The 144,179-nt window shown below is 40.7% G+C and overlaps 5 protein-coding genes, 2 long non-coding RNA genes and 1 pseudogene across 8 annotated transcripts in view; 1 reads left to right on the top strand and 7 right to left on the bottom strand.

Annotated features, from left to right (window-relative positions):
- Positions 1 to 5,495: 5,495 nt before the first annotated feature.
- On the top strand, positions 5,496 to 41,352 carry gpr153 (G protein-coupled receptor 153). 2 transcript variants are annotated; one of them, XM_008413516.3, is made up of 6 exons: positions 5,496 to 6,111; positions 21,331 to 21,961; positions 30,600 to 31,029; positions 33,634 to 33,823; positions 35,857 to 36,041; positions 37,976 to 41,352. In XM_008413516.3, exons 2-6 carry the CDS (start codon positions 21,588 to 21,590, stop codon positions 38,822 to 38,824), a joined length of 2,028 nt encoding a protein of 675 aa, XP_008411738.1. In that variant the 5' UTR covers positions 5,496 to 6,111; positions 21,331 to 21,587; the 3' UTR covers positions 38,825 to 41,352. The 2 variants fall into 2 exon arrangements, with proteins under 2 accessions (XP_008411738.1, XP_017161370.1); XM_017305881.2 differs by having other exon boundaries at positions 5,496 to 5,902.
- A 3,612-nt stretch (positions 41,353 to 44,964) lies between these two features.
- On the bottom strand, positions 44,965 to 51,902 carry her3 (hairy-related 3). Its single transcript, XM_008413517.3, has 4 exons — positions 46,246 to 51,902; positions 46,070 to 46,165; positions 45,897 to 45,978; positions 44,965 to 45,808 (listed from the first exon to the last, which is right to left on the bottom strand). The coding sequence occupies exons 1-4, from the start codon at positions 46,291 to 46,293 to the stop codon at positions 45,294 to 45,296; spliced, it is 741 nt and encodes a 246-aa protein (XP_008411739.3). The 5' UTR covers positions 46,294 to 51,902; the 3' UTR covers positions 44,965 to 45,293.
- Positions 51,903 to 53,273: 1,371 nt separating this feature from the next.
- On the bottom strand, positions 53,274 to 58,704 carry LOC103467279 (taste receptor type 1 member 1). The gene is made up of 6 exons (XM_008413518.2): positions 57,262 to 58,704; positions 56,715 to 57,012; positions 55,878 to 56,600; positions 55,272 to 55,478; positions 54,749 to 54,869; positions 53,274 to 54,550 (listed from the first exon to the last, which is right to left on the bottom strand). Exons 1-6 carry the CDS (start codon positions 57,570 to 57,572, stop codon positions 53,622 to 53,624), a joined length of 2,589 nt encoding a protein of 862 aa, XP_008411740.2. The 5' UTR covers positions 57,573 to 58,704; the 3' UTR covers positions 53,274 to 53,621.
- Positions 58,705 to 85,217: 26,513 nt separating this feature from the next.
- Positions 85,218 to 87,557, bottom strand: LOC145552211 (uncharacterized). The gene is made up of 2 exons (XR_014088166.1): positions 85,951 to 87,557; positions 85,218 to 85,876 (listed from the first exon to the last, which is right to left on the bottom strand). It is a non-coding gene; the product is annotated as an uncharacterized LOC145552211 (long non-coding RNA).
- A 34,914-nt stretch (positions 87,558 to 122,471) lies between these two features.
- LOC145552361 (uncharacterized) lies at positions 122,472 to 123,674 on the bottom strand. The gene is made up of 2 exons (XR_014088396.1): positions 122,740 to 123,674; positions 122,472 to 122,641 (listed from the first exon to the last, which is right to left on the bottom strand). It is a non-coding gene; the product is annotated as an uncharacterized LOC145552361 (long non-coding RNA).
- A 7,178-nt stretch (positions 123,675 to 130,852) lies between these two features.
- Positions 130,853 to 135,218, bottom strand: tas1r2.2 (taste receptor, type 1, member 2, tandem duplicate 2). The gene is made up of 6 exons (XM_008414736.2): positions 135,037 to 135,218; positions 134,605 to 134,902; positions 133,788 to 134,513; positions 132,876 to 133,082; positions 132,621 to 132,741; positions 130,853 to 131,781 (listed from the first exon to the last, which is right to left on the bottom strand). The coding sequence occupies exons 1-6, from the start codon at positions 135,216 to 135,218 to the stop codon at positions 130,853 to 130,855; spliced, it is 2,463 nt and encodes an 820-aa protein (XP_008412958.1).
- Positions 135,219 to 138,404: 3,186 nt separating this feature from the next.
- Positions 138,405 to 140,635, bottom strand: LOC103468006 (taste receptor type 1 member 2-like; annotated as a pseudogene).
- A 1,551-nt stretch (positions 140,636 to 142,186) lies between these two features.
- Positions 142,187 to 144,179, bottom strand: part of LOC103467977 (taste receptor type 1 member 1-like) — a 4,380-nt gene continuing 2,387 nt past the window's right edge. Inside the window, exons 4-6 of the mRNA XM_008414737.3 lie at positions 144,176 to 144,179; positions 143,789 to 143,909; positions 142,187 to 143,478 (exon numbers count right to left, since the gene is read on the bottom strand). The exon at positions 144,176 to 144,179 is cut by the window's right edge and continues 203 nt beyond it. Coding sequence (XP_008412959.3) covers positions 142,550 to 143,478; positions 143,789 to 143,909; positions 144,176 to 144,179 — 1,054 coding nt within the window. The 3' untranslated portion in view covers positions 142,187 to 142,549. The remainder of the gene's footprint in view (positions 143,479 to 143,788; positions 143,910 to 144,175) is intronic.

Below are 144,179 nucleotides of genomic sequence, written 5' to 3' on the forward strand. Positions count from 1 at the left end.
ATTCAACAACAATGAAGCCAGAATGGAAAAGCTGTTGTGCAAAACTATTTACACCCCAAATTTCAATTGGTTGTAGAACCAGGAAGTCATCTTCTCTTACTTTTTCAGTTTCTGTAAATACTTACAACAATATTTAGCAAAAATTAGATTCTTGCACTGGTTCATTTTCCATAAACTTCAAACTTAAGTGAAGTTAATAACTGAGTGGAAACATTTAACACTGACTAAAACAAAGCACAACCTATTCGCAACCCAGGAAGATTATTTTCTTTTGCATAGTCGTGTAGTTCACGTTAAAGCTATCGCCATCATCTGGTCAGCAAAGATATAAGTCTTTTCAGATTGGACACCCACAAACCACTTATGTTCTTTAAAAAAATAGGAGTTGCAAAGTACCTAGAGTTGCTGAGGCCTTATTTTCTTACACTTTTATAGAGGAGTTTTGATCCACTTTTGTTTCCATCACCCCTCCACCACCATGCTCTGACAGTTGGCATAGACTGTACTTCTCTCAGTAACTTCCAAACAGGCCCTACTTGTTAAGTTTGTTTGTTTTTTTTGCCAAACATTGACTGTAACATTAGACATGCTAACTGAGGCATGTTGAATCTGAGATTAAGTTTTTCAATTTCTCTGAGGTTTGTACTTTGGGATGATGTGCTGGACCTTCAACCCTGGCGAATAATATGTCACTGTGTAATGGTGGACTTCAGATTTTTACAATGCTTTCTAAATCAAAGGTCAGTTGCATCGCTTTAGGTCATTGCTGATGTCTTTCTGTATTGGCATTGTGTTAGCTTACACCTGTATGCACCGGAGCAGCAAATTGACCAAACTTTTGCTTTTATAGAGGTGGTAACATTTCGTGACGTTCAGTTAATCAGGCATAATTAACCAGCAGTACCTACCTGCTGCTTACCTTATTAAGTTGTATAGGATTAGCAACAGAGTACTTAGTTTTTCACACACAGCTTTTACCTTTTGGGTTCATTTTTGTTCAATAATTAATGTGTTGAATCTGTTGAGAGATTTGTACTCCAAAGGTTACCTCTACAAAACAAAACAAAATGTAGAGGCTCAAACAGCACACCATATCATTACTAGCGCATTCAACAGGTAAGGCTATTATTGAAAAGCTTGTTTATTTCAATAACTTAAAAAAAGAAACATATTTAGATTAATTACACATAGGTGGATCTTCTGTTAATGAGGTTCATTTTCCACTTACAGCTAATAAAAAATGATGTAAAATTTAAATATTGCATCAGACCAATAAAACACCTTAAAAAAAAACAAGTACAAATGTAGGCTTAATAAAATGTTTTTTTTTTTAAAGTGTACAGACAAATGAGACTCATTGGGATGCATATTCTAAATGGTTGAATATATAAATATTCTGACGTATAAAACCATAAAATTGAAGGAGGGTATACTGCCTTTTTTTTTTTTTTTTTACCATGGATGTATTTTTTAATTGTCAGCTATAGAAAAACAATTTAAAAAGACACAATTTAAAAATCTTGGATTTTATTCTTCAAAAAGTATAAGCAACATTAGTTTAAATGTGATAAATAGCTTTTTTTTTTATTCAGGCTTCCAAATCCCCTTCTTTGTTTGTGTACAGAAACTGGCTTCTCATTGGCTCTTGAAGGTTATTGTTTTTCCTTCTGTCCCTGCAGCCCGATCAGTATATGTGCTTTTCATTTCCCCTGCGAAAATAAAGTTAGGCCCGAGCTGCACTGGGGGAGGGGTGCGTGTGAGGGGGGCATATCTATTTTTAACTCCAGTGAATCGCAGGCATCTTGTGGGAGAAGAACACAGGGAGGGAGACACAATGTTGAAATGACAGGATGCTTTTCACATGGCAAGACAAGACCTCCACCAAATTTGAGCTGATTGGAAGACATTTGCATTATGCACAACATACTGTGTGCACGGGCATGCATGCCGGAAAACTATTCTAATTTTTTTTTCAATGGCCATTACTGTCTTCAGTCATTTCAGTTGGTGGCAGCTTAGAAACTATACTGTAACCATGGTTACTTAAGTGCAAGATTAGACTTAAAATGGAAGAAATTACCTTATCATAAAGCAATCGCTTCGACTTCCTGTACACGTAGGAGGAAAACTGATATTGGATATTACAAAGTGCGTCCTAACAGAATACCAAAAAAAGAATTTACGTCCATTCACTTGCAATCTTCAATTTGCACTCCTCACTCTAAAGACAGTGACCCCACCAGAGGGTCCATGTTAAACTGCTTTTCCCACAAGAGAATACGAGTAACGAATGAGGACGAAATGCTGATCTCACGTTTCCGCTCATGCCTCTGCATCCAAATCAGGAGATAGCGGCACTCTCGCTGCTGTATCCTGTACCCTGGAGAGACTGTCAAGGCTGCTTTTATAAATGATTCTCCCGCACAGCAAGAAAAACCATTAGGGAACGCAGAGGAAACTATAAATGACCCAGAGAGGTGTTCAGAAACCTTATGCATTTTATGAAGCAATGAAATCCAGGACTTTGCATCTTCGCCCCCATCCCCCCACCTCCCCGGCAGTGCTTGCATTCAGAGATTGCTTTGTCAGTCATTTTCTGGCTGCAGGGACCTCAGCTTTCACACATGTGAGACAAAACACATTGACCTGGGTGTATTGTGTGCTTAAATCTGACTCACACAAATAAGTTTGTCAATATTTTGTGTGAGGGAAAGATTCCCTTGCAGTCGCCGGTCGATGCTGCAGATACTGAAACACAGAAAGCTGCACACCGAAGATAATTTTAGAATAAATAAATGCCTTTTTATGAGAGAATCGTCTTTTATCCATCCTTGCACACCTTCACAGAGCAGAGAAAGTCAGGCACCACGTGTTATCTAGGAGTGGAGCCAGCAGGACTTTCCTTGCAGAAGGGATGACGTACCACTGTAGCTTATTTGGTTTAAATCTTTCTGCTTTGAAGCTACAGCACACTTTACTGGAAGTGCTTCTAAATTTGGTTGCCTTCTCACAAACTCTTTTTCACAGAGCACAAACGTCTCTGAAAGCACAGCCACTGCACCATTGATTAAAGATTTGCTCTAATTATTAGGGGTGCACAAAATATTTAAAAAATATATATTTGGTGTCATTGAATCTTATATTGTAATTGCAAAGGACTATTTAGGCCCCATAACATTATAGGCTATAATAGTTATACAGTGCAGTGAAAAAGTAATTTCCCCTTTAACAATTTCTTGTTTTCCACTTTTTAATCTGTTGAATTAAGATCATGAAGCAATTTGATGTATTTAAAGACAACCAGACCAAACACAACATGACATGTTCAAATTATGATTCTCTTTATTAAGGGTAAAGTCTGTCCATACTAACGTGAACAAGCAATTGCTCTCCAAACATAGCAGCTATGCAACTCGTGGTGGCAACAATTGCTGTGAAACATTTCTCATAACTTACAATGAGCCTTCGCAGCCCTGTGGAGGAATATTGTCATGTTATATCATCTCAAGTGGATTTCAGCCCAGCCTTGACAAGGCCTCTCCAAGGAAGGTTCACCACTGATCTGTGTTTTCTCTGTTTGTGCATGACGGTGCTCACTGTACTTCACTGAAGCCCCAAAGCCTCAGAAAGTGGACATTTCTTGGTTCTACTGGTTGAGTTGTAACCAGGTCTTGGAGTGGTTAGTGAAAGTGAACCAATTATGGAGGGAAAATACCACTCTTACTTTTGTATATTGCCATGTATTTATATATTTTTAGTTTGCATGTTTACTTTGTTTGCTTCTCTCAAGTCATCATTACAGCCATATTCATGTTCCAGGCGTTCCTTATACTGTGCAACGCCACTATATGTGTGTCTAATGGGAGGTCACAGCTGAAAGTGAGAGTGGGGGCAGCCTGGTGCCTGTGGAGCCAGTGGGCGGGAATGCCTTCTGTTACTTTTTACTTCCAGGTCACCTACCATCTTAGAAACTCCAACACTTTTCCCTTTTCAAGTTTAAATAAAGGACATATGTCAGTTTATGGTACATAAACAAAGCCTCTGCCATACTCAACAGTGAATATTAACCTACTCGTAAGCTCTTATCTGGTTACCAGGCTACTATATTTAATTGATACCAGTTGCTCAATTGCAGCTTCATTTTTATTCGAGCAGTACTCGTTTTACGCCGATAACTGAACAATGAACATTTTAAAGGCATAGAGTGTCAGGGAGCATAAGTTATTATGTTAAAATTGATCCCAGTCTTTTTCAGAAAAGAACTTGTGAAGACATGTATTACAGATTTTCACGGTCTCAGCATTTGGCGTCAAAAGACATTTTGCTTATTTTCCTTATCCCCTTCCCTCCCCAAACTCCCATCTTTCAACAGTCAAAGTCAGTTATTTTAGATTATTTACTTGTTTTGAGGTTTCTGTCCTTAAAAACAATTTCCCTTAGGTGTAATTATTTTAAGAAATCACCAGTAGAAATGTGTGTCTAACAACTGTCAACACTTTTTCACCATTAAAAATGATAACAGTATATGTTTTTTGCTGATGCCCAACGAGTGATTAAGAATCATCAGCAAATGCAGTGATTTATATGGTTCTGAATACTTCCAGAAAAAAATAAAACAAGTAACTACAACTTTCAACACCAATACGAAGAGTCACCACACATTTGGAGACACAGTCAAGCCTAAATAATATGTACATGTACTGGTAGGTGAGGAGGAATCTAAAGTGGTAAGGAAAGCATAAACATGAGTTAGCAAAACTTTGAATATAATGTTTTGCATGTTAACAGCCTGTGCCAAAATTGAAAAAAACAAAACTAACAAAAACTTATGAATGTAGTCCTGGATGCCTGGGTGGTACTCTGTGTACAAACTGAATCAGCTGGGTATTTACTAATATTTTTCCAGGAGGCACTTCACAGGAAAGAGTTTGACTGTGTGCAGGATTGGCAGCTCCCAGGTGTAGCTGAGTGTATCATAAACCATCTCTTTAATGAATGGGAAGCAAGAGATTGCGTTCAGCTCATCAGACTGTTCCTGAAACAAATGAAATAATTCTCACAATTGTTGCCAAATTCATGGCACTGGGGACAATTTGAGTTTCTCTATTTATTAAGGAGATTCACTTTTTTTTTTAATTTTTTTTTTTTTTATTGCATGGGTGCAATCTCAGCCCTGCGGGCGGAAAACTGCTCTAACTGAATCATCCAGGGACGGAGACTTATATAACAAGTCCTATAATGTCAATGAAAGGCGCATGTAAAAGAAGCATGAATAACATGGAGAAGGAACATTTTATTAGTTGATAAAGGGTTTCATGCATTAGATCATTTTACAATTACAAAGGCGACCACTAAATCTAAACACTGTAGGCCTATTTAAATCTTTGGTTTTCTCCGAACATGGGAAATTAAGTCCATTCATAATTAGTTCACAACATTTTATGTTCTTGATACTTATTTTTCACGAAAACGTCAAAAAAAAAAAGAAGAAGAAACAAATAGAAGAAAGAAATCAACAGGTCTACTCCGTCTAAATAAGGATCTTGTGGTTTTTTTTTTTATTCTATGAATTATTCCTTTTTGCGGTTCACTCCCACGGCCGCGGCGTGTCTGACTCACGAGCGCGCTTCATCTTCCGGGAGCGCGCATCAGTCATGCCTCATCCATCGCGCGCCTCGCTTGCGTCGGAGGGTAAAAGAAGAATTGTGTCTTTTATTCTTTAATTATCTTACCTGCTCTCACTGTCGCTCCGCTCAGCGCTGTTTCCAAAGAAAATCCGATGTTTGTTCTTCAAACAAACCAAACGGCTCGATATTTTTTTTTTTTTATGCTTTGCCTTCCTGTGAATGAAACAAAAAGACTGGCAAGACGAGGAGTAACTGGCTCCAGCTGCGTTGCTGTGGTGGGTTTCCTTTTTCTTTGTAGGTCATTCCCTTAACTTAATGCTGTCGACACTCCCGTCACTGTATACAGCTTGAGGATTTAAACGCAGGAAAGCCACTTTAATGGACTTGAACTGACGAGACGAGGCGACCGCCTTTCATTCTCGTGGAAAAGAAAAAAAAAAAAGAGCTGCTAGCAGACTGATCATCCTGTGTGTGGGGGGAAAAGGTAAGATAAAACTCTGGAAGCTTATTATGTTAATGCCACACTCGATGGTGATTAGCCCGCTAATTCATAATTGATGTTAAGCAAACATAAATAACGAGGCTCCATCCAAACAGGTGGTGTTCTGAAGCAGAAACAGCTCAGCTGCTGGCGAAGAAAGTGAATATGAATGCAAATGTTTGAATCAAAATGTGGACCTGCGTTGGCCAGACAGGTCTGACCTATATCAAATGGCACCAGAAACAAATTCGGACCGAGAAGTGGCCTGATTAAAAGATGAATGGCATGCAATATATACTGTAGGTTTAGTTATGGGATTTGGCAGCTTAATTAAATGAGGAGCATCAGCTTCAATAAATGTATGTGATGTACTGGTAATTACAGAGAGGACGCTGAGTATTGACAGAACACCCACCAATACAGAGGGGATGTAACCTAGATACACCAGTGTTTCTATTGACTAAACTGACTTTAGGATAAAAAAAAAAAGCCTCCTGAATGTTTTAGAAATCATAAACGTTATTACAGTTATCAATAGGACTTGTAAACTTGATTTTAGAAATGTGCTAATCCTATTTGTTGTCAGCTGTTTTTATATTTTTGTGATTATATCCATTTACAACATTAGACTGCTTAGTACAAAGTACATGGGTTGATTTTTTTTTGCCTTTTAAGGAAGTTTTAACTTGAATTTAGGTGGAGCAGGTACAAAAGTTTCAAGAGTGACATCACGCTTTGCAAGCATGTGGAACAAGCATAGTTACATTGCCTTAGTAAGGAGCACACACAATCTCCAGAGGACCATGGCAAACGATTTCAAAACCTTTTCCCAATATGATGATATCCTACACAATTTTAGCAAAAATTCCCAATTTTTTCCCCAACATGCTTCTTTACATACATTGTATGCTCAATGGAAAACTGGTCAATCACAAGCTAACACATAGCATCATAAGACAGCAACACACAAAATGAAAGGAAGCAAGTTCAATCCCGCCTTGACCTGCCAAAATATTCAACACAATATCCTAGAGTCCAAGTTATAGTTCGAACACAAAACCTCTAATGATTTCTTCCATTGTTGCAGAAAAACATGTGTCCTTCCATCAGTGTATTTCCTAGTTTTTTATATTTTTTAAACAAAGACGTTTAGGATTGTTCATTTGAAGAAAAGAAGGTTCATGTTTGACCCTCTTTATCAAAACAGTCTTCCTTGCCACCATTATAATTTGAACTTGTTGTATCAAAAAGTCAGGAACATTACGAAGCAAGCAGTGGAACTACTGGCATGTCTTTACTTATTATTACTTATTTTACTGATGCCTTTAAGAAAATCTAAATGATTTCCACAGACAATGGAACCTTGCTCCAATTTGGATCTTCCATTTAGGACAATTTGGGGAAATTCTGCTTTTATGCTTACTGTAACTATGTGATGAGACATAATCATTTCAAAAAACTTGAAAACGTTTTTAAAACATTAGGTTAAAAAAGGCAACGTAAGTGTGCAAACATCTAAACCAATACTACGTTAAAGTACACTTAGATTCAATTTCAGTATTTAGTTTTATTTGGTATGCACTGAACATCAATAAAATGAATCTGATTGACCTGAAATAAAGTTTCAGGTCAATCAGACCTGAAACTTGGATCTGTAACAGACCTGAAACAGGTCAATCAACCCTCATAGGGTTGAAATAACCCTCATAGGGTTATTTCAACCCTATGAGGGTTGAAATAACCCTATGAGGGTTATTTCAACCCTCATAGGGTTGAAATAATATTTCCATTCTCCAACTAAATCAATGATTAACATAGCACTTATAAAGGACTAACACCTCCTCCTCATACAAATGTGTCAGTCAGGTGCACAATATAAAAAAAAAAATCTGGAGTTTTCTACCTACCTCATTACTGTCATCACAAGAAAACATATTGATAAAACTGACATTGCGACAGTTGAATCTTAACTGGCCAAAGAGGCTGAAAACAATCCAGAATGTGTTTAATGTGACAATAATATCACATGTTGAAACATTTTATTTCAAGTCAGAATCATATTATTCAAAGTAAAATGTCCAGTCCTATCTAAAAGATTCTAAAAGCTTGTGAGAAATGTGTTATATTCTGATTTAATCCAAGTTGAATTTTGGTTCTTAATTCCAGAGAATAAATTTAAGTCCACAATTATTCGTACCACATGGCAGGTTTAGAGGTAAAACCATTACTCAATCATGACATTTGTTTCTGATTGAAAATGAGATGTGTATCTCTCAAAAATAATAAAACAATGTTAAAGAAGCACAATAAAAGAAAAAACATCAACAAAAAAATCAGTTGAATAAAAAAATCCTTATTGGCATTGCAACAACCAAAAAAATTTTTTATCACTGCTTAGCATTGGTTAGCATGTTTACGCTGGTCTCTTTGATCATCCACCTTGTCTGATAAACTTAAGATGAATGTCTTCCAGTCAGAAAACAAGTTAACATTTTACTTAAAATCTGCAAAGGGTATTAAAAATGTTGGACTCAGCTTACACATGAACCAAAAGTGAACAATACCTGTAGGGGAGCATGGTAGAGGGTTTTATTTTCAGCATTATCGTAAATTCAGTCATAAAGCCAACACAACAAAACAGCTGCTTAATGAAAGGAATGTTAAAATCTTGGGATTATTTTGACAGTCCAGAACTGACTCTGACAAAGCATGTGTTGTGTCACATGAAGTAGATATGGACAAGAGATGTTTCCAAAGTCTGATCAATTTGGTGCAGAAGACAAAAGCTGTCGAGATGTGAATAAACTTGAATGAATAAGAAAACCTGTCAGATTACAACCACAACCCTAAACCCTAGATCGCATTACACTGGTGAAATTCTTAGAAATGATTTATCACCGTACTAATATTTCACAATACAAAAACCTGACAATTAGCTGATGTGTACACTTATGAGAGCCACATAATTTGACTGACCATGAGCAGTCAGTTCATTTTAACATTAGATTTAGCACAGGTCCCACCACAGGAAAAAAGAGAGAGTAGGTGACATGCAGTTTCTGCACAGAAAGCAGCCATGGTACCTAATGATCGCTGTGGGGGGGGAAAAAAGAGCTGCGGCCTGCGCGACAGTTTTTGCTACACCAGATCTCAATGTTTCGCAGGGCAAGTGTGACATTTTGTTTGTCGCACGTTCAGCTCTGTCATTTTGTGACCACGTTAGGCTGCGTTCACACCTTTCCATTCTCCATTTACCAACAACAAATCAACTGTTTTTATCTAAACAGATATATGTTATATTGTAATGGCAGCATTAAAGAGCGGACTGAAATGTTATCTAAGGGTTAGGACGTTTACACCTGTTGGAGAATATTCCATATGCAAACGGTGCTCGGCAAATGCATTCATAAAACTTAAACCTTTTGTCAAGTTTTATCAATTTACAAACTTTAATTTGTTAATTGAAGTTTACAGCAAAGATGTGAAAAATGTACTCTGGATAGATTAGACCTAAACTGAACTTTTTAACCTATGTGGCGGAAAAGCAACACTGGTTATCACCCTGAACAAACCCTTCTCACGATGAATCATGGTGGTGGCAGAATCATGCTGCAGGAATGCAGAAAAAAAAAGCATGAAGAAAAACAAATGGTTAAAAATTTTGCCATGTGTTATTTCCTGTCCTCTTCACATTTTGTTGGTCTGTCTCATTATTCCACATTAAAATACATTTAGGGTTGTGGTTGTAATCTGACAAAATGTAAAAACCTTAAAGGGGAATGGAGCCCTTTACATCCAGGTGCTTTTGAAGGTAACTTTTTGTAAACAGGAAGAGAGCTTCAAGGGTTGCATTTGTAATGGAAAATTCAGCTGCACACTGTGTAACAAGTCGCTCATGTTGTTAAGAGGAGCCCTCATCATGCTTTTTCCATGATCATGAAACCTGATGGATTGTGGCCTTTGATTGTGAAGCATGATTAGCCTGGTACAAATAAAAAAAAAAGAAAAAAAGAAAGAAATATATATACTGCGTGTCATTTTCATAGTGGTAACTTGCTAGGTTTTAAAGATTATACAATGAGATTCTTGGCTCTGAAAGTGGAAGGCTAATGGGAGCTACAATCTCAAAGAGGGTCCGGTGTTTATACAAAGTTCTTTCTAAATCATTGCTCTGGGTCTGTTATGTAACATTTTCTAACAGAAAATGTCCAATGTGGAAGTATTATTTTATTTAACAAAATATCACCAGTCTAAACTGCATACAGCCTCAGACAGACATTTCCACGTGCTCATAATTTAAAATATAATCTGTCTTTCAGAAGCACATCAGGATTATGTCAGTAAGTGAGATAATCTTCCATCTTTCAGATGCTTTAACTCTTCTGTCCTCGCGATATTTATTAGATTCAGCAACTTTTTTTTTTCAGTGCTTGATTTCTAGATAAAAGGCAAAAGTGTGCTGGAAGTTTACAACAGCATTTGATTTATAGGTGCAGACTCTGCTTTGTCTGATAGATAAAACTATTTTAAGAGAGAGGTAATGCAGAATATTAGAATGTTTTAAATACATTTTTATACCCTTTTTTTTTACTGTCTAATCTTTGTGTTTTCCGATGATCGGAGTCGGAAGATGTTTGGAGACTTCAGCTGAGCGGGGCTGACACGGGCTCAAGTCTGGGTAGAGAGCACGCTGCCAACTTATTCTGCCACCCTGCTGTGCATTAGTGAAATGCTGTGATTAAGCGGAAGGGGCATGTGCTCACAACATGTTATTGTTGTTGTTTGAGGCCTTAAGTATGTGCGCTTCCACATTTGCTGTCTGCTTTCATCTGCTGGGAGCGTGCTCTGTTACGAGTTAGCATTTACAGAGAGGAGTTCTCGATAGGAAGATCAAGATAGGAAGATTGTGTATTTTGTGCAAAATACACAATCTTCATTCAAACTAAGAGCATACATTTGTGTGTAAAAGCAATTTATTTCTAGTTTTCCACTCTTGTAGATAGAAAATACAACTAGGCTACTTTTATGATAAAGTACTTCTCTAGTAAAGTTGTGGTTACTTGTACTTCTGGTAAAGTAAAAAATATAGTTACATTAATCTATTTTATTTATGCAGCAACTTTTTTTTTAAAAAAAGACAGTTGCTTCAGTTAAAAGGGAATTATTGCATGGTGATCAGTAAAGGTTTGTAGATCCTGGTTAGAAGTGTTAGGAAGACGAGTGAAATGAAAATTTTCTATGCACACAAAAAAGCAGAAATAACCATCTTCAGCACAGTATTATGCTATATGTACAGTTTAAAAATGTATTTAAACGGAAAACGAGAGACGGAGCAAAACTTATGATGTGTGTTGCAAATAATATAAACCAGAGTTAAAAGTAGGGCTGCGCTTTGGTGAAAAGTTATACAACGATTAATGTCATCAGCATCGGTAAATAAGCGAGTTATTACTGAATCATCTTAAAATATACGTCAAGCAAATAAAGCATAAATAAAATGATTCCTAAAACACAATAATGTTAAACCAATTCAACTATAATACATATGGAAAAACCTGATTTGCTGGTGTTTATGGAGCTGCTAGTCTTACAAGTTTTATGTCCGAATAATTTAAAATTGGCAGAGCAGCACTGGGTGTCAGCTGGGCAGCTTAACCATTAAAAGTCAGATGACACCCAAGAAAAGCTCCCTTACCGTTTAAAACGAATGAACGGCTGAGGTTCTGCTCTTATTTCAGTTTAAGAGTTGTTTAACATTTGGTACAGTTGCTAATCAGCATACACAGTAAAAGGTTCAGTATATTGATGCTGACTATGTGCAGTAATGATTTAGTGTACTAATTGTTGTGTAATTAAGGAAAAAAATGTGAGCTTGTCAGTAACACAATATGATATGATATTTGATTGGACCAGTTGCTTTGCAAATTCCTGTGATTCGTACTTTTAATTAAAACGCTTATTTTTGGCAGATAATGTTTGATGTTTTTCCTCTGCTTCCTGTTCTTTATTTCCTCGGGAGGATGAGTGCACATTTTAACATTCTAGTTTATCTATGGGACACTGAGATGAAGTGGATTGTGCTGGTGATCTTTCTTGGCTCAAAGGAATTTTTCTTGGCCTCATTATAAATAGATAACGAGCGCTCAATGTAAATGAGCAAGATTGATGGTGTGTTAGTCTTTGAGGGTCAGTCCAATCCTTCATGTGGTGAAGAGGAACACTTCAACACTGTGTGAAGGACAGAATGGTAAACAAAAAAAGAAAGAAAAAGGAAAATGCTATTTGAAAGGTTGTTTGTTTTGTTTCAAGGAAATCTTTATTTAAATGAGGCACTGGACTAGGCTACTATGGGTCCTATCATTCTATTCAGAGCAAATTTGTTTATTGATGAATATATTTTTGGCCTTCTGCTCCTTGAGCTTGTTGCGATTTGGAGAAATTAAATAGGACTCTGTCATAGAGCTCTTGTTTTTTTATTTCTATTTCTTATTTTTTACTGATATCTATGACTTAGCCTCTGGCTCAGGGCAGGACTGAGACATAAGCAAACTAAGTTCATGCTTTGGGCTATCAGAGCAGTTATGGACCCCCAGTCATATTGAACATTGAACATTTGCAGTTTCGGTCGTCATGTTCCTGGGTTTTTTTTAGATATGAAAAAGGTTTTTCTGCTACAGGTCAATATTCACTTACCTTGGGGATGTTTGTCAAATTGACAAGGAAGCAAATAGACCCAGAGATGGATTCAGCAGATATTTTTCATCCTTTTGAGCTTTTAACTTTTGCTTGTAATAGGACAGACTAGATTTGGAAATTTCTGTGTTGAGGTAATGGTCCGCGTTACCTAGGGAGCAAACACAGAGCCTGCCATCTACAGTGAGTCATGCTAACTGAGCTTAGTGATGCTAAGCCCAGTTAGCTAGCTGAGTCGTTTCTCACACATGTTGTGTGATCTGTCCCTGATATCAATAATTTATGAATATTCACTACAGGAAGGCTGGAGAAAATATAGTGAATGCTGCTAACTCTAATTTTTAAAGAAAAATTGTTGTAGGATGAAATTAACATCAACCGGTTAAAGACGCACTAGAACTGGAAATCAGAACTGTGCCATAGATCTTTCAGACCTAGATTTTCTCTTCATCTTTTTTCCTTCATAGTTCTTATTCTCTTTAGTTCAGGCGACATAAATGGAAATGGTTAAACTTTGCTGACAAAGGTGTTAAGTTTTAAACATTTTCTTTATACTCTTTCCTGCTTCACTTTCATAATTACAAATGAGATCACCTCATGCTTTTAAAAGGAGGAAATATTAATATGCCAGTGGCAACTTAACAGCTTCAGGATGACTCTAAAAACCAATAGATAATGCCCTGTTGGTTATTTTCAGTTTTCACTTTTACTCTCTGCTCTTTTCCCCTTCTGGAACAAATTTCTGCACACCGAATGACTGTGTTGCTCGTTTGGCCCAACTTGAATATATTGTTAGTCTGTAAATGTCAGCTGTAAACAGAGTCGTTTACTCTAATGCAGCCCCACCTCAGCACAATCCCATTTCCTGTGTTTCACTGTTGGCACTGCGATGTTCTTGGTAAAATCCTTACTAAAAATGTTCCAGCCAGCTGGTTCATTCCATTTGTCCGGTTCTTTATTTTAAACCCCATTGTACTGTATTTATCAGTTTCTTTTCATGGTCATTGGCAAAGGTAGATGTTCTCTAAGAGATAACTTCCTTATTTCTTCATTGTGAATCAATTCTCTACTAGTATATTGATTTTCATCCCTCTGTCTCTGCTGTCAGCAGTCAGGTCTATATGCAACGTTATCCCCCCATCCGTCTAAGAAAGCTTTTAGTAAGTGATTTTCTGGAATAGATATTCCTCTGGGGACTGCCACATGTTCATCTCTTATTCAGTCTATTTTTAAATTAGTAACTGGATGTTTACAGAGAAAAAAATATACATCATGTATTCAGCAAACTTTAGATAGTTTCAAGCTTTTAAATACAGGAGAAGAACCAGGAAGAATGGAGCATTTAACATTGTGCCAGCAGGAAATGACTTTGAAACTATTTATTTTTTGCTGACTGTACTTTCAGAGTTAATCACCTGTCATGTGTAAACATCAAAGATGTATTATCAAATCCCGAGCCTGTGCTCTGGGGAAAGCAGCAGTACTCCTTGGAGCATATTTTATTTTCCTTTCTGACAGCTCTATAGAAGCGTGGCTGGCTGGCCAACAAGGCCCCCATGAATCACGCTAGACACCGGGACATTTATAAATGCTTTACTGTTTAAAGCAGGAAGATGCAAAGATTGCCTCCTGACACACTGACCAAGTCTTAGCTGGCATAGTATAGATATCACCAAGAAAAAAAGGGACAGTTTAATTACCAGTCTGATTTTCTGCAGATACCATTTTATCCTTTATTTTAATAGATAAATCCATCTTCACGCCTGCCAATACTTGGCTGGCCAAGGTTTGATCTCATGCTCTCTTTTTCTAAGATGATTATAGCATGAGGTAAAGAAGCAAAAGAGAAGTGTTTGTTCATGTTATCTCCATCCAAAATATGACTCATGTGTAACGAGATAAGTTTGTGTGCTGAAGAATAAAGACACATTTTCCCCTGTGGCTGTTTTCACAAGGACTCCCCAATGTAAATGGGGCGCGTCTTACAGGCAAAGGCATTATGGTGATAAATGATTTCGTTTGCTCCCAGGAATGAAATAATGTGGTTTGTTTGGTATTTACTGTAAAACACGCAGCCACTACCTGATGTGCACTATAAGGTGCTTTATTAAAGCACAAAATCATTGGCAGGCCGTTAATATGATCTGGTTGGTTATAAAGCCGATTTGAAGACTTTGGGACTCCAGCAAATTGCAGTGAGCTATTACACACAAATGAAGAAAACAGAAAACATTGGTGAGCCTTTCCAAAAGCACTTTAATGACTCATGCTGGAAGACGTTAAAGGACCCACAACAACATCTAATGAACTACAGCCCTAACCTCAGATAAGGTTAGTATTTGTGATGCAGCAACAAGAGAGAGGCTTCACAAAAATTACCTCTGTGGGAGAGTCTGAAGGCCAATACCATTACTGACCAAAAACGACACAAAGGCCTGCCAAAAAACATCTTGACAAAGATTTTTCTGAAAATAATTTTTGCCATAATTACACCAAAGTGGTACATTTTAAGACATGTCAGGTTGCATGTGGTTTAAAACTAATATTTAAACAAAGAAGATGCCGACAGTTAAACACCTGAGTTGGTAGTGCGATGATCTGGGGTCGCTTGATATTTCAGAACCTGGACAACCAGCTGTAAGTAAGTGAAGTTTATTTATTAAGCACTTTTCACAGACACAAAGTCACAAAGTGTTGCACAACAAAAATCAAAGTTAAAGTTGTACAAATAAAAACAAATGCGAGAAGAACAATAAAACATGACCAAAACCTGGGAAAACAAAAGAGTAACTTTTTTCCATCGTTTACAGCAACTGGCTGAATGAGGCTTCATTTTACTGGAAGGTCAAATACTCTGATTGAGAGGTTGTGTTTTTTGTACAGATCTTTATTCAGGTTCAGTATTTCAGGTTCAGAGGAGAAACACGGACATAAATAAAGAGCAAATTGACCAATCTGAATCTGCAAATAACATCTAACTATCTGGGACATTTTTTATTTGTCCTTGAAGGGAAACATCCAAATAGCATAATTATTGATAAAAAAGAACTATTTAGTGACAAACAAGCCAATTTCATAAGGTAGCTATATTAACTTCAGCTTCACTTTCATGCGTTGCTTTTTATGCCGACAGTTCATGTAAGTTAGGTAACGTGTAAAATGAATTACTATTAAAATGCATGACCCATTTCTGTTTTCCAATCTGTGCCTCTCATTTAACATTCAGTGTCTTGGTGTCAGAGAGAGAGTCTCCGTTCTGCGTGTGTGTGTGTGTGTGTGTGCCCGCGTGTGTGTGTGTGTGTGTGTGTGTGTGGGTGTGTGTGTGTGTGTGTGTGTGTGTGTGTGTGTAGCTGTGTGTGTAGCGGTGTGTGTGTGTGTGTGTGTGTGTGAGTGAGTGTGCACATTGAGTTGTCAGTGCTGATTTCCCTTGTGTAAAGGACAGATTTGGCTTGAAGGCCCGTGGGATTGTGGGCAATCGAGCTGTTAGCTTCTGTAGTTAGAAAGACCGTCAGTCAAATGGTTAAATAAAACCTGAGCTACAACTACTACTGCTGCTCCTCCTGTTCTAAACCTGATACTTCTTTGAGAAGCAGGAAAATAATATGTTGATGTTTTTTGGTGGATCTTTAATTTTTTTTATTTGATTAAGCCTCTTTTGATTGAAGGTTTCACAATGTATAAAATTATGCTGGCTGGATTTGCATTTCTTACTGGGTTGTTGGCAAATCAGAATGCGGTCGGTCAATATCCCTACAATTACAAATTTCTAAGGAAGATGGGCTCTTGTGAACTTCTTACATTTAGTTTGAATAGGAAATGTCATCAGTTAATCATGGACTGTATTGTCATCTGCAGCTAATGTGAATTCTCAGCAGAATATGACATCCTGTCAACCTACTGTCTGATTTTTCACCATCTATTTTTAACCAGCAACAAATGTTGTTTAGGTCAAAATAAAATACTGGGCATATGTGTGTGAAAGATGTATTTAAATATGTTAATGACATTGACTCATCTTTAACATTGAGCTTAAGTGTAATAAAGTAATAATAATGGCAGTTCACTGTATCCCTGAAAATTAAAGTACCAATTGTACACATTCAGAGATAAACAAATTGGATTCATCAAATATTTTCTTTCTATTGAATTTAAACCTATTTGTGTACCTCTGAAGCTGGCTGAGTCATCCTGGAGGAAGGGCTTTGAATTTTTTTTCTAATCTCTTCTGCTTTCTAGGAAAGGTATAATCTCTCTTTTATTCGATGTTTAATGTCTGCAGACATTATGCTTTGGTGAAACAGGCTAGCCAGAGCAGAGCTAAGACAAAAGTTGACTTGTGCCATGTCAGAGCAGCTTCAATATGAAAAATGTCTTCAAAAGTGTCCTACTTCATTCAAATCACTCTGAGTACACCATGAAGAGCTTTCAGCATTAATTAGTTGGATGCTTTTAAAAAAAAAATATATATATATATATATGAACCTTTAAACTGCCATTGCTTATTAGAGAATGATTTCCATGGAATAAAATGAAGTTGTTTTAACAGCAGAAACTTTGCTTTTGCCTTTCCTGAATAGCAATTAGATTGAACATGACTTTCTGCTGGTGTTGGTGTCTCTGCTCATTAAGTACTAACCTGTCACGATCTTTCATATGATCCCTATTTGATTATAAAAGTTCTGCTGTGATTAGATTTTAGATAAGTTCACGAACATATGACAGGGATTGTACCTGCAATGTTTGATCTGTAAAACAATTTACTTGAATTAAGTTGCACATTATATGAATGAACAACTGCACTGCGTGTGCCTCAGCCAGTAAATATGTCTGTCTGCAGTCAGTCGGAGGTCTGAGAAACTCAAGACAACTAATAGAAGTGACAATACTTTGACTGTTGTGAAAAGCTGCATCCAGTAAATGTCCCACGTCAGTGAGTAATCACAGACTAAAACAAATCTAGTCATACTTTCCAAAGTGCTTTTGTTCTGCATGTTTTTCCTGCTGGATAGCTCCTGAGCAGCTGTTGCACAGAAAACACGTCAAATAGACGGAGCCAATATGTAATTTAAGTAGAAGATAGAGGAGGAGGGGCAAAACTCACACAGTTTCTCAGTCTGTGTTCAATTCCTGAATATGAAAACTATGGTGATTCTCATTACACACAGATGAAACCGGAAAACACTGAATTAAATGAGTCAGAAGCTTATTTGTCCTCACTGCAAAGTCAAAGCAAACTTTTCCATAGTTCTTATTGAATGTCCATTTCTGACTTTGAGGAAAGTAATTAATCCTAACTGATCTTCAACAAGAACAATTAGTCAGTGTGAAAACAAAGGTCATGTCTGGTCAAAATCCCTTCTTGGTCAGATCTTATTTGAGTAATCAGCTCTCCCTTCATTATGTCCTTTACGCCCCACCTTACTGCTTCGGATTCCTTCTCTTGCTCTGCCTCTGTGTCTTCCAAGCAAAGGAAAACAGATTTATTGTATTTCCCTTATGGGATATGTTGGAGCACGCGGAGTGGGTTGATTTGGGTCATGTTTTGACGCTTGCTTCAGTACTTATTTGATTCAGCGCTCTTCTGTTGCTCAGTCCATCCCAACCACCTGGAGATTCCCAAATCAAAGCCATGAATCATTCTTTTCATATCCCAGACTGTTTTTGAAGGCTGTGGATACAATGTGTGTTACTTCATCCTTCTTTGGGTAAAATGCGCTTCTTGTAAAGGCAGCAAAAAGTGAAAAATACATGAGCAGGGGAATATGGCGAAGCTAAACCTTTGGATTCTTTCAACTTTAGAACTCAAAGACTATATATATATATATATATATATATATATATAAAACGCTGTTTTTAGTTAACAAAATAACGTGAACTTAAATTTTACAGTTTTAGTCTATAAAATTGCTCAAGCAATAGCTCTTACTTTCATGCACATTCATAACAGCACAAAGCACATATATTTCGATGCTTAAATGGATATGATCTTGTAATCTGCTATATCTATCATCCTTTTCCTTTCTGTATGTTTTATTTCTCAGCAAAATAACTGCCACCTGTTTCCTGTGGTTATTCTTTATCCTGGAGAACAACAATAATTGAGACAAAGTCGACGTTCTTGCGTACAGTCCTGCTGTAAAGAGAAGCAGAATTAGATCAGTGGAAATTTGATCAGGGTGCCGGTGACATAGTTGTTGCCATTTTCATCATTCCTTCTCAGGGGTCCTGCCTGCAGCATGTCGGTGTTTAGACAAGCCAAAAGACAGGAAATGGATGTGACAACGGGCTCCAGCTGTGCCAGGCATTTTTCTCGTCACTCTGGGGGAACCAGCGTTTTCCTCTTGTGACGAGTGTCATGAGATGTGTTGTGGTAGGCTGAAAAAAGATCCTCGTACAAATTAGATTTTGTCATGTTCTTCTGGTAAATATCTGCGTTGCTTTCCAACCCCTTTCATGGTGATCGGTAATCATTGAAATTTTATTGACAAAATCTTTGATAATTGGTTATTGTTGTTTCAGTAACCGAACTGAAATCCTAGGGTTTCTACCTCTCTTTGTCCCTCTCCCTTTTGCCTTGATAGTTTATCCAGGCAGTGGTTAAACACTCCTCTGAGAAATGAGATGCAGTGCATAGAATAGAATGATCCTTTATTTGTGGGGAAAATTAAAGTGTCAGCAGCAACATGACAGGCAAGCGGAAGCCCACAGTTACATGTAAAATAATAAAATAACCAATAATATTAATGACAAAGTAGAAACTGTACAATAATCGTACATTAAGTGGCGAGAAAATGCTACAATTATGAATAAAAGTAGTAAATTATTTATTACAAATGTAAATTATTTATAACAAATTATTTGTCCATTAAGATGTTAAAACTGCACATCTGGTATCTAATTAGTTCTTCAGTTTACCAGCTGCTGGGAGAAACGACCTATGATATCTTTTGTTGCACATTATAGATGCAGCATCCTTTCACTGTAGGAGGTTTTCCGTGCCATCATGGTCTTACGTACGGGCTGGAAAACATATTCAAAGTGATGCTATTTAGCCAGAGTTCTCCTGTTTGGGGCCACCTGCACTGGGTTGAGAGGACTTACAAGGTCAGAGGTGGCCTTCCTGGTGTTTCCTCTCAGCTGTTCATAAGTTTTTTCAGGAGAAAAACTCATACAAAAATATACATTTTTATGTGTATACATTTATTTCGATAAAACGCTGCCAATATGCGTTTAACAATAATACTGTATGATGTTTTAAAATGGCTAGCTTACTTTAAATTAATCCTCAAATATGCATAACAGCATTTAATGGTGATTAGTCTGACTGCAAGTACGTCATTTAAGTATGCATGTCGACCTTCATTATGCTTTTTATTTTTCAGCTGGCCATGATTTGATAATTAACATTATTGTCTAAGACGTTAAGTACCTTTAATATTATTCTGTTTTTGTTGAAAACTGCATTTCATTTAAGGTGAATAACAACAGTTATGAGGGATTGCTAGACAATGTTGCAATCCCTCATAATATAAAAATGCCAAATGAAACAGATGCATAGAAAAGCACCAAGCTCAAATCCACCATCACTGTTCGTAGGCACATTGTCACCATGTTTTAATCCTTCCATGATCTTTGGTACCATTATTACCCCCACGACAGACAGATAGATGCTGGATATCTCATCCATTCCTTCAGGTTTACTAACCTGATTTACTACAGGATATTTATATGCAAAAAATAAAAAAACTTGGCTGATTGATTTTTAGTGATATGTTGCAGAGAACTGCAGTTTAAGCCTGTAAAAGGTGCTTCAAGAGTAAGAAGTGTTAGGTGCATGGATAAACTCTTCAGTGACTATTTCTGTTTGCATTCATCACTATTTATAGTCATAGACTGAAACAAAAATATGTTGCCGTTGGTTATACATTTGCTTTTCTGTCTATTGTGGTATGTAGGTTTCATTAAGACTGCAGAAGATTAGGGAAATTATTATTGGTAAACATTGCAATGACATCAGTTGTGAATAAACCTGTTTTCTACTATCACAATGTTCTTATACTGAGCTTTATCTTCTTTTATCTTCTCAGATAAAAGAGAAATCTTTAAAAGACAATATCAGGAAGGCCAATGAAAATCCATCCAACTGGTAAAACATATAGACTCCCTGATTGTGAAGCAAATACACAATCACACTACAGAACGTTGCATCTGAGGTGTATTTTGATATTATAATGATGATTGAGACATACTACATTGTGCAGGACTAGTTTTTCTTGCATGCATAAGTGGTTTCATAAGCCACCAAATGGAAATCTGTTATTCCTTTTATAGGATTTCTGTAGGTTTTATGCTCTTTTTTCAATTCTGCGTCGCCCACTTTAAACAAACAAAGCAGCGCAGGGACAGTTAAAAAGCTGCATTATGGATGTACTGATGATGAGTGTTGCGTATTTGGAGGCAGCGTCATTCAGTTCACAGATGTTGTACCGATATGAATTTGATCGCTGTTCCTTCTTTGTGTCTCTCCAGGTTTATGCATGTAAAAGAACTGGCTCAGCTCTGCCAACCCTCTCGTCTCACATCCCGCTGTGTCGCTCCACAACCACCATATTTGCCTGCTGTCCTCAACCCATGGAGAGTACACGCCCACCCAGATAGGATGCCGGCCTCGTCCGACGCGCTGCGTCCCCTCCTGCCCGTCGCCACCACCTCCTTCTCCTTACGTGTACCTGCTCTTGCCGACGGCTCCTCCCAGCCTTTCAGGCCGCGCCCCGCCCCGCACCAACATGGTGGATGAGATGACCACTATGAAGGATGACGTCATCAATGCCAACACGCTGGCTTGGCTGGTCTGCTCGGGCGTGTCCATCCTGGCCAACACTTGGAGCATTCTTAGCGTCAGTGCTAAGCAGAAGAAGTGGAAACCGCTGGAGTTCCTCATCTGCACCCTGGCAGGGACACACATTCTCAACATGGCCATCCCCATCACCATGTACTGCGTCATAACGCTGCGGCGGCAGCACTCTAACTACGAGTGGAACGAGGGTCTGTGCAAGGTGTTTGTCTCTACCTTTTACACGCTGACACTGGTCACCTGCTTCTCGGTCACCTCGCTCTCCTATCACCGCATGTGGATGGTCCGCTGGCCAGTGAACTACAGGTATGACATTTAATTATGATGAGACTAAAAAGCCCTATGGCTGTTTTAGATTAAACCAATGTCATAACACAAATTAAAAGACCAGCTCCTGTTTTTCATATTATAGATCAAACAACTAGTTGTTGTTCTCTCCTTTTTTTAAATTGCCCTTTATGAAGAGCTCCACTTGTTCCCTCTGGGGACATTTATTATTGGAACTATTCCCCGCAGAAGAAATGGTTGCCATGTAAACTATGTTTATAGTGTCCTCTGACATGATAAGAGTGAGAATACATATGGTGGGTGGGCCGCTATTCAAGGTACATGGTCATGTTTTTTTGCACTAAGATTGGGAGAAACTCTTGCACAGGACTTTCCTCTTCAGTCTTTGGTTTAATTGCATAAATATTGTCAGCATTCTTGTGGCATTAATCTGTCTGGTGCTCTACAATGGTGCCACTGTATCCTCTGGCCACAACCAGCAGGCAAGGTGGGTGTACTGTCTTGATTTAATGACTGAGACCAACAGAGCAGGGATTCAACCAGCAACCTACTGGTTAAATGACCAACTGCTACCACTCCATATATTTGATTTATCAAACAAATTTAACATTTTATGTTTATCAATTGGAGAAATAGTGTGTTAGTGAGAGCCCAAATAGAAGTTACAAATTGTTTCTGCGGCTGATTCTTGTTAGTTTTCTGTAAAGTCACTTCTCTCCTCAGGTTTTCATAAACTATTCAACATGAACTTCCACAATAACCCTAACCCATAACAAACACCTGTCTTTTATTTTCTCCTGTTTTAGGACAAAAATAACTCGGAAGAACGAGCTGCTACACATGCAGCAGACAGCAAATTCAGTCAGAAACAATCAACAGCTGCCACAGACAGGCATGATACCTGTATCAGGGAAATCAGTCAAGTATCTGATCCTGTTAATATCGCTCGAGCACTGATACTGGGCTGGATCAGTCCCATCTCTACGTGTAAGCATTCATACAAAATATCTTCAAACTACAATTATTAAACAAGATGGTTATAAACTTTACAATCTAACCATAGACCCAAAGACGCAAATCTCAGAAGATAAGCTGTCATTCAGGTCAGAAATGTTAGACTTTTGTCGCGTATTTCTAAGACGGGACCCAGACAGACTTGTGCCATCTGCCAGCCTGTGTACAGTTTGTGAGTGGGAAGGATCGCATCAGGTGAAATCTCTTTCCTGCCAGCATGTTAGCTGGTTGCAGTTATTTGAGGTAACACCATGTCAGACTGTCTGAACAGCCAGGATCTGCCAGCTCTAGTTTCCACCTTCACTTGGTTCTCTCACAACATGTGATATTAACAAGAGACGGTGAATAATAATAAAACCGAGGTTCACCACACTTTAACAGCCTTGGCACTATTTTTGTTTCGTTAGACCTCCCGGGACGTCTGCTGTTCACACCGAGTCGCATGCTTTAAACAGGATCGTGTCTTTATTATATCAGCATTGGAGTGCTGCACTAAAATAAGAAGCTGATTTAATAGAACGGCTAGGTTTATTTTTAACAACCTATAGTATTTTGAGTACAGGATGATGAAAAGGTGTGTAGTTTGTAAACTGTACACCTTTGCATCCCAGAGGTCTCATCTTTAGTCTAATCCAGCTTTTACTCAACATTTGCATATCTCAGCCTTATAATATTCTGTCGAAAGATTTTCCAACATAAACATAAGGTAAAGGCTAAATAAAAACAGGTTGTAGCTAAGTGTTATTCTACAGATGCGTAGTGCATGTTGTGTCCTCCTGAAAGCCTAACCATGGTGCATCTGGTAAAGAGCAGCATTATGTTGGCTCCCTTTTCTTCCCTGCTGGAAAACAGAGTGATTGCACTGCCAATGGCATCAACCCTACAGATGCTCGGTCTACGGTCAGCTTGGCAAGTTTTGCACACAAGCAGCTGCTCAAAAAAAGAAATTGCTTGCTTTTGCTCTCTGTTTTACCCATTCTGTTACCACTATTGACTAACGCACACACAGACACAGAGAGACACGTGGTTTTGCACAAAATGCTTTCATTTTTTTTACTTTCTTATCTTTATCTGTCCCCTCTCCAGATTTTCTTTTTGTTTTTTAAGTTAGTTTCAACAATGATGTGGAGGAAGCAAAGTTCCAGACTGGGCTGTGTAATTAGTGTTCATCTTTCTTTTAAATTGCTTCCCATTCACCCCGCTGTACTGCCTTTTCCCTGACATTAACATACACTGAAGCCCTGAATTATGAGTTCCAGCTTTGTATTTAGGGAGGTATTCTCATCACCCTGCGCTCACTATCTCATGTAAGTTATTTTCCTCGCTCACTCTGGTAATAGATTCATGCAGCTTGGTGACGTAACCTCCCCCATGCACCCCGGGCACATTCAGGAAAGGCTAGCATTACTCACTGTGACAACAAGATCTACTTGTTTTTGCAACAAAAAAAAGCCCACAGTGGAAAAATAGAGGCAACTGCTGCCCCTTCTGTGTTATTTATGTTGCCACAGTGCGCATAGACTAAACAGGTTTGAAATATTTTTAAAATCACATTTTAACCTGATAAGAATGAAATGCGTCTTCAGACGTAAAGGCGATGTTTGCTCTTAATTCCTTTGGAGAGGCTGATGTGGCGTTCGGCTGAAAGAGCTTAAAGAGAAAAGAGTTTACTCTAATTAGATATATGAGGCAAAAGAAATACTTTACTTCAGCCAGGCCATTTTTTAAAATCTATCTATAAAGCTAGTGTTTTATGAACTGAAGTGGTAATGTAAATAAATAGATCAAAAGGTTATTTCTAGTGTCTAACTGCAGGGAAGCCTTGGCATCTGTTCCTTATGCAAATTAGTCGATTTTGTACTGTGCTTATTAAACAGTGGACATTATATACAGTTCAGAATAAACAACCTCTAAAAATCTGTAATTTTTAGACTGCTGTACCACTTATTAGCAGCAAAAATAGTACAAGTCACAAGTGGTAAAATTCACTGTCAGAATATTGTGATCTATTCTCAGTTTCCATAAAGCTTTCACCTGCAGTCAACCAACTTTAGCTGATTATATTTTCTCTTTAAGAACTAGTCTATCAATATTTCCAAATTCTACATGTTTCATAACAGAGATTGAAAGTTCAACAGAATAATGTAGAGAATCTTTGCTGTAATTATTTTAGCCTTCCTGTTATCTGCTAAAAGTCTCATTTTCTCTCTCTCCCTCACATCCAGAATGAAATGCATCTTTATTATGTAACTGAAAATTGTTTTCTTTTCATAGCTTCTTACATCCCTGCTGACTTAATTTTTGAATATTCTACTGAAACTGGAAATATCTAAATTTAGGCCTTCTTCACTTTGTAACATCAGTTACCATCTGGAAAAAGATTAAATTTTTAAGATTCGGATGTGTTGGTCAAAGCCAATCAAGCTTCTCCAAATCCCAACTAGTTCCTTGGTTCATGCAATGAAAAGCTCTCATTCGGTTTTTCTACATTCATCTAAATTGCTTAACGGCAAGAATTGTGAAAAATATTTAAATACAACATTTTTGAATGGCTAATATCAGCCGCAACTCACCTAGAAAAATACCTCAACACTTTTCCTGTTTTGTTTCTTAATGACAGATTAATTCTGACTCTGAGCAAAGCAAATGAGCTCCCTGTCTTTTATCTCCTCTCTCCTCTTAAACTCCAAGTCAATCTGCCTTTATGTGAAATGTGAAAGTGGGAATTGAGGAGCTCCTGCTGTTTTAATTTGTTGTTGATAGCAAATTTAAACACGCGGTGTCAGAACGTCATTTAGACTTTCCATGGTTTTACTTTGTAGCTTGTATCTGTTGTCTCAGGGCTCAAGCTAGATGTGAATCTGTCTCATCGATATTGAACAACAACATAGATCATAAATAATTCACAATGGGTGAAATAAGGGAAAATAAAAGTTTGTGTGAGGAAAACTATTTCTATAAGTTTGTCAAGTGTTAGCTGCTGTAAACCAATTAAGGTCCTTTATTAAAAAGAGATTTCTAAACTAAAAGGCTGTTAAAATTTCCAAATCTAGCATTTCACATAAGATAAAGCAGGATAAAATGGAGTAACTTTGCGTTAAAACGTTCAAATTTCCTGCTGTCTGTAGAATTTCTAAATGTTTCATAGACAAAAATCAGCTAATTCCAGTCACCTATTGATTCCTTGTTCCATCTTTATATCTTTTCATACTTTTATGGTGGCACAAAACACCAAAGAGGCCATTTTTCTGCAACTATTCATGTTACAGGAGTTAAGAAAAAGATTATGCTTTAGGATTTTCTGCTAATTTCCTGCCTGGCTCAATGCTGTTGCAAAAAAATATTTGTTTTTAGGAAAATATGTAAAAATACAACACAGGTCAAACCTGACCATAGTTTTAAGATGGATCAATCAATCAATCAATCAAATTTTATTTGTATAGCACATTTCAGCAGCAAGGCATTTCAAAGTGCTTTACATAATTAAAATAAAAACAGAAATAATCAGTGAGAAAGAGAGATTAAAAAAAATAAAAATAAAAAAACAAAAAACATTACATCATTAAAACGTCGAAAAGAAAGAAGAAGAAATTAAAGACATAAAAACATGGAAGACATCAAAACCCGCACTCTAACCCTAATTTAGCCATAAGCAACTCTAAACAGGTGAGTTTTAAGTTGAGATTTAAAAGCACCCAGTGTTTCAGCTGTTTTACAGTTTTCTGGAAGTTTGTTCCAAATCTGTGGTGCATAGAAACTGAATGCTGCTTCTCCTCGTTTGGTTCTGGTTCTGGGGATGCAGAGCAGACCAGAACCAGAAGATCTGAGGGGTCTAGACGGTTGGTACAGCAATAACAGATCTTTAAGGTATTGTGGTGCTAAACCGTTCAGTGATTTATAAACTAACATCAGTATTTTAAAGTCTATTCTCTGAGCTACAGGGAGCCAGTGTAGGGACTTTAAAACTGGTGTTATGTGCTCTATCTTCCTGGTTTTAGTGAGAACCCGAGCAGCAGCATTCTGGATCAGCTGCAGCTGTTTGATTGATTTATTAGTCAGACCTGTGAAGACGCTGTTGCAGTAATCAATGCGGCTAAAGATAAACGCATGGATGAGTTTCTCTAGATCGCGCTGAGACATAAGTCTGACTGTCTTAATGTGGTTCTGAAGGTTCAGGTCAGAGTCCATCACTACTCCCAGGTTTCGGGCCTGATCGCTGGTTTTTAGTTGTAATTGAAGCTGGCAGCAGCAACAGAGGATCTGACAACGGCGTAACTAAACCAATAGTTTAGTTATTGAATGTTTTGCAGGTGAGAACAGATGTGGAATGAAAGGCTTTGGGAGAAAGTACTGATTTAAAAAGGAAACACAAAACTGAACACCACAATAACTAGAAACCTCAAAAGAGTAGAATTAGAAAACTATATTCAAAGTCCACGTTGTTACAAGGAGATTATCACATTTAGAACTAAATAAGTAAGTTCATTATTTCTGCAGCTGTTTCAATGCTGCTGTCTGCCTCTTGGCAGCTTTGTTGACCAGTTTCAATTGGATGGTTTTATTACAACATCTAGTTTTCTCTATTGTCCCTGTTGCCGTACATTTTCTCCATTTATCAGCGACTGTCTTTCTTGTTGAAAGACATAAGTCCTCTAATCCTGGAGATGTTCTTCAGGTGATAGAAGGCCGACTTTGTGACTGTCTTAATGTGGCTCTGAAGGTTCAGGTCAGAGTCCATCACTACTCCCAGGTTTCGGGCCTGATCGCTGGTTTTTAGTTGTAATTGAAGCTGTGCATTGATTCTAGTTCGCTCATCTTTAGGTCCAAAGATAATAACTTCAGTTTTGTTTCTGTTCAGCTGGAGAAAGTTTTGGCACATCCACATATTTCTGTTCTAAGCATCTATTCAGTGATTGGATGGGTTCAGAGTCACCTGGTGACATCGTGATGTAGAGCTGTGTATCATCCGCATAATTGTGGTAGCTAATCCTATGTCCTGTTATAATCTTAGCCAGTGGGAGAATATAAATATTGAAAAGAAGGGGTCCTAGGATTGAACCTTGGGGTACCCCACATGTGACCTTTGACCTCTCTGATGAGAAGTGTCCGATTGAAACAAAGAAATCCCTGTTCTTTATGTAAGATTCAAACCAATTGAGCACTGGACCGGAGAGTCCGACCCAACTCTCCAGTCGATTCAGTAGAATGTCATGGTCAACAGTGTCGAAAGCTGCACTGAGGTCCAACAGAACCAGCACTGTGGTTTTCCCACAGTCTGTATTTATATGGATGTCATTGAACACTTTTACAAGGGCCGTCTCCGTGCTGTGGTGAGCACGAAAACCACACTGGAAGGAGTCAAAGCAGTTTGTTATTGTTAGGAAGTTATTTAATTGTTTAAAAACAGCTTTTTCAATATGTCCTCCTGCTCAGTGCGCCAATATCCACACCACCAGAAGACTAAGACAGAGAAAAATCTTCATGGTAGCAGCGACTTGGAGGTGAAAGGAAATGGAAATTCTCTCATGCTGAAAAAGACCCAGATGACAAATGGACCGAAGGAAACTATCATCAAAAAATCGATTTCCTTCCACTTTCTTCTCTGCCTTGTCCAGGCCATAACTGTTCTTGATGCGGTGCTTTTTTAAACAGATCTTCAGTTTTAGAATCTTAAATGTATATTTTAATAATGAATGTTTCATTTATATTCCTGTCCACCAAAAGCCAACATGAAGAGTTTTTCCCCCTTCCGCGTTTAATATTTTGCACAATTTATTATTCTTTTATTGCCGTCCTGAGATTCCCTGTGTTGAACCTTTTAGAAAAAAACATGTCTACCTATTTTTTTTTTAACACACCTGTTAAAATGTGAGGATTGGTGATTTAGAGAGATCATAATAAATATTTCATTTGGTTCTTGAAACACCTTTTCAATGTCAATATTTAATTTACTTTGGTGGGAAGATATTGTTTTTCCTGACTTAACAATATTTTGACAGTATTCTTCATGGATACATTGTCATAATAAATCAGAATATGAGGACATTTCTTGTCCCCATAATTCATCATATTTAGCTGCCCTCTAAAGGAGAATCAATGGATTTTTAATTGTCAGACTTAGCTGAAATCGGCCACAGCCATTTCACATTTTCTTCTCATTAAGTCGCTCTTTTATCGACTTGGATGTACACCTGCCGTTACAGTGAGGCTGATTTGCAATGTGTCTTGTAGAGAAGAGAACATTTTTGAGTCAATCCTGACTGGTATTAGCTTTACACCCACCTTTTACAAAAAGCTGTTCCATGTAAATAAACCTAACCCAAGATTTGACGTTGCCACCACAATATGCACTATTAATACGATCAACCTTTAAAAACGTTCAGTGTTGTTCTGGTGCAAAACTCACCTTCAGGAATTGTAGCTAAAAGTTCAGGTTTTGTTTTGACAGACTATCATGCATTCTCTCAAAAGGTTCTGGGAAGTTTATTTGGGCCTGGATGTTTACTGTGGAAGAAAATGTTTCTCTTTCAAAACCAGACCTTAGTCCAGAGTATGGAGATACCAGGAGTGTCAGGCTATGATGTCACTGACACAAATACAATCACATGGACAGAGTAAGTTTAATAAATGAAGAAGTTCAATAGCAGAACCTGAAATTCAAGAACAGGCTGGCAGCAGCAACAGAGGATCTGACAACGGCGTAACTAAACCAATAGTTTAGTTATTGAATGTTTTGCAGGTGAGAACAGATGTGGAATGAAAGGCTTTGGGAGAAAGTACTGATTTAAAAAGGAAACACAAAAACTGAACACCACAATAACTAGAAACCTCAAAAGAGTAGAATTAGAAAACTATATTCAAAGTCCAAGTCGTTACAAGGAGATTATCACATTTAGAACTAAATAAGTAAGTTCATTATTTCTGCAGCTGTTTCAATGCTGCTGTCTGCCTCTTGGCAGCTTTGTTGACCAGTTTCAATTGGATGGTTTTATTACAACATCTAGTTTTCTCTATTGTCCCTGTTGCCGTACATTTTCTCCATTTATCAGCGACTGTCTTTCTTGTTGAAAGAAAGTGCTTGCATAATGCTGTGGATTGTTTCTGCACCCTAGATTTAAATTATGTTCACTTTTCAGCAAAATACAGCTTCAGCCAAGAAGGAAAATGAACAGATGTCTGGAACGTCTCACGAGGACAGCTGAACTTTGTTAGTTTACTCAGGTTCACTGTAGTTGACGGCAAGTATGAACTCAAGAAGCCTGAGAGTTGAAACAATCAAAGGTGCTTCATCAAAATGCTGGATTAATGGTGTTCACACTTAAGCAAACAGGTGATTGATCAGTCTTCCCTTTGATTGAGGTTAAATGTGATATTAAATATGAAATAAGTTAGAAATAATGTATCAAAGTCTAACATGTTAGCAGGGTTCTGTACACCTTTGTCAGCTTTCCAGGCATACAGTAACTGTGGTAAAGTTTCAGCAGGAATACCGCTGAGATTTCGCTGAGAAGACGAGGCTCACAAACTTTAAACTAATGAGCTGCAGGACTTATGGAGCAGAACATAAAGCGATGGCCAATTTAAGCTGAAGCCCTGACAGCCTCGCCGAATTGAAACAAAAATTCTTTGCTTGTGCTTCCAGGTTGAGTAACACCAAAAAGCAGGCGGTTCACACAGTGATGGGCATCTGGATGGTGTCCTTCATCCTGTCCACGCTCCCAGCAGTGGGCTGGCACGACACCATCGATCGCTTCTACACCTCCGACTGCAGATTCATTGTGACAGAGATCGGCCTGGGCTTCGGCGTGTGCTTCCTGCTGCTCATCGGCGGCAGCGTGGCCATGGGCGTGATATGCATCGGCATTGCTCTCTTCCAGACCTTCTCCATTCAGGCGGGCCACAACGCCGACAAGAACAAGTTCAACGTCCCGACCATCGTGGTGGAGGATGCTCAGGGGAAGCGCAGGTCATCCATTGACGGATCAGAGCCTCTCAAGACTTCGCTGCAGATCACTTACCTGATCAGTGGCATCGTCTTCATCTACGACTTCCTGACTGGCTTCCCCATACTGGTGAGTTTATTGTAGGCAATGGCTGAAAATGTTAGATGGTCAAATTTGAGCTCTCAATGGAAAATGGAGTCGTGTCAGTCAGGGAGACTAAAAAAAGAGAAAATGTGGCTTTGGAAGCTATTACTTCATGATTTGCAAGAATGGTTTAGATTTATGCAATTCAATAAATATGACATCACACTTGCACGATATCTGAAGTTGTGGATTTCAAGAAGGAGGCAAAACAGCCAGGCATATTTCCTCCCGCATATCCCTTATTTTTATCTGTCAAACCATCTCTTCCAGTTTTGTTTTTTTAAAGCACTTTTATTATATACGAAGAGATTGTGACTCTGCTTATGCAATCTTGGGTAATGTTGAGTTAAAGTATGCCTGAATCATGAGTGAATTAGTTAATAGTCTTTCACATCTTCCCTTTTCTAAATACATTTAAAGTTCTCAAAGTTGGATGTTTTCTTCTTTTTGTCATATATCCACAATGAACCATCTTTGCTAATGAAAGCAATTTAGTTACAAGTTTGGTAAATAAACTTTCCAACAGTAATTAGGTTTTTTTTAACAATAAAAGCTGCAGAAGGCACTTGGATCTGGTCAGTTTATATGCTACCTAGGTTATGTCTGTCTGCTTATGGCATCTGCTGAATACTTTTTATAATCCATAAAGCTTTCTAAAATCACATCATGTCTATCTGAACCAAACCAACTGCAGCATTTCACAAAGAGGACATGAATATTTGTTCCTGTATATTCAGAAGAAATACTGCTGGGATTCCCTTTTTGAAAACTTGCTGATTACCTATTAAGTAAATAAGCATTGAAATGAGTTATCATTGTAATCAGATCTCAGTTTATCTGAAATAACTCATTCTTGAATTATTCTACCTCTGCTTCACATGTACATTTTGTAAAGATTATTTGTATTTTGACAACTTTGGATTTTGGAGATTTTGAATTATTTTCTCTTGCTAAGTTGTAATTTTAACGTAAAACCAAAACAGTTCATTGCTAAATTTTCTGCAATGCATCTCCTGTGGTCCTCTAAGCTGGAGAGGAGAAAAAAAAACTCACTCAGCCAAATCAAGGGCCTCTTATTTTAACAGCTCAACATTATTTTTCTCTGTTTGTATCTTCTCTAGATCTCTTCTTTTTGTTGCAATTGTCATCATGAGAAGAGACTATACTTTTGAGTCTGTGTTGCAATTTTTTGTGCAAGATGAAAAGCGTCCTCAGTCCATAGCAATAATGCAGCATTACGCTGAGATAGTTTATTTCCATGTCGGAGTTAAAAATGCCTTTTTGCTGAATTATCTTGAAGATAATCCACTCCTTTTGTTAAAAAACGAATAATTGCACACTTTACAACAACAACACTGCATTGTATATTGTTTCATAGAGCTGAATTACTGATGAAAGATCATGTTTCTAGTGCAGTGAACGAAACGCCAAGTCTGCTGGTCCTGATCTAATGAGCTATTTAAATGCATGGAAAGCTGTTCACACACAAATATACTGCGTCTTTGTTTTGGAGTGTATGGAGTTACATGGAGTAATCCAGCTTTAGAGAGCCCAGAAACAAAACCACATGGTCGTACAATATCTGCGGGTCTAGGTGGGATTTGTTTTGATGCTAAGATCAATAACTTCAGGGTTGCATGTAATAGTGATTTATGTGTATATATCTGTTTGAAGTTTGGTAAAAGAATCACACACTAAATGATTCTAAACAAATTGACATATGTTTGATGAAAATGAACACATATACTAAGCCTGTTTTGTCTATACTTGCGGCCTATACTTGTCTATACTTGCTGCATCATTTTCTAATTCTGGCAGTACTGAGCACCTGCTAGAAATATTTATTGTAGCTTCCAGAGGGAGCGGCCACTAGTGCAAATTGAACGCTTCGTTAACTACAAACTACAGAGTTTATAGTTGATGCTGTTGTATGAACAAAATGTTTTGCCATCTGTATTTCCTGGCTGTTTGGTGATGGGTTTGGCCAGTGATGCAACACCATGAGCTAGACTGCTGTTGCAGTCTGTGGCCTCTGTTTAATGTTAGTTGACATTTCTCAGTCTGTTGAAACAGGTTTAGTTTTTGTTGTTTTACATGAAAAGAATACTAATAATTGTTATCACCTGCAAGCTGTAATTTCTGTTGGTGTTTTTGAGTGTATGTTTTTTATATTAACGCTGAAATGAGGTGGTATCCCTTTAATGCTGATGTAAAGTGTTTGTGCTCCATTACTTCAATTATACAATCTAGTAAAGTCATTATAAATATCTGGTAAGACTGCACAGTATATCACCAGTATTTCATTGTGCAATAGTCACACCGCAAAGGCCTATTTGGAGTGCTATAATTGTCAGTGATATTGTCATCACAAAATTTACAATTATTGCCACCAGCACAAGACTTTCTAATACCGTGCAGCCTTAACGCCAGACCAGAGTATGAGTACCATATGAGTATTTTTATGCAACTCTCTCAATTTCTCCCCTAAACAGTTTTCTGAATGTTGCTCAAATTGATAGCGTCATACTATTTGTGACACTAGAAGCCTAATTGCAGCCTGTAAAAGACTTTACTTTTCGTTCTGAAAAGGTGGTGAGCTTTGCCAGTCTGAAGTTTGACCGCTCGTATAACTGGATGGTGCTGTGTGTGCTGTGGTGCTCCATCGCTCAGTCCATTTTGCTGCCCATGTTCCTGTGGGCTTGCGACCGTTACCGGGCCGACATCCGCATGGTGTGGGAGAAGTGTGTCGCCATTATGTCCAACGACGAAGTGGATGAGGGTAAGTTATTGTAAGGCGTCTCCCTTCTGCCCCGCCTCCGTTTTTCCCTCATCTGCACCTGCCCAGTTGATGTTGTTTAAAGCCTTTTTTAAATGACAACTTGTTAAATTAATGAAGGAAAGCTCTTTATGGACATGTCTAAACAGCTTTAGTCTAGAATAATCCAAAGAAAATTTATTTCAAATTGCTCATGACTAAAAAGAATGAAAACAGATTATTTGGTGGCAAAAATGTTGGATTATAGAATCTGTTTAGGTGAAATTATTTCTGTTCAGTCAAGAAAGAAAGGGAACATTTCTATTTTTATTAAAATGTCCTGGATTACAAGCTGATGTACGATACAGTTGACAAAATTTAAAATGTTCAGCGCAGTGGCAGTGATTGTTGCTCTATGCTCCATCTCATCAGAAAAACAGAACAGTCACACAGGCACTTTCTCTGCCATCTCTTTGAAAAGACTTTAAACTTCAGCAACTGTTTGATGGAACATTTCTGTGATTTTGAAGCTATTATCTCAAAATCACATATTGTAGTTTTTTTTCTGTGTACTTTTTAAGTTGGAACATTTGCAAATAAGTTTTTTTTTAAGCAGCTTTAATTACTTTTCTTTAATCTGTACATGATCTCAAGTCACAGGTCAAATGTTATCATGTGACCTTTGTTATGAAATAAAAACTGAAAGGACAAGTGTCTGTGTAGCTTTATAAAGTGCTTTTAACTTTATTTTCTATGATGTCTGTATTTATGCTTTAAAACTTCTACAGATATATGAAGCTATATTGCTTAACAAAGCATCTGCTTGTGTTTTTACTGTAAGGGTTTAAAATGGGCTATCCTGCAGAATAAAGGATTCCTCATTCGGTTGACAGCTTTTAGTGGAAGTGAACCAAACGCTGTTGAGATACATATTCATGTCATTTTGATGGTCATATTTCCCTCAAGTCAGGAATAAAACAATTGGGTATTGGTTACAAATCTAAAATACATTGAATTAATGATTTTTTTAATGCTTCTTTTATGTTTTTTTATTTTTTTATTTTCTGTTGCTTTTTCTTTTGTATTTGTGCAATGACAAGTCACCTGCAGACTGAAGTCATTTAAAGGCATACACACACGTTAAACGACACTTGGCTGATATCAGAAAGTCTCATGATACAGACGGTAAATCTTCCTCTTTCGCAACATACTAAACCAGCATTTAGTACTTAGTTCAACTCGATTTAATTCAGTTCAGTTCAAGTTAATTCATTTGAAATTTCCACCAAGAAAACAGACACTTCTGTAACATCTGGTTCTAAAATGAGGTCACATGATAATCATGCAGCAGGTAGAAACATGAACTCTGCTAAAACTTTCTCCCCGTTTTTGTTTAAACTCAACCGCATCCGAACCCCTCCTGCCCCGTTTCTAACCCTCTAGATCTTCTGACCCTTTTTCTCTTTTTGACGCCTTTCCTCAGAGCTGAAAATTGTCCAAAGGGTGCCATTGAAAACACTAGGCAGTTCATATTCTGTGTGATAATTAACACTCCCAGTTCTCTGTTTTGTTTTGTTTTTCTTTTTTTCCAGAGGGCTTGCCATGTATAACTCATCACAGTTGTATGTATAAGAACTGTTTCTTGTTTCCCAAAGCTACTAACTTTGCATGCAAAGCTGCCTGTGCAAATAGCAACTTTCATTCTCCATCCATTTGGCCAACATTTATCCTCAAGATCATTTTATACCCATCTTCAGTTGATTTGTTGTGAACATAAAGACAGTTATTGTGTTAGAATAATAATAATTTTTAAAAAAGATTAAAAAAATTGCAACAATTCTGGTTTTGGTTTTGAATTTCACAAGCAATTCCTTGGCTATCTCTGCTTGGTTCTTTGTTTATAGCTTACGTTCCTGAGAACACACATAGGAGGAGTCAACAAATCAGAGAACGATTGAACTTGTTTCTCCTTTCTATTCGTCTGTCTGTCTGTCTGTCTTGTGTATGGAGTTCGTTGCTCTCTAATCCTGACGCTCGTGCTTTTCTGCACTTTGCAGAAAACAGCCAAGACGGAGGAATTCATGCCGACTTAATATATGACAGACCATATGACTATAGCTCGGCGCCTGAAATCGTGACGATAGACCGTAATGCCAAGTTTGAGTTCTCAACCTTAGAAAGGGGGGTTCTGCAAGGGTATCCATTGAGGGAACAACAGGAAGATAAAATGCAGTATTTGCAGGTATATTTATTGATTTCCTTCATTTCTTTTTTTTTAATCAGTTGAATTACTTTAACTTTATCATTGAATGCATGGTGAAGTGGCCTTGTATGCCTTTGCAGCAGCTTGATTGAAATGGTAATAATTGTGATGCTTTCTCTCTGATTTGCAGCAGGTTTTTTTCTTTGGCCTTGTTTTTGTTTTCCTAGGGTGAATCTAAAATTCTCTCAGACTGACTAATGTTTGGTAAATATGACCATCAGTAGTCCCATCAATACATTAACTGTGCTTCATTTACCAAGTACTATGTCCTAGTCACGAACTTACAAACATTAAGTTATCGTGGAAGAGGGTAAGAATGTAGTAACTGACTTACCTTCTACATTTCAGGATTTTCATCAAGCGATATAAACGTCCTGCAAAAAAAACAAAACAAAAAAAAAACATTGTGTTCATTCAATCCAGCTTCCATCCACAGCTCTTCCAGATGAAGAGCTGTGATGAAAAAGCTCCTTCTCAACCTGCATCTGAAATAAAGCTGGAACTCGCAGTCTTCCAGGGCAGTTAATTAAATTCAGAATGAAACTATGTGCTTTGATTCAGACATTGGCTCCATTTTGAAAATAGCCTTTTGCCCTCTCTGATTCCGTATTACCTCAACGTGGTTTAAAGTAACCATAGTTTGAACTGTCCTAAAAGGCTGTAGTGGGGATATGTAACGTCAAAGTCAACAATTCCCAACCATGCAATATTACCTCTTGCAAAGCATCCGACAGTAGTACTGTGTCATCTTTGTGTTATTCAGTAAAAAAAAGAAAAGAAAAAAAGAGTATCATGATGTCTATTTTATACGTATCCATTCTGCAAATCAATTTCTTTAAATTGGCCCAACACATCAGATGTCCAACATAAAAGATGGACACTTCAAACACAACGTTTAATGTGTTTCTAACTTGACTGTGGTTAAGATGTCATCAAACAGAGATGTATACAGTAGCCATCACTCCATTATACCAACTCGGTGCCCCTGTCCATCATCGTTTGTCCTTTGTTTACATCAATAGGTCTATTTTTGCTGTGTAGTTGTATTAGACTGTGTTGATCTTTGTGTGTGCCTGCAAAAAAAAAAAAAAAAACATAAACCTGTTGTTTCAGTTACAGGATGACTGACTGAACTTTGACTCAATCAACTGTATTACATTGTTTCCGAAGTAGATCAAGTGTGACATGTGTCTGCAAATCCTTCTGATTTCGATTAAATGTTGCCTGAGCTTCACAACTGCAAGGTGTCTGATTAGCAGAATAAAGCCTGTTTGGCTTTATTTGCTCTGTGTCCATGTTTCACTGTCCGTCCTGCATCTTCACTCATTCTAAAGCTTGTGCTGCCCTCTGCTGTCCAGCTCTCTCACCTTTAGAGTTCAATGCTACTGTATCGTCTGCTGTTTAATTCTCTGCATTTACTGAAAGACGCCACAGGGGGGCAGACTGATATCAGTCTTGAGGCTCTTGACGTGATCCTGACAAACCCACTGTCTTTGAATAGTTGTCAGAATACAATGTGAGTATAACAAGTAGGAAACCTTTATAAGATAAGATCATAGAAATAGAATAACTCTATGCTAAAAGTTTCTCTTAAAACGAGGAAATAGAAGCATGTGGGATTTAATTTTGAGTCAGGGCGCTATGTAGAATGTAAGTTGTTTTTGCTTCATTCTTTTCCTCCACTGACCACAGTAAATGGCCTCTAACAATTGAATTAGCACTAATAAAAATCTAGGTTGCACTAAATCTTTACATAAAGCTGATAAATACTACATGCATTAATCTATATTATTGATGAGGAAGATAACGGTACATAGCATGTTTGCCATATTTTTTGTAGCCAGTGTTATATTTTGTGCATTTGAATGTATCAGTCTTTATTATGAAGGGTTTGTTTTGTGTCTTCCCTCCAGGTGCCCCCTACAAGAAGATACTCCCACGACGAAACAGACATGTGGACCAGCGACCAGATCCCCTCATACCTGCACCGATGGGGCTCCACCGAGGACGTGATAGTGGCTGCCCACTACAGCTCCACCTTGCTGCGCCGCGAGAGGCGCAGGAGCAGCCTGGTCTCCTACCACGAGGAGAGCCACTATCATCACCACCCTCACCGCAAGCGGCGGCGATCTGAGGACAGCATGCACTCCCTCAGGCACCTGCCCCGCATCGTGTGCGGCGGGGAGCGCTATGAGGACGAGCTGCGGTGCTTCAGCCGCGACGAGGTGATTAACTTTATAGACGAGACTCCCGTGCCGAGCCCCCGGAGGAGCCCGCGCCGCACGTCCACCATCTCCCTCATCCCCAACGTGTACGAGCAGCACGCCATCATCCTTCCTCACTTCCCACTTACAGACTTTGAGCGGGAGCCCCAGGTGCTCAGGCGGACCTCGGCGCACAAGAGGAGCAGCAGTAGCAGGGGCAACTCGCCAGAGGGCTCCCCCAAACCGGACCGGTCCCCTGGTAAGATGAGCCACGGGGCTTGTGGCTCAGGGAAGGGCTGCACTAAAGGCCAGCGTGATGGGGGACACCAGGACGGAGGGGGCTCACCCCGACGCAGAGAGAGGACTGCAGGGCACTCTGGCAGCAGGCACAGGACAGGTGAAGGTGCCGTGTCCAACGCCGGAGCCGACTGGCTGAAGCAAAAGCACCTCAGCAAGGCTGAGAGTAAAGGCAACACAAACAGTTTCCTAAGCACACCTTCAGCATCGTCCTCGGGATACATTACCTTTCACTCTGATTCTGTTGGCTCCACCACCTGAAGCCAAGCACCCACATTGATATAAATATTAGGACCTAATATCTAATTGAAAACCTCATTGGGTTAAGAGAAGTGACAGGCTGGAACATATCGACCTTTTTACTTGTGCCATTATTCAGTTTTCTTACCTACCAGAGATAAGCGTCTGCTAATCCTAGATGGCCTTAGGAACTTTGGACCTATTTTTTGACTGGGCCTTGATTTCATGTGTGAGCTGGTGACAATATTGATCAATCCAGCTGTTTATCTGTCACAACGCAAAATCTCCAGTGACAAACACTTTTTTGCCAGCACTGACACAAAGGAACTATTTTTAATTGGTGTGATCATTCCTGAATCTTGTTTCTGTCGTTTCACTCTCATAGGAGGATAAAAATATTTTCATGTGCATTGGTAAGGATGTTTTTTTTTATTATGTTTTCGTTTGTCTTCTTTTAAAATCTTGAACTTGAGTTGTGTTTTATTTGGCCTGTAATGTGTTTTTGTTGTGTGATACGAACACAAGCTTTCCTGAACGCAGCACATTTTCCTTCAGCTTTGCTTCAGTGCAGGAGTCATTTCAACTTCTTTCGTTTTTAAATTACCAGTAACCACATAAAACCTTTTTAAAAAACATTTCACACATAAAATGGAAAATGAGTTTTAATCCCACTCCATTATTTGCCTAATTGATGGTTTCTGTGATCTTTTGAAAACGTAAAGACCCATCCTTTATTAAAAGAAAGAAAGAGAGTTATTTTTAAAATAGAATTCAGATGTTATGTAAATATGGAAAAATATTGGATATTTATGTTTTTGGGAATTTCTGTTTATATGAAATATTTCCTCCCAAAGGTTTATCTTACTTGACTTTGGTGATAATGAAGCACAGATGTAGCTCATTACAAAACAAACAGCTTTTAAGACAAATATGCAAGTCGTGTTTTCTACTCCCCCTGCTGATCCTCGATAATCTGACTTCACACTATGCTTTGATTCAGATGCACTGTGCATTTAGTTATTTCATATAAATAAATAAAAAAGATGAAAAGCACAAATTATGAACCATAAATTGGAACTAAAATTCAACTTATAAGTGACCTGGTTCTCCTGGGTGACATGTGAAAATGAATGGGCTTTGGAAGGTTTTGTCAGGCTAATGTTTCTTTTGCTTAATTGACCAGGCTGTGCAAAAATAAAGTGAAGATTAAATCTGAGTAAACCCCTGTGAAACCCCTGTAGTGCCTTGCAGAGGCTATCCCTAGAGATGTCTCACATTTTATCTCATTACAACCACAAACCTCAGTGCATTTTATTATTTTATGAAAGACCAACAGAAAGGTCAAACATGTGAAGATTTTTTTTTCCTGGACTGCCCTGTTTTTAGCACCAGGCGTCTTGAGGTAAAACACTCCCACAGCATAAAGCCGCCACCATAACGTTTCACTGTGAAGATTGTGTGTTCAGCAGAACATGACGTGTTGATCTTCTTCCACAAATGGTGTTTTTCACACAAGTGAAATAAAAAAAGTTAAATATCTAATTAGTTCCCATCTGAACAAGACTTTATTTAGACATTGCTGTTCTTCTCAATCTGCAGTTTTCTTCTGAAGGCAGCTAGTTGCACTGGATTTTACTTACAGGTGTCAGAATATTAAGGGACCTGAAATGCAAGCCAAATTTTTTAGATTATAATTCATGTAACAGAAATTGAAAAAATGTGAGTCAACGTCCATCCATTTAACATTTGCGCACTACTTTGTGTTGATCTGTTGGACAACATTTTTATAAAACTAAGTTTACTGCTGTGGTTGTAATGTGGTAAAGTATCTTTAAAATTTCTACAGGGGTAGGAATACTTTCACAAGTGACTTGAAGATCTACATTTCTTATCTTAAATTCAAATTTTCAGAAAGTTAAATGCACAATAATTTCTAACATAGCAGCACCTTTACTAAATATCAACCATGTGTTTCTGCACGAATTCCAAATGTATCAACAAACTACATTTCATCTCTTCCAGAGTGATAATGTGCTAAAGTAATGCAATGAAGACAGTAAGCAGGAGACCCAGTCGGGAGCTTTGAGTGCTTGTGGATAGTAACTGTGAATGTGAAAGCATTTGCACTAATAAAGTGCAGCTTATTACGTAGGCATGAAGAACTGAAATGATCCCCTTTTGCACCTTTATTTGTCATAAAATTAGTTTTTTGTTTTTCCATCACCGTCAAAATGAATAAAGTAGCACTTATTGAGCATTTATGCTTGGTGTCATCCCTTTTTTTTAACAGCTTATTTTAAATTATTCAAACAACTTTGCTTAAACGTGTTTTCTTTTTGGGAAGCAAATCACCTCGCACAGTCATATTTTGCTGTGGTATAGGTATATATACATTTTTTTCATTTCGTTGTATTTACAATATTAAACATTTTTTGTGACATATTCAAAGGTTTATTACTCAAATACGAATGACGTTAAATGTTTTTTTTTTTGTTGAGTTGATGACTTTAACATGTTATGACTGATTAAATTCACATGAAAACACCTGAGTTTGTGTGTAGAATCGTTCTAGTGTGTGTTCACCGGATTTAGGTAGAAACTGTTGATCTGATTAGTGTCTGCTTTCTAAAACCTGGATAAACATGAAATATTGGAGTGCTTTAAACACTGGGGGGGGGATGAAATAAGGAACGTCTTATTTTTTAGCTGTTTTGGTGAAATATTTGTAATAATTTTATTGTATGGATGAGTTATAAACCCTGTGTCGTCATTGCCCGTCGTCATACGTCAACTGCTAAATCTGCACCTTCAAGGGCATCGTTTATCCGCATCAGGCCACAGAAAGGAGCGTCTGGAGCGCACTTCATCCACGTCTGGCCCGTTAATTCCGCCCGGCTGACCTCAGTCTCATGCTAATAGAGGATTCTCTGCCTCCCTTCAGTTCTCATGTGCGTCCCTATTCTGGTGGAGCAAACTTGGAGAGTGAAACAATGTGTGGAAGAGTTCATAGAAGTCCTTAGAAAAAAGTTGAAGTGCATTCAGTGCGCTCGTCACGTGACGCTCCCTTTTATCTCATTAAACAAACTTTCCTTGTGCCTCTGGCCCCCAGAGGTCTTGTTAGCAGAGCAGCTTTGACTTTGATGATGCGAGCTTTCCAGGCTGAGTTTTTTTTTTTTAGGGGACGAACCAACCAAGCAAAGGGTTAGAACGACGGACATAATACTTGAAATGAGGAACAAGCTTCGTGTGGGAGGCAGATGCGTTATTTCAGTTTGCGCCATTTGAAAGAGCTTGTGGGCGTTTCTGCAATTCTCCTCGCTGTAAGGTGCCATCCTTCCCAGGATAGAGAGACGCTATGTGACAGACAGGTGTTCTGACTATCACTGCTACCCTTAAATCCGTCCTACCTTGTGGTAATGCGCATGCGCACATCGATGCTACATTACTGCTTACTCTGCAGATTTCATTTATATGTGATGGATGAGAGGTGGAGAGGGTTTCAAACTGTTAGATGTTCCCTTGATCTCTGTCTCGTGTGTGTATTATAGTCAGAAGGAGAAAAGGTCAGGTGGGAGGGCCTAGGACTGAACGGAAGGAGACGATAGAGGACGGTGGCGGGTGGGTTGGTGGGGGGGGGGGAGAGAAGACGCTATCACACATATCTGGCAGAACAATACAAAACAATACCTCTGCTTATCTCTAATGGGGCCATGAGAAACATTGTGGAAATTAGGCTTAATGTAGCCTTGAGCCCCTGTAAAGGGTCACTGATCACTCCTCTTCGTCCGCTTTGTCTTTTCAGTTTCATGGTGTTGTCCCAATTTCACCCTCTTCCTTTTTTCATTTTCCTCCCTTGCCTCCAACCCTTCCCCTAAACACGTAATCGTTTAGGCTTTCAGCTGTTACGTCGATCCGCGTTTCCCCATCAAATACGGCTCCCCCGGCTCCTTGCGTCTTCTTGCCACTCCGCACCGCCCAGGCGGCAAAACACGCGCGTGATCGTTAAGAGCACTGAGAAAGCACGCGCTTGTTCAGCGCGCTTATCTGGAGAACTACGGACACCTTGAAAGATCAAACAAACTGTTTCGGCAAAGTTCTCACTTTATTCACGTTTTTGCGTGAAACTAATAATAATAACAACAAATAGATAGATAGATAGATAGATAGATAGATAGATAGATAGATAGATAGATAGATAGATAGATAGATAGATAGATAGATAGATAGATAGATAGATAGATAGATAGATAGATAGATAAAAAAATCAGGGCAATGCATTTTAATCAATATTACCCATCAGATACTGTTCCCCCTATGTTAAAGGGGGGAACGGTATCTGATGAGTGTACACAATTCCCGACAGGAGAGGGTCCTCCTTTTACAGCTCTCGTCAGATGTGATTAAAAAAAATGTAATTCCTGAAGGCATGTTCTGCCTCCCATATGGACCCCTTCTAAGCCTGGACTAGGGACCTGCTGCAACCCCCACCCTGTAGCTCCTTCCCTGAAGTGATGTCACAAATATGTTACAAATGTGGGAGGAACTGTCTGATGTTGATTTCTAAATCAACGCCAGACTGAGTTACTGTTGGTGTTCATTTAGAAATCAACACTGAACAGAGTTGCTTTTATTTAACTCTTTGGAACACCACAAGCCCTTTAGGGAAACTAACACTCATGTTGCTGAATTAGACTAAACAAGTGTTGAATTAACACTGTATTTTAACATATAACACTTACACTGTGAACCTAACACTTTTGAATTAGCTGTGTATCAAACTTTTCCTTACTTGTAAAAGCAACTTATATATAGTCCACACATTACTGACTTGTTCCGCTCTTAGTTTTAAAATGTTGATCTTTCTCAATGTGCAACCTAATCTGTGGGATATATGCGTCATTGTCCCCCTGCAGCCACTGTCTCCAGCTCCTGCGGACTTTGAAGGATCCTGGCGTGTAATTCGCAGCTTATAGCAGAAAATCGCCACGCTGTCCGACAAGCGTCCGATTTCCCCGCTCCTGTTTCGGTACTTAGGCGTGAAAGTGGAGAAGAATGAAGCGGAGCGTCCACGTACAATGCGTTTCATGTCATACTTTTGGGAAGGAAATAAAAGTGAATGTTCGACAAAAACGAGCGAAGGAAAGAAAAAGCTCCAGAAGAGCTGCGAAAGTAAATGAAAACTTTGAAACTGTGAATTTTGATGATGTTTCCCAATATCCTGATTTTAGTGGATTTCTTTCTGTTTTCTATACCTCACACCTCTTCTTAAAATAATATTTATTACATTTTAATTCATTTTGTGGCACATCTGTTTTTTGTATTTTTTATTTAATTGGTCCCGGTCCCGGTTTTGTTCCGGTTTCAGGACTTTTTTCAGTTTGAAATGGCGCCGCACTAGATACTGCTTTCTTTACAAATAAATAAATAATCCTACCAATATTAGTCATATCATGAATGAAAACATCACCTTAGTAAAAGTTAAAAACTTGTCATAAGACTTCAGCGTCAACTAGTTGAATCTTAAGCTTGGATCTAGTTTTGAATGATAGTTAAAGTTTAGATCCACCTTAATGAGTGATAATTATATTAAAGTCAAACTGGCTTGACGCTGAGTGTTGTCATTGTCAGTGAACCAGTGGCGCAACTACACATTATTCAGGTGGATGCAAAAGCATAGATCGGCGCCCCCCCCACCCCCACCCCCCCCACCGAGGGACGGAACGTCAGGGTGAATGAGCGACGCTCACTCAGCATCCCCCCCCCCCCCCCCCTCCCGAGGCGACGATACGTGAAGGGTAAAACTCGCTACATTTACCTCGTTATGTGCGCGAGGTGAAGGAGCGTAAGGCGCGCAGAATTGTAAGGGAAAACATCATCGGCGCGCCGCCCCCTCCAGACGGGGTTTTGGCGCCCCCTCTGGTGCTGCGCCCCTATGCGTTGCATACCCTGCATACCCACTTTTTGCGCCACTGCAGTGAACGACACATTTTAGCTGCGACTCTCAAAATAGGCTCCTGCCAAAAGGTCAAATAGGTGTATTACTATTTCAGAAACTTTTTTTATGTTTTAATCACAAATCAGTTCTCTTTTTTGTTTGTTTCTTTTCGGAGAAGTACAACAAGCAGGAAAGCAAATTTAATGATTATTTTGAATTTAAAGTAATTAGGAATTGGACACAATTTAACTGACTTTAGGTGTCTTTTAGGTGATAAATTACAGTTACATAAAGTTTTTTTTTGTTTTCTCCTTTTTAAGCTTTTTTTTCACGATAAACTAAAAACAGCCTAATCAAAAATAAATAAATAAATAAATTGATGTTTGGTCAAAGTTGCACCATTTTTCTCCCCTTTTATTTCCAAGTTCCATGAACAACTCAGTCAATATTTCGACAGTTTTATTAATAAAATAATACATAAGTGAACTTAATAACACAGTGGTGAAAGTCTACAGTGCAATGATAAACATTCAGTGAGCGAGTTTCCCATCAGCTTCACCAGGGCCGCCACACATGGCGCTCCGCGTTCCCAGCGTCAAGCCGCGGACTGGCGCACTCAGGGTTCCGGTGACGGCTGCTTTGCGTTTCTATGCTTCCCGTGGGAGCTTTCTGCGCAAAAACACGCGTCTGTTTGGCGTCAGATAACTTGTTCGTGTCTTCCATGGCTAAAGTAGAGGCCGTGTGAGCCGTTCGGGGTTTCGGTATTACAGATCTGGTCGGGTTCCTCTCTCCTTCGTGTCCATTTGCGCTCGGCAGCCGAAGCCTCTCCGCCTCCTCCTTCTCCTTCTCCTCCTTCTCCTCCGCCGCCTCAGGTTGGCTCGGGTCGCTGTCCGTGGTGCTGGACGCTTCACTTCTCCGCCAAGAGCGACACAGCTTGTTAGACAGTTGCGACATCATCCAGCGCTCACTCCCGTTCAGGTGATCAGCCAGCAGCAGGTACTGGTTGACGTTTGCCAGGCAGTTCCGGAAGCCCAGCTGGTAATCAGGAAACTCAGAAACACCGGCGGAAACTGCAACAAATTATCGAGGGGGGGAGATAAATAACTTAAAGAAACACGTGTTGCTGCTTTAATGACTCAGGTTAAGTTAGCAACTCACTGCTCTGAATCTTTTGGAGGTTCCTCAGATGTTTCACCGTGAGCTCTAAGATGTCGGCTTTCTCCAGCTTGCGCTTTCGAATCTGAGAAAACAGTTTGATAGAAACCATCACGTTTGGATCACTCGGGTAAAGTTACATGTTTTGAAAGTCCAGACACGTCGTCCGCACTCACACTGCTGCTGTAGTAGCTCTCCAGGAGCGACTTCAGCTCGTCCAGACACTGGTTTATCCGCGCTCTTCGCTTCTTCTCCATGAGAGGTTTTGAAACCTGTAAAAAGGTCAGGCTTAGGTTCATTTCTTTTCTCTCTCCCCTCCTCCCCCCTCAAATGAGTTTCGTTATATCTGTACCTTGCTTCCGGGTTTGCCCTTTTCACCACATTCTGATGTTGCCACCATTCTTTTTGGTTCTTTTTAGTCCAGATTTTGATTTACTCTGCTTGAAGTTAATTTCTGTCCCTCTCCGCTGCCCTGAGCGGAGAACCCGTGGAAGCTTTTTATAGGAGCACCCACTTAACATGTCAATACAAACCATCCCGCCTGTCTCCTGCGCTCAAATGAACATCAATGGCGTCATTCACCAACCACCAACCACCACTGCAGACCAACACAAGAACAACAAGTATTTCAAAAACTGCTTTAATTTAAAGGCATTGTCTATATTTAACTTTATTGTTTTTTTTCCCTCGGTCTGAGTGTGTTTTGTTAGAATTGTATATGATACATAAAAACATACGACAGATAAGCTAAAGAATTAACATTAAAGCCTTTTTAAATTCACAAATGAAGATCTCAAATTGTATTCAGCTTCCCAAAGTCAATAATTTGTGGAACTGCTTTGTGCTGCATTCACAACTATAGGATATTCCAACGCTGAACTTCCAGAAACTGATTTTATTTTGTTTCACGCGCTGAAAAAAAAAAGAAAACCTTATCGCCACAGCATGATGCTGCCACCACCACATTTTATAATGAGGGTGATAGGCCATGTGCAGTTTAGGTTTTCCACCACAAATAGTGCTTTGCAATTTTAACACTTAGGTTCACTGTTAGTATTAGTAAAGCAGAGAGCCTTTACGTCTTTTCAAGCTGCAGGTCATCTTGTGACTTTTTTTCAAACAAGGCATTGGTGCCTTCTGTCTTTAATGTTTTTTTATTTTTATTAATGTTTGTGGAGCACATGACTCTTCGCGTCTTATGCAAGATTCAGTATTTTTGCACATAATTGCGGAGAATTGTATCCAGCAAGTTGTACAAACTAATGGAAAACTAACACAAACATTTACTCACACGAGTAAAGCCCAAGTTTATACAGCAATTTGGGTCTGTCAAACAGATTTGGTAGCAAAAGCGGTCTACAAATCTAGCAGGCAGATTGAAAGTCGGTCTACTGTATGTTTGTCTGCACACGTCCAAAAATCAACGTGTGAGGGCGCGAGAAAAAAGAAGAAAAAAAAACAGAGAAGCGTAAAAATGATTTAAAAAAAAAACCATAACGGGTTGCTCTTGGTGTGCAGAGAGGGAAGTGTTGACTCTTGCATTCAGGCTTTTATGTGTGAGTTTCACGCCACCTGGTTCAAGGCAGCACCGTGATAATTCCCCACCATGTCCACACAAGATTCTGATTTTCTGGTGCGCGCTGATTGTAATAAAAAAAAAAAAAACATTTCTGCATTCGAAGAATGTTGTTATCAGTCAAACTGTTTTGCTTTACACCAAACAGTAGAAACAACAACAAAAAAAGGCAAAAAAAAAAACAAAAAAAAAACAAATACAACACCTGCTTAAGTTGGAAAGTGAAATGTGAACTTTACGGACGTTTTCTGATTTCTTTGGGACTTTTCGGATTCTTTTGGCTTTTGTGCGTCAGCAGTTTTTTGTCTTCGTGGCATGCGGGTTCGGTGAGGCACCGAGGAGAATTGCGGGCCGCCCCCTCGTCCTTAGACTCTCGCCTCCCGATTTGCCACACTGCTCTCTGAAAAGGGTTAACTCTTGGGAAAGCCGTGCCATTTGAAACAATGCGCTGACTTCAGGCTCAAGGAGGCTCAGTGCGCGTCCTGCGTGCGCACACACAAGACGGCATAGAAATACTTAAATGTGTCTTAGATTAGTTTATATATATATATGCCTTCTTATTTGCAGTGCCAAAGTTTAGAGTCGTGCTGCCAGTGTTCTCGTAGGGGCTTAAGGAGCTAACCAAATGAAGTTGCCTTAAGCACATTGTCGAAGAACGTTTTATTTTGATTCGGCTTTAATTTCCGGCTAGACTACACTGTAAAAGTTGCATTTGGATGTATTGAATATCAGTCATTCAGAATCGCGTTCAACAGTAGCTATATTATAATGTCATCATATTTAGATAACAAATCACTGCTAAATGTTTTAAAAGAGGCACAAAGCCACAACCTGCACATCAGCCCTTAATCATAAACCATTTCTTACTTCTTACCCAAGTTAAAGGAGATGGGTTTACGCGGTTTATGGGGTCAAAGACGTTCCTCTCCATGCAGCATGAATAGATTCGTAGGAGTTTCTGTATATTTAAAACCAACAGTTTTCAGGCTAGAACATTTGTATTTACACATGGGACTCGACAGATCGAAGCTTCAATCAAATCATTTAGAAACTTTTAGACTCCAACTGATGCATGGGGTTGTCGGCCTTTTTTTTATTTTTTATTTTTTTAAATAAATACTAATTGAATAAAAACCGAGAAATTGCCTGCCAAGACTGTGACGCTATAACCTTAGTATGAAATCTGTTCTGGATGCTCTGGTCTAAGTAGCCTTTCTGGTGGCTTTTGTCCCGGCGTTGCGGCACATAATCATCGTTTTCACGCCTGTTTTTTCCACGCACAGCACCGTGGAGAGTTGATTTTGACATGCAGTCCTAAAAGCAGTTGTCGCCTCTTTTATTTTTTCCACCTCCTATTTTTTGCACCCTTAATGATAGGCTTCACCTCTGATTACTCGCCTTGATTTAAATTAGTGTTGGGTAACTATTAGTGAACGTTTCTGAAGCGTGCCCTGTGGCAGATGACTGCAGGACGCTGAAAAAAAAAAGAAAAAATTCTTGCAGTTCTTCCACATGGTGTTGCGCCACATCTACAGATAAGAAAAGCGCAGCAAGAAACGTGTGCGTCAAATGGAGACAATAATGCGAGTGTCATTAAATGACACGCTAGGTGTATGTTTATCAAAAGGGATCGGACCTCTTCTCCCACTGTCACTTTTCAGCCGCGGGTCATTCATTAACCCGATCGGACCTTTGTCATGGATTCCCGCCGGAGGAGACGCGACAAAACCGCTGCAATAATTGGACTATTGGGGAACTTGTTAACAACAATTAGTGCGGCAATTATGCAATTACTGCAATAAACTGCTTCCCCCGCTGAAAAGAAATTGACGCATCTGCAAGTCAATGGCTACAGGCTAATGACGGTGCAAAGGTTTTAGCAGAAAGCCAACGTGGCTCTTTACACCAGGGTTTGGCAGGTTTTCCAACCCAAAGGGCAACATTTATCCTTGCTTCCCTCAACACAGAATTTGCATTAAATGTCCTCGACAACGTATTTTACTTTATATATGAAATAAAATATCTGGAAATCGCTTCGGTCGGGCGGATGGATAAACGGATGAAGAAAATGTCAAGTCCAAATATTTTCCCCTATACATCTTACTCTATATTTATTTAAATCTGGAAAATACTTACCTGGCATACAATAAAACATCGGGTTTTATCCAAAGCTATGTCTTTAATAAAAAAGAACAATGGTCATTTTTAAATTCTCGTTTAAACGCGTTGTCCATTTATTGGAAGCCATTTTTAGGCCACATCAATTAGCAGCATTCTATTCTCCAAAAACAAAAACAAAAACAAAACTTAAAAAAATATATTTATTCACCAAGTATTTTATAAAGGTTTTATCTTATTACATGCTTGCAAGACACTGGTAAAATATACTCCAACTTTGGGTCATAATTTGGCTCACGGAGAGCGGAGCAAATCGATGAGCCGCCTTCCATTGAGCTGAACTCGAGGTGTGACCAAACCCTCATTGTGTACACCAGGGCGTCAGTACAAAAAGAGAGAGAGAGAAAAAGAGAGAGAGAGAGAGAGAGAGCAGGTACATAAACAGGTGGACTGGGAGAAAAAAAAACCCTAAAAATATTTGGAGGATTTCAGAAGAAGCCACGCGACGGACGTGTTGGCGAAACTCTGATCAAACATCATATAGAAAAAAAAATAGCGTCATGAATTTCTATAGACTGCTCCCCGGGTTATTTAAAGACTTCTTATTTTGGAGTGGCGACACAAAGGCCGCTGTTCTCCTGTGTGCGCCGGGGTTAGCGCATGAAAGGAGCAGAGGCCGCACATTAACATCGCTTAAGGTTTTTTTCTCAAGGGCCGAAATGAACTGACCAGGAAAGTAACTTTATAACTGCGCTGGAGGATGAAGCCCTTTGTTGGCCTCTGAAATGAAAGACACAAGAGCTTGACTAAAGGAGTTGGCCATTGTTAAAGACTGAAGCACATGGGCATTGATGCGTCTTGAATTGCAAAACATCTGCCATTTACTCTGAGGGAGTAGAGCAGGATTTGAATGAGAATGCCAGAGCAGATTTTGGCGCACTGCGTCCAGTCGCGCGTAAGGCGACAGCCACAAGAGCAACGTTTGATTTTAAGTAACAGCATAATGATGAAATTACTTTATCTTTTAGCTTTACGGCGCGATGTCTTCTGAATTTAGGCTGTAATGATGTATGGCTAAAGAACAGCACTGGTCAAACATTTAACTCTGGGTGTCATAATTACGAAAGTCACGTGTTTTATCTGTTTAGTTTAAATTTGTGGTTCATAGAAATAATTACCAATGATGTTTCTTAGCTGATGATTATAGGAATGTAATGAAGGGACACAATATATCAGTTCTAGAGCACATAATTACATAATTGTTTAGAAATGCATGGCAATATTGGTGTACTTAATGTTTTTCTTTTTAGGTTTTGCTTAAGAAAAGCGGAAAAAACGGAAATATATTTTATACTTCAGCAATCGGTGGAAAATAAAAGCTCAGAGTGCATTGTAACAAAACTGTCCAGTGTCATTTGTTACTGATCCATGTCTGTTGAATTAAAGTAAGACTATTTTATGCCAAAGCTTCGACCAGCAAACGCAAATCGCCGTGTCTTAAAGTGCTTTTTTTTCCTGGTCCTTTCCCAGGGCTTTCCTCTTTATCTGGTCAAAAGTGGAAAACAGAAAGCTACAAGTGAAAAGCCGCGGGGCGTTCCCGCGATTTTCCTCGCTCGATATTTCCTATTAGAAGAAAAATATATACTGCATCAGCAAAAACGGGGGGAAAAAAAGCAAAACAAAATGAAGAACAACATTTATTAAACATATAAATTACCCGTGGCTGCAGCAGTTCTCAAAGCCAACACGTTTATTTTAAATACACTTCAATCTTAGATTAGATACTGGAGGTGATTTTTATATTAAATGCTAGACAATTATAAATATTAGAATCACAGTACAGTAAATAGTTGGATTTTTTTTGTCCAATGTAAGCTGTCAAAATGTTACACAGTGGGGAGACTTTCTAAGATGATAGAAATGAAATAAATATGGTCACCAACTAAACATTTCTCCGCTTGATGTTTAGAAGACTAACATTGCCATGTAGATTGTGTCAATCTAAACTGGTTCTAATCGAGGCACCATCGTGTGTGGCTAAAGTAACTCTGAAATTGGTATGAAATTGTCAATTTGTAGGTGTCAGCGTCCCGCTCTCTAAGAAAAGTGCCATATGCCATGTTAAGTGGCACTTTTTTACCAATTCGTTCCTAGTTTCACGGTCCGTCCTCCCATTTTTCCCCCTTGCCTGGAAGCTGAAAAGCCGCAACAAAATGGCAATTTACCCACCAGGACTGCGCCCCCCATGTGCCCCCTGCGGCAAGCCTCTTCCGTTTCACTTGGAGGGGCAACCCTTCCACCCCCAGTCCAACCGAGCATCCCGGCGTGAAGCTTTCACTTTTTGATAAAGAGCAATAGGTTGCCTCAGCTCAGCACTTTATTTTAAAACCAGTGCTGAGTAAACCCGGGAACAGGAAACACACAGTGTTTATCTTTATACAAATTAAATTAAGAGATTATAAATAAAAAACAGATACATGGACTTAGTTTGAAGGGGCTTATCTCTGACATCCAGCTTCATATTGACTGAAAAGGTGAGGGCCACCAAGCGAAGTTTACGGCTGGTTAGTGCCCCCTGCTGGCCTGACTTCTGTTTGACACGTAAGTCAATTTCTTCAAGGTTAAATAACCTATTGCTAATAATTAGTCATATTCTGAAAATAGTTGATATAAGTTACTGAACAAATGATTATTATCAGTATTGAAATTCTCTAGAACTCATCACACTGGTATTTTCATAAGTTAAAAAGGGGAAATTATAACGTACCCCAGCTGAAAGCCTCATAAAACTTTGGCCAGACTCTGGAAAGGGTGGATGTTGACCTTTGGTAAATAAGTTTCCTCTTAGTGGTTCCCTCTGAGGCATCCTTGTTGGTGTATCACTGTGGCTTTTTCTTCTAATGAAGCATCTCGACCAGCCAGACTGCACAACTCAAATCAATATTTCCTGTGATCGAGGCAACAAATGCCTCCAGATGACATTTGATGTGAATTGACAGCAAATTGAATTGATTTGCATTGAACCAAATTAGAATATTTACCTGCACTGAATTACTTTAATTAGATTTTAATTACATTTATGCAACTTTCATTCAAATGGAAACAGTTTCCCGTTTTAGAAATATAATGAAAAAAAAAAGCAATGCAAGAGAGGAAAAATAATGAATGTCAGCAAATATACAATAATGTTGGCTTTGGCTGCTGTACTGGCTCTGCAAAATATTTGTGCTATCTAGAAGCAAAATATTGGTTTCCATAGTCACCTCATAATTTCTCAGGATGAAATATTTAAAGGTTTTATAAGATTGAATGGGCTTCCTCAGACATAACTTTTCAGCACTGAACATTATATCATCCATCTTTGATTGTTCTCTGCTATAATCAAGGTAAAATTGTGCATAAGTGAACCACATGACTGAATTGTAAAGAAATGGACTGGAATCAACAAAAAAATATTGATTTGGACTCTAAAGATGAATTTGACCAGTTCGTCTTGTAAAGTGCCCTGAGGTGGAATTTGTTGTAATCTGGCTCCAAATAAATAACTACAAATGTAAAAAAATAATGTACTTATTATTGAACTTTATTTTCGTAAACAAAACAAGAAAATCAACTCTCTCTCCCTCCCTCTCTCTCTCACACACACACACACGTACACCCCCCCCACCCCCACACACACACACACACACACACACGGAAGGATGGTTGTTTAGCCTGCTGCATTAAAGTGGCGCCCTCATGTGGTTAGAATAGAAGTCAGTCTCAAATAGAAAATATTATCCAACTCGTTCTGGTATTAAGGAATATAAATTTTTCTAAATAATGCCATTTTATAGCACAATAGAGTAACTATGTCACCTTCAGTTGTTGTAAAAAATACTGTATATATCAAACATACATTTAAAGAAAGCTGACTTTGCAATTTGATATGTTGAAATTGATCAGATTCCAGAATTTCTCAAACATACCTGCAGGGTTGCGTTGACTCATTCATGCACAGATGCAATTGGCACTGTAATGCTTAATCAGAGCGTCTACTTGCTGATTGTTTTGGTGTAGTTCTGTATGAGACATTGAAAGTATTGCGGTGTGTTTTTGTGGGACTGAAAAATAATGATGTAACATTTTGGCAGAAAATAAAACAGCAAGAACGAGTAGAGGCTGCAGAGCACTGCGAGAGCATTCAGAGACTGGATGAACTTTCCGTGGTAGAGCATATAAATGGTAACAAACAAGATCCAGGTGAGGATCAGCAGCAGCAGGCAGAAGGTTATGGCTTTGGCTTCGTTGTAATTCTTTGGAAGGTCTTTTCCCATGTAGGAGAAAATGAAGCAGAGGCAGCTCAATAGGCAGAGTACAACAAGAGAAAAGGAGGTTGCTTCTAGATTCACAGAACAGAAGAGCACAATTTGGTCGTGGTGCCAGGATGTTTCGTTGTAAGGTCTGGGAGAATCGTGGGCAAAGCTAACAATGAGTAGCAGGGCCTGAGCTGTGAATGCTCCAGTGACGAGCAGCCATTGGCCGTGATATTTAGTCCACCATCTTTGGAGTTTGGGGAACTTGGCAGCTATTTTGAAAATGCAAACAATCTGAAAAGAGCGCACAACAAAACATGCCAGACAAACTGTGAAGAACAATAGAAAGGGAACGTATCTTAAGATGCACGAAGCATTTGTGGGTTTGCCGAAATAAAAGAACACACTGACACTGCACACAGCGAGGCAGCCTAAAATCAGGAAGCACATCGGTCCTCCAGCAGATCTGACAACAGGCGTGTTGTAGTTGAAGGCGAAGAGAACAGATATGGCTACCGTGAGGCCCATTAAGATGGAGGCTCCAACCATGATCAGCACCGCCCCCATGTCTGTGAACGATATGAACTCCACCAGCCGCAGGTTGCATGACGTACTTCCTTCATTAGACCACTCTGTGTCCTTACAGCTGATGCAGTTGTAGGGATCCTCTAAAAATTGAGACATAAACAAGTTAAAATCCCCTTCAATTAAATAACTGACTCAGTTGAGGAGCACTAGCTGGTATAAAATCTTTTTCATTATTGACGATTTTCTTACAATGCGGTTATAACCGACATATGTTTATTGAAAACAACCAAAATGTTAAAAATTAAATAATAATTTTAATAACACACCCTCATACGTACCTGTAACATTGATGTATGTTTCATTTGGACAGATTTCACAGGTAAAGCAGCATCTGTGGATGTAATTTTGCTTTCTTGCATATCCGTCAGGACACTCTTGGTTGCAAAGAGAAGTAGGAACCTGTTTAAGGAACAACAAACACACAGAAAATCAGCACACACAACTTGTATACATCTTTCAAAGCAGTTTGTCAAAATCTTTAGTTTATGTTTGGCATCTGAGAATAGTAATTAGAAAAATCTTCACTCTGTTCAGCAAGTTTATTTAGCTTCCAGTGAATACTTTAATGTTTAGCTGACTTAATGAACAGCTTGGTTCTCAATGATTGCTGCTTTAACCATCCATCCATCCATCCATCCATCCATCCATCCATCCATCCATCCATCCATCCATCCATCCATCCATCCATCCATCCATCCATCCATCCATCCATCCATCCATCCATCCATCCATCCATCCATCCATCCATCCATCCATCCATCCATCCATCCATCCATCCATCCCAAACAAGAGAGTGCTTACTTCTTTATTTGTGTACCAGATGATTTTAGTGCTGTTGATGTAGAGATTGACTGTTGGATAAAATTTATAAAATCCAAACTTCTGTGCATCACCAGTACTGTTCCAGAAAACGAGGAAGTACAGTCCAAACTTCAGGTCGCCATTTTGATCAAACTGAATGGTGTGGTTTAAGAGAGTGAAATTGGACTTCTGGAGTTCTGCTAGAACCTAAAATGGATAAACGACAGTCAAACGAATAGTTCCAAATTTTTACTTAATTAATGTATTTTATTTTCTCCAACTACATCTCAAAGTCATGGAAAAAATTTCAATGATTCACTTGAATATGTAGAAGATTCATGCACCAGACTACTATCTTCTTAATAGTTTATCACACAGGTATTAAAATATACCTTAAAATTCCACATTTATTAAATGAGGTGATAAGTTTGACTGAAAAAAATTATAATTTTTGAGAATGCTTTTGAAACCTTGCAAAAAACAAAATAAAATAAACATTTCCCAACAATCCACATTCATGAAGCTATTACAAAATAATTAAATATAGTAATTTCCTGAACTCCCTTTAAACTAAACGTAAATTGCTGAAACAAATCACATCCTTACCATGTTTGGATAAACTGTGATATTATTACAACCCTCTTCTTCACACTGTAAGGTTTTGTGCAGTGCATGAGCGATCGCATACACAGCAGAATAAACAGGAAAGGAGAAGGATGGGTCTGCCTCCAGGATCCTTTGTGCACTCCAGTCACTGCAGTTGAAAACATGATTGCCACACATCTGTTGCCCATCATAGCCACACTCGGTCTGACCCTCAGCAGAACGGATGAAATCACCAAACCCAGGAACTGTCACAATCGGCTGGGCCACACCAAGCACCGTTCCAATGCTTCGTATTTCCTCCATCTTAGGCAGGTGTTTATTCAGAGACCATGCATCATTTGCTATCCAAACTTTGTTGGTGACGTTAAAGCGGATAGCTGACTTGATGAGAACTTCGGCAGCCACTTCATCTGTGAAGACAACTATTACACGTGTCCTCAGCAGCTCAATGTGACTGAACAGCCTAGAAAAATTTGTGTCTGCGCTGAGGTCTTTGGTGTATCCAATGCAGATGTCCGTGTCCCTGACCCGATTCACAAATAAGTCGAGGCTGTCGCTGCCAAAATCATCGGCAGTGTAAAGGAAAGCGACCCAGCGCCAGTTGAAGTGCTTCAGAACGGTAACAATCACCTCTATAACATCGCTGTTGGGATGCACTGTTCGTAGGAACGACGGGAATTTTGCTTTCTTAGAAAAAATAGAAATGGAGGATCCATAATTAACCTGCCATAGAAGAGTTACAGAAAAATTCAGCTTCACTAGTTGAAAAACACAGTGACATTTGAATTTTAGCTTGATACATCACCTGATATTGTGATGATAGCTTTCAATACTTACCATAGGAATGAGATCCACCACAAAAAACGGGGCTACAGTGAGGGCCTGAGTGCTTGTGAAAGGACCAACCACTGCTATCACCTTGGACAGTTTTGTGTTTGGCTCAGCCCAAGGTCGGATCTCACCATTCACTGAGATGAGCTTTAAAATTCCTGGGAAGCTAAGCGTGTCCGAGCAGTGATCAAACATCTCGTAGCCCAGAGTCACATTTGGAAGCAGGCTGGTGGAGTTGTTGATTTCTTCCACCGTGAATCTCATCAACTGAAACCTTCGATAATTTGAGATACTGAAACACTGACTGAGGACAAGAAGGCAAAGTATCAGAACAAACTATAATAACTCCAGAAAAAAATTGTATTTTCAAATCATCACTTTCAAACTGCAATTCATATTTACTCAAGTTATCTTTGTCGATTAATTCATTGTCTGTGTAGTCAATCCAACACATACTTTAGTCTTATTGAGAGAGTATATTTATATCCAATTTTAAAATGTTGCTCTTTCGTCATTTTCCCTCATGAATCATTATTGTCGTAATTTAACTCACGTCGAGCAGTCCACAGCTTCTGGTCGGTGATGGTGACCAGCGCCCCAGGTGTAATGAATATCAAACAGTCCACCTATCAAAAAATTCCCGTCCAGATGAAACTCTGAGGTCGGAGCGGTGCATCGAGTTGAAGCAGGCAAAAAAGTTTCAAACAGAAGCACAGCAGCAAGAAGAAGGTGTTTCATTTTGGCACCACTCGCCGTCTGCTGTGTCCTACAGCGAGAATTAACTCTGTTTATAGTTTGTTGTGATAAACTGGTGTGGGTCAAGCCTCTGTCGTTCCTCTCCACGCATGAGAAAATACGGGACATCTGACAAACGCAGGCCGGTACATGGTTGAAGGAGTTTTTACAAATCAGTATGCAAAAGAATCATGCAGGACATTTAACAACAAGCAACAACAAGCAAGTTTAATGATTCAGTCAGGTTATAAAGCAGTGAAAATGTTCAGCAGCAAATATGTTAGTCTTTGTATCGACAAAGAACAGTTCCTTTACTGATTTGATTGCAATGAAGCCCATTTTCATCCTAGGTGGCTTGGTGGATTTTAGATCCACTGTATTATTTGTTAAATACTGACATCCAGTGTTGTCTGTTGGACATTACATCAATATAAATGAAAAGGTAGAGCTTGGCTTGCTGTTATATAAAAATAAAATGGCCTAAAGCAGACTTAGTATAAACACGATAGGTTTTGCAGCGTTAGGGTTTGAAAATGTTGAGTGTATTAAGAAAGTTTACCAGAAATATTTGATAGCTCCAGACTGATTTTTTTCTGAGAATGAACTATACAACCAACATGAGTAACAAATCTCCTATATGACCTAAGTTAGAGTAACTAGTATGTTCCGTATTTGGCCAATACATTCCCTCAATGAAACACTTTTGGAGCTCTGCTGATCAGTTTGATTATTTGTTAATTCTTCTAATTAACAACAAAGTTTTAATTCTTCTTTATGTGAGGATTTGTTTTTTCTGTGTGTTTATTTAGGTTTCTGTGTTCAGTTGAGTCTCTGTGTTGTCCACAGCTGCACCTTGTTTCCCCTGATTGCCTTCCTTGTGTATTTAATCCCACCTGTGTTCCCTGCTCCTTGTCGTGTCTATTCGGTCGTCTCCTGTCATTGTTTCAAATTGTGTACCGGTGCTACCAGTGTGTTTGAGTTCTTAGCCTCATCGTTCACTTGTGCTGCCTGGATTTCTGTTCACTCCTTCATTAAACCATCATTTGCTCAACAAACCTGAGTCCACCGCATCTACCTCACCAGCAACAAAACCACCAATCATGACACTTTAACCAAAACAACATAAAACATAACAGCCGACGTATTTAAATGATTTGAACCAAAAAACCCAAACAAAAACTAATGGATTAAATGCTAACAAAAAATGTTTTGAAATACTGTACTCAACCTAATTTTGGACATGTTCATTTTATTTGTTGCTTTTAATTCATTCATGTGAGACATCAGCTGTTTAAGAAATACTTGAAGAAATCTTTGTATGCATTTGGAGGACATGCAGATTTCATCCAAAACAAGGATTTATGCCAATAGTTCTCGCTAATTTTCCTTTCAGTTTAGCTAAGACACAAACGATAAAAAGATGCATCAAATTAAAACAAAAATAGGTTATGAATCTTTACAAGGTGTTATTTTTTCATTTAGGATGATTCAGAAAATCAGGCCCATTGCCATATTAAGACATGCTGCTTCAATATTGTTTCAGTTAAGTCAGGACTCACACACTCATACACAATACTTATATACAACATACAACTTAACAAAAATGTTCTTCTGATATACTACTTTCAACTAGTATTGTCTAATAAACTGTATCGTGTTGCAATCTGTTCATTCACTCACAACACCTTTGAAATAAAAACGTATCTGAGATGCAGTCTCATTATTTGTAGATGCATTTCAATAAGATCAATCAGAATAGAGACACAAACAGAGATGCAAATTAATTTAACCCCGGCTCGTTGGTCTATGTTAAAATCCACCTCCTCTTACAAATGATCCCTGCATAATTTAAAACTAAACCACTGAGCTCATTTGTTCGAGGAAAATTTGCAATCAGACCACAGACTAAAGTGATTGATGGGCAGCAATGTAGCTCGAATTTGAATTCAGGTTGGCAGGTTGTGGAAAGGCGGAACAGCTTGTACCCTGTGGGCGGAAGGGATGGGCACTTACTGAAAAAGACAGAACAGACATGAAAATGAAAAGAGAAAATGTTCCTCTGCAAACAGAGCAAAGAATGAAGCCTCAAAAAAGGTGAAAAGAGGTATTATTATTATTTCATTCATGAGTTTTTAGTGCGGTCTTTGGATAATGAAGCTTCTATGATGACATGACCAGACTTGAGGGCGTCTGTAATAGTTTTAGTATGACTTTCTACATGAGGTGAAAGGTCAGACTCAGACTTGTCACCAATCTGGAAACAGTCACCAGTTGCCCAAACAATATTCTGACTATTTAACTTTGGATCCAAGACTTCTTCAAAGAAGCAGTCCAATACTCCCCATCTCATCACACAGTTTCCCTGCTGTGAAGCCCCTTCCTCAGGGAGCTCTGTAGACAAAAAAATGTTGTTGCAACGCATTCTGGGATTTGGAGTATTAGCCAGTCCCTGTATGAAGTTCGGTGCTTGATTTCCTTTCAGTGTGGACCAAATAAACATGCACAAAAACAGTGGAGCACTCATAAAGTGCGTCAGTTTATTGTATATTTGTGGGTGAGTATAGCTGATACCGAGGACAATCATGCCAGAAATTCTTTCACATATTTGTTTTATTCTTTTAATAAAATTCAGATGTCACACACATTTAATTTCCATTCAGTAGTGTCGCAGTTAAAAATTACAACTTGGGTCAAACATTTCGGATGCTCTAAAAAGTTTGCTTGAAACTTGTCCAATTATTCCTGACAGAGGTGTTTCATTTGACCTAATGCAGGCAGGATAGCTTCTTTGTAAGTCTTATTTTGTTTTAAAAATAAAAATGTATTTTTTGTTTGTTACCTTTTGTCCTCCGATTACTAGTTTTTAAATAAGTCCAAATAGCCATGCTGCACGAAAAAAAGCAGATCTGATTGTGAAGATAAACATGAATATATGAGTAAGTGACGTAGTGACCCGCCCCTCTTTACTTTCAGTTGGCCTGTCATGATTGGTTGATTTGTATGACTGACGTTGGTCAGTCACACACGTTTTGGCCACTATGAGGTTTGAAAAAAAAAAAAGGTTCCCATCAAGGGGGGCAAGGCTGACTCTGTGGGGGGGGCAATGCTTCCCCCCCAATGCCAGCCTATGCCGCCGGGCCTGGCGCAACTGCAGGAGGGGCAACTCCTCCGCCCCCCATCCCGCAGAGCGACAGTTCTTTGTCGTCTTGTGTGGGAACACTGAACCCTCATCTTCAGTCTATGTTAAGACGGATAGACTGAGAGAGAAGTAAAGACAGGAAGGATAAACTAATCTATCCTGAGAACCTGTCTAACTGGTTCGTTCTGCAAGACGAAAAGAAGTTTAGTGACCAAATGATGGTAGAATACCTACATTCAAGGACTCTGGTTCAGTCGTTCATTGACGTCAATCTGTGACGTGTGATTCGGGCTTTGAATATGCTTCCTGAGGATCACGTCATCAATGACGAGCTGAGTTGAATGTTGCTCCTGTTCCTTTTTAATCTTGTTGTGTACAACTTGTCAAAGTGAAACATCTCAAATAAAATGAACTTTTACCAGCTTTTTTTAGCTGATGATGAACTCGCTCCCTTACAGAGAGAGAACGTTTATATCTGATGAATTTTCAGGTTTACAGAAATTGACACGAAAAAGACCAAATTATTACAGGGACCAACATTCATACACAGTCTAAAAATACTGTGAGGTAAATGTGAATATCTATATCCTCATATCTACATTATATATCTCTATCACATGTCATGTTACTATTAAAGCTTAGTCACATGACACAGATTGCCCTCAGTAAAAGCAATAACCTGATAATGACCTGCCTCTGATTGTTCTCATTTACATACAGGCAGGGGTGAAAGTAGTTTTAAAATCTTGGGGGTACGATAACCAAAAAAATAAATAAAATAAATAATCATATATAGCTTTGGAGCTTCTGTGCTTATTAACGTTTTTGCAAAGCGATAAAAGCTGAGTAGCTCTTGAATTGCTACAAAATAAGGCTGTATTTCCCTCAGCCCACTGGCTGCAGTGTTGACACCTTGAGATGCCACGAGACCTAAATTTTGAACATCATGGAATGGAGTGCATCCCACTTTCCCATGTCTGGCATATAACCATTAATTTTAGCTTTTAAACTGGTTATATTGATCCTGTGTCCAGAAAGAGGAATAATCAGTAATTCAGAATCATGACCTGATTCTGAATTACACCGCTGTAATTCAGAAACTACAGTGGCTGTGATGCACCAAGGCAAAGGTAAACAATGGAACCTACCTTACCCTTGATCTTCAGAACCTGTTTGTTCTGAAGATCCTTCAGCTTCCATTTCCTCTCCCTAACATGGCGCCTCCTCACACCGACTCATACTGATAGGAGGAACCACAGAGCTCTGTTAAGTTAAAGCTCATCTTCTGAAGTTGGGATATTTTTCCTCAAACAGGTTCAAGAAGTATCACCTCAAACCAGATGTTGCACTGGATTTTATCTCACTGTCATTTGTGAATGTTAGCTTCTCATTTTCAACAGTGGAGCTCTAAAGGTTGAAAAAGGTTATCATTAAGTCTCATCAACATCAACATTTCCACTAAATAAAAGGGAAAAAAATTGTTTGATAAAGGAAAAGACTCAAACTCTGAGCCCGACAGCATCAAACTATTTTTTATATTAGACAATTAATTTAATTTCACATAATTATCACGGTAGAAGCCATTTGTTTGTTAAATACATAATGAAACATATTTACCGTGTTTGATGTTTGTTGTAAATGATGTATACTCACACAGAACGAGGTGATTAGTCCAAGTTTGTCGTTTATTGAACGCTCAGAAACTACAGTGGCTGTGATGCACCAAGGCAAAGGTAAAACAACCTGAACAGGTGATCAACTCTAAACCACTTGCACCGTTTTATTCTTTGTCTCTGTCATTTAAGCACACCCGTTGCCATGGCAACCTCATGCCATGGCAACGGCAGTCTTGGTATTAATTTTGGGATTATTAATAAGCGCTATTATGAACACAGCGGTGGTTGATTAGTTAATTTTAAGCTCCTGTTTTGCTAGTTATTTTGCTAATGGAACCAAATCGAACATTAATTTGAACACGTTTTATTGATTTTTTATTGTTGTTTTTTAATAAAGTTACGGACATTTTGATAAGCCAATCAGAGGAGGACGTGCGGGTATCAGCCTCCTGGCGGCGTTCAGTTTGTCACCTAACGCCGAGATCGACTCAAAACCTTCCACGATCGACGTATTGCGCCGCTGCTCTAGTAAAACACGAACAGTTCAGAAACAACATGAAGTGGGAAAAAAAATTATTTATTAACTGATTTAGTTGTGATTAGTGGGTGCACTCACGGCCGCATAGTGAACCCACTGATTTTTTTTTTACAGCAGACAGGCGCTCCCATCTTTTGCAGGTACTACTTACCCCGCTAAATCTTTTAGGGGTACGCAGTAGTCTACCGTACCCTATTACTTTCACCCCTTCATGCATGTCTGCCCTCAAGGACCTGCAGAGCCACAGCAGCAGCATTGGCAACTCCTTCTCCCCCACCCCGCAAAGCGCCAATTTCCTACCTTACGCCTCATGCGGGAAGGTGTAAGTTTTTGGGGGTGTTTTAAAGACAAAGCCTATATAAAAAAGCATATTTGTTACCTTTTGTCCTCCGATTATTAGTTTTTAAATAAGTCTGAATATGCATGCTGCACGAACAAAAGCAGGTCTGTTCGTGAAGATAAACATGAATATATGAGAAGTGACGTAAGTGATCGCATTTTTTTATTTTCAGTTGGCCTGTCATGAATGGTTGATTTGTATGACTGACCAATGGAGATAGGAAAAAAGAAAAGAAAGTTTTGGCCACTCTGAGGTTTAAAAAAAAAAAAAGGTTCCCATCCAGGGCGGGCATGGCTGACTCTGTGGGGGGCTAGGCCCCCCAATGCCAGCCCATACCCCCGGGCCCGGGGCGACCGCAGGAGGGGCCACTCCTCCGCCCCCCATCCCGCAGCGCAGGGCGCCAATGGCATCCCATGTCGCCGGGCCCGGCGCGACTGCAGGAGGGGCAACTCCTCCGCCCCCATCCCGCAGGGCGCCAATGGCAGCCCATGTCGCCGGGCGTGGCGCGACTGCAGGAGGGGCAACTCCTCCGCCCCCATCCTGCAGAGCGCCACTTCTTTGTCGTCTTGCTTGGGAACACTGAAAGACAGGAAGGAGAAACTCCTGAGAACCTGTCTAACTGGTTCGTTCTGCAAGACGAAAAGAAGTTTAGTGACCAAATGATGGTAGAATACCTACATTCAAGGACTCTGGTTCAGTCCTTCATTGACGTCAATCTGTGACGTGTGATTCGGGCTTTGAATATGCTTCCTGAGGATGACGTCATCAATGACGAGCTGAGTTGAATGTTGCTCCTGTTCCTTTTTAATCTTGTGTACAACTTGTCAAAGTGAAACATCTCAAATAAAATGAACTTTTACCAGCTTTTTTTAGCTGATGATGAACTCGCTCCCTTACAGAGAGAGAACGTTTATATCTGATGAATTTTCAGGTTTACAGAAATTGACACGAAAAAGACCAAATTATTACAGGGACCAACATTCATACACAGTCTAAAAATACTGTGAGGTAAATGTGAATATCTATATCCTCATATCTACATTATATATCTATATCACATGTCATGTTACTATTAAAGCTTAGTCACATGACACAGATTGCCCTCAGTAAAAGCAATAACCTGATAATGACCTGCCTCTGATTGTTCTCATTTACATACAGGCAGGGGTGAAAGTAGTTTTAAAATCTTGGGGGTACGATAACCAAAAAAATAAATAAAATAAATAATCATATATAGCTTTGGAGCTTCTGTGCTTATTAACGTTTTTGCAAAGCGATAAAAGCTGAGTAGCTCTTGAATTGCTACAAAATAAGGCTGTATTTCCCTCAGCCCACTGGCTGCAGTGTTGACACCTTGAGAAGCCACGAGACCTAAATTTTGAACATCATGGAATGGAGTGCATCCCACTTTCCCATGTCTGGCATATAACCATTAATTTTAGCTTTTAAACTGGTTATATTGATCCTGTGTCCAGAAAGAGGAATAATCAGTAATTCAGAATCATGACCTGATTCTGAATTACACCGCTGTAATTCAGAAACTACAGTGGCTGTGATGCACCAAGGCAAAGGTAAACAATGGAACCTACCTTACCCTTGATCTTCAGAACCTGTTTGTTCTGAAGATCCTTCAGCTTCCATTTCCTCTCCCTAACATGGCGCCTCCTCACACCGACTCATACTGATAGGAGGAACCACAGAGCTCTGTTAAGTTAAAGCTCATCTTCTGAAGTTGGGATATTTTTCCTCAAACAGGTTCAAGAAGTATCACCTCAAACCAGATGTTGCACTGGATTTTATCTCACTGTCATTTGTGAATGTTAGCTTCTCATTTTCAACAGTGGAGCTCTAAAGGTTGAAAAAGGTTATCATTAAGTCTCATCAACATCAACATTTCCACTAAATAAAAGGGAAAAAAATTGTTTGATAAAGGAAAAGACTCAAACTCTGAGCCCGACAGCATCAAACTATTTTTTATATTAGACAATTAATTTAATTTCACATAATTATCACGGTAGAAGCCATTTGTTTGTTAAATACATAATGAAACATATTTACCGTGTTTGATGTTTGTTGTAAATGATGTATACTCACACAGAACGAGGTGATTAGTCCAAGTTTGTCGTTTATTGAACGCTCAGAAACTACAGTGGCTGTGATGCACCAAGGCAAAGGTAAAACAACCTGAACAGGTGATCAACTCTAAACCACTTGCACCGTTTTATTCTTTGTCTCTGTCATTTAAGCACACCCGTTGCCATGGCAACCTCATGCCATGGCAACGGCAGTCTTGGTATTAATTTTGGGATTATTAATAAGCGCTATTATGAACACAGCGGTGGTTGATTAGTTAATTTTAAGCTCCTGTTTTGCTAGTTATTTTGCTAATGGAACCAAATCGAACATTAATTTGAACACGTTTTATTGATTTTTTATTGTTGTTTTTTAATAAAGTTACGGACATTTTGATAAGCCAATCAGAGGAGGACGTGCGGGTATCAGCCTCCTGGCGGCGTTCAGTTTGTCACCTAACGCCGAGATCGACTCAAAACCTTCCACGATCGACGTATTGCGCCGCTGCTCTAGTAAAACACGAACAGTTCAGAAACAACATGAAGTGGAAAAAAAAATTATTTATTAACTGATTTAGTTGTGATTAGTGGGTGATCTCACGGCCGCATAGTGAACCCACTGATTTTTTTTTACAGCAGACAGGCGCTCCCATCTTTTGCAGGTACTACTTACCCCGCTAAATCTTTTAGGGGTACGCAGTACCCTACCGTACCCCATTACTTTCACCCCTTCATGCATGTCTGCCCTCAAGGACCTGCAGAGCCACAGCAACAGCATTGGCAACTCCTTCTCCCCCACCCCGCAAAGCGCCAATTTCCTACCTTACGCCTCATGCGGGAAGGTGTAAGTTTTTGGGGGTGTTTTTAAAGACAAAGCCTATATAAAAAAAGCATATTTGTTACCTTTTGTCCTCCGATTATTAGTTTTTAAATAAGTCCGAATAGCCATGCTGCACGAACAAAAGCAGGTCTGTTCGTGAAGATAAACATGAATATATGAGAAGTGACGTAAGTGATCGCATTTTTTTATTTTCAGTTGGCCTGTCATGATTGGTTGATTTGTATGACTTACCAATGGAGATAGGAAAAAAGAAAAGAAAGTTTTGGCCACTCTGAGGTTTAAAAAAAAAAAAGGTTCCCATCCAGGGCGGGCATGGCTGACTCTGTGGGGGGCAAGGCCCCCCAATGCCAGCCCATGCCGCCGGGCCCGGGGCGACCGCAGGAGGGGCAACTCCTCCGCCCCCATCCCGCAGCGCAGGGCGCCAATGGCAGCCCATGTCGCCGGCCCGGCGCGACTGCAGGAGGGGCAACTCCTCCGCCCCCATCCCGCAGGGCGCCAATGGCAGCCCATGTCGCCGGGCGTGGCGCGACTGCAGGAGGGGCAACTCCTCCGCCCCCCATCCTGCAGAGCGCCACTTCTTTGTCGTCTTGCTTGGGAACACTGAAAGACAGGAAGGAGAAACTCCTGAGAACCTGTCTAACTGGTTCGTTCTGCAAGACGAAAAGAAGTTTAGTGACCAAATGATGGTAGAATACCTACATTCAAGGACTCTGGTTCAGTCCTTCATTGACGTCAATCTGTGACGTGTGATTCGGGCTTTGAATATGCTTCCTGAGGATCACGTCATCAATGACGAGCTGAGTTGAATGTTGCTCCTGTTCCTTTTTAATCTTGTTGTGTACAACTTGTCAAAGTGAAACATCTCAAATAAAATGAACTTTTACCAGCTTTTTTTAGCTGATGATGAACTCGCTCCCTTACAGAGAGAGAACGTTTATATCTGATGAATTTTCAGGTTTACAGAAATTGACACGAAAAAGACCAAATTATTACAGGGACCAACATTCATACACAGTCTAAAAATACTGTGAGGTAAATGTGAATATCTATATCCTCATATCTACATTATATATCTATATCACATGTCATGTTACTATTAAAGCTTAGTCACATGACACAGATTGCCCTCAGTAAAAGCAATAACCTGATAATGACCTGCCTCTGATTGTTCTCATTTACATACAGGCAGGGGTGAAAGTAGTTTTAAAATCTTGGGGGTACGATAACCAAAAAATAAATAAAATAAATAATCATATATAGCTTTGGAGCTTCTGTGCTTATTAACGTTTTTGCAAAGCGATAAAAGCTGAGTAGCTCTTGAATTGCTACAAAATAAGGCTGTATTTCCCTCAGCCCACTGGCTGCAGTGTTGACACCTTGAGATGCCACGAGACCTAAATTTTGAACATTATGGCATGGAGTGCATCCCACTTTCCCATGTCTGGCATATAACCATTAATTTTAGCTTTTAAACTGGTTATATTGATCCTGTGTCCAGAAAGAGGAATAATCAGTAATTCAGAATCATGACCTGATTCTGAATTACACCGCTGTAATTCAGAAACTACAGTGGCTGTGATGCACCAAGGCAAAGGTAAACAATGGAACCTACCTTACCCTTGATCTTCAGAACCTGTTTGTTCTGAAGATCCTTCAGCTTCCATTTCCTCTCCCTAACATGGCGCCTCCTCACACCGACTCATACTGATAGGAGGAACCACAGAGCTCTGTTAAGTTAAAGCTCATCTTCTGAAGTTGGGATATATTTCCTCAAACAGGTTCAAGAAGTATCACCTCAAACCAGATGTTGCACTGGATTTTATCTCACTGTCATTTGTGAATGTTAGCTTCTCATTTTCAACAGTGGAGCTCTAAAGGTTGAAAAAGGTTATCATTAAGTCTCATCAACATCAACATTTCCACTAAATAAAAGGGAAAAAAATTGTTTGATAAAGGAAAAGACTCAAACTCTGAGCCCGACAGCATCAAACTATTTTTTATATTAGACAATTAATTTAATTTCACATAATTATCACGGTAGAAGCCATTTGTTTGTTAAATACATAATGAAACATATTTACCGTGTTTGATGTTTGTTGTAAATGATGTATACTCACACAGAACGAGGTGATTAGTCCAAGTTTGTCGTTTATTGAACGCTCAGAAACTACAGTGGCTGTGATGCACCAAGGCAAAGGTAAAACAACCTGAACAGGTGATCAACTCTAAACCACTTGCACCGTTTTATTCTTTGTCTCTGTCATTTAAGCACACCCGTTGCCATGGCAACCTCATGCCATGGCAACAGCAGTCTTGGTATTAATTTTGAGATTATTAATAAGCGCTATTATGAACACAGCGGTGGTTGATTAGTTAATTTTAAGCTCCTGTTTTGCTAGTTATTTTGCTAATGGAACCAAATCGAACATTAATTTGAACACGTTTTATTGATTTTTTTATTGTTGTTTTTTAATAAAGTTACGGACATTTTGATAAGCCAATCAGAGGAGGACGTGCGGGTATCAGCCTCCTGGCGGCGTTCAGTTTGTCACCTAACGCCGAGATCGACTCAAAACCTTCCACGATCGACGTATTGCGCCGCTGCTCTAGTAAAACACGAACAGTTCAGAAACAACATGAAGTGGGAAAAAAAATTATTTATTAACTGATTTAGTTGTGATTAGTGGGTGCACTCACGGCCGCATAGTGAACCCACTGATTTTTTTTTACAGCAGACAGGCGCTCCCATCTTTTGCAGGTACTACTTACCCCGCTAAATCTTTTAGGGGTACGCAGTACCCTACCATACCCCATTACTTTCACCCCTTCATGCATGTCTGCCCTCAAGGACCTGCAGAGCCACAGCAGCAGCATTGGCAACTCCTTCTCCCCCACCCCGCAAAGCGCCAATTTCCTACCTTACGCCTCATGCGGGAAGGTGTAAGTTTTTGGGGGTGTTTTTAAAGACAAAGCCTATATAAAAAAGCATATTTGTTACCTTTTGTCCTCCGATTATTAGTTTTTAAATAAGTCTGAATATGCATGCTGCACGAACAAAAGCAGGTCTGTTCGTGAAGATAAACATGAATATATGAGAAGTGACGTAAGTGATCGCATTTTTTTTATTTTCAGTTGGCCTGTCATGAATGGTTGATTTGTATGACTGACCAATGGAGATAGGAAAAAAGAAAAGAAAGTTTTGGCCACTCTGAGGTTTAAAAAAAAAAAAGGTTCCCATCCAGGGCGGGCATGGCTGACTCTGTGGGGGGGCAAGGCCCCCCCAATGCCAGCCCATGCCGCCGGGCCCGGGGCGACCGCAGGAGGGGCAACTCCTCCGCCCCCCATCCCGCAGCGCAGGGCGCCAATGGCAGCCCATGTCGCCGGGCCCGGCGCGACTGCAGGAGGGGCAACTCCTCCGCCCCCCATCCCGCAGGGCGCCAATGGCAGCCCATGTCGCCGGGCGTGGCGCGACTGCAGGAGGGGCAACTCCTCCGCCCCCCATCCTGCAGAGCGCCACTTCTTTGTCGTCTTGCTTGGGAACACTGAAAGACAGGAAGGAGAAACTCCTGAGAACCTGTCTAACTGGTTCGTTCTGCAAGACGAAAAGAAGTTTAGTGACCAAATGATGGTAGAATACCTACATTCAAGGACTCTGGTTCAGTCCTTCATTGACGTCAATCTGTGACGTGTGATTCGGGCTTTGAATATGCTTCCTGAGGATCACGTCATCAATGACGAGCTGAGTTGAATGTTGCTCCTGTTCCTTTTTAATCTTGTTGTGTACAACTTGTCAAAGTGAAACATCTCAAATAAAATGAACTTTTACCAGCTTTTTTTAGCTGATGATGAACTCGCTCCCTTACAGAGAGAGAACGTTTATATCTGATGAATTTTCAGGTTTACAGAAATTGACACGAAAAAGACCAAATTATTACAGGGACCAACATTCATACACAGTCTAAAAATACTGTGAGGTAAATGTGAATATCTATATCCTCATATCTACATTATATATCTATATCACATGTCATGTTACTATTAAAGCTTAGTCACATGACACAGATTTCCCTCAGTAAAAGCAATAACCTGATAATGACCTGCCTCTGATTGTTCTCATTTACATACAGGCAGGGGTGAAAGTAGTTTTAAAATCTTGGGGGTACGATAACCAAAAAAATAAATAAAATAAATAATCATATATAGCTTTGGAGCTTCTGTGCTTATTAACGTTTTTGCAAAGCGATAAAAGCTGAGTAGCTCTTGAATTGCTACAAAATAAGGCTGTATTTCCCTCAGCCCACTGGCTGCAGTGTTGACACCTTGAGATGCCACGAGACCTAAATTTTGAACATTATGGCATGGAGTGCATCCCACTTTCCCATGTCTGGCATATAACCATTAATTTTAGCTTTTAAACTGGTTATATTGATCCTGTGTCCAGAAAGAGGAATAATCAGTAATTCAGAATCATGACCTGATTCTGAATTATACCGCTGTAATTCAGAAACTACAGTGGCTGTGATGCACCAAGGCAAAGGTAAACAATGGAACCTACCTTACCCTTGATCTTCAGAACCTGTTTGTTCTGAAGATCCTTCAGCTTCCATTTCCTCTCCCTAACATGGCGCCTCCTCACACCGACTCATACTGATAGGAGGAACCACAGAGCTCTGTTAAGTTAAAGCTCATCTTCTGAAGTTGGGATATTTTTCCTCCAACAGGTTCAAGAAGTATCACCTCAAACCAGATGTTGCACTGGATTTTATCTCACTGTCATTTGTGAATGTTAGCTTCTCATTTTCAACAGTGGAGCTCTAAAGGTTGAAAAAGGTTATCATTAAGTCTCATCAACATCAACATTTCCACTAAATAAAAGGGAAAAAAATTGTTTGATAAAGGAAAAGACTCAAACTCTGAGCCCGACAGCATCAAACTATTTTTTTATATTAGACAATTAATTTAATTTCACATAATTATCACGGTAGAAGCCATTTGTTTGTTAAATACATAATGAAACATATTTACCGTGTTTGATGTTTGTTGTAAATGATGTATACTCACACAGAACGAGGTGATTAGTCCAAGTTTGTCTTTTATTGAACGCTCAGAAACTACAGTGGCTGTGATGCACCAAGGCAAAGGTAAAACAACCTGAACAGGTGATCAACTCTAAACCACTTGCACCGTTTTATTCTTTGTCTCTGACATTTAAGCACACCCGTTGCCATGGCAACCTCATGCCATGGCAACGGCAGTCTTGGTATTAATTTTGGGATTATTAATAAGCGCTATTATGAACACAGCGGTGGTTGATTAGTTAATTTTAAGCTCCTGTTTTGCTAGTTATTTTGCTAATGGAACCAAATCGAACATTAATTTGAACACGTTTTATTGATTTTTTTATTGTTGTTTTTTAATAAAGTTACGGACATTTTGATAAGCCAATCAGAGGAGGACGTGCGGGTATCAGCCTCCTGGCGGCGTTCAGTTTGTCACCTAACGCCGAGATCGACTCAAAACCTTCCACGATCGACGTATTGCGCCGCTGCTCTAGTAAAACACGAACAGTTCAGAAACAACATGAAGTGGAAAAAAAAATTATTTATTAACTGATTTAGTTGTGATTAGTGGGTGCACTCACGGCCGCATAGTGAACCCACTGATTTTTTTTTTACAGCAGACAGGCGCTCCCATCTTTTGCAGGTACTACTTACCCCGCTAAATCTTTTAGGGGTACGCAGTACCCTACCGTACCCTATTACTTTCACCCCTTCATGCATGTCTGCCCTCAAGTACCTGCAGAGCCACAGCAGCAGCATTGGCAACTCCTCCCCCACCCCGCAAAGCGCCAATTTCCTACCTTACGCCTCATGCGGGAAGGTGTAAGTTTTTGGGGGTGTTTTTAAAGACAAAGCCTATATAAAAAAGCATATTTGTTACCTTTTGTCCTCCGATTATTAGTTTTTAAATAAGTCTGAATATGCATGCTGCACGAACAAAAGCAGGTCTGTTCGTGAAGATAAACATGAATATATGAGAAGTGAGGTAAGTGATCGCATTTTTTTTATTTTCAGTTGGCCTGTCATGAATGGTTGATTTGTATGACTGACCAATGGAGATAGGAAAAAAGAAAAGAAAGTTTTGGCCACTCTGAGGTTTAAAAAAAAAAAAGGTTCCCATCCAGGGCGGGCATGGCTGACTCTGTGGGGGGGCAAGGCCCCCCCAATGCCAGCCCATGCCGCCGGGCCCGGGGCGACCGCAGGAGGGGCAACTCCTCCGCCCCCCATCCCGCAGCGCAGGGCGCCAATGGCAGCCCATGTCGCCGGGCCCGGCGCGACTGCAGGAGGGGCAACTCCTCCGCCCCCCATCCCGCAGGGCGCCAATGGCAGCCCATGTCGCCGGGCGTGGCGCGACTGCAGGAGGGGCAACTCCTCCGCCCCCCATCCTGCAGAGCGCCACTTCTTTGTCGTCTTGCTTGGGAACACTGAAAGACAGGAAGGAGAAACTCCTGAGAACCTGTCTAACTGGTTCGTTCTGCAAGACGAAAAGAAGTTTAGTGACCAAATGATGGTAGAATACCTACATTCAAGGACTCTGGTTCAGTCCTTCATTGACGTCAATCTGTGACGTGTGATTCGGGCTTTGAATATGCTTCCTGAGGATCACGTCATCAATGACGAGCTGAGTTGAATGTTGCTCCTGTTCCTTTTAATCTTGTTGTGTACAACTTGTCAAAGTGAAACATCTCAAATAAAATGAACTTTTACCAGCTTTTTTTAGCTGATGATGAACTCGCTCCCTTACAGAGAGAGAACGTTTATATCTGATGAATTTTCAGGTTTACAGAAATTGACACGAAAAAGACCAAATTATTACAGGGACCAACATTCATACACAGTCTAAAAATACTGTGAGGTAAATGTGAATATCTATATCCTCATATCTACATTATATATCTATATCACATGTCATGTTACTATTAAAGCTTAGTCACATGACACAGATTGCCCTCAGTAAAAGCAATAACCTGATAATGACCTGCCTCTGATTGTTCTCATTTACATACAGGCAGGGGTGAAAGTAGTTTTAAAATCTTGGGGGTACGATAACCAAAAAAATAAATAAAATAAATAATCATATATAGCTTTGGAGCTTCTGTGCTTATTAACGTTTTTGCAAAGCGATAAAAGCTGAGTAGCTCTTGAATTGCTACAAAATAAGGCTGTATTTCCCTCAGCCCACTGGCTGCAATGTTGACACCTTGAGAAGCCACGAGACCTAAATTTTGAACATTATGGCATGGAGTGCATCCCACTTTCCCATGTCTGGCATATAACCATTAATTTTAGCTTTTAAACTGGTTATATTGATCCTGTGTCCAGAAAGAGGAATAATCAGTAATTCAGAATCATGACCTGATTCTGAATTACACCGCTGTAATTCAGAAACTACAGTGGCTGTGATGCACCAAGGCAAAGGTAAACAATGGAACCTACCTTACCCTTGATCTTCAGAACCTGTTTGTTCTGAAGATCCTTCAGCTTCCATTTCCTCTCCCTAACATGGCGCCTCCTCACACCGACTCATACTGATAGGAGGAACCACAGAGCTCTGTTAAGTTAAAGCTCATCTTCTGAAGTTGGGATATTTTTCCTCAAACAGGTTCAAGAAGTATCACCTCAAACCAGATGTTGCACTGGATTTTATCTCACTGTCATTTGTGAATGTTAGCTTCTCATTTTCAACAGTGGAGCTCTAAAGGTTGAAAAAGGTTATCATTAAGTCTCATCAACATCAACATTTCCACTAAATAAAAGGGAAAAAAATTGTTTGATAAAGGAAAAGACTCAAACTCTGAGCCCGACAGCATCAAACTATTTTTTTATATTAGACAATTAATTTAATTTCACATAATTATCACGGTAGAAGCCATTTGTTTGTTAAATACATAATGAAACATATTTACCGTGTTTGATGTTTGTTGTAAATGATGTATACTCACACAGAACGAGGTGATTAGTCCAAGTTTGTCGTTTATTGAACGCTCAGAAACTACAGTGGCTGTGATGCACCAAGGCAAAGGTAAAACAACCTGAACAGGTGATCAACTCTAAACCACTTGCACCGTTTTATTCTTTGTCTCTGTCATTTAAGCACACCCGTTGCCATGGCAACCTCATGCCATGGCAACGGCAGTCTTGGTATTAATTTTGGGATTATTAATAAGCGCTATTATGAACACAGCGGTGGTTGATTAGTTAATTTTAAGCTCCTGTTTTGCTAGTTATTTTGCTAATGGAACCAAATCGAACATTAATTTGAACACGTTTTATTGATTTTTTTATTGTTGTTTTTTAATAAAGTTACGGACATTTTGATAAGCCAATCAGAGGAGGACGTGCGGGTATCAGCCTCCTGGCGGCGTTCAGTTTGTCACCTAACGCCGAGATCGACTCAAAACCTTCCACGATCGACGTATTGCGCCGCTGCTCTAGTAAAACACGAACAGTTCAGAAACAACATGAAGTGGGAAAAAAAATTATTTATTAACTGATTTAGTTGTGATTAGTGGGTGCACTCACGGCCGCATAGTGAACCCACTGATTTTTTTTTTACAGCAGACAGGCGCTCCCATCTTTTGCAGGTACTACTTACCCCGCTAAATCTTTTAGGGGTACGCAGTACCCTACCATACCCCATTACTTTCACCCCTTCATGCATGTCTGCCCTCAAGGACCTGCAGAGCCACAGCAGCAGCATTGGCAACTCCTTCTCCCCCACCCCGCAAAGCGCCAATTTCCTACCTTACGCCTCATGCGGGAAGGTGTAAGTTTTTGGGGGTGTTTTTAAAGACAAAGCCTATATAAAAAAGCATATTTGTTACCTTTTGTCCTCCGATTATTAGTTTTTAAATAAGTCTGAATATGCATGCTGCACGAACAAAAGCAGGTCTGTTCGTGAAGATAAACATGAATATATGAGAAGTGACGTAAGTGATCGCATTTTTTTTATTTTCAGTTGGCCTGTCATGAATGGTTGATTTGTATGACTGACCAATGGAGATAGGAAAAAAGAAAAGAAAGTTTTGGCCACTCTGAGGTTTAAAAAAAAAAAAAGGTTCCCATCCAGGGCGGGCATGGCTGACTCTGTGGGGGGGCAAGCCCCCCCCAATGCCAGCCCATGCCGCCGGGCCCGGGGCGACCGCAGGAGGGGCAACTCCTCCGCCCCCCATCCCGCAGCGCAGGGCGCCAATGGCAGCCCATGTCGCCGGGCCCGGCGCGACTGCAGGAGGGGCAACTCCTCCGCCCCCCATCCCGCAGGGCGCCAATGGCAGCCCATGTCGCCGGGCGTGGCGCGACTGCAGGAGGGGCAACTCCTCCGCCCCCCATCCTGCAGAGCGCCACTTCTTTGTCGTCTTGCTTGGGAACACTGAAAGACAGGAAGGAGAAACTCCTGAGAACCTGTCTAACTGGTTCGTTCTGCAAGACGAAAAGAAGTTTAGTGACCAAATGATGGTAGAATACCTACATTCAAGGACTCTGGTTCAGTCCTTCATTGACGTCAATCTGTGACGTGTGATTCGGGCTTTGAATATGCTTCCTGAGGATCACGTCATCAATGACGAGCTGAGTTGAATGTTGCTCCTGTTCCTTTTTAATCTTGTTGTGTACAACTTGTCAAAGTGAAACATCTCAAATAAAATGAACTTTTACCAGCTTTTTTTAGCTGATGATGAACTCGCTCCCTTACAGAGAGAGAACGTTTATATCTGATGAATTTTCAGGTTTACAGAAATTGACACGAAAAAGACCAAATTATTACAGGGACCAACATTCATACACAGTCTAAAAATACTGTGAGGTAAATGTGAATATCTATATCCTCATATCTACATTATATATCTATATCACATGTCATGTTACTATTAAAGCTTAGTCACATGACACAGATTTCCCTCAGTAAAAGCAATAACCTGATAATGACCTGCCTCTGATTGTTCTCATTTACATACAGGCAGGGGTGAAAGTAGTTTTAAAATCTTGGGGGTACGATAACCAAAAAAATAAATAAAATAAATAATCATATATAGCTTTGGAGCTTCTGTGCTTATTAACGTTTTTGCAAAGCGATAAAAGCTGAGTAGCTCTTGAATTGCTACAAAATAAGGCTGTATTTCCCTCAGCCCACTGGCTGCAGTGTTGACACCTTGAGATGCCACGAGACCTAAATTTTGAACATTATGGCATGGAGTGCATCCCACTTTCCCATGTCTGGCATATAACCATTAATTTTAGCTTTTAAACTGGTTATATTGATCCTGTGTCCAGAAAGAGGAATAATCAGTAATTCAGAATCATGACCTGATTCTGAATTACACCGCTGTAATTCAGAAACTACAGTGGCTGTGATGCACCAAGGCAAAGGTAAACAATGGAACCTACCTTACCCTTGATCTTCAGAACCTGTTTGTTCTGAAGATCCTTCAGCTTCCATTTCCTCTCCCTAACATGGCGCCTCCTCACACCGACTCATACTGATAGGAGGAACCACAGAGCTCTGTTAAGTTAAAGCTCATCTTCTGAAGTTGGGATATTTTTCCTCAAACAGGTTCAAGAAGTATCACCTCAAACCAGATGTTGCACTGGATTTTATCTCACTGTCATTTGTGAATGTTAGCTTCTCATTTTCAACAGTGGAGCTCTAAAGGTTGAAAAAGGTTATCATTAAGTCTCATCAACATCAACATTTCCACTAAATAAAAGGGAAAAAAATTGTTTGATAAAGGAAAAGACTCAAACTCTGAGCCCGACAGCATCAAACTATTTTTTTATATTAGACAATTAATTTAATTTCACATAATTATCACGGTAGAAGCCATTTGTTTGTTAAATACATAATGAAACATATTTACCGTGTTTGATGTTTGTTGTAAATGATGTATACTCACACAGAACGAGGTGATTAGTCCAAGTTTGTCGTTTATTGAACGCTCAGAAACTACAGTGGCTGTGATGCACCAAGGCAAAGGTAAAACAACCTGAACAGGTGATCAACTCTAAACCACTTGCACCGTTTTATTCTTTGTCTCTGTCATTTAAGCACACCCGTTGCCATGGCAACCTCATGCCATGGCAACGGCAGTCTTGGTATTAATTTTGGGATTATTAATAAGCGCTATTATGAACACAGCGGTGGTTGATTAGTTAATTTTAAGCTCCTGTTTTGCTAGTTATTTTGCTAATGGAACCAAATCGAACATTAATTTGAACACGTTTTATTGATTTTTTTATTGTTGTTTTTTAATAAAGTTACGGACATTTTGATAAGCCAATCAGAGGAGGACGTGCGGGTATCAGCCTCCTGGCGGCGTTCAGTTTGTCACCTAACGCCGAGATCGACTCAAAACCTTCCACGATCGACGTATTGCGCCGCTGCTCTAGTAAAACACGAACAGTTCAGAAACAACATGAAGTGGAAAAAAAAATTATTTATTAACTGATTTAGTTGTGATTAGTGGGTGATCTCACGGCCGCATAGTGAACCCACTGATTTTTTTTTTACAGCAGACAGGCGCTCCCATCTTTTGCAGGTACTACTTACCCCGCTAAATCTTTTAGGGGTACGCAGTACCCTACCGTACCCCATTACTTTCACCCCTTCATGCATGTCTGCCCTCAAGGACCTGCAGAGCCACAGCAACAGCATTGGCAACTCCTTCTCCCCCACCCTGTCATGATCCGTGGTTCTATGTGTTTATTTTCTAGTTTCTGTGTGATTCTGTTCCCTGTTGGTCCTGTCTCTGCGTCTTTCCCCGTTGATTGTCTCCCAGGTGTGTCTCGTTCCCGTGATTGCCCCGTGTGTATTTAGTCTCCCCTGTTGTCTGTGTTCTTCGTCGGGTCCTTGTCTATCGCTTGTCATAGTTTGTCTACTGAATGTCTATTCCTTGTTGGTTGATGTCACCTTCTCCGTGCTATCAGTTTCCTCGTGCTGTCTCCCTGTTGTTCCTTTTGAGAAGTCCTTATCATTAAATTCATCATTTACCGCTACATCCTGGGTCCTGCCTGCGTTTTCACTCACCGGAAACCACCGCCTCATGACAGAAGGACCCGACCAATACCGGTGAGAAACGCCAACACCATGGACCCAGCGGACCGTCGTTACCTGATGAGGGAGATCAGGAGATACGGCGACGAAATGGAAAAGCCCTATGCGCCTTTCAGCCGGCTCAATGCCGCCACTCGCATGGCGATCCAGTTGGACCGGTGGGTCCCATTTCTCCCTCAGCTGGGCTTGGTGGAGTTCTTCAAGCAGGTAGAACTGGAACTGCAGACAGTAAAGGCGGTGCTGGCTGCAAGATCTAAGCCAGCCCACCCAGCTCCTGCAACTGCCACAGCCTGCCCGTCTCCAGCCGCCGCAGCCTGGCCTCCAGTGTTTCCCGCGCCCGCTGCCGGCGTGCAGCCTCCGGTGTTTCCCGCGCCCGCTGCCGGCGTGCAGCCTCCGGTGTTTCCCGCGCCCGCTGCCGGCGTGCAGCTCCCCGAGCTTCCCAGTGTCCCTCCAGAGTCCCCTAGTGTCCCTCCAGAGTCCCCTAGTGTCCCTCCAGAGTCCCCTAGTGTCCCTCCAGAGTCCCCTAGTGTCCCTCCAGAGTCCCCTAGTGTCCCTCCAGAGTCCCCTAGTGTCCCTCCAGAGTCCCCTAGTGTCCCTCCAGAGTCCCCTAGTGTCCCTCCAGAGTCCCCTAGTGTCCCTCCAGAGTCCCCTAGTGTCCCTCCAGAGTCCCCTAGTGTCCCTCCAGAGTCCCCTAGTGTCCCTCCAGAGTCCCCTAGTGTCCCTCCAGAGTCCCCTAGTGTCCCTCCAGAGCATCCTAGCGTCCTTCTCGAGTCCCCTAGCGCCCTTCCAGAGCTTCCTAGCGCCCTTCCCGAGTCCCCTAGCGTCCTCCCAGAGCTTCCTAGCGCCCTTCCCGAGTCCCCTAGCGTCCTCCCAGAGCTTCCTAGTGTCCTTCCCGAGTTCCCTAGTGTCCTTCCCGAGCTCCCAGCGCCCGCAGCAGCCGGCGCTCCGCCAGAGCTCCCAGCTCCAGAGCTCCCAGCGCCCGCAGCAGCCGGCGCTCCGCCAGAGCTCCCAGCGCCCGCAGCAGATGGCGCTCCGCCAGAGCTCCCAGCGCCCGGAGCAGCCGGCGCTCCGCCTGAGCTCTCCGAGTCCGCTGCCGGTGAGCAGCTCCCCGGTGAACCTCCCGAGAATCCAGCCGGCCGTCCTGCCGGTTCCACAGCCTCGGCTCCGCCCGAGACTCCGCCCGGCCGTCCTGCCGGTTTCCCGGCCTCTGCTCCGCCCGGCCGTCCTGCCGGTTTCCCGGCCTCTGCTCCGCCCGGCCGTCCTGCCGGTTTCCCGGCCTCTGCTCCGCCCGGCCGTCCTGCCGGTTTCCCGGCCTCTGCTCCGCCCGGCCGTCCTGCCGGTTTCCCGGCCTCTGCTCCGCCCGGCCGTCCTGCCGGTTTCCCGGCCTCTGCTCCGCCCGGCCGTCCTGCCGGTTCCCCGGCCTCTGCTCCGCCCGAGCCCACGGCCTCTGCTCCGCCCGAGCCCACGGTCTCTGCTCCGCCCGGACCCCAGTCTCCAGCGCCTGCAGCAGCCGGCGCTCCGACCGGCCCACCGCGGCACAAGCTCCGCCTCCAGCGTCGCCGCCCACCGCGGCTCAAGCTCCGCCTCCAGCGTCGCCGCCCACCGCGGCTCAAGCTCCGCCTCCAGCGTCGCCGCCCACCGCGGCTCAAGCTCCGCCTCCAGCGTCGCCGCCCACCGCGGCTCAAGCTCCGCCTCCTGCGTCGCCGCCCACCGCGGCTCAAGCTCCGCCTCCTGCGTCGCCGCCCACCGCGGCTCAAGCTCCGCCTCCTGCGTCGCCGCCCACCGCGGCTCAAGCTCCGCCTCCTGCGTCGCCGCCCACCGCGGCTCAAGCTCCGCCTCCTGCGTCGCCGCCCGCCGGACCTCCCACGAGAGGTCTGCCTCCTGTGCCGTGGTCGGCCCCCGGAGGGTTTTGCGGTGCTTATTTCGTTTTGGATTTGTTTTTTGTTTTTCTGGACTCTGGCCCTCCTACCGTCGCCCCTCCGCCCACCCTGTTGGGATCTGGTTTTTGTTTCTGGACTCTGGCCCTCCTGCCGTCGCCCCTCCGCCCACCCTGTTGGGTTGTTTTTTGTTTTTTGGACTCTTTTTGTTGGGCGCCTGGTAGTCGCCCCTTGAGGAGGGGTACTGTCATGATCCGTGGTTCTATGTGTTTATTTTCTAGTTTCTGTGTGATTCTGTTCCCTGTTGGTCCTGTCTCTGCGTCTTTCCCCGTTGATTGTCTCCCAGGTGTGTCTCGTTCCCGTGATTGCCCCGTGTGTATTTAGTCTCCCCTGTTGTCTGTATTCTTCGTTCGGGTCCTTGTCTATCGCTTGTCATAGTTTGTCTACTGAATGTCTATTCCTTGTTGGTTGATGTCACCTTCTCCGTGCTATCAGTTTCCTCGTGCTGTCTCCCTGTTGTTCCTTTTGAGAAGTCCTTATCATTAAATTCATCATTTACCGCTACATCCTGGGTCCTGCCTGCGTCTTCACTCACCGGTAAACACCGCTCCCTGACACACCCCGCAAAGCGCCAATTTCCTACCTTACGCCTCATGCGGGAAGGTGTAAGTTTTTGGGGGTGTTTTTAAAGACAAAGCCTATATAAAAAAAGCATATTTGTTACCTTTTGTCCTCCGATTATTAGTTTTTAAATAAGTCTGAATATGCATGCTGCACGAACAAAAGCAGGTCTGTTCGTGAAGATAAACATGAATATATGAGAAGTGACGTAAGTGATCGCATTTTTTTTATTTTCAGTTGGCCTGTCATGAATGGTTGATTTGTATGACTGACCAATGGAGATAGGAAAAAAGAAAAGAAAGTTTTGGCCACTCTGAGGTTTAAAAAAAAAAAAAGGTTCCCATCCAGGGCGGGCATGGCTGACTCTGTGGGGGGGCAAGGCCCCCCCAATGCCAGCCCATGCCGCCGGGCCCGGGGCGACCGCAGGAGGGGCAACTCCTCCGCCCCCCATCCCGCAGCGCAGGGCGCCAATGGCAGCCCATGTCGCCGGGCCGGCGCGACTGCAGGAGGGGCAACTCCTCCGCCCCCCATCCCGCAGGGCGCCAATGGCAGCCCATGTCGCCGGGCGTGGCGCGACTGCAGGAGGGGCAACTCCTCCGCCCCCCATCCTGCAGAGCGCCACTTCTTTGTCGTCTTGCTTGGGAACACTGAAAGACAGGAAGGAGAAACTCCTGAGAACCTGTCTAACTGGTTCGTTCTGCAAGACGAAAAGAAGTTTAGTGACCAAATGATGGTAGAATACCTACATTCAAGGACTCTGGTTCAGTCCTTCATTGACGTCAATCTGTGACGTGTGATTCGGGCTTTGAATATGCTTCCTGAGGATCACGTCATCAATGACGAGCTGAGTTGAATGTTGCTCCTGTTCCTTTTTAATCTTGTTGTGTACAACTTGTCAAAGTGAAACATCTCAAATAAAATGAACTTTTACCAGCTTTTTTTAGCTGATGATGAACTCGCTCCCTTACAGAGAGAGAACGTTTATATCTGATGAATTTTCAGGTTTACAGAAATTGACACGAAAAAGACCAAATTATTACAGGGACCAACATTCATACACAGTCTAAAAATACTGTGAGGTAAATGTGAATATCTATATCCTCATATCTACATTATATATCTATATCACATGTCATGTTACTATTAAAGCTTAGTCACATGACACAGATTTCCCTCAGTAAAAGCAATAACCTGATAATGACCTGCCTCTGATTGTTCTCATTTACATACAGGCAGGGGTGAAAGTAGTTTTAAAATCTTGGGGGTACGATAACCAAAAAAATAAATAAAATAAATAATCATATATAGCTTTGGAGCTTCTGTGCTTATTAACGTTTTTGCAAAGCGATAAAAGCTGAGTAGCTCTTGAATTGCTACAAAATAAGGCTGTATTTCCCTCAGCCCACTGGCTGCAGTGTTGACACCTTGAGAAGCCACGAGACCTAAATTTTGAACATTATGGCATGGAGTGCATCCCACTTTCCCATGTCTGGCATATAACCATTAATTTTAGCTTTTAAACTGGTTATATTGATCCTGTGTCCAGAAAGAGGAATAATCAGTAATTCAGAATCATGACCTGATTCTGAATTACACCGCTGTAATTCAGAAACTACAGTGGCTGTGATGCACCAAGGCAAAGGTAAACAATGGAACCTACCTTACCCTTGATCTTCAGAACCTGTTTGTTCTGAAGATCCTTCAGCTTCCATTTCCTCTCCCTAACATGGCGCCTCCTCACACCGACTCATACTGATAGGAGGAACCACAGAGCTCTGTTAAGTTAAAGCTCATCTTCTGAAGTTGGGATATTTTTCCTCCAACAGGTTCAAGAAGTATCACCTCAAACCAGATGTTGCACTGGATTTTATCTCACTGTCATTTGTGAATGTTAGCTTCTCATTTTCAACAGTGGAGCTCTAAAGGTTGAAAAAGGTTATCATTAAGTCTCATCAACATCAACATTTCCACTAAATAAAAGGGAAAAAAATTGTTTGATAAAGGAAAAGACTCAAACTCTGAGCCCGACAGCATCAAACTATTTTTTTATATTAGACAATTAATTTAATTTCACATAATTATCACGGTAGAAGCCATTTGTTTGTTAAATACATAATGAAACATATTTACCGTGTTTGATGTTTGTTGTAAATGATGTATACTCACACAGAACGAGGTGATTAGTCCAAGTTTGTCTTTTATTGAACGCTCAGAAACTACAGTGGCTGTGATGCACCAAGGCAAAGGTAAAACAACCTGAACAGGTGATCAACTCTAAACCACTTGCACCGTTTTATTCTTTGTCTCTGACATTTAAGCACACCCGTTGCCATGGCAACCTCATGCCATGGCAACGGCAGTCTTGGTATTAATTTTGGGATTATTAATAAGCGCTATTATGAACACAGCGGTGGTTGATTAGTTAATTTTAAGCTCCTGTTTTGCTAGTTATTTTGCTAATGGAACCAAATCGAACATTAATTTGAACACGTTTTATTGATTTTTTTATTGTTGTTTTTTAATAAAGTTACGGACATTTTGATAAGCCAATCAGAGGAGGACGTGCGGGTATCAGCCTCCTGGCGGCGTTCAGTTTGTCACCTAACGCCGAGATCGACTCAAAACCTTCCACGATCGACGTATTGCACCGCTGCTCTAGTAAAACACGAACAGTTCAGAAACAACATGAAGTGGGAAAAAAAATTATTTATTAACTGATTTAGTTGTGATTAGTGGGTGCACTCACGGCCGCATAGTGAACCCACTGATTTTTTTTTTACAGCAGACAGGCGCTCCCATCTTTTGCAGGTACTACTTACCCCGCTAAATCTTTTAGGGGTACGCAGTACCCTACCGTACCCCATTACTTTCACCCCTTCATGCATGTCTGCCCTCAAGGACCTGCAGAGCCACAGCAGCAGCATTGGCAACTCCTTCTCCCCCACCCCGCAAAGCGCCAATTTCCTACCTTACGCCTCATGCGGGAAGGTGTAAGTTTTTGGGGGTGTTTTTAAAGACAAAGCCTATATAAAAAAGCATATTTGTTACCTTTTGTCCTCCGATTATTAGTTTTTAAATAAGTCTGAATATGCATGCTGCACGAACAAAAGCAGGTCTGTTCGTGAAGATAAACATGAATATATGAGAAGTGACGTAAGTGATCGCATTTTTTTTATTTTCAGTTGGCCTGTCATGAATGGTTGATTTGTATGACTGACCAATGGAGATAGGAAAAAAGAAAAGAAAGTTTTGGCCACTCTGAGGTTTAAAAAAAAAAAAAGGTTCCCATCCAGGGCGGGCATGGCTGACTCTGTGGGGGGGCAAGGCCCCCCCAATGCCAGCCCATGCCGCCGGGCCCGGGGCGACCGCAGGAGGGGCAACTCCTCCGCCCCCCATCCCGCAGCGCAGGGCGCCAATGGCAGCCCATGTCGCCGGGCCCGGCGCGACTGCAGGAGGGGCAACTCCTCCGCCCCCCATCCCGCAGGGCGCCAATGGCAGCCCATGTCGCCGGGCGTGGCGCGACTGCAGGAGGGGCAACTCCTCCGCCCCCCATCCTGCAGAGCGCCACTTCTTTGTCGTCTTGCTTGGGAACACTGAAAGACAGGAAGGAGAAACTCCTGAGAACCTGTCTAACTGGTTCGTTCTGCAAGACGAAAAGAAGTTTAGTGACCAAATGATGGTAGAATACCTACATTCAAGGACTCTGGTTCAGTCCTTCATTGACGTCAATCTGTGACGTGTGATTCGGGCTTTGAATATGCTTCCTGAGGATCACGTCATCAATGACGAGCTGAGTTGAATGTTGCTCCTGTTCCTTTTTAATCTTGTTGTGTACAACTTGTCAAAGTGAAACATCTCAAATAAAATTAACTTTTACCAGCTTTTTTTAGCTGATGATGAACTCGCTCCCTTACAGAGAGAGAACGTTTATATCTGATGAATTTTCAGGTTTACAGAAATTGACACCAAAAAGACCAAATTATTACAGGGACCAACATTCATACACAGTCTAAAAATACTGTGAGGTAAATGTGAATATCTATATCCTCATATCTACATTATATATCTATATCACATGTCATGTTACTATTAAAGCTTAGTCACATGACACAGATTGCCCTCAGTAAAAGCAATAACCTGATAATGACCTGCCTCTGATTGTTCTCATTTACATACAGGCAGGGGTGAAAGTAGTTTTAAAATCTTGGGGATACGATAACCAAAAAAATAAATAAAATAAATAATCATATATAGCTTTGGAGCTTCTGTGCTTATTAACGTTTTTGCAAAGCGATAAAAGCTGAGTAGCTCTTGAATTGCTACAAAATAAGGCTGTATTTCCCTCAGCCCACTGGCTGCAGTGTTGACACCTTGAGATGCCACGAGACCTAAATTTTGAACATTATGGCATGGAGTGCATCCCACTTTCCCATGTCTGGCATATAACCATTAATTTTAGCTTTTAAACTGTGTGGCGATACTAGACGGAAACTCAGATTTGGTGAACTTTTAGTTTTAATAGGTTGCACAACAACGCCACCCTGGGAATTTCACCCAGAGAATATTTTCTTTTGGTATAAGGCACACAGGTTCAGTTATGCATGAATTTAGCACATCTGAGACAGTTTCAAATTTATAAAACAACCATTTATTAAGCTCTTTTTAAAACCAGTTTCTTTTTTAAGAATGGGACACAAAGGAAAACAAAGAAAATCAAAGTAAGTGCAGTAGCTGAAGTTACCGGCCAGAGGGGGCGCTATAGGGACGGAATCCACCAAACACAGCAAACAAACAAAAAAAAACCCTTTGACACACCAGACGCAGTGAGACAACCCAAACTCAAGAATCACAACACGCAGAAGGGGAAGACACCGTCACCACACCAACACCGCCACCGGACCTCAGCAACTGCAAAACAACAAAAGAAAAACAGTTAACCAAGATAACAATCTTAAACCTAATTAGAAAAAAACAATATCAGCCCAACTAAATAAAAGACAAAAAGGGCCGTAAGCAAAATAAGTAAAGGAATAGGAATTAACAATAGCCAGTGCAAGTTAAAACATCAAGACCATGCGTGGCCCGCTTGTCATGCCACAACAGGAGGTGAAATGGGTGCGCCGATGCCACACCCCCAAACACCGCTTCGATGGAGGCGGATAATACCGCCGCAGTCCAACTTTAAAAACGACTGAGATGGAAGTCCGGGAAAACGAACGCAGACAGAGCAAAGCAGAGTAGATCGGAGCAGAACAGAGCAGCAATGGTCCAACTGTGGGGGGACCTAGGAAAAATTAATTAGCCACCATTTTAAATAAAACTAACAAACTATTGCTTAGATGAGCGTTAGTTTCCTACCTGCCAATCCAAACACGCACACACACACTCGCAGAAGGAGGAAGAGAAGGAGCGCAGCGGCGCTTTACCTATAATCACAATTCAATTTAGATTTTCTGGCCAAGATCAGCTGAAGTGCAGGGAGAGAGAACACCTACCACCAGGATCTTAGTGTAGCACGCACCAGCCAGCCAGAGATTTTGTTACTTTCCGCTGCCAGAGTCCACAGGATGCAAGCCACACAGTGGAAGAGCAAAGACGACACATCCTGAATGAACGCCGCAGCTCCTTATATACCACGCCCACCTTAACAACCGGAACTTCTCACCCGACAACCACCTGTGTGGAATTAGGTGCATTTCTATACCACTACAACTGGTTATATTGATCCTGTGTCCAGAAAGAGGAATAATCAGTAATTCAGAATCATGACCTGATTCTGAATTACACCGCTGTAATTCAGAAACTACAGTGGCTGTGATGCACCAAGGCAAAGGTAAACAATGGAACCTACCTTACCCTTGATCTTCAGAACCTGTTTGTTCTGAAGATCCTTCAGCTTCCATTTCCTCTCCCTAACATGGCGCCTCCTCACACCGACTCATACTGATAGGAGGAACCACAGAGCTCTGTTAAGTTAAAGCTCATCTTCTGAAGTTGGGATATTTTTCCTCAAACAGGTTCAAGAAGTATCACCTCAAACCAGATGTTGCACTGGATTTTATCTCACTGTCATTTGTGAATGTTAGCTTCTCATTTTCAACAGTGGAGCTCTAAAGGTTGAAAAAGGTTATCATTAAGTCTCATCAACATCAACATTTCCACTAAATAAAAGGGAAAAAAATTGTTTGATAAAGGAAAAGACTCAAACTCTGAGCCCGACAGCATCAAACTATTTTTTTATATTAGACAATTAATTTAATTTCACATAATTATCACGGTAGAAGCCATTTGTTTGTTAAATACATAATGAAACATATTTACCGTGTTTGATGTTTGTTGTAAATGATGTATACTCACACAGAACGAGGTGATTAGTCCAAGTTTGTCGTTTATTGAACGCTCAGAAACTACAGTGGCTGTGATGCACCAAGGCAAAGGTAAAACAACCTGAACAGGTGATCAACTCTAAACCACTTGCACCGTTTTATTCTTTGTCTCTGTCATTTAAGCACACCCGTTGCCATGGCAACCTCATGCCATGGCAACGGCAGTCTTGGTATTAATTTTGGGATTATTAATAAGCGCTATTATGAACACAGCGGTGGTTGATTAGTTAATTTTAAGCTCCTGTTTTGCTAGTTATTTTGCTAATGGAACCAAATCGAACATTAATTTGAACACGTTTTATTGATTTTTTTATTGTTGTTTTTAATAAAGTTACGGACATTTTGATAAGCCAATCAGAGGAGGACGTGCGGGTATCAGCCTCCTGGCGGCGTTCAGTTTGTCACCTAACGCCGAGATCGACTCAAAACCTTCCACGATCGACGTATTGCGCCGCTGCTCTAGTAAAACACGAACAGTTCAGAAACAACATGAAGTGGGAAAAAAAATTATTTATTAACTGATTTAGTTGTGATTAGTGGGTGCACTCACGGCCGCATAGTGAACCCACTGATTTTTTTTTTACAGCAGACAGGCGCTCCCATCTTTTGCAGGTACTTACCCCGCTAAATCTTTTAGGGGTACGCAGTACCTACCTACCCCATTACTTTCACCCCTTCATGCATGTCTGCCCTCAAGGACCTGCAGAGCCACAGCAGCAGCATTGGCAACTCCTTCCCCCACCCCGCAAAGCGCCAATTTCCTACCTTACGCCTCATGCGGGAAGGTGTAAGTTTTTGGGGGTGTTTTTAAAGACAAAGCCTATATAAAAAGCATATTTGTTACCTTTTGTCCTCCGATTATTAGTTTTTAAATAAGTCTGAATATGCATGCTGCACGAACAAAAGCAGGTCTGTTCGTGAAGATAAACATGAATATATGAGAAGTGACGTAAGTGATCGCATTTTTTTTATTTTCAGTTGGCCTGTCATGAATGGTTGATTTGTATGACTGACCAATGGAGATAGGAAAAAAGAAAAGAAAGTTTTGGCCACTCTGAGGTTTAAAAAAAAAAAAAGGTTCCCATCCAGGGCGGGCATGGCTGACTCTGTGGGGGGCAAGGCCCCCCAATGCCAGCCCATGCCGCCGGGCCCGGGGCGACCGCAGGAGGGGCAACTCCTCCGCCCCCATCCCGCAGCGCAGGGCGCCAATGGCAGCCCATGTCGCCGGGCCCGGCGCGACTGCAGGAGGGGCAACTCCTCCGCCCCCCATCCCGCAGGGCGCCAATGGCAGCCCATGTCGCCGGGCGTGGCGCGACTGCAGGAGGGGCAACTCCTCCGCCCCCATCCTGCAGAGCGCCACTTCTTTGTCGTCTTGCTTGGGAACACTGAAAGACAGGAAGGAGAAACTCCTGAGAACCTGTCTAACTGGTTCGTTCTGCAAGACGAAAAGAAGTTTAGTGACCAAATGATGGTAGAATACCTACATTCAAGGACTCTGGTTCAGTCCTTCATTGACGTCAATCTGTGACGTGTGATTCGGGCTTTGAATATGCTTCCTGAGGATCACGTCATCAATGACGAGCTGAGTTGAATGTTGCTCCTGTTCCTTTTTAATCTTGTTGTGTACAACTTGTCAAAGTGAAACATCTCAAATAAAATGAACTTTTACCAGCTTTTTTTAGCTGATGATGAACTCGCTCCCTTACAGAGAGAGAACGTTTATATCTGATGAATTTTCAGGTTTACAGAAATTGACACGAAAAAGACCAAATTATTACAGGGACCAACATTCATACACAGTCTAAAAATACTGTGAGGTAAATGTGAATATCTATATCCTCATATCTACATTATATATCTATATCACATGTCATGTTACTATTAAAGCTTAGTCACATGACACAGATTCCCTCAGTAAAAGCAATAACCTGATAATGACCTGCCTCTGATTGTTCTCATTTACATACAGGCAGGGGTGAAAGTAGTTTTAAAATCTTGGGGGTACGATAACCAAAAATAAATAAAATAAATAATCATATATAGCTTTGGAGCTTCTGTGCTTATTAACGTTTTGCAAAGCGATAAAAGCTGAGTAGCTCTTGAATTGCTACAAAATAAGGCTGTATTTCCCTCAGCCCACTGGCTGCAATGTTGACACCTTGAGATGCCACGAGACCTAAATTTTGAACATTATGGCATGGAGTGCATCCCACTTTCCCATGTCTGGCATATAACCATTAATTTTAGCTTTTAAACTGGTTATATTGATCCTGTGTCCAGAAAGAGGAATAATCAGTAATTCAGAATCATGACCTGATTCTGAATTACACCGCTGTAATTCAGAAACTACAGTGGCTGTGATGCACCAAGGCAAAGGTAAACAATGGAACCTACCTTACCCTTGATCTTCAGAACCTGTTTGTTCTGAAGATCCTTCAGCTTCCATTTCCTCTCCCTAACATGGCGCCTCCTCACACCGACTCATACTGATAGGAGGAACCACAGAGCTCTGTTAAGTTAAAGCTCATCTTCTGAAGTTGGGATATTTTTCCTCAAACAGGTTCAAGAAGTATCACCTCAAACCAGATGTTGCACTGGATTTTATCTCACTGTCATTTGTGAATGTTAGCTTCTCATTTTCAACAGTGGAGCTCTAAAGGTTGAAAAAGGTTATCATTAAGTCTCATCAACATCAACATTTCCACTAAATAAAAGGGAAAAAAATTGTTTGATAAAGGAAAAGACTCAAACTCTGAGCCCGACAGCATCAAACTATTTTTTTATATTAGACAATTAATTTAATTTCACATAATTATCACGGTAGAAGCCATTTGTTTGTTAAATACATAATGAAACATATTTACCGTGTTTGATGTTTGTTGTAAATGATGTATACTCACACAGAACGAGGTAATTATTCCAAGTTTGTCGTTTATTGAACGCTCAGAAACTACAGTGGCTGTGATGCACCAAGGCAAAGGTAAAACAACCTGAACAGGTGATCAACTCTAAACCACTTGCACCGTTTTATTCTTTGTCTCTGTCATTTAAGCACACCCGTTGCCATGGCAACCTCATGCCATGGCAACGGCAGTCTTGGTATTAATTTTGGGATTATTAATAAGCGCTATTATGAACACAGCGGTGGTTGATTAGTTAATTTTAAGCTCCTGTTTTGCTAGTTATTTTGCTAATGGAACCAAATCGAACATTAATTTGAACACGTTTTATTGATTTTTTTATTGTTGTTTTTTAATAAAGTTACGGACATTTTGATAAGCCAATCAGAGGAGGACGTGCGGGTATCAGCCTCCTGGCGGCGTTCAGTTTGTCACCTAACGCCGAGATCGACTCAAAACCTTCCACGATCGACGTATTGCGCCGCTGCTCTAGTAAAACACGAACAGTTCAGAAACAACATGAAGTGGAAAAAAAATTATTTATTAACTGATTTAGTTGTGATTAGTGGGTGCACTCACGGCCGCATAGTGAACCCACTGATTTTTTTTTACAGCAGACAGGCGCTCCCATCTTTTGCAGGTACTACTTACCCGCTAAATCTTTTAGGGTACGCAGTACCCTACCGTACCCTTACTTTCACCCCTTCATGCATGTCTGCCCTCAAGGACCTGCAGAGCCACAGCAGCAGCATTGGCAACTCCTCCCCCACCCGTAAAGCGCCAATTTCCTACCTTACGCCTCATGCGGGAAGGTGCAAGTTTTTGGGGGTGTTTTTAAAGACAAAGTCATTTAAAAAAGGAAAAAGCATATATGTTACCTTTTGTCCTCCGATTATTAGTTTTTAAATAAGTCTGAATATGCATGCTGCACGAACAAAAGCAGGTCTGTTCGTGAAGATAAACATGAATATATGAGTAAGTGACGTAAGTGATCGCATTTTTTTATTTTCAGTTGGCCTGTCATGATTGGTTGATTTGTATGACTGACCAATGGAGATAGGAAAAAAGAAAAGAAAGTTTTGGCCACTCTGAGGTTTAAAAAAAAAAAAGGTTCCCATCCAGGGCGGGCATGGCTGACTCTGTGGGGGGGCAAGGCCCTCCCAATGCCAGCCCATGCCGCCGGGCCCGGGGCGACCGCAGGAGGGGCAACTCCTCCGCCCCCCATCCGCAGCGCAGGGCGCCAATGGCGCCCATGTCGCCGGGCGGCGCGCGACTGCAGGAGGGGCAACTCCTCCGCCCCCCATCCTGCAGAGCGCCAGTTCTTTGTCGTCTTGCTTGGGAACACTGAAAGACAGGAAGGAGAAACTCCTGAGAACCTGTCTAACTGGTTCGTTCTGCAAGACGAAAAGAAATTTAGTGACCAAATGATGGTAGAATACCTACATTCAAGGACTCTGGTTCAGTCCTTCATTGACGTCAATCTGTGACGTGTGATTCGGGCTTTGAATATGCTTCCTGAGGATCACGTCATCAATGACGAGCTGAGTTGAATGTTGCTCCTGTTCCTTTTTAATCTTGTTGTGTCAACTTGTCAAAGTGAAACATCTCAAATAAAATGACTTTTACCAGCTTTTTTAGCTGATGATGACTCGCTCCCTTACAGAGAGAGACGTTTATTCTGATGAATTTTCAGGTTACAGAAATTGACCGAAAAGACCAAATTTTACAGGGACCAACATTCATACACAGTCTAAAAATACTGTGAGGTAAATGTGAATATCTATATCCTCATATCTACATTTATATCTATATCACATGTCATGTTACTATTAAAGCTTAGTCACATGACCAGATTTCCCTCAGTAAAAGCAATAACCTGATAATGACCTGCCTGATTGTTCATTTACATACAGGCAGGGGTGAAAGTAGTTTTAAAATCTTGGGGGTACGATAACCAAAAAATAAATAAAATAAATAATCATATATAGCTTTGGAGCTTCTGTGCTTATTAACGTTTTTGCAAAGCGATAAAGCTGAGTAGCTCTTGATTGCTACAAAATAAGGCTGTATTTCCCTCAGCCCACTGGCTGCAGTGTTGACACCTTGAGAAGCCACGAGACCTAAATTTTGAACATTATGGCATGGAGTGCATCCCACTTTCCATGTCTGGCATATAACCATTAATTTTAGCTTTTAAACTGGTTATATTGATCCTGTGTCCAGAAAGAGGAATAATCAGTAATTCAGAATCATGACCTGATTCTGAATTACACCGCTGTAATTCAGAAACTACAGTGGCTGTGATGCACCAAGGCAAGGTAAACAATGGAACCTACCTTACCCTTGATCTTCAGAACCTGTTTGTTCTGAAGATCCTTCAGCTTCCATTTCCTCTCCCTAACATGGCGCCTCCTCACACCGACTCATACTGATAGGAGGAACCACAGAGCTCTGTTAAGTTAAAGCTCATCTTCTGAAGTTGGGATATTTTTCCTCAAACAGGTTCAAGAAGTATCACCTCAAACCAGATGTTGCACTGGATTTTATCTCACTGTCATTTGTGAATGTTAGCCTCTCATTTTCAACAGTGGAGCTCTAAAGGTTGAAAAGGTTATCATTAAGTCTCATCAACATCAACATTTCCANTAAATAAGAGGAGAAAAAATTGTTTGATAAAGGAAAAGACTCAAACTCTGAGCCCGACAGCATCAAACTATTTTTTTATATTAGACAATTAATTTAATTTCACATAATTATCACGGTAGAAGCCATTTGTTTGTTAAATACATAATGAAACATATTTACCGTGTTTGATGTTTGTTGTAAATGATGTATACTCACACAGAACGAGGTGATTAGTCCAAGTTTGTCGTTTATTGAACGCTCAGAAACTACAGTGGCTGTGATGCACCAAGGCAAAGGTAAAACAACCTGAACAGGTGATCAACTCTAAACCACTTGCACCGTTTTATTCTTTGTCTCTGTCATTTAAGCACACCCGTTGCCATGGCAACCTCATGCCATGGCAACGGCAGTCTTGGTATTAATTTTGGGATTATTAATAAGCGCTATTATGAACACAGCGGTGGTTGATTAGTTAATTTTAAGCTCCTGTTTTGCTAGTTATTTTGCTAATGGAACCAAATCGAACATTAATTTGAACACGTTTTATTGATTTTTTATTGTTGTTTTTTAATAAAGTTACGGACATTTTGATAAGCCAATCAGAGGAGGACGTGCGGGTATCAGCCTCCTGGCGGCGTTCAGTTTGTCACCTAACGCCGAGATCGACTCAAAACCTTCCACGATCGACGTATTGCGCCGCTGCTCTAGTAAAACACGAACAGTTCAGAAACAACATGAAGTGGAAAAAAAAATTATTTATTAACTGATTTAGTTGTGATTAGTGGGTGATCTCACGGCCGCATAGTGAACCCACTGATTTTTTTTTTACAGCAGACAGGCGCTCCCATCTTTTGCAGGTACTAAATCTTTTAGGGGTACGCAGTACCCTACCGTACCCCATTACTTTCACCCCTTCATGCATGTCTGCCCTCAAGGACCTGCAGAGCCACAGCAGCAGCATTGGCAACTCCTTCTCCCCCACCCCGCAAAGCGCCAATTTCCTACCTTACGCCTCATGCGGGAAGGTGTAAGTTTTTGGGGGTGTTTTTAAAGACAAAGCCTATATAAAAAAAGCATATTTGTTACCTTTTGTCCTCCGATTATTAGTTTTTAAATAAGTCTGAATATGCATGCTGCACGAACAAAAGCAGGTCTGTTCGTGAAGATAAACATGAATATATGAGAAGTGACGTAAGTGATCGCATTTTTTTTATTTTCAGTTGGCCTGTCATGAATGGTTGATTTGTATGACTGACCAATGGAGATAGGAAAAAAGAAAAGAAAGTTTTGGCCACTCTGAGGTTTAAAAAAAAAAAAGGTTCCCATCCAGGGCGGGCATGGCTGACTCTGTGGGGGGCAAGGCCCCCCAATGCCAGCCCATGCCGCCGGGCCCGGGGCGACCGCAGGAGGGGCAACTCCTCCGCCCCCATCCCGCAGCGCAGGGCGCCAATGGCAGCCCATGTCGCCGGGCCCGGCGCGACTGCAGGAGGGGCAACTCCTCCGCCCCCATCCCGCAGGGCGCCAATGGCAGCCCATGTCGCCGGGCGTGGCGCGACTGCAGGAGGGGCAACTCCGCCCCCATCCTGCAGAGCGCCACTTCTTTGTCGTCTTGCTTGGGAACACTGAAAGACAGGAAGGAGAAACTCCTGAGAACCTGTCTAACTGGTTCGTTCTGCAAGACGAAAAGAAGTTTAGTGACCAAATGATGGTAGAATACCTACATTCAAGGACTCTGGTTCAGTCCTTCATTGACGTCAATCTGTGACGTGTGATTCGGGCTTTGAATATGCTTCCTGAGGATCACGTCATCAATGACGAGCTGAGTTGAATGTTGCTCCTGTTCCTTTTTAATCTTGTTGTGTACAACTTGTCAAAGTGAAACATCTCAAATAAAATGAACTTTTACCAGCTTTTTTTAGCTGATGATGAACTCGCTCCCTTACAGAGAGAGAACGTTTATATCTGATGAATTTTCAGGTTTACAGAAATTGACACGAAAAAGACCAAATTATTACAGGGACCAACATTCATACACAGTCTAAAAATACTGTGAGGTAAATGTGAATATCTATATCCTCATATCTACATTATATATCTATATCACATGTCATGTTACTATTAAAGCTTAGTCACATGACACAGATTGCCCTCAGTAAAAGCAATAACCTGATAATGACCTGCCTCTGATTGTTCTCATTTACATACAGGCAGGGGTGAAAGTAGTTTTAAAATCTTGGGGGTACGATAACCAAAAATAAATAAAATAAATAATCATATATAGCTTTGGAGCTTCTGTGCTTATTAACGTTTTTGCAAAGCGATAAAAGCTGAGTAGCTCTTGAATTGCTACAAAATAAGGCTGTATTTCCCTCAGCCCACTGGCTGCAGTGTTGACACCTTGAGATGCCACGAGACCTAAATTTTGAACATTATGGCATGGAGTGCATCCCACTTTCCCATGTCTGGCATATAACCATTAATTTTAGCTTTTAAACTGGTTATATTGATCCTGTGTCCAGAAAGAGGAATAATCAGTAATTCAGAATCATGACCTGATTCTGAATTACACCGCTGTAATTCAGAAACTACAGTGGCTGTGATGCACCAAGGCAAAGGTAAACAATGGAACCTACCTTACCCTTGATCTTCAGAACCTGTTTGTTCTGAAGATCCTTCAGCTTCCATTTCCTCTCCCTAACATGGCGCCTCCTCACACCGACTCATACTGATAGGAGGAACCACAGAGCTCTGTTAAGTTAAAGCTCATCTTCTGAAGTTGGGATATTTTTCCTCAAACAGGTTCAAGAAGTATCACCTCAAACCAGATGTTGCACTGGATTTTATCTCACTGTCATTTGTGAATGTTAGCTTCTCATTTTCAACAGTGGAGCTCTAAAGGTTGAAAAAGGTTATCATTAAGTCTCATCAACATCAACATTTCCACTAAATAAAAGGGAAAAAAATTGTTTGATAAAGGAAAAGACTCAAACTCTGAGCCCGACAGCATCAAACTATTTTTTATATTAGACAATTAATTTAATTTCACATAATTATCACGGTAGAAGCCATTTGTTTGTTAAATACATAATGAAACATATTTACCGTGTTTGATGTTTGTTGTAAATGATGTATACTCACACAGAACGAGGTGATTAGTCCAAGTTTGTCGTTTATTGAACGCTCAGAAACTACAGTGGCTGTGATGCACCAAGGCAAAGGTAAAACAACCTGAACAGGTGATCAACTCTAAACCACTTGCACCGTTTTATTCTTTGTCTCTGTCATTTAAGCACACCCGTTGCCATGGCAACCTCATGCCATGGCAACGGCAGTCTTGGTATTAATTTTGGGATTATTAATAAGCGCTATTATGAACACAGCGGTGGTTGATTAGTTAATTTTAAGCTCCTGTTTTGCTAGTTATTTTGCTAATGGAACCAAATCGAACATTAATTTGAACACGTTTTATTGATTTTTATTGTTGTTTTTTAATAAAGTTACGGACATTTTGATAAGCCAATCAGAGGAGGACGTGCGGGTATCAGCCTCCTGGCGGCGTTCAGTTTGTCACCTAACGCCGAGATCGACTCAAAACCTTCCACGATCGACGTATTGCGCCGCTGCTCTAGTAAAACACGAACAGTTCAGAAACAACATGAAGTGGAAAAAAAATTATTTATTAACTGATTTAGTTGTGATTAGTGGGTGCACTCACGGCCGCATAGTGAACCCACTGATTTTTTTTTACAGCAGACAGGCGCTCCCATCTTTTGCAGGTACTACTTACCCCGCTAAATCTTTTAGGGGTACGCAGTACCCTACCGTACCCCATTACTTTCACCCCTTCATGCATGTCTGCCCTCAAGGACCTGCAGAGCCACAGCAGCAGCATTGGCAACTCTTCTCCCCACCCCGCAAAGCGCCAATTTCCTACCTTACGCCTCATGCGGGAAGGTGTAAGTTTTTGGGGTGTTTGTAAAGACAAAGCCTATATAAAAAAGCATATTTGTTACCTTTTGTCCTCCGATTATTAGTTTTTAAATAAGTCTGAATATGCATGCTGCACGAACAAAAGCAGGTCTGTTCGTGAAGATAAACATGAATATATGAGAAGTGACGTAAGTGATCGCATTTTTTTTATTTTCAGTTGGCCTGTCATGAATGGTTGATTTGTATGACTGACAATGAGATAGGAAAAAGAAAAGAAGTTTTGGCCACTCTGGAGGTTTAAAAAAAAAAAGGTTCCCATCCAGGGCGGGCATGGCTGACTCTGTGGGGGGGCAAGCCCCCCAATGCCAGCCCATGCCGCCGGGCCCGGGCGACGCAGGAGGGGCAACTCCTCCGCCCCCCATCCCGCAGCGCAGGCGCCAATGGCAGCCATGTCGCCGGGCCCGGCGCGACTGCAGGAGGGGCAACTCCTCCGCCCCCCATCCCGCAGGGCGCCAATGGCAGCCATGTCGCCGGGCGTGGCGCGACTGCAGGAGGGGCAACTCCTCCCCCCCATCCTGCAGAGCGCCACTTCTTTGTCGTCTGCTTGGGACACTGAAAGACAGGAAGGAAAACTCCTGAGAACCTGTCTAACTGGTTCGTTCTGCAGACGAAAAGAAGTTTAGTGACCAAATGATGGTAGAACCTACATTCAAGGACTCTGGTTCAGTCCTTCATTGACGTCAATCTGTGACGTGTGATTCGGGCTTTGAATATGCTTCCTGAGGATCACGTCATCAATGACGAGCTGAGTTGAATGTTGCTCCTGTTCCTTTTTAATCTTGTTGTGTACAACTTGTCAAAGTGAAACATCTCAAATAAAATGAACTTTTACCAGCTTTTTTTAGCTGATGATGAACTCGCTCCCTTACAGAGAGAGAACGTTTATATCTGATGAATTTTCAGGTTTACAGAAATTGACACGAAAAAGACCAAATTATTACAGGGACCAACATTCATACACAGTCTAAAAATACTGTGAGGTAAATGTGAATATCTATATCCTCATATCTACATTATATATCTATATCACATGTCATGTTACTATTAAAGCTTAGTCACATGACACAGATTGCCCTCAGTAAAAGCAATAACCTGATAATGACCTGCCTCTGATTGTTCTCATTTACATACAGGCAGGGGTGAAAGTAGTTTTAAAATCTTGGGGTACGATAACCAAAAAATAAATAAAATAAATATCATATATAGCTTTGGAGCTTCTGTGCTTATTACGTTTTTGCAAAGCGATAAAACTGAGTAGCTCTTGAATTGCTACAAAATAAGGCTGTATTTCCCTCAGCCCACTGGCTGCAGTGTTGACACCTTGAGAAGCCACGAGACCTAAATTTTGAACATTATGGCATGGAGTGCATCCCACTTTCCCATGTCTGGCATTAACCATTAATTTAGCTTTTAAACTGGTTATATTGATCCTGTGTCCAGAAAGAGGAATAATCAGTAATTCAGAATCATGACCTGATTCTGAATTACACCGCTGTAATTCAGAACTACAGTGGGCTGTGATGCACCAAGGCAAAGGTAAACAATGGACTACCTTACCCTTGATCTTCAGAACCTGTTTGTTCTGAAGATCCTTCAGCTTCCATTTCCTCTCCCTAACATGGCGCTCTCACACCGATCATACTGATAGGAGACCACAGAGCTCTGTAAGTTAAAGCTCATCTTCTGAAGTTGGATATTTTTCCTCCAACAGGTTCAAGAAGTATCACCTCAACCAGATGTTGCACTGGATTTTATCTCACTGTCATTTGTGAATGTTAGCTTCTCATTTTCAACAGTGGGACTCTAAAGGTTGAAAAGGTTATCATTAAGTCTCATCAACATCAACATTCCACTAAATAAAGGGAAAAAATTGTTTGATAAAGGAAAGACTCAACCTTGAGCCGACAGCATCAAACTATTTTTTTATATAGACATTATTTATTTCACATAATTATAACGGTAGAAGCCATTTGTTTGTTAAATACATAATGAAACATATTTACCGTGTTTGATGTTTGTTGTAATGATGTATACTCACACAGAACGAGGTGATTAGTCCAAGTTTGTCGTTTATTGAACGCTCAGAAACTACAGTGGCTGTGATGCCCAAGGCAAAGGTAAACAACCTGACAGGTGATCAACTCTAAACCACTTGCACCGTTTTATTCTTTGTCTCTGACATTTAAGCACACCCGTTGCCATGGCAACCTCATGCCATGGCAACGGCAGTCTTGGTATTAATTTTGGGATTATTATAAGCCTATTATGAACACAGCGGTGGTTGATTAGTTAATTTTAAGCTCCTGTTTTGCTAGTTATTTTGCTAATGGAACCAAATCGAACATTATTTGAACACGTTTTATTGATTTTTTATTGTTTTTTTTAATAAAGTTACGGACATTTGATAAGCCAATCAGAGGAGGACGTCGGGTATCAGCCTCCTGGCGGCGTTCAGTTGTCACCTAACGCCGAGATCGACTCAAACCTTCCACGATCGACGTATTGCACCGTGCTCTAGTAAAACACGAAACAGTTCAGAAACAACATGAAGTGGGAAAAAATTATTTATTAACTGATTTAGTTGTGATTAGTGGGTGCACTCACGGCCGCATAGTGAACCCACTGATTTTTTTTTACAGCAGACAGGCGCTCCCATCTTTTGCAGGTACTAAATCTTTTAGGGGTACGCAGTACCCTACCGTACCCCATTACTTTCACCCCTTCATGCATGTCTGCCCTCAAGGACCTGCAGAGCCACAGCAGCAGCATTGGCAACTCCTTCTCCCCCACCCCGCAAAGCGCCAATTTCCTACCTTACGCCTCATGCGGGAAGGTGTAAGTTTTGGGGGTTTTTAAAGACAAAGCCTATATAAAAAAGCATATTTGTTACCTTTTGTCCTCCGATTATTAGTTTTTAAATAAGTCTGAATATGCATGCTGCACGAACAAAAGCAGGTCTGTTCGTGAAGATAAACATGAATATATGAGAAGTGACGTAAGTGATCGCATTTTTTTTATTTTCAGTTGGCCTGTCATGAATGGTTGATTTGTATGACTGACCAATGGAGATAGGAAAAAGAAAAGAAAGTTTTGGCCACTCTGAGGTTTAAAAAAAAAAAAGGTTCCCATCCAGGGCGGGCATGGCTGACTCTGTGGGGGGCAAGGCCCCCCAATGCCAGCCCATGCCGCCGGGCCCGGGGCGACCGCAGGAGGGGCAACTCCTCCGCCCCCCATCCCGCAGCGCAGGGCGCCAATGGCAGCCCATGTCGCCGGGCCCGGCGCGACTGCAGGAGGGGCAACTCCTCCGCCCCCCATCCCCAGGGCGCCAATGGCAGCCCATGTCGCCGGGCGTGGCGCGACTGCAGGAGGGGCAACTCCTCCGCCCCCCATCCTGCAGAGCGCCACTTCTTTGTCGTCTTGCTTGGGAACACTGAAAGACAGGAAGGAGAAACTCCTGAGAACCTGTCTAACTGGTTCGTTCTGCAAGACGAAAAGAAGTTTAGTGACCAAATGATGGTAGAATACCTACATTCAAGGACTCTGGTTCAGTCCTTCATTGACGTCAATCTGTGACGTGTGATTCGGGCTTTGAATATGCTTCCTGAGGATGACGTCATCAATGACGAGCTGAGTTGAATGTTGCTCCTGTTCCTTTTAATCTTGTTGTGTACAACTTGTCAAAGTGAAACATCTCAAATAAAATGAACTTTTACCAGCTTTTTTTAGCTGATGATGAACTCGCTCCTTACAGAGAGAGAACGTTTATATCTGATGAATTTTCAGGTTTACAGAAATTGACACGAAAAAGACCAAATTATTACAGGGACCAACATTCATACACAGTCTAAAAATACTGTGAGGTAAATGTGAATATCTATATCCTCATATCTACATTATATCTATATCACATGTCATGTTACTATTAAAGCTTAGTCACATGACACAGATTGCCCTCAGTAAAAGCAATAACCTGATAATGACCTGCCTCTGATTGTTCTCATTTACATACAGGCAGGGTGAAAGTAGTTTTAAAATCTTGGGGTACGATAACAAAAAAAATGAATAAAATAAATAATCATATATAGCTTTGGAGCTTCTGTGCTTATTAACGTTTTTGCAAAGCGATAAAAGCTGAGTAGCTCTTGAATTGCTACAAAATAAGGCTGTATTTCCCTCAGCCCACTGGCTGCAGTGTTGACACCTTGAGATGCCACGAGACCTAAATTTTGAACATTATGGCATGGAGTGATCCCACTTTCCCATGTCTGGCATATAACCATTAATTTTAGCTTTTAAACTGGTATATTGATCCTGTGTCCAGAAAGAGGAATAATCAGTAATTCAGAATCATGACCTGATTCTGAATTACACCGCTGTAATTCAGAAACTACAGTGGCTGTGATGCACCAAGGCAAAGGTAAACAATGGAACCTACCTTACCCTTGATCTTCAGAACCTGTTTGTTCTGAAGATCCTTCAGCTTCCATTTCCTCTCCCTAACATGGCGCCTCCTCACACCGACTCATACTGATAGGAGGAACCACAGAGCTCTGTTAAGTTAAAGCTCATCTTCTGAAGTTGGGATATTTTTCCTCAAACAGGTTCAAGAAGTATCACCTCAAACCAGATGTTGCACTGGATTTTATCTCACTGTCATTTGAATGTTAGTGCATGATGGGCTTTAACCTTCTGACCCACATGCAAATCAACAAGTCCGAAATAAAGGAAAGGAGTTTTATTTCCTTGCAATAACAGAAAAGAGTTCTCCTTATCCTTCCAGGAGCGATTGAGTGGTGCGGAGGGAGCAGCGGGCAGGCAGACTTGCAGGTGATCCACACGAGAGGAGACAGCAATGGAACAGATCCCGTAGGTGAATCCAGAAACTGATCTAGAAACGGAAACACAAGGACTTTAAACCACTGGAAAAATATCAGAGACAGATCAAAAACAAGTACTATGGACTACAGGAGAGGGCTGAGAGACTACCGGTGCACGTTAATCATCCAGCACTGAGTGAAGGTTCTGCTGCTCCTTTATCCCCACCACGGATGGGGCTGATGAGGTCCACCTGTGTAGGCTGCCCAGGTTCCTCACCAAGATCGTCGCTGGAAAGATGCATCACTCACACTCACACACACACACACACACACACGGGAACCCTGACAGTTAGCCTCTCATTTTCAACAGTGGAGCTCTAAAGGTTGAAAAAGGTTATCATTAAGTCTCATCAACATCAACATTTCCACTAAATAAAAGGGAAAAAAATTGTTTGATAAAGGAAAATACTCAAACTCTGAGCCCGACAGCATCAAACTATTTTTTATATTAGACAGTTGATTTAATTTAACATAATTATCACGGTACAAGCCATTTGTTTGTTAAATACTTTATGAAACATATTTACCGTGTTGATGTTTGTAAATGACGTATACTCACACAGAACGAGGTAATTAGTCCAAGTTTGTCGTTTATTGAACGCTCAGAAACTACAGTGGCTGTGATGCACCAAGGCAAAGGTAAAACAACCTGAACAGGTGATCAACTCTAACCCTCTCGCACCGTATTATTCTCCGTCTCTGTCATTTAAGCACACCGTTGCCATGGCAACCTCATGCCATGGCAACGGCAGTCTTGGTATTAATTTTGAGATTATTAATAAGCGCTATTATGAACACAGCGGTGGTTGATTAGTTAATTTTAAGCTCCTGTTCTGCTAGTTATTTTGCTAATGGAACCGAATCGAACATTAATTTGAACACGTTTTATTGATTTTTTATTTGTTGTTTTTTAATAAAGTTTTGGACATTTTGATAAGCCAATCAGAGGAGGACGTGCGGATATCAGCCTCCTGGCGGCGTTCAGTTTGTCACCTAACGCCGAGATCCACTCAAAACCTTCCACGATCGACGTATTGCGCCGCTGCTCTAGTAAAACACGAACAGTTCAGAAACAACATGAAGTGGGAAAAAAAATTATTTATTAACTGATTTAGTTGTGATTAGTGGGTGCACTCACGGCCGCACAGTGAACCCACTGATTTTTTTTTCACAGCAGACAGCCTCTCCCATCTTTTGCAGGTACTAAATCTTTTAGGGGTACGCAGTACCCTACCGTACCCCATTACTTTCACCCCTTCATGCAGGTCTGCCCTCAAGGACGTGCAGAGCCAAAGCAGCAGCATTGGCAACTCCTTCTCCCCCACCCCGCAAAGCGCCAATTTCCTACCTTACGCCAATTTCCTACCTTACGCGTCATGCGGGAAGGTGTAAGTTTTTGGGGGTGTTTTTAAAGACAAAGCCTATATAAAAAAGCATATTTGTTACCTTTTGTCCTCCGATTATTAGTTTTTAAATAAGTCTGAATATGCATGCTGCACGAACAAAAGCAGGTCTGTTCGTGAAGATAAACATGAATATATGAGAAGTGACTTAAGTGATCGCATTTTTTTATTTTCAGTTGGCTTGTCATGATTGGTTGATTTGTATGACTTACCAATGGAGATAGGAAAAAAGAAAAGAAAGTTTTGGCCACTCTGAGGTTTAAAAAAAAAAAGGTTCCCATCCAGGGCGGGCATGGCTGACTCTGTGGGGGGGCAAGGCCCCCCAATGCCAGCCCATGCCGCCGGGCCCGGGGCGACCGCAGGAGGGGCAACTCCTCCGCCCCCCATCCCGCAGCGCAGGGCGCCAATGGCAGCCCATGTCGCCGGGCCCGGCGCGACTGCAGGAGGGGCAACTCCTCCGCCCCCCATCCCGCAGGGCGCCAATGGCAGCCCATGTCGCCGGGCGTGGCGCGACTGCAGGTGGGGCAACTCCTCCGCCCCCCATCCTGCAGAGCGCCACTTCTTTGTCGTCTTGCTTGGGAACACTGAAAGACAGGAAGGATAAACTCCTGAGAACCTGTCTAACTGGTTCGTTCTGCAAGACGAAAAGAAGTTTAGTGACCAAATGATGGTAGAATACCTACATTCAAGGACTCTGGTTCAGTCCTTCATTGACGTCAATCTGTGACGTGTGATTCGGGCTTTGAATATGCTTCCTGAGGATGACGTCATCAATGACGAGCTGAGTTGAATGTTGCTCCTGTTCCTTTTTAATCTTGTTGTGTACAACTTGTCAAAGTGAAACATCTCAAATAAAATGAACTTTTACCAGCTTTTTTTAGCTGATGATGAACTCGCTCCCTTACAGAGAGAGAACGTTTATATCTGATGAATTTTCAGGTTTACAGAAATTGACACGAAAAAGACCAAATTATTACAGGGACCAACATTCATACACAGTCTAAAAATACTGTGAGGTAAATGTGAATATCTATATCCTCATATCTACATTATATATCTATATCACATGTCATGTTACTATTAAAGCTTAGTCGCATGACACAGATTGCCCTCAGTAAAAGCAATAACCTGATAATGACCTGCCTCTGATTGTTCTCATTTACATACAGGCAGGGGTGAAAGTAGTTTTAAAATCTTGGGGGTACGATAACAAAAAAAATGAATAAAATAAATAATCATATATAGCTTTGGAGCTTCTGTGCTTATTAACGTTTTTGCAAAGCGATAAAAGCTGAGTAGCTCTTGAATTGCTACAAAATAAGGCTGTATTTCCCTCAGCCCACTGGCTGCAGTGTTGACACCTTGAGATGCCACGAGACCTAAATTTTGAACATTATGGCATGGAGTGCATCCCACTTTCCCATGTCCGGCATATAATCATTAATTTTAGCTTTTAAACTGGATATATTGATCCTGTGTTCCAGAAAGAGGAATAATCAGTAATTCAGAATCATAAACTGATTCTGAATTACACCGCTGTAATTCAGAAACTACAGTGGCTGTGATGCACCAAGGCAAAGGTAAACAATGGAACCTACCTTACCCTTGATGTAGGTTCCTAAATAATGAAGCCATAAGCTTGACGCTCTCCGTACTTCCCCTTCGGTCCACTTGATAACGAAAACGACAAAAACCAGACTGGGTCCTCTTGATAAAAGTTAACGGTTTACTTCAAAAATAAAAACGGTACAAATGTTACTTTTCCACAAAAAATAATAGAGTAAACTAAAGGTCTTAAGCGAGAGAAAAAAGTGATATAGAAAGAGAGAGAGAGAGAGAGAGGTCAAAAAACTGTGTGGCTCCACTCCAACTGCCTAACCAAGTCCCCCTAGCCACACCCTCAAATCCTTAACTCCAATTACCTATGCAAATTTACAAGAAGACCTTAGTAATCCAATATAACAGATTAGTATGAAATAGAGATACAATTTGTAATTATTTTCTCCAAATAAACAAGTTACCATAAGAAATATAAACATAATTTATACTAAAGATCTGAATGAACTAAAATTCAATTTAGGCTTCTACATTACCGGCCCCTAATTGTTATCAATATTCTTGAAACAATTACAAACAGTAGAGTTTACATAAACAAGAAAAGCCTAAATTACATTACATTTGCAGAGGAAATCAAGACCATTGTCTTTCACCTCATGGATGAGGCCTTGACCTTAGATCCTTTATCGGTCATCTTCTGATCCCTGCAGAAGACAGAGCTTTGTTATGGGACGACAAAGCTCATTAGTCTTAGTCTTTACTTTCACCTGCCTAACAAAGCCACTTCTGTCTGGAAATGTCTCCACAATTCTTCCAAGTGGCCATGAGTTCCTGGGAGAGGTGTCGTCCACAATCAGAACCACGTCTCCCACACAGAAGTTTCTTTTAGGTGAAGACCATAGCTGGCGTTCTTGGAACTGGGATAGATATTCCCTGCACCAGCGTTTCCAGAAGATATCTGCGAGGTACTGTACCTGTCTCCAACGGCGATTTGTGTACTGATCGTCCTTCTGAAAGACTCCTGGTGGTAATTCAGGTTTGACCTTTAGCAACAACAGATGATTAGGGGTTAGTGCCTCCAGGTCGTGAAGGTCTGATGAAGCCTTTGTAATGGGCCTGCTGTTTATAATTGCTTCTGCTTCACAAAGCAAGGTGTGTAGACCCTCCTCATCCAAAAGTTGCTCCTTGACTGTGATGTTCAGGATTTTCCTCACTGAATGGATTAGACGCTCCCAGCTTCCTCCGTGATGTGAACCTGTTGGCGGATTGAAATGCCACTGAACACCATCCTGTTGCAAATGATTTTCAATCTTGCTGGTGTTCCATGCTTTAATTGCTCTTCTTATCTCAGCGTCTGCTGACTTGAAGTTGGTCCCATTATCTGAATACATCTCTCTCACCTGTCCTCTTCTGGCAACAAATCTTCTGATTGCGTTCAGACATGCATCGGTGTCAAGTGAAGAGGCAATCTCGAGATGCACGGCTCTTATAGCAAGACAGGTGAAGATAACGCCGTATCTCTTTACTTGACTTCTACCTCTTTTTACTATTAGCGGGCCGAAATAATCAACGCCAACTCTGGTAAATGGAGGATCATCCGGAAGGATCCTGCAGGTTGGTAGATCTGCCATAAGTTGCTTGCCAGTGGTTCCATGTAGCCTTTTGCAGATTACGCATTTGGACAGAAATCTTCTAATGGCTCCGCTAGCTCCTGGGATCCAGAATCTTTGCCGCAGCTGAGCCAACATGTGATTCCTTCCTGCATGAGCTGTAGTGTTGTGAATGTGTCTCAGCACGAGCTCTGTAACATGTGAGTCCTTTGGCAGGATGACTTGCTGTCTGGAGTCAAAAGGCATTGCTGTACGGTGCAACCTTCCACCAACTCTCATAACTCCATCTTCTAGCACTGGATTTAGCTTAAAGAGTGAGCTACTTTTCTTTACCCTCCGATGTTCTTGCAGCATAGCCAAATCTTCTTTGAAACTTTGCCTTTGACAGTATTTAACAATTTCTGTTTCTGCTTCAACCAAGTTCTCACATGTCAGATTATTTGTTTTGAAACTCTTCTTGAAGCTGTCCATCTTGTTTTCATCTTTTAGTTCCTTCCTCTTTTCTTTAAGTTCCTTCAGCAACTCCTTCAGTTTTAAGAACCAAGCTGCAGCACGTTTCAGCTTTGTCCAAGAAGAATAATGGCTCATCAACGGATCCAGGACGTCCTTTGATTCTTGTACATGAATGATGTGCACTTGAGTTGTTCTTTTGATCTCCGGGTCATCAATATCTGGCATTCCAGGATCTGGATTTTTGGGCCATTGGTCATGTGAAGCGAGCAAGAAACTGGGTCCAGATAGCCAAACCTCATTTTTCAAAAATTCTTCCACAGTTTGTCCTCTTGAAACGTGATCAGCTGGATTCAGATTAGTGTTGATGTATCTCCACTGTGATGTCTCAGAGTGTTCCAGGATGGCTGAGATCCTATTGGAGACAAAAGTCTTGAATCTGGTGCTTTCACTCCTGAGGTACTTTAGCACAGCTGTGCTGTCAGTCCAAAAGACCGATTTAGCGAGCTTCAGCTCCAGCTCCTTTCTTAGCAGTGTGTCCATCTTTGTTGCAACTGTGGCAGCTGTCAATTCCATTCTTGGGATGGTTGGTGACTTTAAAGGTGCAACCCTTGTCTTGGCCATGATCAATGTGCATTGAGTTTCCCCAGTTTCAGAGCGCAGCAGCAGGTAACTTGCTGTTCCATAGGCATCTTCACTTGCATCAGCAAAGTGATGAAGTTGTGCGTACACTGGCACACCAAACTGCTTTGACTTGACACATCGGTTGATTCCAAACTTCTCGAGCAGAGACAGACTTGAAATCCAACTTTTCCAGATTTTTACAACATCGTCTGGTAGATCTTCATCCCAGCTATACTTCTGCCGACATAAATCCTGTAGAATTCTTTTTGCTGGAAGTATTACTGGAGCAAGAAATCCCAAAGGGTCAAAGATGGAGCTGACCAAGGAAAGCAGACCTCTCCTAGTGTGTGGTCGATCTTTGGGGTTGATCTTGAACCTGAACTGATCTGATTCAGTACACCACTGGATGCCCAATGTTCTTTCCATCGGCAGGTGGTCTTCATCTAAGTCCAGACTTTTAAATCCTTGTGCCTTTTCCTCTTCTGGAATTGAACTGAGCACCTTCCTGCTGTTACTTGACCATTTGGTCAGTCGAAAACCTCCTTTTTTCAACATGCTTCTTAACTCAGCGCATAGTGTGATGGCTTTGTCTTCATCAGAAACTGACTTAAGACAGTCATCTACGTAAAAAATTTTCTGCACTGTTTTGACCGTCTCCTCAGTAAATTCATCTGCAAAATCTGTAGCACACCTTTGAAGTGCATAGGTAGCAACACTTGGTGATGATGTTGCACCAAAAATATGCATTAACATCTTGTATTCGACCAGATCCATGTCATAGTTCCCCTCAGGCCACCAGAGAAACCTAAGGAGATCTGTGTCCTCACTGCAGACTCTAACTTGGTGGAACATGGCCTCAACATCCGCCATAACCGCCACAGGCTCTTGACGGAACCTCACAAGAACACCTACCAGAGAGCTTGTAAGGTCCGGCCCCTGCAATAGTTGTTGGTTCAATGCTGTTCCTTGAAAGCTTGCTCCACAGTCAAAGACGACTCGCAGTTTCTGCTTGGTTGGATGTCTAACCCCATGATGAGGAAGATACCATGTTCTTCCCTCTGGGCCACAGGTATTACTGTCAAGTTTCACTGCAAAGCCTCTCTTGAGCAGATCATTGATAAATCCAACATACTCTCCATGAAACTTAATGTCCTTTGAAAACCTCTTACGTAAATTCAGTGCACGTTGCACTGCAACTACTCTGTTGTTTGGCATCTTTATAGACGTCTCCTTCACTGGGAGGCAAATGCTATAATGACCATCTTCCAATTTCACAGATTGAGACACCATTCTCATAAACTGATGATCGTCCTTGGACATCTCCATGGCTTCACTTTGTCCAGCATCAGGAAAGTCCTGTTTGAACTGCAGTTGCCAGAGTTCCTCTAGTTTAGCCACTGAGATCCGGTTTGCAGTAATTCCTGTCAATGTGTCGCTCATCATGTCCATTTTGCCTCTAAGCGGTCCGTTCACCGTCCAGCCCAAGATTGTCTTTACTGCATACGGTCCTTTGTCCACACTGTTAATTACTTGCAATGGTTCCATAGCTTTGGGAACATTTGCTCCAATAAGCAATCCGACCTCTGCTTGAATAGTGGGAATTTTCACCTCCTTTAGGTGGGGCCAACCATCAATATCCTCTTGACGGGGAATGTTGTCCTTAGTTACAGGAATTTCTTTCTGTGAATAAACCTCAGAAAGTTCCACAAATTGGTTGGTGTTCAAGTTGCTGACCTCCAAACCAGTCACAATGCGTGTATTCACGACTGATTCATTTCCCATAGTTCGCAACGAAATGTTGATGTTGCGCCCATTCATGTTCAACTGATTAATCAGTGACTCTGTAGCAAAGGAAGCTGAGCTACCAGGATCTAAAAATGCATAAGTTGTCACTGTCTTGGTTCCCTTTTGTGCCTTAACACACACTGGAATGATCGATAGGACACAATCGTCCCTACCGGCCCCGGTGACACCACAGGTTTCAGCTGTTTGTACAAAAGCAGTTGTTACAGATTGCTGTTCATAACTTTCCTTCACTGACTCTTCTTTAGTGCTTTTGGCTGTAATATGTAAGGATGTGGGGTGACATCTTAAGCATTCTTGACACTTAAGTTTCTGCTTGCAACTGCTACTCATATGACCTTGCTTCAAACATGCAAAACACAAACCTTTGCTTCTCAAGAATTCAATTTTGTCCTTATGTAGCTTGCTCTTGAATTTTTTGCAAACTGTGAGGCTGTGGTGCTCTCCACTACAATAAATGCAAGGTTTGGTGGTAGTCTCTGTTGTTGTAGGTGGTGTTTTTGAAGATTCTTGTTTGTCATCTTCTGTCTTTTGGGGAACAACGGTTGTGGTAAACACCTTCTTTGGTTTGGATGATTCCATGTATTGTTTTTGTTTTGGTTTAGTAGATTCTTTTGTGGTTATGGTGGTGTCCTTTAAGTTTCCATAGAGGGGATGTAAAAGGTACTTAACCTGCTGGTTCAAAAAGTTAACAAAGTCCTTGAATTTAGCTCTTTTCTTGGTCCTTTCTTGCAGGTCACAGGCAGCCTTTCTCCATGATTCTTTGAGCCTGTATGGCAGTTTATTTGCCAAAGACTTTATATTAGCTGTGTTGTCCAAGTCTTCCAGATAGCTAATATCTATCATTGTGTTAGAGCAGCCAGTGAGAAAAAGTGCAAAGGACTGAAGAGCATGTCCATCTTCTGGTTTAATTGCCTGCCAATCCAAAGCCTCTTTAATGTAGGCCTCTGAAATCTTGAAGTCATCTCCAAAGAACTCCTTTAACATCTGTTTAGCTTTAGCATATCCTGTTGAAGGTTCCATATGAATGCAGCTCTTAACCAACTCGTGTGGTTGTCCACTTGTGTATTGCAGCAAAAACTGAAGTCGATCACGATCATTATCGGTACGACTCTCGATTCCATGTTCGATGGCTCCAATAAAAGATCTGTATTCCAACGGTTCTCCGTTAAATACTGGTATGGTGAGATGTGGAAGAAGTGATGCCTTATGGTTCTTCACCAAGTACTCTGTGACATGGCCTTGTTGTGAGATAGCTTGGCAAAGCCCGTCCAGTACTGGCCCATGCTGATCTCTAGGTTCAACTTCTGGTGAAGATGGAGCAGTGTGTTTAAAGCTGGCTGATTTTAATGTGTTCTGTGAGGGTAGCTGCAATATAGGTTTTATATCTTCTTCACCGTCTTTTTGATCAGCTTGAAAAATGCTGTTGTCTTCTTGAACATTTTCGTATTTCTGCAAAATCTCCATTTTAGCATTGGATTCTGCTAATGCTGTTTGCATTGCATGTCTTTCTTTCCTTGCCCTTAAAGCAGCTTCAAAAATCTTTTGCTGAGCTTCAAACTCTGCCTCTCGTTGCTTTTCTTGAGCCTCCAATTGAATCTTCTTGAAATTTTGCTCTGCATGCCACTCTGCTTCTTCCTTTTCAAGTTCTAGCTTTTCCTGTAAAGCAGCAGCCTTTGCCTTTAAAGCAGCTCGTTCTAATTCTGCTTTTAATCTCACTGATGAAGATGATGAGACTGAACTTCCACATTGTGACGAGGAACTACTTTTGTATCTGCTTGTCCGCCTAGATGTCACAGACCTGCTATCTGCAGGTGTTATCTGTTTGTCACACTCCTCTGCCTGCTCAGCTCGATTCAACACGTCTTTCATCCATCCTTCACAACGCCAAAAGAAGTCATCCATATCATCATGCTTCGGTCTGAACCAGTCTTTTTGATCTTTCATGTATTCTTCATCATCCATAACTTTCTGCAGACCAGAGTTGAGCTCTTTAAACTCTTCTTGCAAGCCGCTAAAATCCACACGAAGCTTATTTTTTACAGCATCAACGTTTGCGTCATTTTCCATTAACTGTTCAATTTGCTTCTTCAAGCTTGACACGTGGGCTAGCTTGGTCCTGCGTGCTTGGATTAGCTTAGACTTATGTTCTTCTGCAGCCTTCTCGGTCATTTTTACTGTTCGTTTTTCACAGTCTCGTTCGTCCATAACGAGCTACGCTTCTACGTCTTAAGGATAATAATGTCAACAGCACGTACCGTTCCACTTCGTAATTCCACCGAGTCGTAAAAGGCTTGCCTTTTTCCCTTTTTTTTTTTTTACTCACGTACTTCAGCCGCAGCTGTCCACTTTCCACAGCATCTATTAACGAGCCGTCTCCTACTCGACGTGTCGCTCGTTATCCAATTTACTCCTTTTCCAAAGTCTTCGTGCTGTTTTCCGAAGATAATTCCTTCTAAGTTGGGTTGTTCCAAGTCGATACTGTCCACGTAGAGCAAGTTTTTTGACTAATGTAGGTTCCTAAATAATGAAGCCATAAGCTTGACGCTCTCCGTACTTCCCCTTCGGTCCACTTGATAACGAAAACGACAAAAACCAGACTGGGTCCTCTTGATAAAAGTTAACGGTTTACTTCAAAAATAAAAACGGTACAAATGTTACTTTTCCACAAAAAATAATAGAGTAAACTAAAGGTCTTAAGCGAGAGAAAAAAGTGATATAGAAAGAGAGAGAGAGAGAGAGAGGTCAAAAAACTGTGTGGCTCCACTCCAACTGCCTAACCAAGTCCCCCTAGCCACACCCTCAAATCCTTAACTCCAATTACCTATGCAAATTTACAAGAAGACCTTAGTAATCCAATATAACAGATTAGTATGAAATAGAGATACAATTTGTAATTATTTTCTCCAAATAAACAAGTTACCATAAGAAATATAAACATAATTTATACTAAAGATCTGAATGAACTAAAATTCAATTTAGGCTTCTACACTTGATCTTCAGAACCTGTTTGTTCTGAAGATCCTTCAGCTTCCATTTCCTCTCCCTAACATGGCGCCTCCTCACACCGACTCATACTGATAAGAGGAACCACAGAGCTCTGTTAAGTTAAAGCTCATCTTCTGAAGTTGGGATATTTTTCCTCAAACAGGTTCAAGAAGTATCACCTCAAACCAGATGTTGCACTGGATTTTATCTCACTGTCATTTGTGAATGTTAGTGCCATGATGGGCTTTAACCTTCTGACCCACATGCAAATCAACAAGTCCGAAATAAAGGAAAGGAGTTTTATTTCCTTGCAATAACAGAAAAGTAGTTCCCCTTGATCCTTCCAGGAGCGATTGAGTGGTGCGGAGGGAGCAGCGGGCAGGCAGACTTGCAGGTGATCCACACGAGAGGAGACAGCAATGGAACAGATCCCGTAGGTGAATCCAGAAACTGATCTAGAAACGGAAACACAAGGACTTTAAACCACTGGAAAAATATCAGAGACAGATCAAAAACAAGTACTATGGACTACAGGAGAGGGCTGAGAGACTACCGGTGCACACGTTAATCATCCAGCACTGAGTGAAGGTTCTGCTGCTCCTTTATCCCCACCACGGATGGGGCTGATGAGGTCCACCTGTGTAGGCTGCCCAGGTTCCTCACCAAGATCGTCGCTGGAAAGATGCATCACTCACACTCACACACACACACACACACAAACACACACGGGAACCCTGACAGTTAGCCTCTCATTTTCAACAGTGGAGCTCTAAAGGTTGAAAAAGGTTATCATTAAGTCTCATCAACATCAACATTTCCACTAAATAAAAGGGAAAAAAATTGTTTGATAAAGGAAAAGACTCAAACTCTGAGCCCGACAGCATCAAACTATTTTTTTATATTAGACAATTAATTTAATTTCACATAATTATCACAGTAGAAGCCAATTGTTTGTTAAATACATAATGAAACATATTTACCGTGTTTGATGTTTGTTGTAAATGATGTATACTCACACAGAACAAGGTAATTAGTCCAAGTTTGTCGTTTATTGAACACTCAGAAACTACAGTGGCTGTGATGCACCAAGGCAAAGGTAAAACAACCTGAACAGGTGATCAACTCTAAACCACTTGCACCGTTTTATTCTCCGTCTCTGTCATTTAAGCACACCCGTTGCCATGGCAACCTCATGCCATGGCAACGGCAGTCTTGGTATTAATTTTGAGATTATTAATAAGCGCTATTATGAACACAGCGGTGGTTGATTAGTTAATTTTAAGCTCCTGTTCTGCTAGTTATTTTGCTAATGGAACCGAATCGAACATTAATTTGAACACGTTTTATTGATTTTTTTTTTTTTTTTTTTTTTTTTATTGATTTTTTTATTGTTGTTTTTTAATAAAGTTACGGACATTTTGATAAGCCAATCAGAGGAGGACGTGCGGGTATCAGCCTCCTGGCGGCGTTCAGTTTGTCACCTAACGCCGAGATCGACTCAAAACCTTCCACGATCGACGTATTGCACCGCTGCTCTAGTAAAACACGAACAGTTCAGAAACAACATGAAGTGGGAAAAAAAATTATTTATTAACTGATTTAGTTGTGATTAGTGGGTGCACTCACGGCCGCACAGTGAACCCACTGATTTTTTTTTCACAGCAGACAGCCTCTCCCATCTTTTGCAGGTACTAAATCTTTTAGGGGTACGCAGTACCCTACCGTACCCCATTACTTTCACCCCTTCATGCAGGTCTGCCCTCAAGGACGTGCAGAGCCAAAGCAGCAGCATTGGCAACTCCTTCTCCCCCACCCCGCAAAGCGCCAATTTCCTACCTTACGCCTCCCGCGGGAAGGTGTAAGTTTCTGGGGGTGTTTTTAAAGACAAAGCCTATATAAAAAAGCATATTTGTTACCTTTTGTCCTCCGATTATTAGTTTTTAAATAAGTCTGAATATGCATGCTGCACGAACAAAAGCAGGTCTGTTCGTGAAGATAAACATGAATATATGAGAAGTGACGTAAGTGATCGCATTTTTTTTATTTTCAGTTGGCCTGTCATGATTGGTTGATTTGTATGACTTACCAATGGAGATAGGAAAAAAGAAAAGAAAGTTTTGGCCACTCTGAGGTTTAAAAAAAAAAAAGGTTCCCATCCAGGGCGGGCATGGCTGACTCTGTGGGGGGGCAAGGCCCCCCCAATGCCAGCCCATGCCGCCGGGCCCGGGGCGACCGCAGGAGGGGCAACTCCTCCGCCCCCCATCCCGCAGCGCAGGGCGCCAATGGCAGCCCATGTCGCCGGGCCCGGCGCGACTGCAGGAGGGGCAACTCCTCCGCCCCCCATCCCGCAGGGCGCCAATGGCAGCCCATGTCGCCGGGCGTGGCGCGACTGCAGGAGGGGCAACTCCTCCGCCCCCCATCCTGCAGAGCGCCACTTCTTTGTCGTCTTGCTTGGGAACACTGAAAGACAGGAAGGAGAAACTCCTGAGAACCTGTCTAACTGGTTCGTTCTGCAAGACGAAAAGAAGTTTAGTGACCAAATGATGGTAGAATACCTACATTCAAGGACTCTGGTTCAGTCCTTCATTGACGTCAATCTGTGACGTGTGATTCGGGCTTTGAATATGCTTCCTGAGGATGACGTCATCAATGACGAGCTGAGTTGAATGTTGCTCCTGTTCCTTTTTAATCTTGTTGTGTACAACTTGTCAAAGTGAAACATCTCAAATAAAATGAACTTTTACCAGCTTTATATGAGCTGATGATGAACTCGCTCCCTTACAGAGAGAGAACGTTTATATCTGATGAATTTTCAGGTTTACAGAAATTGACACGAAAAAGACCAAATTATTACAGGGACCAACATTCATACACAGTCTAAAAATACTGTGAGGTAAATGTGAATATCTATATCCTCATATCTACATTATATATCTATATCACATGTCATGTTACTATTAAAGCTTAGTCACATGACACAGATTGCCCTCAGTAAAAGCAATAACCTGCTAATGACCTGCCTCTGATTGTTCTCATTTACATACAGGCAGGGGTGAAAGTAGTTTTAAAATCTTGGGGGTACGATAACAAAAAAAATGAATGAAATAAATAATCATATATAGCTTTGGAGCTTCTGTGCTTATTAACGTTTTTGCAAAGCGATAAAAGCTGAGTAGCTCTTGAATTGCTACAGAATAAGGCTGTATTTCCCTCAGCCCACTGGCTGCAGTGTTGACACCTTGAGATGCCACGAGACCTAAATTTTGAACATCATGGAATGGAGTGCATCCCACTTTCCCATGTCTGGCATATAACCATTAATTTTAGCTTTTAAACTGGTTATATTGATCCTGTGTCCAGAAAGAGGAATAATCAGTAATGCAGAATCATGACCTGATTCTGAATTACACCGCTGTAATTCAGAAACTACAGTGGCTGTGATGCACCAAGGCAAAGGTAAACAATGGAACCTACCTTACCCTTGATCTTCAGAACCTGTTTGTTCTGAAGATCCTTCAGCTTCCATTTCCTCTCCCTAACATGGCGCCTCCTCACACCGACTCATACTGATAGGAGGAACCACAGAGCTCTGTTAAGTTAAAGCTCATCTTCTGAAGTTGGGATATTTTTCCTCCAACAGGTTCAAGAAGTATCACCTCAAACCAGATGTTGCACTGGATTTTATCTCACTGTCATTTGTGAATGTTAGTGCCATGATGGGCTTTAACCTTCTGACCCACATGCAAATCAACAAGTCCGAAATAAAGGAAAGGAGTTTTATTTCCTTGCAATAACAGAAAAGTAGTTCTCCCTTGATCCTTCCAGGAGCGATTGAGTGGTGCGGAGGGAGCAGCGGGCAGGCAGACTTGCAGGTGATCCACACGAGAGGAGACAGCAATGGAACAGATCCCGTAGGTGAATCCAGAAACTGATCTAGAAACGGAAACACAAGGACTTTAAACCACTGGAAAAATATCAGAGACAGATCAAAAACAAGTACTATGGACTACAGGAGAGGGCTGAGAGACTACCGGTGCACGTTAATCATCCAGCACTGAGTGAAGGTTCTGCTGCTCATTTATCCCCACCACTGATGGGGCTGATGAGGTCCACCTGTGTAGGCTGCCCAGGTTCCTCACCAAGATCGTCGCTGGAAAGATGCATCACTCACACTCACACACACACACACACACGGGAACCCTGACAGTTAGCCTCTCATTTTCAACAGTGGAGCTCTAAAGGTTGAAAAAGGTTATCATTAAGTCTCATCAACATCAACATTTCCACTAAATAAAAGGGAAAAAAATTGTTTGATAAAGGAAAAGACTCAAACTCTGAGCCCGACAGCATCAAACTATTTTTTTATATTAGACAATTAATTTAATTTCACATAATTATCACGGTAGAAGCCATTTGTTTGTTAAATACATAATGAAACATATTTACCGTGTTTGATGTTTGTTGTAAATGATGTATACTCACACAGAACGAGGTAATTAGTCCAAGTTTGTCGTTTATTGAACGCTCAGAAACTACAGTGGCTGTGATGCACCAAGGCAAAGGTAAAACAAGCTGAACAGGTGATCAACTCTAAACCACTTGCACCGTTTTATTCTCCGTCTCTGTCATTTAAGCACACCCGTTGCCATGGCAACCTCATGCCATGGCAACGGCAGTCTTGGTATTAATTTTGAGATTATTAATAAGCGCTATTATGAACACAGCGGTGGTTGATTAGTTAATTTTAAGCTCCTGTTCTGCTAGTTATTTTGCTAATGGAACCGAATCGAACATTAATTTGAACACGTTTTATTGATTTTTTTATTGTTGTTTTTTAATAAAGTTACGGACATTTTGATAAGCCAATCAGAGGAGGACGTGCGGGTATCAGCCTCCTGGCGGCGTTCAGTTTGTCACCTAACGCCGAGATCCACTCAAAACCTTCCACGATCGACGTATTGCACCGCTGCTCTAGTAAAACAGAACAGTTCAGAAACAACATGAAGTGGGAAAAAAAATTATTTATTAACTGATTTAGTTGTGATTAGTGGGTGCACTCACGGCCGCACAGTGAACCCACTGATTTTTTTTTCACAGCAGACAGGCGCTCCCATCTTTTGCAGGTACTAAATCTTTTAGGGGTACGCAGTACCCTACCGTACCCCATTACTTTCACCCCTTCATGCAGGTCTGCCCTCAAGGACGTGCAGAGCCACAGCAGCAGCATTGGCAACTCCTCCTCCCCCACCCCGCAAAGCGCCAATTTCCTACCTTACGCCTCATGCGGGAAGGTGTAAGTTTTTGGGGGTGTTTTTAAAGACAAAGCCTATATAAAAAAGCATATTTGTTACCTTTTGTCCTCCGATTATTAGTTTTTAAATAAGTCTGAATATGCATGCTGCACGAACAAAAGCAGGTCTGTTCGTGAAGATAAACATGAATATATGAGAAGTGACGTAAGTGATCGCATTTTTTTATTTTCAGTTGGCCTGTCATGATTGGTTGATTTGTATGACTTACCAATGGAGATAGGAAAAAAGAAAAGAAAGTTTTTGCCACTCTGAGGTTTAAAAAAAAAAAGGTTCCCATCCAGGGCGGGCATGGCTGACTCTGTGGGGGGGCAAGGCCCCCCCAATGCCAGCCCATGCCGCCGGGCCCGGGGCGACCGCAGGAGGGGCAACTCCTCCGCCCCCCATCCCGCAGCGCAGGGCGCCAATGGCAGCCCATGTCGCCGGGCCCGGCGCGACTGCAGGAGGGGCAACTCCTCCGCCCCCCATCCCGCAGGGCGCCAATGGCAGCCCATGTCGCCGGGCGTGGCGCGACTGCAGGAGGGGCAACTCCTCCGCCCCCCATCCTGCAGAGCGCCAGTTCTTTGTCGTCTTGCTTGGGAACACTGAAAGACAGGAAGGAGAAACTCCTGAGAACCTGTCTAACTGGTTCGTTCTGCAAGACGAAAAGAAGTTTAGTGACCAAATGATGGTAGAATACCTACATTCAAGGACTCTGGTTCAGTCCTTCATTGACGTCAATCTGTGACGTGTGATTCGGGCTTTGAATATGCTTCCTGAGGATGACGTCATCAATGACGAGCTGAGTTGAATGTTGCTCCTGTTCCTTTTTAATCTTGTTGTGTACAACTTGTCAAAGTGAAACATCTCAAATAAAATGAACTTTTACCAGCTTTATATGAGCTGATGATGAACTCGCTCCCTTACAGAGAGAGAACGTTTATATCTGATGAATTTTCAGGTTTACAGAAATTGACACGAAAAAGACCAAATTATTACAGGGACCAACATTCATACACAGTCTAAAAATACTGTGAGGTAAATGTGAATATCTATATCCTCATATCTACATTATATATCTATATCACATGTCATGTTACTATTAAAGCTTAGTCACATGACACAGATTGCTCTCAGTAAAAGCAATAACCTGCTAATGACCTGCCTCTGATTGTTCTCATTTACATACAGGCAGGGGTGAAAGTAGTTTTAAAATCTTGGGGGTACGATAACAAAAAAAATGAATAAAATAAATAATCATATATAGCTTTGGAGCTTCTGTGCTTATTAACGTTTTTGCAAAGCGATAAAAGCTGAGTAGCTCTTGAATTGCTACAAAATAAGGCTGTATTTCCCTCAGCCCACTGGCTGCAGTGTTGACACCTTGAGATGCCACGAGACCTAAATTTTGAACATCATGGAATGGAGTGCATCCCACTTTCCCATGTCTGGCATATAACCATTAATTTTAGCTTTTAAACTGGTTATATTGATCCTGTGTTCCAGAAAGAGGAATAATCAGTAATTCAGAATCATGACCTGATTCTGAATTACACTGCTGTAATTCAGAAACTACAGTGGCTGTGATGCACCAAGGCAAAGGTAAACAATGGAACCTACCTTACCCTTGATCTTCAGAACCTGTTTGTTCTGAAGATCCTTCAGCTTCCATTTCCTCTCCCTAACATGGCGCCTCCTCACACCGACTCATACTGATAGGAGGAACCACAGAGCTCTGTTAAGTTAAAGCTCATCTTCTGAAGTTGGGATATTTTTCCTCCAACAGGTTCAAGAAGTATCACCTCAAACCAGATGTTGCACTGGATTTTATCTCACTGTCATTTGTGAATGTTAGTGCCATGATGGGCTTTAACCTTCTGACCCACATGCAAATCAACAAGTCCGAAATAAAGGAAAGGAGTTTTATTTCCTTGCAATAACAGAAAAGTAGTTCTCCCTTGATCCTTCCAGGAGCGATTGAGTGGTGCGGAGGGAGCAGCGGGCAGGCAGACTTGCAGGTGATCCACACGAGAGGAGACAGCAATGGAACAGATCCCGTAGGTGAATCCAGAAACTGATCTAGAAACGGAAACACAAGGACTTTAAACCACTGGAAAAATATCAGAGACAGATCAAAAACAAGTACTATGGACTACAGGAGAGGGCTGAGAGACTACCGGTGCACGTTAATCATCCAGCACTGAGTGAAGGTTCTGCTGCTCATTTATCCCCACCACTGATGGGGCTGATGAGGTCCACCTGTGTAGGCTGCCCAGGTTCCTCACCAAGATCGTCGCTGGAAAGATGCATCACTCACACTCACACACACACACACACACACACACACACACACACACACACACACACACACACACACACGGGAACCCTGACAGTTAGCCTCTCATTTTCAACAGTGGAGCTCTAAAGGTTGAAAAAGGTTATCATTAAGTCTCATCAACATCAACATTTCCACTAAATAAAAGGGAAAAAAATTGTTTGATAAAGGAAAAGACTCAAACTCTGAGCCCGACAGCATCAAACTATTTTTTTATATTAGACAATTAATTTAATTTCACATAATTATCACGGTAGAAGCCATTTGTTTGTTAAATACATAATGAAACATATTTACCGTGTTTGATGTTTGTTGTAAATGATGTATACTCACACAGAACGAGGTAATTAGTCCAAGTTTGTCGTTTATTGAACGCTCAGAAACTACAGTGGCTGTGATGCACCAAGGCAAAGGTAAAACAAGCTGAACAGGTGATCAACTCTAAACCACTTGCACCGTTTTATTCTCCGTCTCTGTCATTTAAGCACACCCGTTGCCATGGCAACCTCATGCCATGGCAACGGCAGTCTTGGTATTAATTTTGAGATTATTAATAAGCGCTATTATGAACACAGCGGTGGTTGATTAGTTAATTTTAAGCTCCTGTTCTGCTAGTTATTTTGCTAATGGAACCGAATCGAACATTAATTTGAACACGTTTTATTGATTTTTTTATTGTTGTTTTTTAATAAAGTTACGGACATTTTGATAAGCCAATCAGAGGAGGACGTGCGGGTATCAGCCTCCTGGCGGCGTTCAGTTTGTCACCTAACGCCGAGATCCACTCAAAACCTTCCACGATCGACGTATTGCACCGCTGCTCTAGTAAAACAGAACAGTTCAGAAACAACATGAAGTGGGAAAAAAAATTATTTATTAACTGATTTAGTTGTGATTAGTGGGTGCACTCACGGCCGCACAGTGAACCCATTGATATTTTTTTCACAGGAGACAGGCGCTCCCATCTTTTGCAGGTACTAAATCTTTTAGGGGTACGCAGTACCCTACCGTACCCCATTACTTTCACCCCTTCATGCAGGTCTGCCCTCAAGGACGTGCAGAGCCACAGCAGCAGCATTGGCAACTCCTTCTCCCCCACCCCGCAAAGCGCCAATTTCCTACCTTACGCCTCATGCGGGAAGGTGTAAGTTTTTGGGGGTGTTTTTAAAGACAAAGCCTATATAAAAAAGCATATTTGTTACCTTTTGTCCTCCGATTATTAGTTTTTAAATAAGTCTGAATATGCATGCTGCACGAACAAAAGCAGGTCTGTTCGTGAAGATAAACATGAATATATGAGAAGTGACGTAAGTGATCGCATTTTTTTATTTTCAGTTGGCCTGTCATGATTGGTTGATTTGTATGACTTACCAATGGAGATAGGAAAAAAGAAAAGAAAGTTTTTGCCACTCTGAGGTTTAAAAAAAAAAGGTTCCCATCCAGGGCGGGCATGGCTGACTCTGTGGGGGGGCAAGGCCCCCCCAATGCCAGCCCATGCCGCCGGCCCGGGGCGACCGCAGGAGGGGCAACTCCTCCGCCCCCCATCCCGCAGCGCAGGGCGCCAACGGCAGCCCATGTCGCCGGGCCCGGCGCGACTGCAGGAGGGGCAACTCCTCCGCCCCCCATCCCGCAGGGCGCCAATGGCAGCCCATGTCGCCGGGCGTGGCGCGACTGCAGGAGGGGCAACTCCTCCGCCCCCCATCCTGCAGAGCGCCAGTTCTTTGTCGTCTTGCTTGGGAACACTGAAAGACAGGAAGGAGAAACTCCTGAGAACCTGTCTAACTGGTTCGTTCTGCAAGACGAAAAGAAGTTTAGTGACCAAATGATGGTAGAATACCTACATTCAAGGACTCTGGTTCAGTCCTTCATTGACGTCAATCTGTGACGTGTGATTCGGGCTTTGAATATGCTTCCTGAGGATGACGTCATCAATGACGAGCTGAGTTGAATGTTGCTCCTGTTCCTTTTTAATCTTGTTGTGTACAACTTGTCAAAGTGAAACATCTCAAATAAAATGAACTTTTACCAGCTTTTTTTAGCTGATGATGAACTCGCTCCCTTACAGAGAGAGAACGTTTATATCTGATGAATTTTCAGGTTTACAGAAATTGACACGAAAAAGACCAAATTATTACAGGGACCAACATTCATACACAGTCTAAAAATACTGTGAGGTAAATGTGAATATCTATATCCTCATATCTACATTATATATCTATATCACATGTCATGTTACTATTAAAGCTTAGTCACATGACACAGATTGCCCTCAGTAAAAGCAATAACCTGCCAAAGACCTGCCTCTGATTGTTCTCATTTACATACAGGCAGGGGTGAAAGTAGTTTTAAAATCTTGGGGGTACGATAACAAAAAAAATGAATAAAATAAATAATCATATATAGCTTTGGAGCTTCTGTGCTTATTAACGTTTTTGCAAAGCGATAAAAGCTGAGTAGCTCTTGAATTGCTACAAAATAAGGCTGTATTTCCCTCAGCCCACTGGCTGCAGTGTTGACACCTTGAGATGCCACGAGACCTAAATTTTGAACATCATGGAATGGAGTGCATCCCACTTTCCCATGTCTGGCATATAACCATTAATTTTAGCTTTTAAACTGGTTATATTGATCCTGTGTCCAGAAAGAGGAATAATCAGTAATGCAGAATCATGACCTGATTCTGAATTACACCGCTGTAATTCAGAAACTACAGTGGCTGTGATGCACCAAGGCAAAGGTAAACAATGGAACCTACCTTACCCTTGATCTTCAGAACCTGTTTGTTCTGAAGATCCTTCAGCTTCCATTTCCTCTCCCTAACATGGCGCCTCCTCACACCGACTCATACTGATAAGAGGAACCACAGAGCTCTGTTAAGTTAAAGCTCATCTTCTGAAGTTGGGATATTTTTCCTCAAACAGGTTCAAGAAGTATCACCTCAAACCAGATGTTGCACTGGATTTTATCTCACTGTCATTTGTGAATGTTAGTGCCATGATGGGCTTTAACCTTCTGACCCACATGCAAATCAACAAGTCCGAAATAAAGGAAAGGAGTTTTATTTCCTTGCAATAACAGAAAAGTAGTTCTCCTTGATCCTTCCAGGAGCGATTGAGTGGTGCGGAGGGAGCAGCGGGCAGGCAGACTTGCAGGTGATCCACACGAGAGGAGACAGCAATGGAACAGATCCCGTAGGTGAATCCAGAAACTGATCTAGAAACGGAAACACAAGGACTTTAAACCACTGGAAAAATATCAGAGACAGATCAAAAACAAGTACTATGGACTACAGGAGAGGGCTGAGAGACTACCGGTGCACGTTAATCATCCAGCACTGAGTGAAGGTTCTGCTGCTCCTTTATCCCCACCACTGATGGGGCTGATGAGGTCCACCTGTGTAGGCTGCCCAGGTTCCTCACCAAGATCGTCGCTGGAAAGATGCATCACTCACACTCACACACACACACACACACACACACACACACACACACACAAGGGAACCCTGACAGTTAGCCTCTCATTTTCAACAGTGGAGCTCTAAAGGTTGAAAAAGGTTATCATTAAGTCTCATCAACATCAACATTTCCACTAAATAAAAGGGAAAAAAATTGTTTGATAAAGGAAAAGACTCAAACTCTGAGCCCGACAGCATCAAACTATTTTTTTATATTAGACAATTAATTTAATTTCACATAATTATCACGGTAGAAGCCATTTGTTTGTTAAATACATAATGAAACATATTTACCGTGTTTGATGTTTGTTGTAAATGATGTATACTCACACAGAACAAGGTAATTAGTCCAAGTTTGTCGTTTATTGAACACTCAGAAACTACAGTGGCTGTGATGCACCAAGGCAAAGGTAAAACAACCTGAACAGGTGATCAACTCTAAACCACTTGCACCGTTTTATTCTCCGTCTCTGTCATTTAAGCACACCCGTTGCCATGGCAACCTCATGCCATGGCAACGGCAGTCTTGGTATTAATTTTGAGATTATTAATAAGCGCTATTATGAACACAGCGGTGGTTGATTAGTTAATTTTAAGCTCCTGTTCTGCTAGTTATTTTGCTAATGGAACCGAATCGAACATTAATTTGAACACGTTTTATTGATTTTTTTATTGTTGTTTTTTAATAAAGTTACGGACATTTTGATAAGCCAATCAGAGGAGGACGTGCGGGTATCAGCCTCCTGGCGGCGTTCAGTTTGTCACCTAACGCCGAGATCCACTCAAAACCTTCCACGACGTATTGCACCGCTGCTCTAGTAAAACAGAACAGTTCAGAAACAACATGAAGTGGGAAAAAAAATTATTTATTAACTGATTTAGTTGTGATTAGTGGGTGCACTCACGGCCGCACAGTGAACCCACTGATTTTTTTTTCACAGCAGACAGGCGCTCCCATCTTTTGCAGGTACTAAATCTTTTAGGGGTACGCAGTACCCTACCGTACCCCATTACTTTCACCCCTTCATGCAGGTCTGCCCTCAAGGACGTGCAGAGCCACAGCAGCAGCATTGGCAACTCCTTCTCCCCCACCCCGCAAAGCGCCAATTTCCTACCTTACGCCTCATGCGGGAAGGTGTAAGTTTCTGGGGGTGTTTTTAAAGACAAAGCCTATATAAAAAAGCATATTTGTTACCTTTTGTCCTCCGATTATTAGTTTTTAAATAAGTCTGAATATGCATGCTGCACGAACAAAAGCAGGTCTGTTCGTGAAGATAAACATGAATATATGAGAAGTGACGTAAGTGATCGCATTTTTTTATTTTCAGTTGGCCTGTCATGATTGGTTGATTTGTATGACTTACCAATGGAGATAGGAAAAAAGAAAAGAAAGTTTTTGCCACTCTGAGGTTTAAAAAAAAAAAGGTTCCCATCCAGGGCGGGCATGGCTGACTCTGTGGGGGGGCAAGGCCCCCCCAATGCCAGCCCATGCCGCCGGGCCCGGGGCGACCGCAGGAGGGGCAACTCCTCCGCCCCCCATCCCGCAGCGCAGGGCGCCAATGGCAGCCCATGTCGCCGGGCCCGGCGCGACTGCAGGAGGGGCAACTCCTCCGCCCCCCATCCCGCAGGGCGCCAATGGCAGCCCATGTCGCCGGGCGTGGCGCGACTGCAGGAGGGGCAACTCCTCCGCCCCCCATCCTGCAGAGCGCCAGTTCTTTGTCATCTTGCTTGGGAACACTGAAAGACAGGAAGGAGAAACTCCTGAGAACCTGTCTAACTGGTTCGTTCTGCAAGACGAAAAGAAGTTTAGTGACCAAATGATGGTAGAATACCTACATTCAAGGACTCTGGTTCAGTCCTTCATTGACGTCAATCTGTGACGTGTGATTCGGGCTTTGAATATGCTTCCTGAGGATGACGTCATCAATGACGAGCTGAGTTGAATGTTGCTCCTGTTCCTTTTTAATCTTGTTGTGTACAACTTGTCAAAGTGAAACATCTCAAATAAAATGAACTTTTACCAGCTTTATATGAGCTGATGATGAACTCGCTCCCTTACAGAGAGAGAACGTTTATATCTGATGAATTTTCAGGTTTACAGAAATTGACACGAAAAAGACCAAATTATTACAGGGACCAACATTCATACACAGTCTAAAAATACTGTGAGGTAAATGTGAATATCTATATCCTCATATCTACATTATATATCTATATCACATGTCATGTTACTATTAAAGCTTAGTCACATGACACAGATTGCCCTCAGTAAAAGCAATAACCTGCTAATGACCTGCCTCTGATTGTTCTCATTTACATACAGGCAGGGGTGAAAGTAGTTTTAAAATCTTGGGGGTACGATAACAAAAAAAATGAATAAAATAAATAATCATATATAGCTTTGGAGCTTCTGTGCTTATTAACGTTTTTGCAAAGCGATAAAAGCTGAGTAGCTCTTGAATTGCTACAAAATAAGGCTGTATTTCCCTCAGCCCACTGGCTGCAGTGTTGACACCTTGAGATGCCACGAGACCTAAATTTTGAACATCATGGAATGGAGTGCATCCCACTTTCCCATGTCTGGCATATAACCATTAATTTTAGCTTTTAAACTGGTTATATTGATCCTGTGTCCAGAAAGAGGAATAATCAGTAATGCAGAATCATGACCTGATTCTGAATTACACCGCTGTAATTCAGAAACTACAGTGGCTGTGATGCACCAAGGCAAAGGTAAACAATGGAACCTACCTTACCCTTGATCTTCAGAACCTGTTTGTTCTGAAGATCCTTCAGCTTCCATTTCCTCTCCCTAACATGGCGCCTCCTCACACCGACTCATACTGATAGGAGGAACCACAGAGCTCTGTTAAGTTAAAGCTCATCTTCTGAAGTTGGGATATTTTTCCTCAAACAGGTTCAAGAAGTATCACCTCAAACCAGATGTTGCACTGGATTTTATCTCACTGTCATTTGTGAATGTTAGCCTCTCATTTTCAACAGTGGAGCTCTAAAGGTTGAAAAAGGTTATCATTAAGTCTCATCAACATCAACATTTCCACTAAATAAAAGGGAAAAAAATTGTTTGATAAAGGAAAAGACTCAAACTCTGAGCCCGACAGCATCAAACTATTTTTTTATATTAGACAATTAATTTAATTTCACATAATTATCACGGTAGAAGCCATTTGTTTGTTAAATACATAATGAAACATATTTACCGTGTTTGACGTTTGTTGTAAATGATGTATACTCACACAGAACGAGGTAATTAGTCCAAGTTTGTCGTTTATTGAACGCTCAGAAACTACAGTGGCTGTGATGCACCAAGGCAAAGGTAAAACAAGCTGAACAGGTGATCAACTCTAAACCACTTGCACCGTTTTATTCTCCGTCTCTGTCATTTAAGCACACCCGTTGCCATGGCAACCTCATGCCATGGCAACGGCAGTCTTGGTATTAATTTTGAGATTATTAATAAGCGCTATTATGAACACAGCGGTGGTTGATTAGTTAATTTTAAGCTCCTGTTCTGCTAGTTATTTTGCTAATGGAACCGAATCGAACATTAATTTGAACACGTTTTATTGATTTTTTTATTGTTGTTTTTTAATAAAGTTACGGACATTTTGATAAGCCAATCAGAGGAGGACGTGCGGGTATCAGCCTCCTGGCGGCGTTCAGTTTGTCACCTAACGCCGAGATCCACTCAAAACCTTCCACGATCGACGTATTGCACCGCTGCTCTAGTAAAACAGAACAGTTCAGAAACAACATGAAGTGGGAAAAAAATTATTTATTAACTGATTTAGTTGTGATTAGTGGGTGCACTCACGGCCGCACAGTGAACCCACTGATTTTTTTTTTCACAGCAGACAGGCGCTCCCATCTTTTGCAGGTACTAAATCTTTTAGGGGTACGCAGTACCCTACCGTACCCCATTACTTTCACCCCTTCATGCAGGTCTGCCCTCAAGGACGTGCAGAGCCACAGCAGCAGCATTGGCAACTCCTTCTCCCCCACCCCGCAAAGCGCCAATTTCCTACCTTACGCCTCCTGCGGGAAGGTGTAAGTTTCTGGGGGTGTTTTTAAAGACAAAGCCTATATAAAAAAGCATATTTGTTACCTTTTGTCCTCCGATTATTAGTTTTTAAATAAGTCTGAATATGCATGCTGCACGAACAAAAGCAGGTCTGTTCGTGAAGATAAACATGAATATATGAGAAGTGACTTAAGTGATCGCATTTTTTTATTTTCAGTTGGCCTGTCATGATTGGTTGATTTGTATGACTTACCAATGGAGATAGGAAAAAAGAAAAGAAAGTTTTGGCCACTCTGAGGTTTAAAAAAAAAAAAAGGTTCCCATCCAGGGCGGGCATGGCTGACTCTGTGGGGGAGCAAGGCCCCCCCAATGCCAGCCCATGCCGCCGGGCCCGGGGCGACCGCAGGAGGGGCAACTCCTCCGCCCCCCATCCCGCAGCGCAGGGCGCCAATGGCAGCCCATGTCGCCGGGCCCGGCGCGACTGCAGGAGGGGCAACTCCTCCGCCCCCCATCCCGCAGGGCGCCAATGGCAGCCCATGTCGCCGGGCGTGGCGCGACTGCAGGAGGGGCAACTCCTCCGCCCCCCATCCTGCAGAGCGCCAGTTCTTTGTCGTCTTGCTTGGGAACACTGAACGACAGGAAGGAGAAACTCCTGAGAACCTGTCTAACTGGTTCGTTCTGCAAGACGAAAAGAAGTTTAGTGACCAAATGATGGTAGAATACCTACATTCAAGGACTCTGGTTCAGTCCTTCATTGACGTCAATCTGTGACGTGTGATTCGGGCTTTGAATATGCTTCCTGAGGATGACGTCATCAATGACGAGCTGAGTTGAATGTTGCTCCTGTTCCTTTTTAATCTTGTTGTGTACAACTTGTCAAAGTGAAACATCTCAAATAAAATGAACTTTTACCAGCTTTTTTTAGCTGATGATGAACTCGCTCCCTTACAGAGAGAGAACGTTTATATCTGATGAATTTTCAGGTTTACAGAAATTGACACGAAAAAGACCAAATTATTACAGGGACCAACATTCAAAAACATATATCAGTGATTTTTGAGAAAGGGAAAAATTGGGTTTTTAATTTTCCCATAATTTTTTTTTGTTATTTCTCAACCTTATGTATGCAAATATGACAAATAATGTTTTGGAAATGTAAAGATGCTAATGTACAGGCTCCAAGTTGCAACATTTTTTTTTTTTAATTACATTTTTAATGGACCTGACCCAGAACTTTGTCATCACCGTCTGCCAAAAATAAATAAAAAATAATTTTTAATGACCCTATTAGTGATATTTTTACTCATTTTACAGGCAAATGCTTCTCAAGAAACCAAATCAATATTATTTAAAACAAAAAACAACAAAAGTCCATCTGACGGAGTTGACACTGCATGACGGAGTTGACACAGAACTGAAGGTGGTGACAAACTAGTGTGTAAAATGAGAAACTTGATACATATGAAGTAATGCAATTTATGTAAAATACATCAAAATGAATTATTTGCACATTTAAGTGAGTTTTGACAACAATTTCACTGAAAGAGTCAGAAAAACTCTGATGAAGTTGACACTGACGGAGTTGACAAAAGACAAAATACCTCAATTTATATGATGTTATTCTGAAGGAGGCCATGTTCATCAGGTCCATTAAATCTTTACAGTAAACTAAAATTAAGCTTTTATTTCACAAAATTTCATCAAAGTTTTGTAAATTGTCAGATATGGTGTTGACACATCATGGTTGTGACAAACAACTTAGGAATAAAAAGAAGAAAAAACTAAAGAATAACATAAGCTAACCAGAGCTAACTAGCCCTCTTAGGAAAGGAAGAGATAGGAAGTGGTCATGGGGTCCTCAGAAGTTCTGGTGCCCCCCAATAATGCCTGATTTTTTTTACATTCTTTTCATTTCTGACGGTGTTGACAAAAACTAAGGACAAATTTCAATGGAGTTGGAAAATATATAAAAAAGATTTTTCATTCAATTTATTGATACCTTTATAATTATTTATATGACTACTTATACTTAATTGTCATAATATATAATTTTTTGTATTTCTTTAATTATTTTAAACTATTATAATGTATTGAGTTCATCTCCTGGACAAGGAATTTTACAGGCATCATCCACCGTCTACAGCGTTTAAAATAAAATAAAAAATTCAGCAAGTACCTGGAAAATATACATTGTTGTTCTTACATGACCCAGGTTAGTTTAGTCAGATATTTGAAAAAATTATATTTTGTGTATATTTTATTCAAATTTTGTGCTTTATTCATAGGACCTGTTTTGTGCCTATTCTATATATATTAGGGCTGTGTAGATAAATCGATTCAGTGATATATATCGATATTTTCCGCCCTCGGAAACTACCGATTTTTCATCCGCGAGTATGGATCCGTTAAACCACAGGGTTAGCCTTATAGCTCTTTTTAAAGTCTAGTTTGTTACACCGTAGCAGCAGGATTCCGCCTCCCTCAGTCTCACTTTCAACACGAGCTTAAAGTGCATATTATAAACTAAACACCAGTTTGAGCTCGCTCCCTTACAGAGAGAGAGAACGTTTATATCTCATGAGTTTTCAGTTTTACAGAAATTGACACTAAAACGACCAAATTATTAAAGAGGACCAACATTCAAAGACAGTCTAAAGTACTGTGACGTAAATTTGAATATCTAGTTATACATATCTACATCATAAATCTAAATCACGTCACGTGACTATTAAATCTTCGTCACATGACACAGATTGCCGTAAGTAAAAGCAATAACCTGCCAAGTGAGTCACCTGCGTCTGATTAGTCAAACCTTCGCTGTCAGTCTGTTCGAGAACCTACAACTAAAAAGATAGAGGGATAGAGGGAGAGAGAGGTAAAAGAGAGGAAGGATAATCTTCTCGCTCGTTCTTACAGACGTCAGCCTGCAAGACAAAAATAAAAGTCCTTGTGACCAAATGACCGTAGAAGTCCTACATTCAAGGACTCTGGTTCAGTCGCTCTTTGACGTCAATCTGTGACGTATGATTCGGGCTTTGAATATGCCTCCAGATGATGACGTCATCAATGACGAGCTGAGTTAACCACGTTCAGTATTTGAATATTGGTCTTTTTCCTTTTTCATCCTTTTTCTTTCCTTTAAATCTTGTCAAAGTGAAACATCTCAAATAAAATAATCTTATATAATCTTACTTCTAATCCAGCAGGCTTGAATTAACTGTCAGGTTTTATTTAAACACTTTTAATGTATATGGGTCCACACCAGAAAGTGCCAATTCAACTCTTTTTGGAGAGTTGTTACCTTAACTTTAATTGAGTGTTAAATACCAAATCTGTCTGGAGTTAGTTATTTAACACTGAGTAACCGTAACTCTGTGTTAGATCTTAAATATCAATTCTCCCTGCCAACATGCCTAAGTGGGCCCCATGTGGGGCATAGTCCCCACTTAGGCATGCTGGTAGGGCCCATAGTATTTTTTAACTTCATAAGATTTTTTTTTAAAATTAATACTAAACAGGTGTACATTCTTTGGAAAATAAACATCTAATAAAGAGGCAAAGATTTTATGAGATGTATTTATTTCAAAACATGCACCATAATTGGAAAACATTTTTCAATGTGGAATACACTGAAGTGCAAAGTATCGCTATTTACATAAAACATCACCTTTCATTGTTTACATTAGACAAAACACAGATTTAAAAACTAAGAGAGACACTCACGCTCATTTACCTTGATTTGATGGACCAAAGACAGAGTGGACAAACCCTGTCACTTGTGTCACAATTTTATTATACTTTTCTTCTTGTTTTCATATTTTCTACAGCTAAACTGTGATTCATGTTGTACAGTGCTTTGTGACTCTAACAGTGAAAACTGCTCTATAAATACACTATATTTACTTACTTACACTTTCCTTTGAAGATGCTACTGGGAAATAGTTTTGGTATAATTTTGAATAAGACCTTGGAAGTATTTCTGTGTGTTTTTATGAGCCTGAAAAATCATAATGTAACATTTTGGGACAAAATACCACAAGAGGAAAGAGTAAAGACTTGAAAGAACTGCCAAAGCATTGAGAGTGTGGATGTACTTTCCACGGTAAAGTAGGTATTCAGTAGCAAACATTATCCAGGTGAGGATCAGCAGCAGCAGGCAAAAAGTTATGGCTTTGGCCTCGTTGTAATTCTTTGGGAGGTCTTTTCCCATGTAGGAGAAAATGAAGCAAAGGCAACAAAGGAAAGGAAGAATAATAAAAGAACAAGAAGCTGCAGCGAGATTTAAGTCACAGCTAAGAACAATTTGGTCCTGGTACCATGATGTCTCATTGTACGGTCTGGGAGGGTAAAAGGAAAAGCTAATGAGAATCAACATGGCCTGAGTTGAGAATGTCCCTGTGATGAGCAGCCATTGGCCGTGATATTTTATCCACCAGCTTTGGAGTTTGGGGAACTTGGCAGCTATTTTAAAAATGCAAACGATCTGAAAGGAGCGCACAACAAAACATGCCAGACAAACGGAGTAGCACAGGACAAATGGGAAATACCTCAAGACGCAAGTAGCATTTGTGGGCTTACCAAAGAAAAAGAACACACTGACACTGCACAGAGTGAGGCAGCCTAAAATCAGAAAGCACATCGCGCCTCCAGCAGATCTGACAACAGGAGTGTGGTAGTTGACGGCGAAGAGGAGAGCTACAGCCAGAATGAGACCCAAGAAGATGATGGTTCCGGCCATTACCAGGATAGCTCTTCTATCTGTGAAGGGAACGTACTCCACCAGCCGCAGGCTACATGATGTACTTCCTTCTTTAGACCACTCTGTCTCCTTGCAGCTGATGCAGTTGTAGGGATCATCTGTTTCACAGTAGAGATAAACAGTCAAAAACATCTAGAAGATTAGAGACAGGTTAAATTCTCTTCTATTTTTAACAAATTCATTAAACAGAAGCAAAGGCAACTTTAGACTCAGTGAATACATTTACTGTAACATGTTCATTCAGCTTTGTACAATTTGACATCTTCTTTTAAAGATCACTATGTGAAGTACATTTTTTTGCTATTATATAATTTTTATCACCATAAGACTTCAGAAGGAATCCTGGCTTATATCATTTGCTGGTGAGACAGCAAGACAAATTACCTATTTTATCAGTAAATTAAGTTGTACTTTTACAAGTTGCAAAAAAAAGCAAAACAAAACAAAATTATATATATATAGTTTTTTAAATCTACAGTTCCAATGTTGTAGAGGACTACCAATATGTAAACTTTGGCAAATTGTAGAAAAGTTCATAATTAATTGGTTCTGTGTGCAGTTAAGCCCAAATGTATACATACCTGATTCAGATTGAGTTTTAAAACTATTTTCATTCATCCAAGAAGTTTGTAATAGTGGATTAGACACCTAACAAGCTCTGTTAATGTAAAATAAATTGATCAATATTGAAAAAAAATTATCAGATTAATCAGATATTTAAATTTTATCTTAAAAATCGCATGAGTCAAAATAATTTATACCATTTTCAATAATCAATGTAAAATCTTTATTGGCATTAAAACTATAAACCCTTCTTATTATTGCCAAGCAGCTTTTTACATGTTTCCCTGTTGTCATTGTGATGATTTACTGTATCTTTGGTGAATTTTGGGTTTGATTGTAGACAGAAACAATTCTTACATTTACAGTCATTTACCTGTGATGTTGACATATGTTTCAGGTGGACATATTTCACACCTGAAGCAACATTTATGGATTCCAGTTATTTTTCTTGCATATCCAGTTGGACATTCGGGGGAACAAATTGCGATCGGAACCTGTACGAGACAGTTCATTAGCGCAGCACATGGGAGCTTTATCATCACATATACAGAGAAATCATCATCCACATATGAATCCCAGCCTGAATTAGTTCACATCTCTGAGTGTATTACTAATAAAATAAACTTACCTCTCCACCTGTGTGCCACTGAATTTGGGTGTTGTTGATGTAGAAGGCAGGAGATTGGTTAAAATGGTAGAAGCCAACCTCTTGAGCATCGCCACTGTGGTTCCAGAAAACTATTGAAAAGTGTCCAAAATTGGGGTCTCCATTCTCATCGAATAGGACACTCTGGTTCAGCAATGTGAAGTTGGACCTCCTGAGTTCTTCTACCACCTAACATAGATTGAGCAACAAACCAAGAACTGTCTTCAATGTACAATCATGATGAACTTTGAAAGTGGTTAGTGGATGAGTTTTTGAAAAGCAATGAAATTAAATGTTATATCAACTCACTTCTAAGTACTTTAGGGTAGATCATCTCAAAGCAGCACATAATTTTGAAGTAGATGATACATGACTTTAAATATTGTTTGCAAACAAGAATCTGAGAAAACATTTGTGCAGGCCGATTCACTCTGACTCTCGGACTGGAAAAGTTTGAGAAGAGAAAGACCAATACTAAAGAAAGGCTGCTCTTCTTCAAAGTGTTGAATCAGGGACCTTAGTACAAATGCATCGTGCACGTTTCAGATTTTTATTTGTAAAATTTCTTAAAGAACACTTTTATTCCATTTCATTGTTATGTGTGTGTTTTGTGTTGGGTTATTGGGGAAGAAGTGCAAATAAAAAAAGTGTAAATTAAATTTTGTGGCTTTAGTGAGACAAAAATGTCAATGTTTTCAGAGATGTAAATCCTTTTGCACAACACTGTGAGTGCAGGTACAAAATATGCAAAACATCCATGAAGTCTAAGCCGTGACATTTGCAATTAGTTTTGCATCAACCAGCAAAATTATGTAACTTTTACTAAATTGGGATTTTAAACAGGGGATTCTCGAACAACATTCTGTAAACTGCAAAAGATTAATGAATACGTACCATAAATGGCTGCACTGGTATAGCGTCATCACACCTGCCAGTTTCACATTTTAGGATGTTATGCAAGGCCCGGGCAACAGCATGCACAGCGGAATAAATCGGGAAAGAGAACGACGGATCTGCTGCAATAATTTTTCCAGCAGTCAGATTTCTGCAGTTGCAATCCTGATTGCACAACATCTGCTGCTCAGCATCTGCTTTGAGAGCCCGCTCTGCAGTAAAGTAGATAAAATCATCGAAACCAGGAATTGTTACCACTGGCTGAGCAACCCCGAGTACAGTTCCGATATTTCCTATTCCCTCCAGTTTGGCTAGTTGTTTGTTTAAGGACCACCCGTCATCCGCTATCCACACTTTGTTGGTGACGTTCTGCTCAATTGCAGTTTTGATGATGGCTTCGGCGTAAATCTTTGGAGCGAACACAATGATCACATTTAGTTTTTGTTCCTCCATCTGTTTGAAGACTAGTGAGTAATCAGTGTCCTCAGAGAGGGCCTTGGAATAAGCCAGGCAGATGTCGGTGGTTTTAATCCTTTGAATGAACATCTCCAAGCCGTCACTGCCAAAGTCATCGCCACTGTGGAGGAAAGCAACCCAGCGCCAGTCGAAGTGTTGAAGAATCATGACAATCACACCTACAGTGTCCTGATTGGGGTGCACTGTTCGTAGAAAAGACGGGTATTTGCGTTTTTCGGAAAAGACTGAAGCAGAGCTTCCATAACTGACCTATTGGGAATTCATACATAATCATTTTTAGTGTACAATTGGTGTACATAAAAAAGTAATAAATAATTGAAAGGTATGCAAAGATATTTACCACAGGAATGTGATCCACCATGAAAAACGGTGCGACAGTCAGGGCATGTGTGCTTGTGAAAGGACCAACCAGCGCTATCAGTTTGGACCGATTCTTTGACGGCTCATGCCAAGGTTGGATGGAGTCATTGACGGAGATGAGCTTGAAGATATCTGTGAAGCTACGCGTGTCCGAGCAGTGGTCAAACAGCTCGTAGCCAAGGGTGACATTTGGCAGCAGGGTGGTGGAGTTATTTATTTCCTCAACCGTGAACCTCATCAACTGAAACCTTCGGTAATTTGGAAGAAGGAAAATCTCCCTGCGGGAAAGGAAACGATGAACTGACGGAGGCGCAACATGTGCATTTCTTCATCGGTGATATTGTCTTTAAAAGTGCTATCTTTTCAAAGGAGTTAGACTTACAGACTTCGTTAATGAATTGATCCTACTCACCTGGAACAGTCGATGGCTTCAGGTCTTTTCTGAGAAGGAGGTGAACTGATGTAATGGATGTCAAAAAGTCCACCAAGTAAATAATCTCCCTCCAGTTGAAACTCTGAGTGTCTCAGTGTGGATTTTGTGATGCCTTGGAGAAAAAGTCCCATCAGACACACGGCGGCGATAAAATGTGTCATGCTCACGATTAATGTTTGCCGGTCTGACTTGAACTGTCAATGGATTTGTTAGACGCTAGTGATGGTGAACCCTATTCATTTCCATGCTTGTGGTAACAGAATTCATACTGAGAAATGGTTGAAGGGGAATTTACAAATTAGCATGCAAAAGCGTTGAAATTACTCCTGTGTTTTCACAGTAAAACAGGGTTTGAAGTTTAATACCTCTACAAATAAAATCTGATCTCACTCTTTTACATGTTTCCTCCTTTAGCTTATATAGGAAAATTCCAATTTAATTCATAGTTGAGAACATTTTCAAACAGCAAATCTCAGTCAGTACAGTAACATTACAGCACAGCACACAGATGGTGGAGAAGAAAAATAACATATTTTCCCCTGTCGTCTTAGAGTTTCAGTTCCTTCAAAAAAGAAACATTTTATACACACTTCATTCTGCTCCTTTTACTACCATGAAGTTACACATGCTAGAATGACTTACTGTGCTGTACAAAAGCTCTCCTGGTCCTTCCACTTATTTCATTTAAGATTTTGCCTGACTGACTTTTTAACATGCTCTTTGAGGTTGTAACATGGTAAAATAAGTAAAAGTTCAGGAAGCAATAATATTTTTGCAAATAAGTCCTCACCTTTCAAATGACAGGATTTTATGCAACCATGTTGCATATAATAAACTCTTGTCTTTATTTCTAGATGTACGTTTAAATTTGCCCTCCAGCCCCCCACTACATCACACACTTTATCAAAGAAAAGAATGAACAATCTGGTCAAATGTAAGTTTATGTGATTTATTTTCTTTTGTTCTCATTAACAAACAAACGAACTAACTAACTAACTAACTAACTAACTAACTAACTAACTAACTAACTAACTAACTAACTAACTAACTAACTAACTAACTAGACAGCTCTTTCCTTGGTGTTTTATCTACTGTCCACCACATTCTCTTCTTCTCTGTTGGTCAGTCACTCCTTTCAAAATATAAATATGATTAATTGAAATTGTAATCAAGCTCTGATATGTGAATATGGTATGTTCATGTGAATAAGCAGCCACATCAGAAATGTTATTTCCCTGTTATGTCAATTTTACCACCCAGGAGAGAACAGAATATTATATGATCTGCTGTTTCCCACTTTTTAATCTTTGATTTTGATTTCTTTTTCTTTTTTTTTTTGGTGAATAAATAATGTATGTAATGCCACAGTTTTATTTCAATTTGAATTTGTTCTTTACTCCTGCCAGAGCTGAGTGGAGAAAACCCACACATACAGCAAATATAATGAGACCGTGAAATCTGAAAAAGTTGTCTTTGTGATTGTTAACCACAGTATCATTAGTACCATAACAAACCCTTGTAGTTACAAAAATTGCAGAATGACAATCTTTACATAAAGGGAAATTCTGTAGATTGAAATGAAAACAAAAATACAAGAAAATTAAGAATTTGAAAAATCTGGACGTTTGTTTCTTTATTTCTTGGATCAAACGTTTCTAAACAACAAGATGTTTAGCTTATATTAAAAAATCCTCTTTGAAGAGAACAAAGTTTAACCATGATTTTACATCAGGACATTAAAGTGTGACAAAATCACTTGAAATTTTGTTTTACAAAGAGATGAAGAAGAAAATAAAACAAACAGTTATTGCTATATTAATAACACAAATACAGTTCAGTATGTAAAATACAACATAGTTGTCTAATTAGATGTCAGAGTTGGTTATTTTTAAACTTGCTAAAGACATTGTATATACTAAACAGTCAGTTTACCTTATTTTTTGTTTCTGTACCCAATATTTTTTTAATATTTGAAACTGTAAAACAAGGTCATTACATGTTATTTTAAATAATGTCATTTTCTTTTGGTCCATTGGTTTATATCAATCTATCACAAACACTCAAAATTGGGTGTTCAAATTCAAAATTGACTTTGAAAAGTTGTTGTTTTGTGCCATCTGCTGGAGATTTAGTGTAAACACAGGTGAAGGCCGATATCAGGAGTCAAAATAACAGCATACCAGTAAAATAATGTCAATATTCTAACAAAAACACAAACTTTTTAATTATTCATTGACAAATCTTTACAAAATGTGCTTAGCAGCTACTGTTTTAGTTTTAAAGGAGCTCAGTTTGCTTCAAAACTATATTCTCCTCAGTATTTTTCCCATTTTTTCATATTACACACAAAATTAGTGTGATCATTTGTGATTTTTTTGTGATTGCCGCGTTTGTCTTTTGATTTTTACCCAGGAAGCATTTCGGCTAAACCGTGAGTGAAACAGCCATTGGGGCTGATTAGTATATATTCCATTGGGGAAGGCAACTTTAACATTAAATATACCATTCTCAACAGGTGAGGGCGCGCTTTCTCCGTGCACCGCCCCCATTTCAAGTCAAAATTTAATTTAAACGTTTCAAATGAGTACATTTTCTATTTTATGAAAATATCCAGGTTACTACATAATGAATAGTTTGTGTTGTATTTACATTAATTTAGAGAAAACATTTAATACAGTTTTCTCTAAAACAGTTTTACTACTAGTTGCAACTAGTTGGCAGCTGACAATTACTGTAAATAATACACACTTATTTGTTCATAGGAAAATACAACCAGTCTATTGAAAAAATAAAATCTCATGGATAATTGTTCACCTGCAGTGTTGATGTAGGTTCCATTTGGACACATGCCACACCTGAAGCAGCATTTATGGATCCCAGTTTGGGTCTTTGCATATTCAGAAGGACATTCTTGGGAACTCTGTGAAATGGGCACCTTCACACATACAGCAAGAGCAAAGATTACAAATATGATGGATACCCAAGAAAAAGAAAACAAATGTACAACTGTAATAACTTAGTATGTAGTAACAACCCATCTGCTTCTACTTTCTTCTGATTATGTTTTCCCTGCTGTCTCTTTCCCAAATGAACAAAAAATGCCTTCGAGTGGAACGAAAATATCAGAACATAGAAATTGTTGATCCACGGTTTAAAAAAATTTGTAGTAAAAATTGAGAAAGCAGTGCAAAAAAAATCAACACATTGACTTTTTGAATGCAAAGTTCTATTCAATAAGAAAATTTATTCCAAGTATGCTGTTGTACGTATGCTAAACCATGCAGAAGTCTCTTTTAAATTAAAACCAAATAAAGCTTAAATGAATAAATTAAACCTTTCTTATTGGCTTACTTCCGTACCATATATGGCTGGACTTCAATGTCACAGTTGCATTTATTAGCTCCACACTGCAGGACATTGTGCAAGACGTGAGCAATGGCAAACACAGCAGAATAAACAGGAAATGAAAAGGACGGGTCCATGGAAATTATGTCCTCTGGAACTGGATTACTGCAGTTGCAGTACTGATTACAAAACTTCTGTTCTTTGGCCATGATACATTTGGTAGAGTAAATGAAATCATCAAAACCAGGAGATGGCAACACCGACTGAGCCACCCCAAGTACAGTTCCAATGTTTTTGATCCCTTCCAACCTGAGGTGCCTTTTGTTCAAAGACCAAGTGTCCCCTGCTATTCACACCTTGTTACTGACATTCAGTCGTACTGCTGCCTCAACGAGAGCTTCGGCATCCAAATTGGTGGAGAAAACTATGGTGGTGTTTAAATTCAGCTCATCCAGTTGTTTGAACATTTGAGCGTGCGCCGTATTTTCATCGAGGCCCTTGGCGTAGGCCAGGCAGGTGTTTGCTTCCTTAATCGCTTTTCTGTAAAGCTCCAGTCCATCAGTGCCAAAATCATTTGATTTTGGCACAGTCCGTCTGTGCCAGTCGAAGTGCACTAAGATGTTAACCATAACATCTATGATTTCTTTGTTGGAAGGCACTGTCTGGAGAAAAGATGGAAATCTGACTTTTTGAGAGAAGGCAGAGCTGGCAGCGCCGTAGCTAACCTGTAGAAAGAATAATAGCTCACACAGTTTTTGTGACAATAAATTCACAAACTATACATTCAAACTGTTGGTTTGCACTGTTTATTTTTTACAGTAATAATAAAGTAAAGCCTACCACCGGGATTAGGTAGGACATAAACAGTGGGGCTACAGCCAAGGTGTTGGCGCTGGTGAACGGGCCGATCAGAGCGATCACGTTGGGACTTTCGGAGAGATTCTCAGGTGAATTTCTCAGTGGCCGGACCATGCCGTTTTCTGATATGAGATTGAAAATTTCTGGGAAATTCTTTGTGTCTGAGCATTGGTCAAATATGTCATGGCCAAGAGAGACATCTGGAAGCAGGTTGGTGGAATTATTGACTTGCTCCACCGAGAATCCCATCATTTGAAACCTCCGGTAACTTGACAAAGAGAAGATTTGACTGCAAACAAAGAAAATAGTTTTTTTTGTTGTTGTTTGTCTTAGTTTTCTGAATGGCTGGAAATATTCCATGAAAAGTTAACCATTCCCTGCGCAATTAGTGTGGAACAAAGTTACAGTGAGATGACTGATGTCACTTCTGTAAAAAAGGTAAAAATGTTACATTTTTTGTGAAATTTACCTGGAACAGTCGATGGCTTCTGTTCTTCTGGGATGAATTGAAAAATCGACATGATGAATATCAAAGACTCCCCCAATTAAATAGTCACCATCCAGTTGAAACTCTGAGGCTGTTGCAGCACACAGCCTCAGGAGAAGCTGAAAAATTAAGAGAAAATCTGCTGAAAAAATAAAATATGTCATCCTAATGCATTTAAGATTTACAGTGTTGGTGGGAGACATGCTCTACTTTTTCAGAGGAATTGAATCTCTTGGAAGGGCAATCCTCTAATGTTGCATTTCCATAGACTTTTTTTATGCATGGCTTCACTTATCACATATCTTGAAATGATCGGTGGACAGTTAGCAAATGAGCATGCAAAAAAAAATCCCTGTAGTTCAGGAGTCTTATTATTTCAGAAGCAAGTTGGAAGTCACTGTCAAAAAGGTCGTCCTGTTTTAATTTTTTTTTTTATCATATCCCTGGTTTAGTGTAATTTAGATAACTTTAATACCTCAACTGGAACATCCAAGATTTGCCACTTAAAATATTAGGCACGTGTGCTGTGGAAAAAAACAACAACAAAACAACAACACTTTATTACAACTTGCTGGAATACAAAAGCAATTGAATATTGGACACATAGGTTTAGGTTTGTTTTTTAAACTCTAACAAACTTGCAACATATTCGTGAACATACAAAAGTTTCAGCAGGATCACAAAGTGTTTAAATTCAGGATGAATTTCACGTAAGGATCAGATGTGAATGAGAACAATAAAACTGCTGATCAAAGTCCGTAAGTGGTTGAAGGCAAATAAACTCAAATGATTTGACTAGGTCGTCCAGGTGTCTTTAGCTTATGGTAAAATGCTACATCCTCTTACAAATGAGCTTCGCTTGACTTCATCTTTGGCCACACAGATCATTTGCGAGACCTCTGTGGGAGGCAGTGGTAGTTTGCAAAAAACAGGAGCAGGAGTCTATTAAAGTTTGAATTTACGTCATTCTGTTTGTAAAAAAAAGGTTAAGGGGTGATTTATGGGTTTTGACAAAAGTTGTAAAAGGAGGACAATGGGGAGTTAAATAATTTTGGAGCTAAAAATACCTGAGGTCACATGTTTATACTAATAACTAGAATTTACTTTTTTTCTAATTATGATAAAATCAGATGAGATTTGGTTTTTTTCTCTTTTAAATAAATTGTATAATGTTGCCATTAGAATAAATAAGCTCACTGCTATGTTAGTGTTTTATTAATCAAAAAATATGATCTTTAGTCTTTAATGTCATGTTACACATAGTGCCATTATATCACACAGTCCAGTAACTATGTTACCTTCCGCTGTCATAAAAATGCTGTACATATTTCAAACGTAGCTCGAAAGAAACTTTGAATGTCTGTAATTTTGCCATCTTGAAATTGAGCCTCTGTCTCTTTAACAAGCTCTTATTATTTTCAACATCCCCACCTTTAGCATTTACAACCATTCTTGTGAGCTTTGACTGAGTGATAAGTAGTGTGTATAGTAAGCTGAGCAAATACACATTTCCACCAAGTGTTCACTAATTACTGCAGCCGCTAGTCTAGGGGAGCTCAGTGGGTGAGCCATGGGGGAGGGCTGCTCTGTGAGGCTGGGTAGAAATATTCACCACATTGTGGGAGCAAGCTTTTAGGTACCCTGAATGATTGCCAGGGTAGATTCAAGGATTCTTCTAACATGCATAAAATAATCAACGCAACCCTCCAGTTGAGTTTCTGATGAGGGAATAACATTATAAAATGATATAAAGCTTTAAAGGATGTCAATTTTAGATAATAATCCCCCTCAATGTGTAGTAAGTTGCTAACAGAGTTTAAAAAAGATTTTCTTTTCAAGAAGGAAGTGCCCACATATTGTTGGTGATGTTTAGCATTGATAATGATTGATGATTGTGGCTGAGATAACAAAATTTATATACATGTAAAACTACAACAACATACTTCTGATTACCCTCTTCAGCTCATAAACATGGCAAATCCATCAGTCCGTAGTCAAAAGCTGCTAAGTTGTTGTGGTTGTTTACCAATTCCTTTGCTTATGCATAAACTAAAAGAAGTGTGCCAAGATCTCAGCTATGCAGTTCGCCTGAATTCATTTTAAGAATGGATTGTTTTTTATGGTTTATCGTTTGAAAAGTATGATCTGCTTTTTCCTTGTGAAGTAATTTGACCTACTGAGTAAAACAACAAAAGAGCAGCTTCCAGAGAATAGTGAGGATGAGAATATTTTAATTGTAAGTACTTCTTAGTCTGTGATTCATAAGATTGTTCAAAACAGAGGTGACATTTTGGCTTCTATTAGCAGAACATGAAAAATTACATAACCAACAAAACGAACCTACTATATATTTTATTAAATCATGTTTACAGGGATTAAACATTGGAACAACACACAGAAATAGCACATAGATTATTAGTACATTGGGTTCACTACAGAGTGTTCTGATGTTTTTACAAACTGGCACATTTTAAAGATTTATATATAGACATTTTAAGAGTAGAGAAGTGAAAAAATACTAATGTAAGATCAAAAATCTAATGAATAGTATAATTATCACATAGGTATCTATTGGTATATTTTTAAATACGTAAAACAAAATCAAAGTCAGCAAATGAGATATTAATCAGCCGGAACAATTCTTCAAATACATCTGAAGACCGGCTTTACGTTTTCCAATCGTCTCACCCACTTATCCAAAATGTTTGCAAAAGAAAGATTATAACAGTATCAGGTCACTGAAAGAAATTTCTGCAAATCAATCATCAGCTACTGTCTAAAGCAGAACAGACTTGAAGTCACCTACTGACTAACTGTTTTTGTATAGTTCTGGATGAGACCCTGGAAGTGCTGTTGAGTGTTTTTCTGAGGTTGAAAAATAATAATGTAGCATTTTGGAAAAAAATACCATAACAGAAACGAGTAGAGACTTGACAGCACTGCCAGAGCGGTAAACGTATGAATGTGCTTTCCATGGTAAAGCATGGTCGTAGTGGTGAGGACAATCCAGGTCAGGATCAGCAGCAGCAGGCAGAAGGTTATGGCTTTGGCTTCGTTGTAATTCTTTGGCAGGTCTTTTCCCATGTAGGAGAAAATGAAGCAAAGGGAGCACAGTGAGGCGAGTAAAGAAACAGAACCAGATATCGCTTTGAGGTTAAGGTCACAACCGAGTATTATTAGCTCTGTGTAGGAAAACATATCGCTGTAAGGCTTTGGGGGGGCAACAGAGTAGCCAATGATAAGCAAGACAGCCTGTGTGACAAAGGCCACACTGATGACCAACCACTGTCCGTGGTATTTCATCCACCAGCTGAGGAGTTTGGGGAATTTAGCTGCAATTTTGAAAATGCAAATGATCTGAAATGAGCGCACGACGAAACATGCCAGGCAAACGGTGAAGAACAACAGAAACGGCAAAAACCTTAACACACAAGATGCGATCGTGGGTTTGTCAAAGTAAAAGAACACACTGAGACTGCACAGAGTGAGGCAGCCTAAAATCAGGAAGCACATCGGTCCTCCAGCAGATTTGACAACAGGCGTGTTGTAGTTGAAGGCGAAGAGAGCAGACATGGCCACCGTGAGGCCCACGAAGGTGGAGGCTCCAACCATAATCACTATGGCGCCGCTGTCTGTGAACGGTATGAACTCCACCAGGCGCAGACTGCACAGCGTACTTCCTGGGTCAGACCACTCCGTCTCCTTACAGCTGATGCAGTTGTAGGGATCCTCTGAAGTACACAAAATAAAATCACATGGTTAACAGGGCTGAGGAAAAACTATAAATATACATTTGCAGTTTAAATATAGACAACATCTTTCTTTCAATGCTGTTAAAAATATACTTTATGAATATCAAAGAGAATTTAAATGTTTCTAGGTTGAAAAATCTCCTACTGCAGTTTATCGTACCTCACATCTGTTGTTAATATGAGAACTAACACCGTATACCCGTCAAATGCCAGGCATTTTTTGAATAGTACTCGAAGATTTGTCGACTTACACTTTTTTAAAATAATAGTATCAAGTAGGAGCTTTTACCTGTAGTGTTGATGTAAGTCCCATCTGGGCAGATTTTACAGTTGAAACAACATTTATGGATTCCCTCTTGTTCTTTTGAATACCCGTCAGAACATTCTTTGGAACAAAATGACACTGGTTCCTGCGCAAATTAAACAAAGAAAAGGAGTAGGAGGTGGGTTATTTATGCATAGAGTGGAGATGTGAATGGAGCAATTTATATATTTTTCCATTATTTAGTTGGATTGAAACGAAAACAGGATACACACTATATTGTGGCTTTCCCTTTTAGGGTTGGTGTTTCATTTTTATTCACAATATTATTTACATTCCTCTACATTTCGACACCCAGCCAAGTTTAATGCTAGTAGTAGGGCTTCAATTTTTGATTTGAAAAGCAGAGGTTACCTTC

Source organism: Poecilia reticulata, chromosome 7 (assembly GCF_904066995.2).
Source record: "Poecilia reticulata chromosome 7, P_reticulata-male-v2, whole genome shotgun sequence".
Classification (NCBI taxonomy): Eukaryota; Metazoa; Chordata; class Actinopteri; order Cyprinodontiformes; family Poeciliidae; genus Poecilia; species Poecilia reticulata.

Bases quoted from the DNA above. Each gene is read 5' to 3' on its own strand.
- LOC103467279 (XM_008413518.2), bottom strand. From the start codon at position 57,572: ATGTCCCGTATTTTCTCATGCGTGGAGAGGAACGACAGAGGCTTGACC. The intron at 54,870-55,271 runs GTAAGCACTCTC...TTCCTTAAACAG, and splicing joins TCTGGTACACAAATAAAGAA to GTTCCTACTTCTCTTTGCAA. The intron at 54,551-54,748 runs GTACGTATGAGG...CTCAATTTTTAG, and splicing joins AACATACATCAATGTTACAG to AGGATCCCTACAACTGCATC.
- her3 (XM_008413517.3), bottom strand. From the start codon at position 46,293: ATGGTGGCAACATCAGAATGTGGTGAAAAGGGCAAACCCGGAAGCAAG. The intron at 45,979-46,069 runs GTGAGTGCGGAC...CTGTTTTCTCAG, and splicing joins AGAGCTACTACAGCAGCAGT to ATTCGAAAGCGCAAGCTGGA. The intron at 45,809-45,896 runs GTGAGTTGCTAA...AATTTGTTGCAG, and splicing joins CCTCCAAAAGATTCAGAGCA to TTTCCGCCGGTGTTTCTGAG.
- tas1r2.2 (XM_008414736.2), bottom strand. From the start codon at position 135,218: ATGACACATTTTATCGCCGCCGTGTGTCTGATGGGACTTTTTCTCCAA. The intron at 134,514-134,604 runs GTAAATATCTTT...AATTCCCAATAG, and splicing joins TGGTGGATCACATTCCTGTG to GTCAGTTATGGAAGCTCTGC. The intron at 131,782-132,620 runs GTAAATGACTGT...ACTGTGAAACAG, and splicing joins AACATATGTCAACATCACAG to ATGATCCCTACAACTGCATC.
- gpr153 (XM_008413516.3), top strand. From the start codon at position 21,588: ATGGTGGATGAGATGACCACTATGAAGGATGACGTCATCAATGCCAAC. The intron at 21,962-30,599 runs GTATGACATTTA...TTGTGCTTCCAG, and splicing joins CGCTGGCCAGTGAACTACAG to GTTGAGTAACACCAAAAAGC. The intron at 31,030-33,633 runs GTGAGTTTATTG...CGTTCTGAAAAG, and splicing joins TGACTGGCTTCCCCATACTG to GTGGTGAGCTTTGCCAGTCT.